The 142934-nt window shown below is 44.7% G+C and overlaps 3 protein-coding genes across 7 annotated transcripts in view; 2 read left to right on the forward strand and 1 right to left on the reverse strand.

Annotated features, from left to right (window-relative positions):
* The first annotated feature begins 647 nt into the window (after positions 1-647).
* Positions 648-79178, forward strand: KDM7A (lysine demethylase 7A). Of its 3 annotated transcripts, none has more exons than XM_064289649.1 (20): positions 648-841; positions 40170-40255; positions 44273-44390; positions 46191-46351; positions 48186-48327; positions 48639-48825; positions 50531-50693; positions 53923-54010; positions 55213-55319; positions 62176-62267; positions 64965-65054; positions 68839-69048; positions 70269-70393; positions 70584-70738; positions 71953-72050; positions 72636-72784; positions 72918-73129; positions 74426-74511; positions 75022-75295; positions 75848-79178. In XM_064289649.1, the coding sequence occupies exons 1-20, from the start codon at positions 648-650 to the stop codon at positions 75940-75942; spliced, it is 2832 nt and encodes a 943-aa protein (XP_064145719.1). In that variant the 3' UTR covers positions 75943-79178. The 3 variants fall into 3 exon arrangements, with proteins under 3 accessions (XP_064145719.1, XP_064145720.1, XP_064145721.1); XM_064289650.1 differs by having other exon boundaries at positions 711-841; positions 70269-70402; XM_064289651.1 differs by lacking the exons at positions 648-841; positions 40170-40255 and adding an exon at positions 45745-45906 and having other exon boundaries at positions 44292-44390; positions 70269-70402.
* Positions 79179-99703: 20525 nt separating this feature from the next.
* Positions 99704-141562, forward strand: PARP12 (poly(ADP-ribose) polymerase family member 12). Of its 2 annotated transcripts, XM_064289654.1 has the most exons (13): positions 99926-100032; positions 104183-104318; positions 104803-105094; positions 109080-109181; positions 118561-118704; positions 120536-120659; positions 128884-129079; positions 132929-133070; positions 134383-134479; positions 136484-136559; positions 137608-137738; positions 138971-139122; positions 140460-141562. In XM_064289654.1, the coding sequence occupies exons 2-13, from the start codon at positions 104211-104213 to the stop codon at positions 140804-140806; spliced, it is 1911 nt and encodes a 636-aa protein (XP_064145724.1). In that variant the 5' UTR covers positions 99926-100032; positions 104183-104210; the 3' UTR covers positions 140807-141562. The 2 variants fall into 2 exon arrangements, with proteins under 2 accessions (XP_064145722.1, XP_064145724.1); XM_064289652.1 differs by lacking the exon at positions 118561-118704 and having other exon boundaries at positions 99704-100032.
* The window catches only part of TBXAS1 (thromboxane A synthase 1), a 175265-nt gene continuing 173146 nt past the window's right edge, over positions 140816-142934 (reverse strand). For both annotated transcript variants that reach the window (XM_064289658.1, XM_023539168.2), the window contains one exon: positions 140816-142934. This exon is cut by the window's right edge and continues 122 nt beyond it. The gene's annotated coding sequence lies outside the window, so the exon portion shown is untranslated.

Below are 142934 nucleotides of genomic sequence, written 5' to 3' on the forward strand. Positions count from 1 at the left end.
CCTCTCTTCTCTAAATACTAACCCCATTTCCAGGTTGATCTCTCTCGGCCAAGAGACATTAACGAATTCCTCTTGGGAATAAACCCCTTCCACCGAAGGGTGGCTGCGTCACCCTGTAATTTCCCAGCTGGTCGGTGGGAACTCGGTGGGACGTTTCCAGAAGTTTGAAAGCCTCCGTAAGAAGCTCTCCCACCGCAGAGGGCTGGGCGCATCGCCGGGCTCAGGTCCCCAGTGGGCGCCTGGAAGCGGCCGAAGGGTCCCCGCGTCTGGAGGCGAGCCTGGCGCGGCTGCGGGCGCCCGGTCGCTCTCCTCAGGACCAGACGCACGGCCGGCCCTCGCCGCTCCGCGGGAACTTGCCCGGCCTCGCGCAGGCCCAGGGCGGACGCCGCCGGCTGCGGAGGCCCACGCGCCCGCCGCCCCGGGAGCCCGGCCGGCGCGCCCCCGTCCGAGCCCGAGCCCGGGGCGCCGTCCGAGGCCGCCGTGCGCGCCCCCGCGCCGCGCGCCGGAAGGAGCGGCCCGCGCCCCCGCGCGCGCGCACTGAGGCGCCGCCGCCGCCGCTGCTCCGGCCGCTGCGGGAGGCGGCGCTGGTGGCGGGCGGGCGGGCGCTCCAGTCGGCGGCGGCGGCGGCGGCGGGCGTGCGTCTAAAGATGGCCGGAGCGGCGGCGGCGGCGGCGGCGGCGGGAGCAGCAGCGGGGGCCGCGGCGGCCGGCGCGCCGGTGGCCCCGGGCCGGGCCTCTGCGCCCCCGCCGCCCCCGCCGGTGTACTGCGTGTGCCGGCAGCCGTACGACGTGAGCCGCTTCATGATCGAGTGCGACGTCTGCAAGGACTGGTTCCACGGCAGGTAACGCCCGGCGGCCGAGGGCGGCGCGGCCCAGCGCGGCCGGGCCGGGGTGCGAGCGCGGCGCGCCGACGAGCGGGCCGGCCGGAGTCGCGGCGACACGGGAACAAAGGGGCTGGGCCAAGTTGGCCGGGCCGGCGGGGGCGGCGGGGCGGCGGGGCGGCGGGGCCCCGGCCGCCCGGTAAAAGTTGTCGCCGGGGCTCGGGACGGGGGTCGCGGTGCCCCCGCCCGCGCCGCCGCGAAAGTAAACAGAGCAACAGATGAGGCGCCGAGCACTTGGACGTGTGGACGGGAGTTGGGGACCCGGCGTCCCGGGGCGGGGGCGGGCGCGGGGGCCCGGCGCGCGCTGCGACCCCCGCGCCCCTTCCCGGGGGACCCCGAGGGCCGGCGGCGGCTGGCGACCCGGGCGGGGGCGCTGCCCGGCCCGCGTTGACGTTTGCAGTCGGGCCGCCTCCGCGCCGGCCGCCGACGCGTGTGTTTTGTAATCAAAGTGTGAGGCTCCTAAAGGGCGGCGCCACGGCCCCCGAGTCCGGCGTGGGAGGGCTTCCCAGGCATTTAAACAAAGAAACTAGTTGGGGCCGGGCGCCCAAAGTCCTTATTTGGGTGTTGTGGCCAAGCCCGTGGTCACCTTTGGGTGAAGCAGGTTTCCTGAGCGCCGTCCGGGGGTGTAGCTCGGCGCGAGTACGCTCGGGGCAACGGCAGACGTGGGGACCGTGATTGTAGGAAGTGTCCTTTGATTGACAGCAGGCCATTTAAATGCAGCCCCCCCACCCCTAATTTTACAGAAACACCGCAGGACCAGGCCAGATGTCCTCGTCTCCCTCTGCTGGTCTGGGGAGGGAAAACCCTTACGTTACAGGGCGCTTGCAGTGTTCACCGTTGGCAGACCTCGGTTCCCAGGTGCAGTTAGTTTTCACTTCGTCAGTTTCCAGGTGGGACGATTCACAAAACAGAAAAGAACAAACGGTCACTTTCAAAAAGGACAGCGTCCTCGCTTTGTGGATCTTGATGACTTCAAACTGGCGTTTTTCTGTATTTCGATTATATGTAAAAATTAGCCTTGAAGATACCAAATCTTACCAGTTCTATTTGTATATTCTCTGTTCTCATAGCACGCTCTAGGCAACCAGAATAGAGGTTACCAAAAACGTGAATTATATCTTGAATAAAGTCAGAATTGCTGGTGATTGCGTAGATACTTATTTTTTTGAAGAAAACTTTTTTTTAAAATGAAATCGAGGCATGTAAAGCCACGTTTAAGTTTGCCCTGTTGTGCAGTGTAGAGATTCGATAGGTTAATAGATTTTAGATTAGAATTTTGTTTGTCTTAGTTTATGTAACTAGCACCATAACTCAAAAACTTCAGATGTTTTATGGCGACTTTTGTAATACCTTTACATACAAGTTTGTAAGCGGAAGTTGAAGAGGGAATAAAGAGGGTGTTTTTTTATGCAGAGGAGGTGAGGGGCCCTGGTGGAGCAGTGGTTAAGTGCTGTGGGCACCTCTTTCCTTGGAATAAACCAGATGAGTTAATACACGTAAAACACTTAGGAGAAGATGATACGTGTAAGTACTCAATAGAAAATGCCCTTGAACTAGATTTACTGGTCAGAGGGTACAAATGTTCTTGGCCGCTTGCCAGACTGCCCTCCAGAAAGGTTATTCCAACTTATGCTTTCACCAGCAGTGCCCATTTTCTAGCTCCCTGCATCCTTACCAACTTAAATTATTATTGTTGTTGTGTGCAGTCAAGGCACTTCTGACTCATAGCGACCCTTAGGACGGAGTAGGACTGCACCATAGGGTTTCCTAGGCTGTAATTTTTATGGCAGGAGACTGCTAGGTCTCTTCTCCTGTGGAGTGGTGGGTGGGTTTGAACTGCTGACCTTTTGGTTAGCAGCCGAGTACTTAACCACTGCACCACCAGGGCTCATTAAGGTATTATTAACCCCCTAAAAACAAACAAAAGAAACTCAAATCTGTCTTGGAGAAGTACAGCCAGAATGCTCCTTAGAAGCAAGGATGGCAGGACTTTGTCCCGTATACTTCGGACACGTTTTCAGGAGGGGCCGGTCCCTGGAGAAGGACATCATGCTTGGTAAAGGAGAGGGTCAGTGAAAAAAGAGGAAGACCCACAAGGTGATAGATTGACTCAGTGGCTGCAACAATGGGTTTAAACATCGCAACGATTGTGAGGGTGGCAGTGTTTTGTTCCATTGTACATAGTGTCTTTGTGAGCCGGAACCAACTCGACAGCACCTAACAACAACAACAGAAACTTTGCCAATCTGCAGATAAGTGAATAGTCCCACCAGAAGACATACCCAGAAGGTTCATGGCAATAGTATTTGTATTATCCCCAAACTGGAACAACCTAAATGCCATCAACAGTACTTTGGCTACATTGTGGTGAATTCCTAAAACGGAATACTACTCAGCGGTAAAAAGAATGTACCAACAAATGGGTGAATCTTACAGATAGAAAGTTGAACAAAAGATGCCAGACACAAGAGTGTATACTTACATGAAGTTGAAGTGCAGGCAACACTGAGCGATAGAAGTCAGAAAGTGGTTACCTTTGGGGGGTACTGACTGAGAGGAGGACCGAGGGAGCCTTCTGAGATGCAGAAATCCCATGATCTTGAGTGGTGGCTACATGGGTGTGTTCAGATGTAAACATTTAATGAACTGAATGTACACTAAAGACTTTAAAGAACTTTTTAATGTTTGAAGTTAAAAAAATAAAAAGTTGCCAATTATGTGGTTGAGGTATAGCGTTTCGAACTTTATTTTGTTTCTTGTTCCGGATTTGAATGGCATTGCCTCTTGTGTTTTGTTTTGTCACTGTGGGGCTGGCTCTTTGGGTTAAGAAGAGTGTTTTTTGACATGTTAAAACTTTCCTCCTAGTTGTAGGTTTCAAGACTTTAAGAACTGGTGGGGAATTTTGTTGGCGTCTAAGATGGTGTAGCTTTCTCCGTGGAGAAATTGCTGTGGTATGTCCTTCAGTTGCTCCCGACGTACTCTGGAGCTTGCAGCATGCCTGGCGCTGTTCTTGGTGCTAGGAATGTAGCCACGAGCGAGACAGAGTCCTTGCTCACTTGTAACTTATGTTTTAGTGGGAAAGATAGATGAGCAAATACCTCTCACAAGAGAGTGCTAAAAGCTGTGAAGGAAAATTGATAGGGGACTGGAGAGGGCTGGGAGGGTGGCAATGCTCCTTTTATATGGTGTGGTTAGGGGAGGCCTCGAGAAGGAAATGCTTGGGCACAAGCGTGCAGGCGAGCCTTGTGGGTGTCTAGGAAGAGTGTGCCAGGCCAAAGGAAACTGAAGTAGCAGATCCTGAGCCTGGACCATGTAACAGCACCCTGGGAATGAAGGGCGGGCGGGTCATTGTAGGGTTTTATCTGCCAAGGTCAGTGTTTTGGATTTTGCTCTGAGCCGATGGTGTATTTTGAACAGAGGAGTAAATGACTGGACTTCACCTTAAAAGATCACTCTGCCTGCTGTATGGAGGATAGACTGTAGTGGGGCAAAGGTGAAACCTGGGGGACCAGTACGAAGGTTACTGTCCTAATCCCGGTGAGAGCTGCTGCTGAATTTCTGAATTGTCGTTGGTAATTTACAAATGTGTTATATTAATTTTTATTCCTGAAACCTGAATACATGAACAGCTTAGTGTATTTGGATAGAAGAATTTTGTCTAGAATAAAACTGTTGGGGAGGAGTTTCTCAGGTCTCACTCTGTGTGGCCCCCAGGACCTCAGCGGAGCGTTCGCTGACTTTACCGAGTGCAGCGGGGTGTGCGTGTTGCCGGAGGGCTGAACAGGCTTCAGGGGAGCTTCCGGACTAAGACTGAGAAGAAGGGACTGGTGATCTGCTTCCAAAAGCCAGCCAGTGAAAGCCTCACGGATCACAGTGGTGCAGTCCTGTTGTGAGCGGGGTCACCATGAGTCAGGGCCCCTGACTAACAACAACAGGCACTGTTCTGATTGCTTTGTACGTACTAACTTATTCAGCTCGCACAGTTACCTTGTGGGATAAGTAGTAGTATCCCTGGTTTACAGATGAGGAATCTGAGGGTTATAGCGTTCAGTAACTTTCCCAGGGTTACAAAGCTGTCCAGCAGGCTGACTCCCAAGCTCTGGCTCCCAACCAGCAGGTGGTACTAGGGCTCCCCTTCCTCCTCAGCTGCAGCCGGCATCAGGAAGAGCGTGAGGTTTGAGTTGTCTGTTGCCGGTGGAAGCAGCAGTCAGGAAATCAAAAGATGCATTGCATTGGCCAAATCTGCTGCAAAAGACCTCTTTGAAGTGTTAAAAAGCACAGATGTCACTTTGGGGACTAAGGTGTGCCAGGCTCAAGCCATGGTATTTTAAATCACTTCATATACTTGAGAAAACTGGATAGTGAACACGGAAGACTGAAGAAGAATTGATGCCTTTGAATTATGGTGTTGGTGAGGAATATTGAATATACCTTGGTCTGCCAGAGGAAAGAACAAATCTGTCTTGGAAGAAGAACAGCCAGAGTGCTCCTTAGAAGCGAGGATGGTGAGACTTCATCTCATGTACTTCAAACGTGTCCCTGGAGAAGGACATCATCCTTGGTAAAACAGAGGGTCAGCAAAAAGAGGAAGACCCTCAATGAAATGGATTGACACAGTGACTACAACGAAGGGCTCAAACACAGCAACGATTGTGAGGATGGCGCAGGACCAAGCAACGTTTTGTTCTGTTGTGCGTAGGGTCACTGTGAGTTGCATCTGACAGAACAGCACGTAACAACAACAGCAACAGTCCTGGGGGTGGGTAGGTGAAATAGACGTGATAGGATTCCAGAGAGACGCCTGTAAGCATCTTACTTTTCTGTTCTTGCTATTTATTTTTTAGCATAAATGTGTTAAAAGTACAACTGCATTGGGAACAGGGTATAAAATAATTATTTGAAAAGCTTTATAATTTAGCTCCCATCCTTACTGTAATGAATTTCCTATTGGACTTTATTTTACTTTTTGGGTTAATTTGGGAATGTGATTATGTTTAAAATTTGTTTTAAATATGTTTCCCTTTAATGCTGAAGTCTTGTAGTAACATAAACTTGCTAGGTGAACACGTATCTTCCCATAAGAACAAAAAGCCTGTTTATTAACGTTCTCCCTTTCGTTCTTTGATATGGCAGTTTAATCGTAGGAAAATGTATGTGTATTCTCTTGGCTCGTTTCACTAGTAAGAGTTTTGCACACATTTACTCAGTTTTGATATGTAAACAAAACACGGTGTGATATGGTGTCTTCCCTCAGGCTGCTTAGAGGCATGAGACGAATAGTCCCCTCGTGAAGCTTTGCCCTTCTCTTGTCAGCTTGGTACAGATTTCTCCTTGGTATACACTCATATCCTGCGTTGTTACGTGTGGGATTGGGGTTTCGGATCATCCAAGAGGATGAATGTCTTTATTTGAAGTTCTGAAGTGGAAGGCTCAAGAATAAGAGTATAACGGGTGTGGAGGAATGTTACTTATAAAGCAAACTTTAGTTGGTTTGAGCAACTTAAATTCCAGGATTCGTTTGGACAGCTTTTGAACAACTGGCCAGAGCTGACCTTGCAGCTGTTACTGAGTTTCTGATTGTTTCTGGAAGTTACATTTCGTTACTGTAGTGGTGGTTCACTTTTTTCTTAGTAACAGAAGTCTCTTGCCTTCTCCCTGCAGTCCCCTTTCCCCAGCTGTAAACACTATTAAAAGCTCTCTGTTTCCATCCAGGAGGAAGGAGGGCATACTGTGTACAGGGTTCTGTACCTTGCCTTTTTTCATTTATTAAAATATCCTGGCAATCTAGGAGGGCTTTTCATATCAGCGTGTACAGACATCTCCTTCTTTTTAATGGCGGCACAGAAGTCGATTCTGTGGATTTACCATAATTTAACTGGTCCTCAGTGCAAATGGTTAATGTGCTCGGTTGCTAACTAAAAGGTTGGAGGTGCCTTGGAAGAAGGACCTGGCCATCTTCTTACAAAAAATCACCCACTGAAGACCCCATGGAGCACAGTTCTACTCTGACCCACGTGGGGTTGCCATGCACAAGAATCCACTTGATAGCAATTGGTTTGGTTTGCTTTTTCTTGGCTCTGTTACAGATTCTTTGGCTGTTTTTTCTCTTTCTTTTCTTACTCCTTAATGCTGCACTGAACATCTATTTTTGTGTGCTTATCTTTATTCTTGGCAAGCATTTGGGAGTACTGTATATCCTTAGGGTAAGTTCCTATCATTATGCATTTTGAAATTGTTTTTAGTCATGGTCATATTTTAAATTTTATATTCTAAATGGAGTGTTGCTGATCAAAGACAAGAAGCATAAGGAGCACTGATTCTGAAATCTATGTTTGATGGGCTTAAGCATTCTAGCTGTGCAAATTGACTTTAAAATGCTCCTTTACCAGGGGCGGAAGTTGTAATCATCTGATAACTCTAGTACATCAGAATCAGTGTTAGAGGAAATACCGGGGTGTTAGAGGAGATACAGTGGGGTTCTATCCAATTTGTATTTAATTATGGGAACACTTGCGGAGTGTTTTATGGAGAAGTGCTCAACTTTTCTTCCTTTGTCATTTAGAAGTAATTTTTTTCCCCTTGAACACAAAATGCAGGAATTTCAAATATTGACTCCCATTTATCAGCTAGTAATCATCAGTTTGACGTCATGTACAGTAAATTACGAAATTGTGAAAGCCGGGGGAATCTGTGTGATTGTCCGTAGCTCGGTGTGTTTTATGTGCAGAAAGCTTTTGTCAGGTGAGTGACCATCAGCATTTGACAAAGAGATTGGAATGTGGTCCACTGGGGTCCTTTAGACTTAGTACCCCATGGATGCTTTAATATTAATAATAAAAAAGAAAATAAAGTGGTCCTGGAGATCTTTTTTTTTTATCTGCCTGGATGTCTTGAAGATATTCCCACTGCCCAGTAACCCCATAAAAAAAAAAAACAGACTCATTGCTGTTGAGTCGATTCCAACTCAGTGATCTTATAGGACAGAGTAGAACTGCCCTTTTGAGTTCCCAAGGAGAGACTGGTGGATTCTAACTGCCGACCTTTTGGTTAGCAGCCGGGCTCTTAACCACTGCACCACGAGGGGACCGGTAAAGACTATTAAAAAAAAAAATCATGAGGAAGGTTAGAAAAACAAAAGCATTGGGAAAGCATTCTAAGGGATCCAGTGAGTGACAAAGCATGGGACACAAGGCAGGCTTGAAGCAGAGGCTTCCTGGCCAGTAACTTTCTGTGGGGACCACCGTGGTGGTTCTCCTCCAAAGGCTGGGTTTCGGGATTCATGGTTCTTCTCTGTGGCCTCCCGTGGTGCCTCTCCTGTCCGGTAAGCTACAGTGCAGAAACGTGGTCAGTGCTTTACCGCTTTAGGAGGGAATCTTGGGGTTTATGCAGATCAAAGGGATTTCAGTCTTTTTACTTAATTTAGCTTGTCACAAGTCTGACTCATGTTCCTCTGACATTCTTCTATTTCTGTGCTTTTTGAGCTAACTTTTCTGTGTGCCTGAGTCTTTGAGTCACTTTCCTTTTTTGCCAGCCTGTCCTTATTTTTGTCTATCCAAGGATCTACATTTCCCTTGGATCCCCTGGTTACTGGCAGAGCAAGGTCCCTTCTGGGTAGTTTAGGGTCATCTATCCTCAATTTTGCTTTTTCAAATGTAATTTTTCTGTTCTGTGGGCATCCAGCCTGTCATGGATGTTGTTAGGTGCTGTTGAGTGGGCCCCCAACTCATGGTGACCCCATGCATGACAGAACAAAACTTTGCTTGGTCCCACACAATCCCCATGACTGGTTGTGGACTGGACTATTGTGAGCCATAGGATTGGCTGATTTTTGGATGTAGCTTCCCAGGCCTTTCTTCCTGGTCTGTCTTAGTCTGGAAGCTCTGCTGAAACCTGTTCAGCATCACAGCAACGCATCAGCCTCCGCTGACAGACAGGTGGTGGCTTTGCATGAGATGCAGTGACCAGGTATCCAACCCAGGTCCCCACGTGGAAGGTGAGAATTCTACCCCTGGCCTGTGGCAGGAGAGACCCTGATGCCCTGATCTGAACTTGTTTCTCGGTTTTCTTGTACTTTGACCTGCTTGTTGGAATTGATTATCCCCTGAAAGCTGCAGAGCCTTTCACCCCTCTTTCCCTCGAGGTCACCTTTTGGAATGGCCCATCTCTTTCCTGGTGTCACCACAGGGGCCCCAGGAATCTAGCATACACTAGCCTCCTGTCAGTCCTCAGGGTTTTGTTTTGCTGTGCCTCCTCATTTCAGGTCTCAGGGTTGTGGATGATTAACTTACCCTACTCTGAGGCTCTCAGAGGTTCTTTCCTTTCTTTGGAAAGGACAGGGGAAGACTGTGGGACAAGCTTCTTATGACTTTATGATCAAGTGATGTAGGAGGTGGGTGGCTTTCCTTTCCTTTCCACCAGGCCAGTGATTTTTGAACTTACAGGTTTTCATTTACCACCATCACAATTTCTGCTGTATTGTGTACTTCTTGTAATAGTTATTTACTGTTTTTCTTTAAAACAACTTTTTTTTTTTTTAGGTTTGTCCTAAACAGAGGGACCTGTAAACCATGTGCTTGTGATGTTGGTTGCATATTTTATTATGTTTAAGAAAAAGTGTAACTATTGAAATAAATAATCTTTATCATCTAAAATGTGTACCTGCAAGGTTGTCAGAAAGGTGATTGATGGAAGGCTAATAACAGATGCAGGGAGATACAGGTTCCTTTAATGGAAGCAAAAGATTGAAGAACTGAATCAGGTGGGCATGATTTTGCAAAGCAGTGGGCCCAGCAGAGTTGGTCCCGTTGGCAGGCCAGCTGCCTTGGCCTTCAAGGTCCTGCAGAGGTGCCCTGCTGCGATTGAGAATGTAGATCTAGGGGGATGGTGCTGGGTCCTCTTGAATCCTCTCAATTTTACTGGGGGCCTTACCTGCTCAACAGGTGTGATTAACTGCCGACAACCTAGCACGTTCCTCAGTACTTGCGGCAAAATTGGGTGAATCAGAGATCACCTTCTAGGTATACATCTGTTCCTCCAGGCGTGCATAACCCTACATTTTGTAGACCTTGAGCTAGATCAATAAAAAGTACCTGGAAGGCTTGTACACGCCAATTAGAAAGTTAAAAATAGCATGCCTGCTTTGTCAAAATAGGACATATTCTTGAATCAAACGACACTTCCCCCTAGAACCCTTTACACTGGTGATTGGTTTTGAAGTGTCAGTGCCACACACCTTGCATTCAGCCATTTACATGTGAGCCACAGTTGCCAAAGCTCACCCTAGCATGGAGAGCTCTATTTTCAGATTGAGGACATTTCTAGAGATGTGATTTCAAAAGAAAAGGAAACTGCTAAGTCTCACAGTTTGTGATCTTTGGTGGTAGTTGGAAATGATGTCTAGGTATATTAGAGCCAAGCCCCTCTCATCTATTCAAGGGCATTGTTTCCACGCCTGCCCCCTCTCTGGCATTGGTTTTTCTCATTAGATGCAAATAATCTGTATCCTCCATTGACAAAACAAAACCAGCTCCCTTGAGCGCACATCCCTCTCCAGCTGCAGCCCCGTCTCTTCTCCCTTTACAAGAAAATGTACCAGGAGAGTTGTCTTTATTTGCTGTCACCAGTCCCTTTTGCCTCTCTCTTTGTAACTGAGGTCCCGTTCTCCCTTGAGCCCAGTCCAGTCAGACTTCCATCTCTACCTCTCCACTGAAACAGCTCTTGTCAAAGCCACCAGCGAGCTTCACTTTGTCAACCCAGTGGTCAGTTCTCAGCCTTTGTCTTATTCAGCCCTCAAGCGCATCATTCAGCGTGGTTGGTCGGTCTTTTTTGGGAAATACTTCCTTCATGTGGTTTCTAGGCATTCCCTAGGCTGGTTTTCCTTCTGCTTTGCTACCTCTCCTTCTCAACCTCATTGCAAACTCCTGCTTATCTCCCTGATCTTTTTACAATGGAATCGTACCCCAGGCTTCAGTTCTCAACAGTGTTCCTTTTCCAGCACTTGTCTGATCTCATGACTTCAGACTTCATCTCTACATGGCTGACTCCCAAGACCTCTTACCCCAAACTCTAGTTTTGAATATGTAGTTGCCTGCTTAATTTATCATAATTTCTGCATTTGGTTGGAGCACCTTTCCTGGAAACAGGCATAAATATGGATCTCTTTCAGCCAGTTGGTCAGGTAGCTGTCTTCCAGATTTCTTGGCGGAGACGAGTGAGCATTTCCAGTGCTGCAGCCATTTGTGGAAACATCGCAACTGGTATTCGGTCAATCCCCAGAGCCTTGTTTTTCGCCAGTGCCTTCAGTGAAGCTTGGACTTCTTCCTTCAGTACCGTCAGTTCCTGATCATATGTTACCTCTTGAAATGATTGAACATCGACCAGTTCTTCTTGGTATAGTGGCTCTGTATATTCCTTCCATCTTCTTTTGATGCTTCCTGCGTCGTTTAATATTTTCCCCGTGGTATCCTTCAGTATTGCAACTCGAAGCTTGAATTTTTTTTCAGTTCTTTCACCTTGAAAAATGCTGAGCGTGTTTTTCCTTTTGGTTTTCTAGCTCCAGGTCTTTGCACGGTCATCATAATACTTTGTCTTCCCGAGCCGCCCTTTGCAATCTTCCATTCACCTCTTTTACTTCATCATTTTTTCCTTTTGCTTTAGCTATTCAGTGTTCAAGAGCAAATTTCAGAGTCTCTTCTGACATCCATGTAGGTTTTTTTTTTCTCTCCTGTCTTTTTAGTAACCTTTTGATTTCCTCAAATACGATGTCCTTCCACAACTTGTCTTTGATCATTAGTGTTCAATGCATCAAATCTATTTTTGAGATGGTTTCTGGATTCAGGTGGGATGTACTCAAGGTCATACTTCGGCTCTCGTCGACTTATTCTAATTTTCTTCAGTTTCAACTTGAACTTGCATGTGAATAATTGATGGTCTGATCTGCAGTCAGCTCCTGGCCTTGTTCTGACTGATGATATTGAGCTTTTCCACTGTCTCTTTCCACAGATATAGTTGATTTGATTTCTGTGTATTCCATCTGGCAAGGTCCATTTGTATAGTCACTGTTTATGTTGATGAAAAAAGGTATTTGCAATGAAGTCGTTGGTCTTGCAGAATTCAATCATGCGGTCTCTGGCAGTGTATCGACAGGGAACTGCCAGAAATTCAAGCCAGATTTAGAAGAGGATGTGGAACCAGGGATATCATTGCCGATGTCAAATGGATCCTGGCTGAAAGCGGAGAATACCAGAAACATGTTTACCGGTGTTTTATTTACTCTGCAAAGGCATTGACTGTGGGGATCATAATAAATTATGGCTAATGTTGTGGAGAATGGGAATTCTGGAGCGCTTAATTGTGCTCATGAGGAATCTGTACATGGATCAAGAGGCAGTTGTTCGAACAAAACAAGGGGACACTGCATGGTTTAAAGTCAGGAAAGGTGTGCATCAGGGTTGTGTCCTTTCACCATACCTATTCAGCCTATATGTTGAGCAAATAATCTGAGAAGCTGGACTATATGAAGAAGAACGGGGCATCAGGATTGGAGGAAGACTCATTAACAACCCGTGTTATGCAGATGACACAACCTTGCTTGCTGAAAGTGAAGAGGACTTGAAGCAATGTGGTCTTTGATCTACCGATGAAGATCAAAGACCACAACCTTCCCTGTGGATTACGCCTCAACATAAAACAAAAATCCTCATGACTGGACCAATAAGGAACATCATGATAAATGGAGAAAAGGTTGAGGTTGGCAAGGATTTCATTTTACCTGGATCCACAATCAAGAGCCGTGGAAACAGCAGTCAAGAAATCAAAAGATGCATTGCATTGGGCAAATCAGACCTCTTTAAGGTGTTGAAAAGCCAAGATGTCGCCTTGAGGACTAAGGTGCACCTGACCCAAGCCATGGTGTTTTCATTTGCCTCCTATTCATGCGAAAGCTGGGCAGTGAATAAGGAAGATCGAAGAGTTGACACCTTTGAATTGTGGTGTTGGCAAAAAATATTGATTAAATGATAAACTGCCAAAAGAACAAACAAATCTGTCCTGGAAGAAGTACAACCAGAATGCTCCTTGGAAGCAAGGATGGCGAGACTGTGTCTTTACATATTTTGGTCACGTTGTCAGGAGGGATCAGTCCCTGGAGAAGGACATCATGCTTGGTAAAGTACAGGGTCCGCGGAAAAGAGGAAGGCCCTCAACGAGGTACGTTGACACAGTGGCTGCAACAATGGGCTCAAGCATAGCAACAATTGTGAGGATGGTGCAGGACTGGGTAGTGTTTCCTTCTGTTGTGCATAGGAGTCGCTATGAGTTGGAATCGACTCAACAGCACCTAACAACAGCAACACTTAATTTATACTTATTTACTTAAAATAAATTTACTCATTATACGTATTTTATATATATATACGTACGTACATATATATATCTGCTCGTTCAGTGTTTATCCCAGATGAGATGGTGGGATAATGGGAAGAAGGGTGGAGAACACAGTGAGTGTTAAGATGAGCAAATATATGCAAAAAATGAGCAAGTTAAACGTGTGTGTGTTGGTTTGTCTAAACTGGAGTTTTACATATGTCGTTAGCTCTGTAGGTGCCCCACCCATATCCCCTGGTTCTGTGTGTGTGTGTGTGTGTATATATAAGTAAATACAATACTTCTTTCTGAAAGCATCTGGGACTTGGCCTACAGAATTTCTCTGGCTTTGGGAGCTTACCATAGGGTTTCCAAGGAGCAGCTGGTGAATTGGAACTGCTGACCTTTTGGTTAGCAGCTATAGCTCTTAACCACTGTGCCACCAGGGCTCCTTAGGGAGTTTACCCATTAAAAAAACCCATTGCTGTCAAGTCAATTCCGACTCATAGTGACCCTATAGGACAGAGGATAACTGCCCCATAGGGTTTCCAAGGAGCGGCTGGTGGATTTGAACTGCTGACCTTTTGGAAGCTCGCTGTAGCTCTTAACCACTGTGGCAGGCCTCTTTCAAACACCTTGCCATCAAGTTGATTCCAACTCATAGCAACCCTATAGGACAGAGTAGAACTGCCCCATAGAGTTTCCAAGGTGCGGTTGGTGGACTTGAACTGCTGACGTTTTGGTTGGCAGCCGTAGCACTTAACCAGTAGGACACCAGGGTTTCCTTCAGGAACTTAGCAGCTGGAAATGCTGGGAGTTAATGCCCCTGAGATAGGCCCTCAACCTTTGATGGTGGGAGCCTGTGGATAGATACATAGCTTCCTCATCTCTTGGGTGGGACCACTTTGGAAGCCTGTTCTACAGTAGTCTTCCGGATGTCTCCAGGTGGCTTCCTTCCCTTCTTTGTCTCGCCTTTCCACTCTCCTCCCTGTGCTTCCAGGGATCGCCTCCATGTGAACGCTTACACTCAGATGCTTGTCTCAGGACTTGTTTCTGGGGGACCCCAGTGTAATCCAACAGATAAGTTACTAACGAGAAGAACATTGGTCACAGTGAGAGGAGAGTTTGGATTTCACATACTAAATAGCAGGTCGCAGGTTCCTGACACGATGGTCCTTTTGTGTACCAGGGAATGTATAGCATGGACGAACGCACGTACTTGCAGGTCTGTGTAGGTGCCTGTGAGCCTGGCTGTCCAGGTAGGGGGTGAAGCCGCTTCCACGGCTCCCTGAATAGGCTGGCACCTCCAGGCCTTCCAAGCTGGAGAAGGGTGTGTTTGCTGGGATTTCAATTTGAAGCTGCTGCTGTTCTCGCTTACTTCTCTCTTCCTTTTGAATCCCTTTTCCAAATACTAGAAACGTCCTACAGTAGTGTTCTCATCCCATTTTAGGGTAGGAACAGTTGCGATAAAAGTGTTAACCTTTCATAGCTCAGTAATTAGTGTCTAATAAGAGAACCAGCAACCACTTGGCCTTTGTGGGGAACTATACGGTCTGTTTAAACAAGATTTTCCTATTACACCCGTGAAATGTAGCCGAGTGCGCTCAGAAAAGTTACTCAAGAGATAAAATTCTTCATGTGTCAACTGTTACTAGGATTTTGACAGAGAATGCTCTTCTTAATGAATAGAATGCTGTGCTCTTCACTTTGCTGACTGAGCATCACGGGCCCTAGCTGTCCCTGTGCTGTGTGGGCTGTCGGCACGTGTTGGGCTGGTTGTGCCCCAGACCCGTGGGCGTTACTGGTAATGTTTCATCTCCTTCCTTGCTATCCCTTTTTCCTGTGGCCTTTTGTTCTGCTTTGGCCAGCCCCCATGCTGCTTCTAACCTGTGTTTTCTTAACTTGGGCAAAATTTAAGATTTCTGTGGGGAACCAGACAACACGTTTTCCTAAATTTTCGACTCCGTCATTTAGATACATTGGTGACAACGGGGTGGCCATAGCCCAGAATGGAGTCAAGCTATGCAAAGGGGTTTGGCAAGTATTAAATGGTGGCATGGTGGTTAAGTGCTACTGAGCTAACCAAAGGGTCGGCAGTTCAGATTCACCAGGTGCCCCTTGGAAACTCTATGGGGCAGTTCTACTCTGTCATGTAGGGTCACTGTGAGTCGGAATCGACTCAATGGCAACGGGTTTTTTGGTTTTATTTAAATAAATCTAGAATGGCAAGGTTAGGATTTCAGAGAGCAGAGGGTGCTTATGGTGCTAGATAGTAGCTTTGAATTCTTACTGTAGGGCAGACGTCCTGCCTGGTGAGTAAGGGTAGTCCGGGCTCATGCGTAGTTTTACCCAGAAGAAAATCAGGTAGCTAACGAGATCAGCATAGGCTGCAGAATGTCTTGCTTCTTGTTTCAGTCTTGCCTTCAGACAACATTGTCGCTCCTTCAGGTAAGGCTACTCAGCCCTTAGCCTCGAGCCTAGGAAATGCCCAATAAATCCTTGTTGGTTATATTGTGATACAGGAGACCTGAGACAGACGTCCTAGGTGCGTTTCTTTTGAGTTACTGATTTCTTTTGCTCATGGCGTTCTGTGACCGGGTGTCGAGTAAGCGCTTGGCGATGCTGTCACTACTGTAGCCTCCTGTGTTGTTAGGGGCTGGTTTTATAATGCACTTGATTTATTGGTACTTTAATTGTGAAAACATTAAATGTGTAATAAACTTCACAGCTGGCTGTCTGAAAATTAATTTCTAAAGCACTTTCCCAAGGTGGAAAATAATAGCCCCACAATGTGTTCCGTGAAGGAAAAAAGAGAACTGAGGTCAATTGCGGTATTTATCACTTATGCTAGATCCCCATTTTGAAAATTCCGAGTGCGTATTAACTTGTTGAATTCTCTGCGAAGTCTTCGTGGTAAATAAAAGTGATTTTATCTCAGCCCACTGCCTCCCAGTCTTAACTGACTTTTGAAATCATCCAGTGAGTAACCTGACCCCCATGGGGCACAGTTTAAGAAAAGCTTTTTTAGAGAATGCTACAAGGCAGTCCTCACTTTGCCCGGGCCTGACTGTACTGATATCAGTTACTACAGGTTAGATAAATAACACCAGTCCGCCAACACCACAATTCAAATTTCAGCCCCTGGGGTGTATAACTGCATAAAGTACAGACGCCTCTGCTAGGTCATCAGTCCACCAGTCACTGCACTTAACAGATGTGCACCTGTTAGTTCATGCCTCCTTGTTTCCTAGCGATAAACCCACCTGACCTGTTACAAAAATGGATCATTGAAAGAGGGAATTGGCCAAAAAAGATGAAAATATCACAAAGAGACCAAACAGTGATACTGCTGAAATTGAAATCGAGCCTAAACGGAGTCGTAAAAGAAAGAAATAACTGGGAGTGTTGAGAGCCTCTAGATAATTGGGAGCCCTGGTGGCACGGTGGTTAAGTGGTTAAGTGTCTTGGCTGCTAACCAAAAGTCTGCAGTTCTAACCCACCAGCTGCTTTGCAGGAGAAAGACCTGGCAGTCTTCTCCCATAAAGATTCCAAGAAAAAATAAATAAACCAAACCCAGTGCCTTCGAGTCAATTCCGACTCATAGTGACCCTATAGGACAGAGTAGAACTGCCCCATAGAGTTTCCAAGGAGCACCTGGCGGATTTGAACTGCCGACCCTTTGGTTAGCAGCAGTAGCACTTAACCACTATGCCATCAGGGTTTCCCCCCATAAAGATTACATCCTTGGAAACCCCATGGGGCAGTTCTACTTTGTCCTGTAGGGTCACTATGAGTCTAAATCGACTCCATGGCCGTGGGTTTGGATAGGCATCCGGAGGCACTTAGTGAAGGTGAACTTATCGACGTGATGCTTTCAACTACAGTGCAGTAAATAAAGATGTTTCACTGTGTTTTTTCATTTTTCTGTGCATTATAGCTCATAGGAAGAGAGTTCTTAATGCTGTGACAAACATTTTTAAAGGTCGCGGAACAATTGTAATTTTGCCGTTAGTCATTAAGATCACCTGTTATGGTTTCAGGGTGCAAGGTCGTTTTTATGGTCCCTCACTGCCATGCAGGGCCCAGACTGCTTGTACTTCTCTTACACTCGCCAGTCATCCACCGTCTGACCTCTAGTGGAGATGGAGAAGAATCACAAAATGGACTTTAAGGGAAACCCTGGTGGTGTAGTGGTTAAGAGCCACGGCTGCTAACCAAAAGATCGGCAGTTTGAATCTACCAGCTGCTCCTTGGAAACTCTAGGAGGCAGTTCTCTCTTAAAGGGTCGCCGTGAGTCGGAATCGACTTGACAGCAACGGATTTGGTTGTTCTGTTTAATTTTTTGGGGGGTTTTGGAATGGAACTAGCATGTAAATAGGTAGAAGTCCTTCTTACATATTACACACTTTACATGTTGCTCTTATTTGTATATTTTGGTGTAGGACGGTCCAGTGTTCAGGATGACCTTTTCTGGACAACTCAGAACTGCCCATTTTGCTCCTGATGGTTACTTCTGATTTGTAATGGTCTTGAAATTCTTTTAAGGTCTTTTGGGTCGTATATGAAACTCCATAGGGAGATGTTTGTTATGGGTCATATCAAGATTTCTGTGAACCAAATCCCTATTCTAATAATGAAGCAGCACGCTAAGGGTAGTAAGTTCCCCTTAGAACGCTACTTTAGTTGCCGTCCCAACCGATTCTGAGGAACAGAAGGTTCTCCTTTGAGCATGTAGTCTTCCTCCTCAGATGTGGGCACTAAAGACTCTGCATTAGGAAAGGTTATTAGGAAAGCTAGGTCTGCTTGATCTGTTCGGTTGACTCCTGTCCTTCGTGAGAGATTCAGACTACCCCCTGTGGGAGTAGCCGACTCATGGCTGAGTGTCCTAGATATAAAAGTTACTGACGGGCTGTTATCTTTTATCCCAGGGTGACCCGCTGGCCCTGTAGGTACTGGAGGAGTCGTTAGGTTCCAGGAAAGACACCTTTCCTTTCTGTCTCACGGAGGGAAATGAACCTGTCAGCTAGGTTGGAATGTCTCTGATTGGCTCGTTCTTTTTAAATCAGTTCATGATCTGTTTAATCTATTCTTTTAATAGCTATCCTGTTTGGAAAACCAAATGAAGACACTTGGGGAGGGTGCAGGGAAGCCGAGTCAAGGCGATGGGTATGATATATAAGTTATGTCAGGAATGGGGGCCCTTCTGTACAGCGTTTGCAGCTGAGTCTACTTTTTTCTACACAGTCAAGAATACTGCCTTCTTCTCCCTGGGCAAAAAGAGTGTGGTTATTTCAGAATAAGATCTTGAAGGAAAAATTAATCCTTTCTCTGTATTTTTCCTCACATCTATTTTCTATTCCTTTGTACTTGCAAGATTCATATTTAAACAGGAGCTCTGGTAGCGCAGTGGTTAAAGCACTCAGCTGGTAACCAAAAGGTCAGTGGTTCAAACCCACCAGCCGCTCTGTGGGAGAAGGGTGTGGCAGCCCGTTTCTGTAAAGATGACAGCCTTGGAGACCCTATGGGGCAGTTCTGCTCAGTCCTCTAGGGTCACTCTGAGTCGGAATCATGGTCACCCAGGCAGATGCCTCCTTGATGTGCTTGGAATTCCTGCTTTGTGTCAATCAGTAAAAATTTTGTAAGGCTCCACTATGTAGTCAGCTTTGGGTGGATCTGTGGGGAATAGCAAATTCAGAATTACTAAATCTTAACAGTTTCTCTAAGGAGCTTGGAGTCTAACTGGAGAAACACAGTATTCATGAGACGCAGGAGTAAGGTATGGTGCCGGCCCTGCTCAGGCTTAGAGCAGTAGCACCCCGATGCCCTTCCCCTGCTGAGCTGGCTTCAGAAGAATCACCTGGGAACTTGTTAGAGAGGAAGGTTACTGGGCCCCACCCATTAACTTTTCCCGGCAGGTCTAGGGTGGGCCTCAGGAATGTTTTTTTTTTTTTTTTTTTTTTTTGAAAATTGGCAATGCGCACTACACACCTCAGAAGGTCTAAAGGCTGTGGTGAAAAGCACTGCTCCCTGGCCTCCATCCTGCATCCGTTCACTTTTCTTTCCCAGAGTCAGCTCCTTGGACCAGTTGCTTGCACATCCTCGCAGACGTACGCTCCGCATTGACAGACATGTCCGTGTGTGTACGTGCGGCTCTAGCCGGCGTAGTCCACTCTGTTCTGCACCTGGCTCTTGGACAGCTGCCTCATCCTCTCGAAAGGTTGCGTGGTGGCTGCTTGTGAGAGTTCCCCAGGGAGTGCTGGGCCAGCCGGATTCCGGAGCCACAGATAGATTGAATGGAAAGGGGTTTAGAAAAAGTCTTGGATTTCACAACGAGGAGCCGGGGTCAGCAAACATTTCACGTATAATCCATCCTTGTTATTCGCAAATTCCATATTTGCAAATTCGCCCACTCACTACAATTGATTTGTAACCCCCAAATCAATATGTGTGGCGCCTTATGGCCATTCGTGGACACGCACGTGTGCAGAGGGGTGAAGTTGAAGCCACCTGCCCTACAAGGCAGCTTTGGTGTTCATGAGGGCCTGTAGAACAGAACGACTGCCAGTAACGAGCGCCAACTGTACTTCTGGCTCAGGTTACTTGAGAGCACGTTTTTGCATAGCGTTTCTTCTTTGCTACAGTTATTAGGTAGAATTTATCAGCCCAAACCCCATGAAGGTAGGAGTGTAGGTATATTATGCAAGGTCGTTATATTCTCTAAAGTCGCTGCAGCCACTGAATCAGCAAACACCGAACCAGCGCTCCTGGGACAGAGACAAAGGCTGGTTCCTGGACCGAACCGGCGCTCCTGGGACAGAGACAAAGGCTGGTTCCTGGACCGAACCGGCGCTCCTGGGACAGAGACAAAGGCTGGTTCCTGGACCGAACCGGCGCTCCTGGGACAGAGACAAAGGCTGGTTCCTGGACCGAACCGGCGCTCCTGGGACAGAGACAAAGGCTGGTTCCTGGACCGAACCGGCGCTCCTGGGACAGAGACAAAGGCTGGTTCCTGGACTGAACCGGCGCTCCTGGGGCAGAGACAAAGGCTGATTCCTGGGAGCCTCCCACTTCCAGCAATTGATCAGCACATACCATTGTTTTATGTGTGCTTCTGCTTAAAAACTATTTAATATAGTTGATTCATTAACGTTGAACTCTGGGCCAACACTAATGCATGCCTGAAGGAAGCTTATCTAACACCTGCGTGTTTTCTCCGTAAGGCACATGGCAGCTTAGGATCACCAGCTTAGCACTACACTTGGGGATGAGTTTAAACAGCAAAACAAAGAGCCCCCAAATTTGAAAAATATGGCACTAAATACACAGCGAAAAGGACACTTGTCTACAGTCTGAGAGCATAAACAAGAAGGCCGAATGTCACTTTGTTCCACCTCAGCTGGAAGCGTTCACGTCAGGTTGGCTCAATTTTTCACCTTCTGTGTGTGTCCTCCAATGACCTCGAAAGCACCAGCAGTATTGATTTTGGGGTTACAAGTAAATTTTAGTGAGTAGGCGAATTCACAAATATGAAATGTGTGAACCATGAGGATAGACTGTATTTATTTATGTTTTGGAGGGGACACTGTGTGTTGGTAATCAAGTTAACCAGAAACGGAGAGAGTCTGTTTTCAGCCTTTGGGCTAGAGGTGCTCACTGCTCCCTTTCCTTGATGTCAGGGGAGGAGGAGCTGGGCAGAGAAGAGGGCAGAAGGCAGGTAGGAAATGACACCAGGAAACCTTCCCTACAGAAGGAGTCATTTCTTCTATGGTCTTTACTCTCTTACCTGTATGTAAGAAAACCTACAGAGATGCATATAAATATTCACGTTTATTATAGACTTTCATATAAACATACTGATACACCTGCTTCAGTTATACAGACTGATAACATAACATTGCTTTGTTACAGACATCCTCAAACAAACCTTTATGAAATTGATACTGTTCATGGCAAGCTATTTCTCCCCAAGGTGACTTACAGAATTCTTATTACATTCTCAGAAAGCATTCATTTTGGGATGGCATTTATTTGCTGGATCACTGGTTATATATAGAAGGATAGTCTATATGATATACTATAAATGCTTACCTATATTTAACAAGGGGTTTGAATTATGTATCCCCAAAAAAGAGCAGGTCTGCTGGGTATTGTTTACACTGTAGCTTCCGCTCCAGAGAGGTGCCCCGTACACGGCTGGGGAGGCGGGAAGTGGGTGGGTGGGTGAAGGGGGACAGGAGACTATTAGCTTGAGAGGTCAAATGGCTGGTGGAATGACCACAGGAATTATATTTAGCTTTTTCAGAGACCTCTTTATATTTTCTATATTCTGGCTATTTCAGAAATTTAAAAGACGTTTTCTTTCTCTAGAACATTTTAGTAGAAATTACCACCTTCATGGGTTATTTGTGCTTATTTGTAAGGGTCCCTTTAGGAGCGTTAGAGTGCCTAGGTGCCTACTCGGTGGACGAGGTGTGGGAAGGCAGTGACAGCAGAGCAAACACGATCTCTGTGCTCAAGGAGCACATAGTTTGATGTATCAGCATGTAATGTGTGTTGTATAGATTTCACATACTCATTTTGGAACTAATTTTATTAGAAGCGGCTCAATAGAATTTTCAGCTTTTTGAGGGTTATACAGGTTGTCCCTGACTTTTGATGTACTCGAATTACTAGGAACCACACTTAACGACATCTTTTTTTTGGTACATCTTATCATTAGTAATACGTACTACGTACAGTGTTGCAATACATAGTTTACTGATGTTATCATTCTCAGATGTTCACTCACAGATGTTTGTATGTAGTGTTTCCAGCCCCCAAAGACAAATAAAGATCGGGTTATAAAGATACTGATAGTCTGTATAACTGAATTTCAATAATAATGAAAACTAAAAAAAAAAAAAACAAGAACAGTATTTGACTTATGGAGTCGTCAGAACGGAACCCTGTCGTAAGTGGGACATTCTCTGTATTCTGTACCACTGAGTGCACCAGTTGGCTCTTCAGCCCCCTTATTTTCGTTTCTTGTCCTTCGTTCAATCCCTTATTATGTTGTCTTACTCCCTGCATGCTTGTTAACCTAGATGCTCTTAGTCAGCAGGTTGGAAATAACGTGGGAAGCCCTGGGACAACTGGAAGTCTGAGCCAGCTCCTGGAGGTAGAAAAGCATCTAATTTTCTGAGATTGCTATGAGGCAAGGGAATTTGGTTCAGAGTGTTCACATAATTCAAACCCTTGTTAAATATCGGTGAGCACTTACAGTGTATCAACACAGAGGTTTAATGTGTCAGAAACATAGTCTTTACGAAAGTGGAAATATACCCCACTCAACTGATAAAGAAAAGCGTTTAATTTTGTGATAATAGTTTTATATGTTAGCAAGAAAATAACTGAAATTGCTTTTTTCTGAACCACGGAAAAAATTACCAGTTTGATTTTCACTGAAAATATTTCATGTGTGTAAATGATAATTTTTTTTTTTAAATCTTTGTTGATTAAAAAAAAAAAAAAAAGAAAGAAACCCATTGCTGTCCAGTTGATTCAACTCATAGCAGCCCTATAGGACAGAGTAGAACTGCCCCATAGGGTTTCCAAGGCTCTAAATCTTCATGGAAGGTGACTGCTACATCTTTCTCCTGCGGTGCAGCTGGTGGGTTTGAACCCTGACCTGTAGGTTAGCAGCCAAGTGCTTAACCACTGCACCACCAGGGCTCCTTATCTTTGCTGATATCTGGTAATAAAGTGATATATCTCAGGGTTAAAACACTGCAAAAAACCATTAACAGTTTAAAAGCGAAGATACCATTGGCATCCTACTATTTGTAGGAATGTCAGTCAACCTCTGAAGCCAATACTAGTTAGCAAAGTAATGTTTATGGGGCCAGCAAAACCAGTGTTGTACAGTTTCCTTCTAAATATTTTATGTATAGTAACTTCCTTAGCCCTCTGACTGAGGTATTATTAGTATCCGCGCTTTACAGATGAGGAGACCAAAACTCAGACAGATAACAGTCGGCTGCCCAAAGCCACACAGCTTCTGAGTGGGTTGGCTAGGAATCTAACAGCGCAGACAGACACCAGAGCCTATGTATTTTTTTAATCAAGCCAACCATCAAAACGATTAAAAATTAAAAACAACATCATTTTTTCTTAAAGAAGGGCCATCTGAGTACCTACTGTGTGTTCTGAAGAAACATCATTGAAGAAAAAATATTAAGCCTAATCATAAAGGCTCATTTCCTGCTGAGGTTAAGGCCTCATAGCTGATAATTATGGACCAGAACTATATGGGCTGACTGGCACCTAACAGAGCCACTGTAGTGCTATCAATGACTACCGTTTATTGCTTACTATATTTACTATCCCATTGCTTACTCTATGCCAAGTCTTATGCTTTGTATACCTTATTATATTTGATCTGGCTCAGAGAGGCTAAGAAAGCTGCTCAAGTCAAAACTGGTAGAGCTAGAAATCAAACTAGTCTGTCTAATTCCAAAATCTATGCATCCCATTGAAGCTAGCTGACACTTGCTGGTCTAGGGGCGTGGGACTAGACTGGGTAGTCCCTGCCTGGCCTAGAGCTATCATAAGACATAAACTGACCCCAGAATTAAGACATGAAGAGAAATATGAAGAAAACTTATAAACTATCCTTTGTATTCCTAGATGAAGTAAAAGAACTAAATAGAAGATTTCAAAGGGCAGCTCGAGAAAACAAAGTATCATAATGACAGGTGCAGGGACCTGGGGTTAGAAAACCAAAAGGGAAGAACATGCCCAGCACTTCACCAGCTGAAAGAACTCAAGAAAAAATTTAAGCCTCAGGTTACAGTATTGAAGGATTCTATGGGCAAACTGTTGAATGACTTAAGAAGCATCAAAAGAAGGTGGAAGAAATACACAGTCACTGTACCAGAGAGAATTTTGGTCAGTGTTTAGCCATTTCAGGAGATAGCAAATGATTGAAAACAGCTGGTACTGAAGGAAGACATCCAAGCTGCATTGAAGGCATTGACGAAAAACAAGGCTCCAGGAATTGACGGAATACCAATTAAGACATTTCAGCAAATGGATGCAACACAGGAAATGCTCACTAGCCTATGCCAAGAAATTTGGAAGACAGCTACCTGGCCACCCAACTGGAAGAGATCCATATTTGCCCATTCCTAAGAAAGGTGATGCAACAGAATGTGGAAATTATCAAACAATGTCATTAATATTACACATAAGTAAAATTTTGCTGAAGATAATTCAAAAATGGTTTTAGCAGTACGTCAGCAGGGAACTGCCAGAAATTCAAGCTGGACTCAGAAGAGGACATGGAACAAGAGATATCGCTGCGGATGTCAGATTGATCTTGGCTGAAGGCTGAGAGTACCAGAAGGATGTTTACCTGTGTTTTACTGACTATGCAAAGGCATTCGACTGTGTGGATCATAACAAATTATGGGATAACATTGTGAAGAATGGGAGTTCAAAACACTTAATTGTGCTCATGCGAATCCTGTACATACACCAGGAGGTAGTCGTTTGACTAGAAAAAGTGGATACTGACTGGTTCAAAAATCAGGAAAGGTATCCTTTCACCATACTTATTCAATCTGTATTTTAGAATTTAGAGACCATCTCAAGAAAGATTTGATGCGTTGAATACTTACAACCGAAGACCAGACAAGTTGTGGAATGACATCAAGGACATTCATACATCAAGAAGGCAAGAGGTCATTAAAAAGCAGGAGAAAAAGAAAAGACCTAAATGGATGTCAGAAGAGACTCCAGAACTTGTTCTTGAATGTCGAGTAGCTAAAGCAAAAGGAAAAAATGTTGAAGTAAAAAAGCTGAACAGAAGATTTCAAAGGGTGGCTCAAGAAGACAAAGTGTTATGATGACATGTGCAAAGACCTGGAAATAGAAAACCAAAAGGGAAGAACATGCTCAGCATTTTTCAAGCTGAAGAAACTGAAGAAAAAATTCAAGCCTTGAGTTGCAATATGAAAGGATTTTACGGGGAAAATAGTAAATGACACAGGAAGCATCAAAAGAAGACGGAAGGAATACACAGATTCACCGTACCCAAAATAATGGGTTGTTGTTCAGCCATTTCAGGAGGTAGCATATGATCAGGAACCGATGGTACTGAAGGAAGAAGCCCAAGCTGCATTGAAGGCATTGGTGAAAAACAAGGCTTTGGGAACTGATGGAGTACCAACTGAGATGTTTGAACAAATGGATACAGCACTGGAAGTGCTCACTTGTCAATGCCAAGAAAGTTGGATCAAGAGGCAGTTGTTTGAACAGAGCAAGGGGTACTGCATGATTTAAAGTCAGGAAAGGTGTGCATCAGGGTTGTATCCTTTCACCATACCTATTCAATCTGTATGCTGAGCAAATAATCTGAGAATCTGGACTATATGAAGAAGAATAGCACATTAGGGTTGGGGGAAGACTCATTAATAACCTCCGTTATGCAGATGACACAGCCTTGCTTGCTGAAAGTGAAGACGTGAAGCACTTGCTGATGGAGATCAAAGACCACTGCCTTCAGTATGGATTACATCTCAACATAAAGAAAACAAAAATCCTCACAACTGGACCAAAAAGCAACATCACGACAAATGGAGAAAAGATTGAGGTTGTCAAGGATTTCACTTTACTTGGATCCACAATCAACAGCTGTGGAAGCAGCAGTGAAGAAATTAAAAGACACATTGCATTCAGCAAATTGGCTGCAAGAGAACCTTAATTAAAGTGTTGAAAAGCAAAAATGTCACCTTAAAGACTAAGGTGTGCCTGACCCAAGCCATGGTGTTTTCAGTTGCCTCACATGCGTGCAAAAGCCAGACAATGGATAAGGAAGATCGAAGAAGAATTGATACCTTCGAATTATGTTGGTGAAGAATATTGAATATACCATAGACTGCCAAAAGAACAAGCAAATCTGTCTTGGAAGAAGTACAACCAGAATGCTCCTTGGAAGCAAGGATGGCATGACTGCCTCTCACATACTTTGGACATGTTGTCAGCAGGGATCAGTCCCTGGAGAAAGGACATCATGCCTGGTAAAGTAGAGGGTCAGCAAAAAAGAGGAAAACCCTCAAAGAGGTGGATTGACACAGTGGCTGCAATGATTGGCTCAAGCATAGCAACAATTATGAGGACTGGGCAGTCTTTTGTTCTGTTGTGCATGGGGTCACCCTGAGTTGGAACTGACTAGACGGCACCCAACAACAACATCATTCAGTCTGTACGGTGAGCATATAATCTTAGAAGCTGGACTGTATGAAGAACATGCATTCAGGATTAGTGGAACACTCCTTAAGAACCTGTGATATGCAGATGACACAGCCTTGCTTGATAAAGTGAAGAGGACTTGAAGCACTTACAGATGAACATCAAAGAGTACAGCCTTCAGTATAGATTACACCTCAACATAAAGAAAACAGAATTCCTTGCAACTGGACCCAGTAAGCAACATCATGGTAAATGGAAAAATTATCGAAGTTGTCAAGGATTTAATTTTACTTGAATCCCAGTCAGCACCCATAAAAACAGCGATTCAAGAAATGAAACAACGCATTGGGCAGATGTGCTGCAAAAGACCTCTTTAAAGTATCGAAAAGCAAAGATGTCACTTTGAGGACTAAGGTTCACCTGACCCAAGCCATGATACTTTCAGTTGCCTCATGTGCATGAGAAAGCTGGACAATGAATAAGGAAGACTGAAGAAGAATTTATGCCTTTGAATTATGGTGTTATGGTGTTGGCGGTGAATATTGAATATCCCATGAATTGCTGGAAGAACAAGTAAGTCAGTCTTGGAAGAAGTACAGCCAGAGTACTCCTTGGAAGCAAGGATGGCATGTTATCAGGAGGGACCAGTCCCTAGAGAAGGACATCCTGCTTGGTAAGGTAGAGGGGTCAGCGAAAAAGAGGAAGACACTCAAAGAAATGGATTGATACGGTAACTGCAACAGTGGGCTGGAACACAGCAATGATCGTGAGGATGGCGCAGGACCAGGCAGTGTTTCCTTCTATTGTGCTGTCGCTGTGAGACAGAACCAGCTTGACTGCACCTTGCAACAACATATTCCCAGAGTTCATTTACCTCAAAGACCACTTCTCTTTGTTGATACTGGTGTGGGGCTTCAGGGATTGTATACTCAGTTCTCTGGTCACATCAAATGCCCCCAGTGAGAAAATCTAGCGGTTAGGTGCTTTGAATGAGGAGGTGAACTTTTGGTACAAAGCTAAAAGCTTGTACTGAAGAAATCTTAAAATGAATAGGCCTTTTTGGCTGCAACCTTTTACCATCTAAGAAAAGATGAAAACTCTACTAATTTATATGTTGAAAGATCTTTCCCTTTTTACCATCTGTTAGTTCCTGTACCAGATTCTGCCTCTAGGATAAAAGAATCAAGCTAAACAGATTTTTTTTTTTTTTTAAAGGTGCTTTTAACTTTACCACAAAGTATCTGTTTTCAGCACAGTTAATAATGAACAGAAATTTTGGGGTCCATCACATTTAGGGGACACCGTGCATGGTACTGTGTATACTTAAGGAGTGTGTAAAATAATGTAATCGTAGGCCATAAGTCAGGGGAAATGTGTATCAGTAAAGTGTTGAAGCGCCTTCTGTAGGGTGATCACGTAGTTTCATCAAGGAGGGACATTTGAGCTGGGCTTTGAAGCCTGGGTGATGAAGGATAGCTTGGTGCAGAATGGGGAGCGCATTCAAAGCAAGGGGAATATCTAAAGAAGTCCACTGACAGATCCTAAAGAATTTGGCCACCCACTCTTCTAACACCAAGTCTAGAGAATATAAATGGCAACATTATTTAGAGAGGAAAAAAGGGAATGTTTGGCAGATCCCAGGGAATTCTGGTTAGTCATTAATTCAGTTCTATTCTCGTCAGGTGTCAAAAAAATGCCAGCTAAGCACTAATTTCAGAAGATTAAGACCATAGAAAGTGCTAAAGTTGTCACTGTTCCACTCACCAAATGGCAGTGAGGCTGTTCTCCTGTAGATGGAGCAAAGGTCTCCTGTTTGGCAAAGGTCAGGTTGTCACCCCTATCGAAAGATACCCCCCATTGTTTCCCCTGTAGGAACCCCCCACCCCCATAATCGTCTAACAAACATCAAACATTTTGCTGTTAGGGAAAAGCGTGGCAACTTGTAAATTGAGGGGGAGAAACTGAAGGAGATCACGTGCCAGGTTTGAAAGTGACTTACAAGTTTGCGTTCAGAGTTTGGCATTTTGTTCTGCACTGCTTGTGTCTGTAATACATCCCTTAGAGCTGTATCGATTCTAGAATATTCTTAATGGTGGGGGGCGTGGTGTGGGTGAGGGCGGAATGGATGGGCTAGATAGAGAGTAACATGAAGCTCCTTCTAAGACAGAAACTGCAATGTGTGTAGTCGTGCCTTCTAGTGCCCCTCAAAGATCCGAAATAACCTTCTTAGTTCAGGAACGTGGCATTTTTATGTTTAAGTTATGATTAGTTGAAAAGATATAGTAATTTACCAAATTTGCAATTGTTTCGAATTTTTTAATAACTAGCCAGTTGATGAATTTGAACTGCCGATCTTTTGGTTAGCAGCCATAGCACTGAACCACTACGCCACCAGGGTTTCCTGAATTTCTAGAACAAGTGTCAAATAGGCTTCCGTGGCCTTGGTTTCTGTTGTGGTGGGAGTATAGCACCAATGAAGTGGCTTTCAGAATCAAGGAGTAGTGGTTTTGCACTCTCTCCTGAGTATCAAGGTGCCTCTCACATTCTCGCTCATTATCCTTTCTCCGCTGACCTTTTCTTTGCTCTCCTTTAGCCGCCTGCTGTTGTCACACTTGGACCTCATCATGGTTACAGACTGTTTCAAATTCTAAACAGTGACTCTTTGAGCCTGAGGTCCTCTCCTCACAGCTGACTTTGTCCAGTCGTCCTGCTGTGGCAGCACTGATTCGCAGGGAGACCCATCCATCTCAGTGTTTTCTCATTGCTGCCCCAGCCTGTGTATCCCTTCTCATCCAGCTTAGAGTTCGTGGTCCGTCATTGTATCAGCTCCCTTGCAGATATCCTCAACTCCCTTCCTTTTGCTTGCCTACAAAATCTCCAACTCTGGGTGGACCTACCCTGCCACTGTGGGTCTGCACTCATTGCTGGGAAAAAGTCACTTAACTGTGCAGGATGGGTTCACTTGGAGTTCCTTGTCACAAACCTCAGGAGGACTCGCCACCCTGCCTAGCAATCTTACCGTGTTTCTGCAATAAACTTGGTCTTTCATTCTCCAGAAATGAAAGAAATGGATTGTCCACTTTCTGTCCTCACACCTCTACCCTTTGTGCTCTCAGCTGACTGCCCTACACCAACTAAGCTGAGAAAGTGGAAGCCTCAGACCGGAACTCTCTCCTGTTTTCCATCAAGTCTCAGAGCCTGCCTGTATTTGCATGCACACTTACCTGCCTTTCAATTGCAGTGAAAGAAAGGTTGTTGTCTCACAGAATCTGGTTTGTTTCCTCTAAATTTCAGTTGTTTTTATCGCTAGACCTGACCTCTGGCAGATCTGTTGGCTCCATGAAGGCAAGAACCATGTCTGTTTGTCTCAGTCTCATACCCCCAGCATCAGGTCATGTGTCCTGACAAACATTAGTGCTCAGGAAATTTTGGGGAGCAAAGCTAATAAAACCGTAGAATTCTGTATATTAAGATGGGTTGTAAAATTGGATATTATGACTTTGGAGAAGACTTTTGACCAGCTATTGTCATATCTCTTTTGCTTGTATTATAAAATTCAACGCCATTTTAGTTGGCAAAATGCTGTCAATCAGTTAAAAACTGGGAACCTTCCTTTTTTATTTTAATAACTTCATTGAGATATAATTCATAGCCTATAAAATTCACCCTTTCCAAGCATGCATTTCAGTGGTTTTTAGTTTATTCATAGAGTTATGCAACCATCACCACTATGCAATTTTAGAACATTTTTTCATCACCTCAAAAAGAAATTTCCATACTCACTAGCAGTCACTCCTCACTCTCCCTTCTCCTCACCTCCTGACAGCTGCTAATCTACTTTCTGTCTCTACGGATTTGCCTGTTCTAGGGATTTCATATAAATGGAATCAGACGATACGTGGCCTTCTGGGTTTGGCTTCCTTCACTTAGTATAATGATACAATGTTTTCAGTGTCATCCATGTTGTGGCATGTACTGGTGCTTCGTTCCTTTTTAAGGCCAGAAGTGGCTGCACCATCTTACATTTCCACTGGCAGTGTAGGGCTCCAGTTTCTCCACATCCATGCTAACACTTGTTCATTGTCTTTTTTTACTGTAGCCCGCCTAGTGGGTGGGAAGTGATAACTCATTGTGGTTTTAACTTGCATTTACGTCATGATTAATGACATTGAGCATCGTTTCATGTGCTGTTGACCATTTGTATATGCTCTTCAGAGAAATGTCTGTTCAGAGCTGTTTTTAAAAAATATTTTATTGAGCTTTTGGTGAAAGTTTACAGAGCAAATTAGGTTCCCATTTAACAGTTTCTGTAGTTGGTGACATTTTCCACGTTGTGTCAACTTTCTCCATATTTCCATTCTGGTTGCCCCATCTCCATTAATCTAGCTTCCCTGACCCTCCCCCAACCTTCTCACCTATGCTATAGGGTATATGTTGATTATAGGTCTCATATAGATTTTTTTTTTAAAGGAGCACAGTACTCATGGGTGATATTTGTTTATTTTATGAGTCAATCTGCTATCTAAAAGGTGACGTCTGGGAATAGTTTCAGTTCATAGTTTAAAGGGTTTATCTCAGGGTGGTAGTCTCGGGCATTCCTCTAGTCTCTACGGGTCCGGTAAGTCTGGCCTTTTTTTTAAAATAGGAACTACAGTTTTGTTCTACAATTTTCTCCCATCTCTCCGGGGCCATCTGTTGTGGCCCAGGTCAGAATCATCAGTAGCCAGTCACCGTCTAGTTCTTCTGGTGTCTGGATAGATGAGGTTGTGGCTCGTGTAGGTAGTAAGTCCTATAGACTAGATTCCTCTTTGGTTTCCTTCTTTCTCTTTTGCTCCAGATGAATAGAGACCAACAGTTATATTTTAAATGGCTGCTCACAAACCTTTAAGACCCCAGATGCTACTTACCATACTTAGATTTAGAACATAAACTTTATAGACTGTGTTGTGCCAATTGACCAAGTTGTCCTACAAAGCTATGGTCTTAAGCCTTCACACCCAGTAAAGCAGTCCTGCGAGGTGTTTTGTTATGTCTGGGCGGTAACGGTGACTGTGTCCCCTGTGTGCTTTAGTATGTATATGAATATATGTATGCCACACGCAGACATGTTTGTATCTCTGCCTACAGATACACCTATGTACGCATACATGTATACACACGTAAACACCCTTGTGGCGTAGTGGTTAAGAGTTCAGCTGCTAACCAAAAGATCGACAGTTCGAATCCACCAGGCACTCCTTGGAAGCCCTATGCAACAGTCCTACTCTGTCCTATACGGTCACTATGAGTCAGGTTGACTTGACAGCAGCGGAGGTTTTTTTTTTTTTATATGTAACCACTCATGTATTTTTTATTATTTCTGCTGTCATTGCCAAATTATATCTGTTTGCATCTTTTGCCCGTTCTTTAATTGGGTTATTTGTCTTTTTATTGTTGAGTAATAAGAGTTCTTTGTGTATCCTAGGTGTAAGTCCCTTATCAGATAGAGGATTTGCAAAAATTTTCTCCCATTCTGTGGGTTGTCTTCTCACTTTCCTGATGAAATCCTTTGAAGCACTAAAGTTTTACATTTTGATAAAGTCTCATTTATCTGTTTTTTTCTTCTGTTCCTTGTGCTTTTGGTGTCATTTAAGAAACCACTGCCTGATAGAAGGTCGTGGAGATTTAGTCCTGTGTACTCCATTTTAGGAGTTTTATGCTTTTAGCTCTTACATTTAGTTCTATGATCCATTTGAGTTAATTTGCATATATGGTATGAGGTAAGGGCACAGATTCATTCTTTGGCATTTGTACTGTCTGAGCGTTTTTTGTTGAAAAGACTGTTCTTTCCCCATTGAAGGGTCTTCGTAGCCTTGTCAAATATCAATTAGCTGTAAATGTGAAGGCTTATTTCTGAAATAGGGAAATGTGAGCCCTCCATCAGATAATTCCTAACCTCTTCTGGACTATAGAAACCTTTTTGAGAACCTTATAAAAACCTACGTACCCAGGAAATTGTACATAAATAGAAAATTCTGCAGAAGATTTTGTTGCATTGAAGATATGTATTCTTTCAATTAAAAAGAAACGAAGTAAATCTAGATTAGACAAAGTGAATTTCAGTTCTGCTCAAAAGTGAATTTCAGTTGATACAGTTTACATAAATTGAATATTCAAACGGTAGTGCCATGTTGTTTTCGACATCTAGTTGGTCTTTATTCTTTTGTTTTGATTGTAACAGTCTCCGCTCAGATTCTCAAAGACCTGATAGTAGCAGATGGAATCGGGGTTCTCAGGTGAGAGTGGGATCTCTAAGCCTAAGTTATGTTTACAGTTTTATTATAGCAAAAAAGATACCAACGAAGAGACACATAGGGCAAGGGCTGGGAGGGTTCCCAGGGCAGAGCTTCCATGTCCGAAAAAGGGATCCACTACCCTCCCTTCTACATTGACGTCTGTCACCAACCAGGAAATCCCTGGAGCTTCAGTACCCAGAACTTTTATATTGGGGTTCTAATACGTAGTCATGGATTGAGTCATATGGCTGGACTCAACCTCCAGCCCCGAGATAAATTCTTCAGGTAAAGTTAATTGTAAACCTCATAGGTAGGTTTCCCATCACACAGGTGCACAGACTTCTCTAAGATACATTTACTTGAAAGGAATTACTTGGCCATGGGATATGTGATTCTGCAGCTTTGATGCAAAACTGTTTTCCAAAGTGGCTGTCCCCAATTTTACTGCAGCTAGCAGCATGTGACGGTCGCCTTGCTCCACGCCAGCTTCAGCACTTGGCATTGTTGAAGGCTTTTTCATTTTAGCCAAGCTGATGGGTATATTGTGGTATCTTACTGTGGATTTAATGTATCGTTCCCTCATTATTTATGAGGTTGTACACCTTTTCATGTGTTTATTAGCCATTTGGATTTCCTTTTGCAATGTACCTCTTCAAGTCTTTTGTCCATTTTTCTATTGAGTTTATTTTTCTTATTGATTTGTAGGAATTTATTATATTCTGGATAAGATTCCTTTGGTGCCCTTCTCCCAATCGGGCTTAGCATCTCGCTTTTTTTTTTTTTTTATTAACTTTTATTAATAAAAGTGAACGTTTACAAATCAAGTCAAACTGTCACGTATAAGTTTATATACACCTTACTCCGTACTCCCACTTGCTCTCCCCCTAATGAGTCAGCCCTTCCAGTCTCTCCTTTGGTGACAATTTTGCCAGCTTCCAACTCTCTCTATCCTCCCATCCCCCCTCCAGACAGGAGATGCCAACACAGTCTCAAGTGTCCACCTGATACAAATAGCTCACTCCTCATCAGCATCTCTCTCCTCCCCACTGTCCAGTCCCTTTTATGTCTGATGAGTTGTCTTCGGGAATGGTTCCTGTCCTAGGCCAACAGAAGGTTTGGGGACCATGACCGCCAGGATTCCTCTAGTCTCAGTCAGACCATTAAGTATGGTCTTTTTGTGAGAATTTGGGGTCCGCATCCCACTGATCTCCTGCTCCCTCAGGGGTTCTCTGTTGTGCTCCCTGTCAGGGCGGTCATCGGTTGTGGCCAGATACCAACTAGTTCTTCTGGTCTCAGGATGATGTAGGTCTCTGGTTCATGTGGCCCTTTCTGTCTCTTGGGCTCTTAGTTATCGTGTGACCTTGGTGTTCTTGATTCTCCTTTGATCCAGGTGGGTTGAGACCAATTGATGCATCTTAGATGGCCGCTTGTTAGCATTTAAGACCCCAGACGCCACATTTCAAAGTGGGATGCAGAATGTTTTCATAATAAAATTATTTTGCCAATTGACTTAGAAGTCCCCTTAAAGCATGGTCCCCAAGCCCCGGCTCTTGCTCCGCTGACCTTTGAAGCATTCAGTTTATCCCGGAAACTTCTTTGCTTTTGGTCCAGTCCAATTGAGCTGACCTTCCATGTATTGAGTATTGTCCTTCCCTTCACCTAAAGCAGTTCTTATCTACTAACTAATCAGTAAAAAACCCTCTCCCACCCTGCCTCCCTCCCTCCCTCATAACCACAAAAGTATGTGTTCTTCTCAGTTTATACTGTTTCTCAAGATCTTATAATAGTGGTCTTATACAATATTTGTCCTTTTGCCTCTGACTCATTTAGCTCAGCATAATGCCTTCCAGGTTCCTCCACGTTATGAAATGTTTCACAGATTCGTCACTGTTCTTTATCGATGCATAGTATTCCATTGTGTGAATATACCACAATTTATTTAACCATTCATCCGTTGATGGACACCTTGGTTGCTTCCAGTTTTTTGCTGTTGTAAACAGAGCTGCAATAAACATGGGTGTGCATATACCTGTTTGTGTGAAGGCTCTTATTTCTCTAGGGTATATTCCGAGGAATGGGATTTCTGGGTTGTATGGTAGTTCTATTTCTAACTGTTTAAGATAACGCCAGATAGATTTCCAAAGTGGTTGTACCATTTTACATTCCCACCAGCAGTGTATAAGAGTTCCAATCTCTCCGCAGCCTCTCCAACATTTATTATTTTGTGTTTTTTGGATTAATGCCAGCCTTGTTGGAGTGAGATGGAATCTCATTGTAGTTTTAATTTGCATTTCTCTAATGGCTAATGATTGAGAGCATTTTCTCATGTATCTGTTAGCTGCCTGATATCTTCTTTAGTGAAGTGCGTGTTCATATCCTTTGCCCACTTCTTGATTGGGTTGTTTGTCTTTTTGTGGTTGAGTTTTGACAGAATCGTATAGATTTTAGAGATCAGGCGCTGGTTGGAGATGTCATAGCTGAAAATTATCATCTCGCTTTTTATAGTTTAATGAATAGAAGTTATTTTATTACGATTGAAGAATCAGTGTTTTCCCTCATGGATAGTACTTTTTTGTGTTTTGATTAAGAAAATCCTTCCTACCACAGAATAACCAACCCCGTTGCCATGGAATCGATTCTGACTCATAGTGACCACGTATGACAGAGTACAACTGCCCCACAGAGTTCCCAGGGAGTGGCTGGTGGATTTGAACTGCCAACCTTTTGTGTTGTGAGGGAGTTGCCCAGTTTCACTTTTTTCCATACACATCTGTAACAGGTGTCTCCGCACCTTTCATTGAAAAGCCCATCCCTGCCGAGTGCTGCTCAGGGCCTCCTGTGTTACGTGTATTGCTGCATGCTGGGGTCTGTGTCAGGCTCTTGCTCCTGCTCCTACTACCTGCATTCCGATAGTGTTCCAGTAAGTCTTGCTGCCTGGTAGAGCTTTTGTTCTTTTCAAGAATGATTTGCATATTCTTGGCCCTTTGTCCACAATTTTAGAATCAGCTCATCAGGTCCATAGGTTTTGATTGAGATTAAATTGAATCTATAGATCACTTTGAGGAGAATTGATGGACAGTAAAATCTGTGGAAGCTGGAACCTGTGTAAGGCGGAAACCTGTCAGCGAAAGAAAACTCAAATATTTTCCACTAATAGTGATGTCAAAGGCGGAAAACTTGCAAGACCCAGAAAAACAAGGCAGTCCTGTTGCAATCTGGCTCTCACAGTTAGCACTGTAATTCATTTTTTAGCTTTATATTGCTGGTATATGGAAATATTTTTATGTACTGATTTTGCATCTACCAGCGTATCTTTTTATCAATTCTTATAATAGCTTTGCTTTTTTCTTTTCTAATACCTCTACCTTTTCATTCTTTTTCTTATTTTAGTACACTAGCTCTATCCTCCACACAGTGTTGACTGCAAGTGGCAGCATCAGGGATTCCTGTCTTGTTCTTAATCGCAAAACGACGGCTTTCACGTTATTTGCATGGAAATGCCTAGAAATGCCTTTTACAAACTTATGGAAGTTTCCTCATGTTTCTGATTTGCTTGGAAGTTCTTGTTTGTTACTCTTTCTGGTTGCCATCAAGTCAGCTCTGACTGATACCCTATAATCATAAGTAGATGTTGACTTTTATCAAATACTCGTTCTGTATTTTTTAAAACAGTCATATGATTTTTTTCTTTTACTCTATTAATGTGGCAAATTTTATGGATTAATTTTTGTATGTGTGTTAAAACAACCTTGCACACCTTGGGTAGACCCGACTTGATATTTGCATCTTTGCTTCTACATGAGATTCGGCCTATCATTTTCCTTTCTTGCACCCTTTCTGTGTTACAGTATCAAGGTCATGCTGTACTCAGACAAACTGGGGAGTAAGCCCTTTTCTCCCATTCTCTGGAGAAAATTTATGTAAAATTGGAATTATTTATTCTTTGAATATTTTATAGAACTTGCTTGTCAGGCTGTTTGAGCCTGCAGGTTTTTTTTTTTTGGAAAGGTCTCACTTGGTAGTAGTTGTGGGACTTATTCAGGTATTCTATTTCTTCATAATTCAAGTTTGTCCATTTTATCTACATTTTCTAATCTCTTAACACAGAACCGTTGGTAATATATTTGTTGTCCATGTGATCTATAGTTAAATCTATTTTTCAATTCCTAATATTGGTACTTTCTGCCTTGTCTCTTGATCTTACTGGATATTTACCAATTTTATAAGCCTTCTCAAAGGATCGGTTTTGGCTTTGATGCTCTATCATGTCTTTGTTTTTTACACCATCGATTTTCTGCTCTTGTATTTTTCCTTCTATCTTCCTTTTTAAGATTTTGCAGATGGTTAGCTCAGTAATTTCCAGTTTCTTTTTTTTTTTAAATAATATATACATTTAAAGCTATGCATTTCCATTTACAAATTCCGTATCCCACAAGTTTTTATTACAGAATAGTTTCATAATTTTCAGATTTTCGTTATCACTTATTCTTTGACCCATGAGTTATTTAGAAGTTTATATTTCTTAATCTCCAAAAATATGAGGATTTTCACTTTGTTTTTGGTTATTGATTTCCAGCTTAGTGGAACTAGATCAGAGAATGTGCTCTTTATGATTTTAGGCATTCAAAACATGGCTGTGGCCCAGTCACTTGGTATGAACGGTCTGCATATAACGGAAAGGGATGTGTGTTCTACAGATGTGGGGGCATAGTATTCCATAAATGTCCATTGGGCCATGTTTTTTAATCCTGTCACTCCAGTCTTATACATTTCATGGATTTTGCCTGCACGTTTTATCAGTTACTGTCAGAATCTCCCATTACAATCACTCCTTTGATATCCTCCTGGTGAACTGAAACTTTTATCGTTATGAAGTGACTATATTTATCTCGTTAAACTTTTTGCTTTAAAAATTCTATGTTGCTTAGTATTGATACAGATATGTTTTCTTTTGACTGCCATTTGCATGCTACTTATTTTCCCGTCCTTTTACTTTCAATCGTGCTGTATCCTTACGTTTCATGGGTGTCTCCTGTAAACAGCATGCTGTTGGTTTGCAAGGTTTAAATCTAGCTGGATAACCCATGTCTTTAACAGGAGCACTTAGCCATTGGCATATAATTACTAATGCATTTGAATTCATATCTCCCATCGTTTGTTCTGTTTCTTTTTTTCTTCACCTTTTTTGGAATTGATTTTTTTTATGTAAACATTTTTTTTCTTTACTAGTTTGGAAGTCATACTCTCCGTTTCTCTTCTTTTAGTTATCTCCCAAGAAATTACAATATGCACCTTCAATTTACCAAAGTCTAATGGAAACCCTGGTAGCATAGTGGTTAAGTGCTACGGCTGCTGACCAAAGGGTTGGCAGTTCGAATCCACCAGGTGCTTCTTGGAAACTCTATGGGGCAGCTCTACTCTGTCCTATAGGGTCGCTATGAGTTGGAATCGACTCGAGGGCACTGGGTTTGGTTTTGGTTTTTTTGCAATCTTAATCATTACCTTGCCTCTCCAGTAACTTCTTTGTCCTCTTCTGATGTGAGTACTGCTGTTGCTGTGTATGTTAGTTCTTTACATATTTTAAATCCCACGTGACATTTTGTGTTGTGTAGTCAGTGTTCGTGCACATTTGCCCACGTTCATAGCTTCCTTAGCTTTTTATTTTTTCTTGCATCCAGACCTCTCTATGATCACTGTCCTTCAGAGGCACACCCTCTCTTCACTTATCAACATGGTTAGGTTCCAAAGACCAGGTCGTTATGGGAAATCAGCATTAGGCAAAAATGGAGGATGACCACATCAGATTAAAAAAATGGAGGATGACTGCATCATTACATAATTGCAAAATTGCATCATTAGATAACTGCCAAACCACTGAGAATCATGGCCCAGCCAAGTTGACACATAACCTTAGTCCTCACAGCCAGCGTTACTCTCATCTTGCATCTCAACAGCATTCATTACTGCCGGACTTTGTTAATGTGCAAATCAGATAGTAGATTTTTTACTATCGTTGTAAATGTGAAATGTTGGATAAAGAAATAGCCGATAGGGGATGGGAAGTGTACATCCTTTGATGTTTCTTTTGCTGTGGCTTAGCTGGAGGCTAGCTCCTCAGTGTTCAGTTGTTTACAAATACCCACACCCATTGCCTTCGAGTCAATTCTGAGTCATAGCGACCCTATAGGACAGAATAGAGTTTCCTAGGCTGCAATCTGTATAGGAGCAGGTTGCCAGGTCTTTTCTCCCATGGAGTGGCTGGTGGATTTGATCTGCTGACCTTTCGGCTAGCATCCGAAAGCTTAACCACTGTGTCACAAGTCTCCTTTGTCTATAAATACTTTTAAAATTTTATTTATTTGCCCTACTTGAAACATTTTACCTGACTATTGACTCTAGGTTAGCAGATATTTTCTTGAAGCACATTGAAAGTATTCTAATGTGTTCCAGCTTCCGTTGTTTTGAGAAGTCTCTCATCTTCGCAAGAAATCTGTGTGTTTTCATCTTCCTGCTTTAAGAATTTTCTGTCTTTTGTTTTCTGCAGTTTCACTGTGAGGCGATTAGGTGTAGATTTCTTTTTATTTATCCTCCTTGGGATTTGTTGAGTTTCTTGAATCTGGATCAGTGTCTTTCATTATTTCTGGAATGTCTTTTTATGCCCTCATTATATTGCTTCTGCCTATTTCTCTCCTTACTTCCTGGGACTGATTAAATGCATGTTATAGTTTCTCATTTTATGATTTATGGCTCTTGCCTTCTTATCTGTATTTTCCATCCCTTTGTTTTTCCCTGCTGCATCCTGGATAATTTGACCCATATTCCACTTGATGGGTACACCTCTCAACTGAGTTATGTTTCTCTCTTAGAAATTGTGCCGTAGTTCTGTCTGGTTCTTTGCCCAGTGCTCTCTGGGCGGAAGGGGTGGCCTGTCTCAGTTCTCAGAGAGGGTCAGAGACCTTCCTCTTTGTATTGGACTTCATGAGTGGAATATTCCAGGCATGGCACTTCAAACGAATTTAACTGGTTAACTGGGGCTGTGAGACCCAAAGCAGAACTGTTAGGACTCAGTGTTCTCACCACGTCAGTGCCTTTACCCAGATTTACTGACCGCCTCCCGGTGGCATTTTAAAGCCAGGTGGCATTTACACAGCGGTTGCGGGTCCCATGGCTCATAACCGCTTTACTTCTGATGTCTCTACTGCTCTGTCAGTGAGTCACTTCCCATGTATTTGGGCATGTTCTCCCCCGTAGAATATGGTTACCAGGTGTGCAGGGAAGAGGATAAATTTTGTCCTTGCGTATGTTTCTATACTCTGCAGAATTGTTGGTGAGGTTGTTGTACATGTCTCAGCTAAATCCCAGCCAGCCTGGTAAGATTTTCAACTTATTGACATACTGACATTTTTTTCCCTTCATCTTAGCTGTGTTGGAGTAGAAGAACATTACGCTTTTGACATTGACCTGTATCACTGTCCCAACTGCGCAGTTCTCCATGGCCCCTCCTTGAGTAAGTACTAGAAGCATAAATAAAATTGAAGTTTAGAATTTAACGAATGCATGATGACGTTTTAACGGTACACTAATTATATTTACACCCACCAAGAACTATAGGGAAGATATTACTGAGGATATTTAGAAAGCATTTTTTTATCTAAAATTTTTAAAAGGTCGAAAGATTAAAATACCATCATTCTTAATAACCAGAGCAAAGTCCCCAAACAAGTACATATTTTCAAAGCTTGCAATGTGAGAAATGGGGTAACGAACTTTTCTGGTTGTGAAAACTTAACTTCAGCTGTTTGTATCTCTTCATAAATTAAACAGACAAACAAAAAAGATCTTTCAGTACTATTTTTGGGCAGTGTATAGAATAAGACTTTAATGCACACATATGCATTATATTTTTAGGAGAAAATTAGCACGTTGATCAGCTAAAATACTGTTTTCTGGATTTTGTTGTCATATTGAATATGGCCAGGAAATCGCACCCAGTCACCTGCTGCACCTGAAGCCCCTCTTGGTGCCGTCCCTAGGAAGGTGGAGGCCAAGAGGACAAGGCCAGACTAAGCCCCTTACCGCACTCTTTTTCCTGAGAGGGTGGGAGCCAGCAGTGGCCTCAGCATCCTCCCAGGTGTGCCAGTAACCTTCACCAGGAATAGATCTGTGTCAGTCAGGGGCTGAAACAGCACAGAGAAGATGGCATTTATTTCTAGGCTTTTACGTATGCTTCAGAGTAATAATGATAACCCTGAATGGCACAAGTGGTTTGCATTGGACTACTAACCTAAAGGTTGGTGGTTCAGATCCACCCAGCAGTACCACGGAAGAAAGGCCTGGTGATCTGCCATGAAGATTACAGCCAAGTGGGGTCTCCGTGAGTCAGGATCAACTCAATGGAGACGTTTTTTTTTTTCTCCAGAAGAGTAAATTGAAGTATTAATTGTCAGTTTTTCAACCCTGAGAGCAGAGAAAATATTTAAAAGGCTTTGGATTGTGTTACAATTATTTCTTTTCTTAAAGTTTTAGACTGCCAACTAACACTTTTGTGTTCACAAAACTCAAAACTGTAGACTTAGCCATGTTAGAGCTGGATGGAGCCTTTGCTGGGTGTAACTCGACGCCCCCTTGGGTCAGATGTAGGGAACTGCATACCTTCTTTACTTTGAGTTGCAGCTCTTATTTCTAGTGCTTTTTTTTAAAATAGAAATTTTGTTCTGAGGTTATTGGCAAATACTTTTTTAAAAGAGACTTACTAGCAATTGACTGCTCACCTGTTTTGCTAGTAACATTAATAACTTAATTTCCTTTTAAGAGATTTAGAATTTAAGCTATAAGAATATTAAAATATTTCCTTATAAAGGACAGCTGATCTATTTTGTTAGTTCCACAGTATAAAATCTGAGGTTAGGAAGTTGTTAAAATTGTTGCATGTCTAATTGGCTAATTTATTGTTGTAAACATTTGTAAAGAATCTTACACAGAGTAGCACTGAAGTATGTATTATATAATTTGAGATGGTTGTTGACTAAGTGAAATTCTTAGCGGAAGTAAATAGTATTGGATTGTTATCTCAAAGGAAACAGCAGTAAAATTTGTACCAGTTTTAGTTTAGACTTTAAGCATATAATCCACAAATGAAATAATTTGAATTAAATTTCTGTGAAATATGAAGTAGATTATTATGGGGCAGGATAATGTAGTATTTCAAACTCTACCACATGTGATGCAGTCTATTTTCTATTTTTTCCATGTGATTTAATTTTTTAAAAAGCTTGTCCTGCTCACTAAATTGATTTCGCAATCAATAATGGATCACAGTCTACGCTTTGAAACAGGCTGCTTCAGAGAGAAGCTTGCCTGTTATCTGGTCCTTCCTGTCCTGATCCTTGTAACTAAGATCAGGTGTTGCCTATCTCTGGGCAGAAGCCCAGCTCTGAGTACCCATAGAGAAATACCTGAGATTCAGTCATCTGTTTTATCTGGATCTGAGGTGCCCCTTGGGCACCTCTCATGCTCCAGCCCTAATTTGGGTTGTCCCTTTAGATGCCTTTTCTTCTGCTATTAAGCCTCTCTGGCTTGCTACCCAGGGTTTCCTGTTCCCAGAAATCCTTATTATAAACCACTTACCACGCCACGCCACGCCATGTTGCCGTTGAGTTGATTCCGACTCATAGCAACTCTATAGGACAGAGTGTAACTGCCCCATAGGGTTTCCGAGGAGTGGGCTGGTAGATTCGAACTGCCAACCATTTGGTTAGCAGCCAAGCTTTTAATCAGTGCTCTACCAGGGCTCCCTACCCAGCATAATCCCATTTTATATGGTGAATTTAGACTTCATCCTCCTAATGGGAATTCAGAACTCTCTTTGTGTGCAGGTATCAAAAAACAACCGAACACTTAAACACATTTTCTTTGCTTCTCAGGCACATGCGATCCAAACACAAAGTGTCCTCTCCTTTTCCTATGACCGTGACTGAAATATCCCTTCCAAAGGGGCTGGGCTCCTTCCTGTAGAAATCCAGTCAGCTGTTGCTTAGATTGTCCCTCGACAGGGTTATTGTACCTTTCGGTTAACCTTCTGTAAGTCAGGATGGTTAAAAGGCAATAATAGTCATTGATAGCTAATTACACGCCAGGCACTACACTAAGTCAGTCCTTGACCTGTGTTACCTCACAGCTCAGCCTGGGAATCAGAAAAAGCATGTAGCTCAGTCCCGAGCGATTTGGTGGAGCTGGAGTCTGAACCCGAAGTCCGTTCCCTGGGCTAGTTCAGCTGTTCCGCACATACACAGATTAAAACGGTGTAATTCCGTGGTTCACCTGTCAGATGAGTCGGTTTTTATTTTTAATGCCAATGCTTGTTATTGACGACGGCCTTGAAATAGGCTGCTTATACGGTAACGGCGAGAACCAGAGGTACTACCACTTTGCTGCAGGCGGTTTTGCAATCCGTAGTAAGAACCTTAAAAATGTTGATAGCCTGACTTTCAGCATTTCTGGGGAACTCATCCTGAGGAATTAGAGAAGCGGATTTATGTATGTGAATATTAATCTCCACATTGAAGAAAGATTCAGGATGAACTAAGTGCTTTAAGACTCAAAAAATGATTATAATACGGTGTACCCACATCTGAAATTCTAGGCTGCCTTTAAATTGCTTTTGAGGATTTAACCAGGGGAAAGCCTCGTGATATAATAAGAAATGCAAGGAGGAGAAACATTGTGATCCCAGGTGAAAATAATCTATAGATGCAGAAAAAAAGCCTAGCATGAAATAAGCTTGAATTTTAGAAGTAGTTTCAAATGAGAGAAGTCATGTAAAATGCCTTAGTGGGTGCTCCAAAATCATCATTTAGTTTACAATTTTCTCTGGTTCTTTTTTTTTTTTTTTTAAAGACCTGAAAAGCTCTAGCAAGATTGCTTGGTGATTCTGTTTTTCTAGTGACATTCTTTAAAAATGGGACTTACGCACTTTCATGCTGAGACACTTTGAAAACTTTGTCTTAGACCCTTACGTATGAACAAGCCTGTTTCCCACCCATGTTGATTATTTCCAGTGACTTATCCTTAGGAGGATCCAGTAGGATTTTATTCTTATGATCTTTGTAAGTTGAAGGATTGAAATAACTTAGTATCAGAGTTGTTCCCCCCCATGCTGTTTTGTCATGGAAATGTGCAAACGTGCAGGAGAACTTGGAAGGATTTTACAGCTTTTTTTTTTACCTACCTATAAGCCCACCACCAGATTCTGCCACTAACATTTTCGTGACTCGCTTTATCACCCATCCAGCTGTCTGGTTTTCAGATGCATTTCTAAGCTGCAGACATCAGTATGTTTCCCAAGTTCATTACTGATAATTGTGGCATTATAATACAGTCTGTAGAATCGACTCTTTTGTCCTGGAAATGCACTAAAAAATGCATTAGAAACTTGTTCGTGTCATATGTATGGTTGTTATTTCTGGTGATGTCACAAGCTCACGGTGCCATCAGTCACTTCTCTTTTCCGTCTTCTCAAACGCAGTGAAGGAGAGGAGGAACTGGCACCGGCACGACTGCACAGAGCCCGACGACGGCTCCAAACCGGTGCAGGCTGGGACCAGAACCTTCGTGACCCAGCTACGCTCACGAGTCTTCCCAAGGTACGCAGACGCCTTCTGAGCACAGAAAACTTAAGTGTTGGCTAGAAAGTGCCATCATCTAAAGCAGTGCTTTTCAAACTTCAGGTTTCAGCCTTATTACTGTTGTCCACCAGCTTTTCACTTTTTTTTTCAAATGAAATAGAAGAGAGTAGAAAAAAATCAGTACATTGCAAGTAATAGGGTTAAACAAAGCATAGTTTCCTGGAACTTTTATTCTGTATGTGTAGATACACAGGGTCACCATGTACAGTCCATTTCTTATGTGGGCCACAGCCCCCAAGTTTGAAATGCAGGGACCTCAGGTGCTGTTCCCAGGACTTGGCTCTATGAGCAGCAACTGTCCCTTCTCTTGCCTTTCACCTCATGTTCTCTCTTCCGACTGTTTTCCTCTTGGTTGTTTCTGTATCTGCCTCTGTACCAGGCCCACAGGCAGTACCCACAACTGTCACCCAGCCTCTGGCGACATCGGGGCTGGGCTTTTTGATTAAGGATCATGAAATGTGCCTGAATTGTGTGTGGCTGAGAGAGAGTCAAAAGCATTAGAAGGCACTGAATCACACTAATTTAGCACACTTCCTGCTCATTGCCTGGCTTGTGTTTAAGTGATAATATTTAATAGGTTTTATACAGGATCCTAGCCAGGCTGGTTGCAGGGGAGAAGCACAATTTAAGTTTGAATCACAGGTGGCCTGTGATTTACCTCGCTGTTTCTCTAGCCTGTAGGATTCTTATCTGCTTCTCTCCTTAATCCTTACACAGAAAAATATGAACGATAAACTTCTACTGTTGGTTCCTGAGGTCTACTGAGAGAAAGCAAGCATGTAGGAAACATACTAAAGGCCCTATACCCAAATATTCTCCTTTAAGTTTCAAAATCACAGGAAAAAAATTTTTTTTTTTTCCGTTTTATTGGAAAACACTTGATTACTTTGGAGCCTAGGGCCAGAGTTTTCAGCCTGGGCCTATGGGCGGCCTTCAGAGAGGCTGCGAGCTCCCGAAAGTGTCTGCACAATTTAGTGTCAGTGCAAGTGTGCCTTTCTCAGGGAGGAGATGCCGAGCTTTTGTTAGAATTTTTTTCAAGTAGGCTTGTGACTCCAAGTGTTAAGAACACCTGGCTTTTCTACCACAATGAACGTGAATGAGGGTAGGTTATTGAGATGTTCACAGACATCCAAACTGTAATTACCATTAGCTAAAGTTCTTTTGGTTTTATTTTGTTTAACTCCATAAACCTCCACATCACTTAAAAACATAGTAGAGTAACAAAAATTACTAAATCACTCACACTTGATATGATTAACACAAAGTGTATAAAATAAAGTGGGTTACTGTCCCCATCTTCCATTTTGTTTAGTGTAAATCTTTACGCAGAAAAAGGTCTAACAGGATTCACAGGGCACACAGTGGCGGACCAGGGATGCTCGTCAGCCGCCCGTGTGCCGGTCTGTTCTGCTCGGCACTGAATTGTCCTGTGTCCCGTTCAGCTCTGAGATGTCTCACCCATGTTCCTGTAGAGGTGTGTAATGTTATGTCCAGTTGTGTACATTGGAGTAAGTAGTGTGTGTTATTTATGGATTTTCCTTTAGAGAGTAGAAAGGAGCTTTCAAAACAGTTGTTAAAAAAAGTGGAATTAGGATGATAGGTTGAGAACGCGTCATACTACAGTATAATGATATTCACAGTATAAATTATAATATATACATACCAATAATATAGTATATGAGTTAATCTATTTGCACAGTATTTTTTTAACTGAACATACCAACGAAGATGACATTTCTGCCCCCCGTTTTTCCTCAGTGCCGATGAAGTCATTGTAAAGATGCATGGCTGTCAGCTGACACAGAGATACCTGGAGAAGCATGGATTCCACGTCCCCATTATGGTCCCGAAATTAGACGACCTAGGACTCAGGCTCCCCCCACCTACTTTTTCTGTTACAGATGTGGAACGTTATGTAGGTACGAGCTCGATTCCTTTAAGTGCTTGGGAAAACACAGCAAAAGAAAAAATGGTTAGCGTCCCAATAATATGAAAAGTTGAATGAAGAGGTGTTAATTTCGTTCAGTTTCTTGTTTCGGGGAAAGTGAAACCCACTATCAGCCCTTGTTGAAAACTGTTTTTCCTCAGCAGACCTACAGTGCTTAGAGAAATAGAATGAAACCTTTCAGCCCCGTCGTCTGCCTTTATGGAGTCAGTACATTTTCTGGTATTCACTCAGGAAAAACCACAACTGAGGTGAGGCTACAGAAACCAGGAAAAAGCAGACATTTGGAAATTGGGCTGCTCTGAGCAGCTCTAGATACCAGTGCAGATCCTCCTCTGAGTACACCAGCCACCTCTGCACTGTAATTAGCCCTCTGGATCCTGTGTTAGTGGCCTCCCACTGCTTAGAGGAAGGACCACAGAAAAAGAGAAGAGCGTCTTAAACCCGTCTTTGTGTGGACTTGATGAATGTTACCATTTAATGACTTCTGGACTTAATATGTGATTTTGAAACCCAGGAAGGCTTAAAAAACAAGCCAGGAGGCCCTTCCTCTGTTGCTCCATTGTTGACTTTAAATACAGCTGATTGTGAGGATCTTAGTCACTGTCAGCAATGGGTACAGATTGAAGATTAGCTCTCAAATCTCCTGCTACTCCCAGTTGTAAATCTGCTACATTAGCTCTCCAGCATGAAACATCTGAGATATTACCCCTTTATCGAACCACTGGTTGCCGAGACTCACTGATGACTGTTGCCCTGAGGAAATCGAGTTAAATGTCATGACTTCACATTCCACTAACTGGGAATATTTGATAAATCGGGATGAGACAGAGGTTTAACGTAAAGCTCATAGCACTGTAAAATCAACATCGATAGCCCTGTGCAATCCATGGCTAAAAAAAAAAGAAAGCTAGTGTCACATAAAATAAGTCCAGGAAAAAAGGTTTGAATTGCTCGGTAGCTAACTTTTTAGTACTCCAAGGCATGTGTGTGTTTCCCTCAGTTAAATACCAGCCACAGGATTGTCTTGTCTCCTGATGGTAAAATAAAGAAGTAGGTTAGGCAACAATTTTTAATCTCTGTCAAGTTACACTGAAGTAAGAACAGGCATTTATTTGCTTTCTACTTCAGAGCAGGTGAGTGTTGCCGTATGTTGAAGGCCACCTTCTCCTGTTGTACACTGCAGAGCTGGCGATGCTTCCCAGGGTGGGGAGGCAGTGGGGTGACTGGGAAATAGAGAGTGATCAGAGCTCAGAACTCAGTCACATGCGCTCACGTGACCAGTTTCTGCTTCCTGATCACTTGCTTCCTCTTGAAGCCAAGAAGGCACAACCAGGCCAGACGGACTTGCTTGTCCTGGCCAGCTTGCTTCTGATTCGCCATTGGACTGATACGGTTTGGAAAAGGAGAGCTCTTGAGTCTTAGGTGTTAGAGAAGGGATGGGGGAAACCAGTCCTTTCACATTTTGAATGAGGAAGCGTCACACACTCTCCACGCGCCAAGACAGTGCATTCCTGTCAGCGTGGCTGCACGTCGGAAATCAATGGTAGAAAGCTTCATAAGCCATACAAGCTTTTCTCTCGGTTAATCGTGAAGGACTGTTTTATTCCTTCTCTCAGAGAAGAACATCTTTTCAAAAGTACTTGTTGGACTTAAGAATATAGGAAGAATCTTTGTTTAGATTATGTAGTTTTATGGATGGCTTAACTCTCATACCAAGTAAATATGGTCTTTAAAATATTTGTTCGTAGGGCATCTATTGATATAACCCTTAAGCCCAATCAAAAGACTGTTACTTCTCTCTGCAGGTGGTGACAAAGTGATAGACGTCATTGACGTGGCGAGGCAGGCAGACAGCAAAATGACACTTCACAGTTACGTTAAATACTTCACGAACCCTAACAGACCAAAAGTGTTAAATGTGATCAGCCTGGAATTTTCAGACACAAAGTGAGTAGCTCTGGGATTCTGGTTCAGCGTCCTGGGTGTTAGTTACATGTAGTTGAAAGATCAGTTTATTTTAGTAAGAAACTTTTATGACTTCTGAAGCAATCCTGGGTGGCTAAAAAGCTTGCTTTGGAGCACCCTGAGAATATTCAGAAATAAGATGTGTTTGAAACTTAAGTACCGCTGTTAACCTTGCATTCCAGTTAATTACTTACTTGGTTTGGGTTGAGATGGGAGATGCTGTTTTAAGAAGTTTTAATTTGCATGATGTGGGGGTGTGTGTGTGTGTATGTGTGTGTTTGCTTTTTTTAAAGGATGTCTGAATTGGTGGAAGTCCCTGATATAGCCAGAAAACTTTCCTGGGTGGAAAATTACTGGCCAGATGATTCAGTCTTTCCTAAGCCGTTTGTTCAGAAATACTGTTTAATGGGCGTTCGAGACAGCTACACGGATTTCCACATTGACTTTGGTGGCACTTCGGTCTGGTACCATGTCCTCTGGGTAAGATGTGTTTCTTTGTTCTATTGTTGACCAAAAAAATCACCATGTTTTTCCAGTGGCACGTTCTCTGCTGTAAATGACATTTGTAAAGGGGGGCATTTTTAAGTGGGAATCATCAGGTTACCTTTAAACATAGTTTTTGGTGTTTTTTTTTTTTTTTTTGGTCACTAGGGTTTGAATAAATCATTGATTGGTTGAGATGAAACAAGAAGTTGGGAATGAGCTGTTGGAATGAAGAGTTCTCTAATCTTTTTTTTCTGCTGAAACTCTTTTATATCTTTGTACGTTACATTTTTCCATCCCAAGTAATGGGGGAGCTAGGGCTTCTTAGTTTACATTTGGATTCCTTTTTTGCCTTCCATCTTTTAAGTTGGCTTCTCTTAGCCTCTTGTCTCTTTTTGTTTCCTCTTTCCCCTTGCCGGTGACCAGTTATTCCCTGAATCAGATACCTGCAAAGGAGCAGAATTGTAGTAATAATTGTTTCTGGCCTTAAGGTTGGGCCAGGACAGCTGGTTGAGTAAGATGGGAACGCCCATACCAATCCAACTTCCCCATAGCAACTTACTTTCGCCTTGCTTTATCTAGAAGTGTGCCATTTGGTACAGTAGCCGCTAGTCACATATGGCTATTTAAGTTATAAAAATTTAAAAACCAAAACCCAAACAAGTTGCTGTCAAGTCAATTCTAGCTCATGGCAGCCTCGTGTGTCAGAGTAGAACTGAGCTCCACAGGGTTTTCAGTGGCGGACTTTTCAGAAGTAGACCCCCAAGCCTTTCTTCTGAGGAGCCTCTGGGTGGACTTGAACCTCCAACCTTTCTGTTAGTAGCCACCCAAGGACTCTAATTAAAATTAAATATAATGAACACTTCAGTTCCTCATTTGCACTAGGCACATGTGCAGCGCTCAGTAGCCCTGTGTGGCTACTGTACTGGATAGCACAGATCGAACATTTCCACCATCACAGGAAGCTTTATTGGGCAGCACTGATGTAGAATCAAATCTCAATCTATATCAAATACCCATCGCTCAGCAAGCTATGGACTATATTTGACCCTGTATCCTTGAGCCCCTGTTGTTTTTCTCCATGAGGAAGCAAAGGGTTAGTTCATTAAAGGAAGTTTGTTTATAAAAACAAACCAAATCCATTGCCACTCTAGTTAATTCTGTCTCGTTAGCGACCCTATAGGGTCCTATAAGGACAGAGTAGAACTGCTCTATGGAGTTTTCAAGGCTGTAAATCTTACAGAAGCCGACTGCCGTATCTTTTTCCCAAAGTTAGTTTATAGATAGTTTAAAATAATAGGTATTTAAAACTAATCACCATGTTAAAGACCTTAAGAGAAAGGGCAATGTTTGCAGCGTTGACTCTCTCTGTAACCTGACTTCCATACCTTGAAAATGAGAGGAGACCAGTGGGACCTTTGTGGTCTTTACCTTCCTCTCTGTTAATGGTTTCCCCAACACATCTGGATTGACTCATTGTCACATCTGGGAGGGGGTGCTGTGGTGCCTACAAAGTTGCTTATTAACGGCGGTAGCTTGGGTTTTTTTTAGCTATTGACTAGGTTTGTGAAATATGTCTTTCTGAGCCTAAAAAAACCCTGACAATTATCCAGTTTAATTTAGGTCATTATATTGGGAAATGTAGGCCATCTTAAAGCATGCCTTTTCTTTTTCAAAAACTAGTATGGTTACTTTCTTCTAGGGTGAGAAGATTTTTTATTTAATAAAGCCGACAGATGAAAACCTGGCCCTCTATGAGTCTTGGAGCTCCTCAGTGACCCAGAGTGAGGTGTTCTTTGGAGAGCAGGTGGATCACTGCTACAGGTGTGTGGTCAAGCAGGGACACACCTTGTTTGTTCCCACAGGTAAGGCTCTAAGCCCACCCGCACGCCATGTCGGGTTCCGCTGGTTCGTCACATCCTCGAGAGCACTTGTTGATTGTCTGTCTTATTTTAGCCTTCGTACTGGGTGTGAGGTAGTAACTCATCGGGGTTTGGATTTGCATTCTTCTGATGACTAATGATGCGAACCTTCGTGTGCTTACCGGCCCTCAGTAGAGCTTCTTTGGAGAAACGTCTATTCAGGCTCTTTGCCCACTCTTTAACTGGATTATTTGTCTTCATTGTTGAGTAGGAAGAGTTCCTTATATATTCTAGACACAAGTCCCTTATCAGATATATCATTTGCATAAATGTTCTCCTGCTCTGTGGGTTGTCTTCTCACCTCCTCAGTAGTGTCCTTTGATGCACCAAAGTTCTAAATGTTTGTGAAGCCCCTTCAGCTTTAACCCCGGTCAGCCCCGCTGCAGTCGAAGGCCAACCCTGCTTCAAGAACAGGGTGCCGGCCTGCACAGGAAGAGGCACTTTAGGTCAGGGCCGAGGCTCCACCACGGCTGTGTCCTCAAGTGTCCCTACCGGGTGTGTCCTTTTGAGATGTGACAGATACAGAGAGCAGGCTCTCTGGCCAATGGTTTTGAGAGTTGTGTTTCGGGTCTGAGCGGCCTTACTGACTGCAGCGTTCACAGGGACCCACCAGCACAGGCCCTGCCTCTTGGCTGCTGATGAATCGAGGGAGCGAGTGCCCGGAACTCCCAGAATGCATGCCTGTAGTTTAGGACAGTGTTTTAACTGTGAGTGGCCCAGCTCTCCTGAGTCCTTCCCTGCACTCGCTGTTACAGCTGGGCTCTCTTGTACCCTCTCCAAGTTCTTGAATTGAAATTCACAGATAATATAACCTCCTATACAAATAACTTCAAAAAATCAATTCGTGACCTAAATAGAACATGAAAAAGACATAAAGAGGAGGGGCTAGATGGGAGCTCTCTGTTCTGTTTGCACAATTTTTCTGTATACTTGAAACTGCTCTAAAAAATAGTCTATTAAAAAAATAAGAAATCAAAGTAATTTATAAAAAAAAATAATATTTCAGCCCGTGCCTGCTCAGGGATGGCAGCATGGAGGCAGTGAAACCCTGAGGTGCCTAAGCCAGCAGGCCAGTACAGGTGTGGTTATTGGCCACACAGCTTCTGCCAGAGGCACCGCTGTGGGTCAGTGGTTCAGAAACACTAGCGACCATCAGAATCACAGGGGGCTTGTTAAAACACAGATGGCTGGGCCCTATCCCGAGAGATTCTGATTCTGGGAATCTGCATTTCTAACTAGTTCCCAACTGCTGCTGCTGTCTGAGACCACGCCTTGAGGACCACTGCTGTAGGCAGCGTTTTTCCAAGGTGGCAGACACCTCTGCTAAACTTGCAAATGCTGGGAAGTATAACTCCCCCGCAGTTTACAACGCACAGGCATCCCCCCAAGTTATGAACGTCTGACTTACGTACAACCCACAGTTGCGAACGAATCCCCATAAAACCCATTATATTAAAAATGGAAGGCATATACAACTCCTCATAATAATAAATGGGTGCTAATTTGCAACTTGTATCAAAAAATTCTTGTTATTACTGTATTATTATGTTAAAGGTAGTTTAGTGTATCTGGAAGTATTTCTTTAATGTTTTTTTGCACAGAAAGGTACACTACATATGATTTGCTAAGACAGACATTTGACTGACTGACTGACGTTAGATACAAAGGTACCTAACTTCTTGCTTACATACAAATTCAACTTAAAGACACACTTAGGAACAGAACCCCTTTGTCATTGGGGACTGCATCTAGTTGTATTTCTGGAAAGTTGTGTCAAAACCATGTATAAAATACTTTTAGACACATGCTATAGTTTCTAGGCTCAGACAGTTACAAACAAGTTTTGCACATGTATGAAGGCCCAGAGATACTGAAGGTTCTGAGTGATACAGGACAATTCCTTACTGGGTGGCTCTCTCCTGCAGGCTGCCCCCCCCAACCCTTGCTCATGAAATGCCACAGTGACAATCAGAAAGGCCCCCACACTTTCCAAGACGCCCTCCACCAGCAGGTCTGTCTCTGTGAGAACCACTTGTCTATAGGATTTGTAGCAGACTCAGGCACACTGCTGATTTTTTACTTCAGAGCCAAGTTCAAGGCTTTGTCCCTTTAAGCATACAAATGGCCACCACTTAAAAGTCAGACAGGTTTTTTATATTGTGTTATGGTACAATGAGGGGTCAAGAAGTGAAAAACGAAAGGGAATTTGTGTATTTTAAACACAGATTTTTACTTGCAGGTATGTGTGTATGTGTATTTACTTTATATGAAGCCTTTATTTGAAGTCCATGGACAGTTTCTTTAAGAAGTTAGGCATCTCTTAGAAATGATTCCCACATTGAAGCATTTTTTATGGGCAAACAAGGTATCACGGCTTACGGTCATAGGACCATAATCCAAAAAACCCATTGCCGTCAAGTCTATTCCCACTCACAGCGACTCTATAGTACAGAAGTAGAGCTGCCCCATAGGGTTTCCAAGGCTATAATCTTGACAGAAGCAGACTGCCACATCTTCATCCCGAGGAGTGGCTGGTGAGTTCAAACTACTGACCTTTCGGTTACCAGCCAAGTACTTAACCACTGCGCCACCAGGGCCCTTTCATGGGACCGTAAAAAAAAACAGAAATGAACCAATTGCCGTCAAGTTGATTCCGACTGCCAGGACCATCACCCTCCATGATTCAGTGTGAGAGAGCTGCCTTTCCCTCCTGGAGTCAGGTCGCCATGGGGGTAGGGTCTTCGGATGCCTCCGGCCCCTTCAGGATGACACCTCCAGGTGACGCACTGTCCAGTCCCCTGTCCACTTGTGGGGCGTGTGCTCTCCTAACCCAACCAGTGTAACTTGTCTCAGATCCTTAAAGGCAGTTGTGCTTTTAAACTAACAGAAGCAACTGCAGTCACAAAACCCTTCGCTTCGTTGTCTAATTGGATCAGTGTCTTCGTTTCCTCAGCAGTCAGCGCAAAGCCTGGCATGTAACAGGCGTTTAATAAATATTGGAATGAACGAATCTCTGGACTGTAATGGCCACTAACGCCCCTAGCACTGGTGTGTGAAGTGGATGGATAGATGTTGACGTGTCGAGCTACTTAATTGCTTCACAGGTAGACAGCACATTCTTTTGGCTTAAATATTGAAAAACCGCTGATTTATGTACTTTTCCCCGTTGCAGGGTGGATTCATGCTGTGCTCACTTCTCAGGACTGTATGGCTTTTGGGGGGAACTTCCTGCACAACCTCAACATTGGCATGCAGCTCAGGTTTGTGTCAGCGGTATTTAAAGGGTGTTTGTCCTTTCTTAAATGGGACAGCCTTTAAAAGTGTCAAAAAAAATAAATATGCAACACATTTTAATTGAGAGTCCAAGGAGATAGGCCCAGAGAAACAACTAGCAACAGGAGCTTTTTGCAGCAGTATTATGTTGTAAGATTTTGTCAGGGAGAGACCTTAATGCATTTCAAGTCTAGAATGAAAAAAATAATTTATTCAGCTTGAGACTAAATATCTGCCTAAACTTCAAGAATTGTGCGAAAACGCCTGTGCTGTCCTGTGGCCATGGTCACGGTGCGGGGAGTAAGGCCACACGTGCTAGAGCACAGCTGCCCCTGTCGGAGTGGTCGTCAGAACTCCTGCCTCACTTTGCTGTGGGTGAGGGACGCACAGCACTGCCTGCCCCCTCTGTGTGAGAATGTGGCCTCTGGGTAACTCTGTTCCCTGGTGGCCTGATTAGGGTAGAGAGCTACTCATGGTTAAGAGTGGTTCCTGATTGAGAAACTGTGTCAGACTGGGAGAGAGAGAAGCACCCAGCAGGAAACCAGCTCTTTGGACTTCCCTGAACGAAGCACCTCTGTAACTGGCCGTGCCTCTTGTGGGAACCCTGGAAGCTGTGCGTCTGTGAAGAGATGGTGGCTCCTGTGGGCCTGTAGCTTTAAGCTGGGTGCGTGGATCTCATCTTTGTGAACCTGAGCTGTCACTGGACCACTGCAGGGATCCCACAGAAGAGTAACACAGCAGCCAGCCGTGGGTCCTGCCTTCTCACCTTCTGAGTCGATCAGCACCGCACGGGTCTTGTGAGCCGAAATGCTGAGAAGAGCCTAATGTGCCCCAACCCCTGGGTAGTGTGGCCAGTTGTCCTACACAGAGAGCTGTTTTCTTCACACACAGTTTTATTTATTATGGTAGAGCCCTCATAAAATTCCTTCTGGTTAAACTGGTGTACACCTAAGGTGTGGTCTTCTGTGAAGCCCAGTGTAATTCTGAAGTCCCCTGTCAGATTTCATAACACCAGAACCTGGACGAGATCACAGTTCAGTGTTGTCCAAGTGTGGTGGTGTAAGTACTAGACAGTACTTGGTTGGCCTTATATATCATGGTCTACTTCTTTTATTTTCCTTAAGTTGGTTACCTACATTTAATTTTGAAATGTGAATATTAAATACCTCTTCAAATCATATTCCTTTAGGTGTTACGAGATGGAAAAAAGGCTAAAAACACCAGATCTTTTCAAATTCCCTTTCTTTGAAGCCATATGTTGGTTCGTAGCCAAAAACTTACTGGAAACCCTGAAAGGTAATTAATAGTTTGTACATTTTGTTGTACGTGTGTTGCATGGCGTTTGTAAATTCACTAACCATCATCTAACAGAAAGAGAAGGTGTGGCCGTCACCCCATTTTGTTTTTTAAATACACCGTTCCGCTTCCAAGAATCTGTTTAGCAGATTAGAGTCTCTAGTTTACAGCCTCACAAACCTCTGTTCTTCAAGTCAGCTCTCTGAAGAGCTGCATCCAGACAACAGAGGGGATGTTTGAAAACGTTCTTCTCACTCAGTGAAATGCTCCCAGGCATTTGCCTTGAAGACTTGAGATAATACTTTTCTGTTCTGAGAGATTGAGAACAGGAAATTCTGTTCAGGACCGTTATGCTGGCTAGTGTGAGTCACTTGTTAGTGAACAATCTGAAGGCATGTCAGTTTATGATTCTGTAATGGAAGAAAAATGTTTTCTGAACATCCCTCTATTTCAACTCAAAGCTATTTTTTGGAATGTGGGACTTCAGATTTGGGTGTTCTTACATTTCAATGTAACAATCTCTGAGCTGTCAAGCTGGAGACTGTCATTTCTGTCTCTGCTTTTCACATACTTCTGCCAGTGAGAATACAGAGTTCAGTATGTCTGGTTTCGTATTGTCTAGCACAGTTAGTTAGTAATGCTACTATTGTAACAGATATACGTAGACTAAACAGTAAAGTCTGTCCTGAACATATGTTTCTTTTTCCATTTATAAGTTACACTAGAAAAAAAAATGCAAAATGAAGAAACAACAGATAATTTACCTCTCAGAGTAACGTGCACAGAACTAAAATAATAACACCCATTTATAGTTTCTTTCCTTAAAAAAAAAGAAAAAAAAGACTCTCTCTTTGAGTGGAAGGAAGGAACAATAGACCCCAACCTCACGCCATGCAGTGCAGCATAGAGGTAGGTGTTTTGGTGGTAGCAGCGCGGGTGTGCCTGAGGAAGGTAGGATCTCATGGATGAGGAGGAACAGGTTCCTTCTTCACAAGACCAGTCTCTGTTCCAGAACTGGATCCTCCAGTGACTGACTCGTGCAGTGTTCGTGGGTATTTTCCGTGGCTGCAGGAATGTAACAGTGTACCATTGCCGTATGTAGTTTATAAGAAAATACTGGACAGTAAGGGTCGTTTTCTTCCTATCTGACCAAGTACAAGCCTGGGAAAGCAGGAACACGTATAAGTACTTCTAAAATGACTATAAATGTCTTCGTTTTCTGGAAATAAAACCCAGCTACTGAATGCACCAGTTAAGAGGTTGGCGATTCTATACTCAGTTCAGAGCACATTCTACCATCTCCCTCTCCTTTTGTCCCAGAATGTCCACATCCCTGTCTTACAGTAGCTAGGAGAAACTGCCCACTCATACACATGTAAACTCGTGCACGCACACACACGCATACACACACACACACACACCCTGGGGTGAGGCACGGTCTTTTCTCCTGATGTCTAAGAGGGGCTCATCAATCTACTTTTTAGAGCCAATTAAGAGTTCATCTGAAAGATAAAATCTTGCTGTCAAAAGCCACAAATTGCTTAGTCTTAGAATAACCACTTAGTCTTTGTTTTTGGCCATCAAGGTTTCAGAAATACTGAGGTCTCATTGTAAGCATGATCCTATACATTAAAGACTCTTTTAAAACATTACTATAAAAGGATATTTGTAGGTCAAATCTAAGATATTGTCAATTTATCAGCCAGGATACCTGACTGTACTAGTGATTCAGTCCAATCCCACAAAGACTTGAGTATTTTAAAGCCAAATGGTTAGTATGCCTGTTGTCATCAGCCTGGACATTCATCTGGGAGACAGGAATGATCTTGTCACCTCACGTGCTGTTGCCGTTCATCCCTAAATTTTTACTTTCCATTTCGCCCTAGTATTTGCCACCACCTGAACTGTTACAAGCCTTGTGTGATGTGCTAAGTGAGAGTGGACTATTGAAAACTCTTAACTGTGTTTCATGTCAGTAATAGTAAAACAACCTATTTTGGATTTGTGTGAGTAGATCAGCCTCTGAGCAGAAGTGAAGTATTTTCCTTTTGTTTCAACATACCTGAATTTTGGACCACATCTAATATATTTCGTTTGGGTTTTAGATAATCATGATTTGGTTAAAACACCTGAACGGACATTTTTAGAGAGTGTGTGTGTTACAGCCATGAAGTACGTGACGTGTGCCGATAATGGAATGGATCACACTACAGATCTCACGTATACGTTCTTGTGCAACCACTCATGTAACCTCTACTCAAGTTAGGCAAAAAGAGCCTTTTCATGACCTTAGAAACCCCTGTTTACCTCTCTGGTACACCCTCCGGTCTTCCTCCTAGAGATAACTACATCCTGACTTCGGAGATAATCCTTTTTTTTTTTTTCTTTCAGCTTTATCACCTATGGCATGAGCTAACGTAGTTTAATTTTGTCCAGTTTTGAACTTCTTATGAATAGATTCACGCAGACATTCTTTTGTGACCTGTCTTTTACAAGCATCATGTTTGTGAGATTCATCCATATTCTGTGTGTAGTTGTAGTTCTTTCTTCATTTTTCATTTCTGAGTATTCTGTTGTATGAATATGCCACCATTTATATACCTATTCCACAAATGAGGACATTTTGGGGTTGTTTTCAGTTTGGGGCAGTCATGGAAAATGTTGCTAAGAAGTTCTTACCTGTTGTCACCTAGTGCCAGGAGTTATTCCAGAGAACAGACCCATGAGTGAATTGCGTGGTCATAGAGCTTACTAGATGATGCCACTTGGTTTCCCAAAGTTGTGGTACCACTCTACAGTCCCCTGGCGGGGTGTGAGATGCCCACGGCCCCACCCCAGGCTGGTGCTTGTAATCATCAGATTTTAATGTTTGCAGATATGATGAATGTGTAGTAGTATTTCTTCTGCTTTTAATGTGCATTTCCCTGATTGTTAATGCAATTGAGCATTTTTTCATATGCTCACTGACCTTTTGGATGTCCTCTTCATTGAAGTGCCTATTCAAGTCTTTTGCCCTTATTTGAATTTGGTTGTTTCTTTCTATACTGATTTATAGAAAATTTCTATATATTCTGGATTCTGGTTCTTTTAGTGCTTTTTGTACCGTTTGAGACGTTATCCCAAAGTCATGCAGATAATCTTCTAGAAGCTTCTACAGTTTTGCAGTTTTCCATTTTGGTCTTTAACTCATTTGGAATTGATTTTTTGGTGGGTGCTGTTAAAATGAAAAAGTTGCCATTGATTGGACTTTGACACATGGTGACACCATGTGTGTCAGAGTACAGCTGTGTTCCATAGGGTTTTCGGTGGCTGGTTTTTATAAGTAGATCTCCAGGCCTTTCTTCCAAGGTGACTCTGGGTAGCTTGAACCTCCAGTTTTTCAGTTAGCAACTAAGCGTCTTAACTGTTTGCACTACCAAGGAACTCCAGTTGGTGTAAGGAGGGGTATATTGCTATTTGTTTTCTTATAAATACCCGGTTATCCCTGCACCATATTTTGAATAGTCCATTCTTTCTCTGTTCCTGGCAGCACCACTTTTGTCCTATACCGTGTGTTGACATAGGTGCAGGTCCTGGGATAGATGGCCCTTTCTGTTCCCTTAGTCTGTTAGCCTGTCTTCACACCAACCACACTGTCCATTAGCATTCTGGTAAGACTTGATACCTGGCAGGCCCTTCTACCTTATTCTTCAAGTGTGCCTTGGTCTTTTTTGCCCTTTCACTCCTATAAAAATTTTTGAGTTAGTTTATCACAAGTTGATCCTCCTACCCACCAACCCACCCCCCAAAATGCAAGCAATCAAATAATCAAAAACTTGCTGGAATTTTCATTTGGATCACATTGAATCTGTCCTGGTAAAATTCTACATCATTAGATCTTTAATGTCCTTCACAGTTTTATTTTTTTTATATATATGTACATATATCTTTTTTTTTCTAAACCTGACACATACGTCTCTTACTAGATTTATTTCCAGGTACTTCATACTTTCTGGTGGTCTTATAAATGACATATGTATCATTACTAGGTATGAAATTATAAAATAAAACAATATATATCACTATTTTATATAAAATTATATACGTATGATTGAACCATTTGAAATAGCTGTTTTCCGTAGGTCAAAAATGGTCAAATATTGGCAGTTCCGTGTGGTTCCAGCTAATAACCATGTGATGCTGGAATATAGAAACAGTTAATTTTTATACTGATTTTGTATCTACAAACTTGTTGAAAATTCTTGTTGATTCTAATAATTTATCTGAGGATTATTTTAGGTTCTTTAATACACAGTTACATCCTACTTGAGTAATGGCAGCTTTATTCCTTTCCAGCCCTTATATCTTTTATTTATCCTTCTTGCTTTGCTGGGTTGGCTAGGGCCTCCAGGGCAATGTTGAAAAGAAGTGGTGAAGGTGTTCGTTTACATATTGTATAGTATGTCTTGTTTCCAGACTCAGAGGGGAAGCTTTCAACCTTCCACTATTAAATATTATGTTTGCTGTAGGCATTTTGTTGACAACTTTTATCAAGTTTCGTCTATTCTAAAAGGTTAAAAGGTTGGAATTTTTCTTGTTTAAAATCATCATTGGTAGTTGAATTTTACCAAAAGCTTTTCCATCGTATATTAGATAGTCCTGTGTGGTTTTTTCTTTTAACCTGTTGTTTTATTGGTTACAGTAATTGATTTTCTACTATTTAACCAACCTTGGTCTTGATATATTACCATTTTTATATACTAATACATTAGAATATTATTTATATTATATATTTTTACATATTTATACTATACAATATGTACAGGTAGAAATATATTTACATAAATATAATCTTTGTGTGTTTTATCTCTTTTATCACTGTGTTATGAGTATAACTGGCCTATAATTTTGCCTTCTCATGCTGTCCTCCTTAGATTTTGGTATGAAGGTTATGCTAGCGTCAGAAAAAAAAAAGTTGGGAGTTTTTCTTCTTTCTCTGTTCTCTGGAAAAGTTTGTGTATGATTGGAACGATTTCCTTCTTGAATCTTGGTAGAACTCACTAATGTGGCCTTTTGATCTATAGTTTTCTTTGTGGGAATGTTTTTTGACTACTGAGTCAGCTTCTTTCATGATGATAAGACTATTCAGGTTCTCTAGTTTGTATTGAGTCCATTTTGATCTTTCTAGAAATATGTCCATTTCATCTGGTTTTTTACATTTGTGGGCATAATGTTGTTTATGTTATTCTTTTAACTGTTTAATGTCTATACCATTTGTAGTGATGACTCTTCTCATTCTTGATATTGGGCACTTGTGCTATTTTCTCTTTTTACCAGTTTTATCTTTTTAAAGAACTTGTTTGAGATTTGTTAATCCTCTCTATTTTCTGTTTCGTTAATTTTCACCCTACCGTTATGGTTTTTGCCCTAATTTTTCTCCTTTTTGTCGTTTTGTTTTTTAACTTCTTAGTGAGTTCTTGACTCATTAATCTTTAGCCTTCTTTTCTAACATAAGCATTTAAGGCTATGTGTTTTTATGGCAGTAGGTCACACATTTTGATACAGTGTTTTCGTTATTGTCTGACCAAAATATTTTCTTATTTCCAGCATGCTTTTCCTTTAACCTAAACATTACTTAATAGTCTATTTCTTAATTTCCGAACATATGTGTTTTGTCTAGGTATCCTTTTTTTTTTTTTTACTGATTTCTGTGTTGATTTGTAGCTTAATTGTTTTGTGGTTAATGAATATACTATGTATGATTTAGATCCTTGGACATATGTTGAGACATGTTCATGGCCCAGGGTTATGGATAGTTTTTGTGTATGTTTGAAAAGGATGTGTATTCTGCAGTTGCTAGTTGCAGTATTTATGGCCATTGAATCAAGTTTGTAAACTGCATTGTTCTTACTGGACACATGCCTCCTGATTCTTTTGTTGAACCCTCTTAGTCTGTCATCTGTTAAGAGAAATGTGTTTAAAATCTTCTGCCGTGATTGTGGAGCTGCTTTATTTCTCCTTGTAGTTCTGTCTAGTTATTGCTTTCAGTGTTTTCCAGGCTATGTTACTAAGTTCCTACAAATTTTAAATGGTTATAATGTTTTTCTGGCAAATCGAATTATTTTATCGTTATGAAATGAATGACCCTTTATTAATGACGGTCTGTTAATATAACTACACCACTTTTCTTTTGAAAGCCTTGTATCTTTTCTCCATCTTTTTGTTTTAAACTGTTCTATATTTTTTATATGTTATGTATGTATTTTGAGTTTACCAGTGGTCCCCAGATTACGAATGAGTTCCATTCCCAAGTCTGCCTTTAAGTTGAATTTGTACATAAGTTGGAACAGTTAGGCAGGGTTCGTATCTAACATCAGTTAGTCAAATGTTTGTCTTAGTATATCATATGTAGTGTACCTTTCCATGCATAAAAAACATTAAAGAAACATTTCCAGATACACTAAAACATCTTAACATAATAATACATTGATAATAATAATGTTTTAATGTGTGTCGCAAAGTAGCGCCCATTTGTTATTACAAACCATTATATGTATCTCAAATTCTTAATATAATAGGCTTTTTGGGGGTTAGTTCGTAACTACGGGTTGTGCCTGTATTTTTAAATCCAGTGGGACGGTCTTTTCACAGGAACATTTAGTATAATTACATTTAAAGTGATTTTGTTTCCTTTTCTTTATTGTCTTTTGAATCTCTCGCTTTTTATCCATTTTTTTTCTTTCTTTTAATTACATAGGTTGATCTTTTTTTTTCAGTGGTTCATCAGAATCTAAAATCAATCCCTTTATCTTCTTCCCAGACACTCTCAGGCCCTCAGATCTCTAACTCCTTTCCCCACCCCACTTCATTCCTGCAGAGCTGAGAGAAGATGGTTTCCAGCCTCCGACTTACCTGGTGCGGGGAGTGAAAGCCCTGCACACTGCTTTAAAATTGTGGATGAAAAAAGAAGTAAGTCGTTTCCCTGGGTAAAATCATAGTTATTTTTTAAGGTGGCAAGATGAGGAGAACAGTCCTTGTTCTGGCAGCAGTTGTGAGTGGCAGTAGTCGAGGAAATGGAATTACGCTTTAAATGCAGCCTGCATTTTATTATGCAGTATAGTATACAAGGGGGCTGGGTTATCTTTATATTTAGGAGAATAAAGTACACATTTCTCTGATCCGTAATCTGGAAAAGAAGGTAATTCAAGTATATCTAGGGTATTGACTAAGACATTCTTGTATTTTTAAGCAAATAACGTGCACCCTCTACATTTGTTTGTCAACTTCACCCTCATGGCGCTGCTATGCCAATTTTTTTTTTACATGTTGCTGTAAAACATAGGCAAACAAACATAGAAGGTGTGCGTTATTTCCCTAAAAACAGTGTAACGTGCTAAGCACTGTGCTAAGTCTTTATATGCATCATCTGATTTAATTCCCAAAGCAACTGTATGAGATCTGGGTGCTGTTTTTTCCCCATTGTACAGATGGGAAAGCTGAGGTTCTAGGAGTATGAGTAACTTGCCCAAGATAACTGGCTGAGCTGGGACTTGAACCTAGCTCTCTGCAGTTGCAAAGCCTGTGGTCTTAGCCATTCTGCAAGACTTACATGAAAGGAAAGGAAAGGAGAGTTGAAGCTTCAGACATGAACTTTTGATTTTCACTAAAATCTTGTCCAATTGTTTGCATTTGAATCTCACCACCTTCAAGAGGTCATCCCAGGTCTCCACCTGGAATGAATATTTACTTCCCTTTACTTACACTTCCAGAGCATATTTCTTGTGCCAGTGTAATAAGACTTAAAAGCCATATGTGTAAAGTGGTGTGTCCATGTCTCCCTGAAGATCTGGGAGCTCTCGAAGAGTAGGGACTGATGCCCTCATCTGCATTGCCCCATGGAACTGCACACAACGCTTTGATGAGTGATAAGTCTGTGAGCCAATGAAAATACATTTTCTTACTAACTTCTTGAATGTCCACTTGAAGTAAAAATCTTCCTCCTTAGAGGTATTGGGAGACAGTAACTAATCAGTTATCTTCCCAGTAATTTTCCACTCTTTTCACTTTGTTATCCTTACATTACATACCCAGTGATCCAAAGAACTGTGGATGGATTCAGAAAATAAAAACCACGTCTTCCACTGTCAAAGACTTCACCGTCTGAATGAGAACCAGAGACAAACACATGAAAAATTATATAGCAAAATAAAAACAAAAGATACATTGTGAAAACTGTAATTCATTGCCTGCTGAAGGCTTTCCACTAGTGTTCTCAAACGTGTGTTTACATCTGCATTGCCTTTAGAACTTTTTAAAAATAAAACCTCTGGGTCCTCCCCTAGAGGTTCTGATATAGTAGCTATAGAATCTGGACCTCTGTTCATAACAACCTTTATGGATGATTTTGGTGCATATACCAAAATTTGCTATAAATAATAAATACTGTTAACATGTTACAGTACAGTAATTTATTGAAATGCATTTTTTTTTTTTTTAAAGCATGATGCTTATATTTAACTGTTAAATTTGCTCTAAATTGAGAAGCAGCTTAGCATCATGGCTAAGAGCGTGGCATCTGGAGTCAGATGTTTGCAATAAAATCTCAGCTTTGCCCCTAATAAACTAGCCTTGTGACCTTGGACCTAACGCCTGCTACGGTTTCCTCAATTGTGAGATGGGGTAAAAGTGGTATCTTTTTCATAGTGTTGTTGGAAGGGTTAAATGAGTTGTACTTGTAAAGGTCTTGGAACAGTAGCTTGCCTGGCACATAGTTAGCACTTGATGCTGCTTGTTGTTATTAGTTTATTTTAACCAACTATGCAAAAACCAAAGAAAAGGTGTAAAGTGAAAGTAGAAACCAGAATGCTGAGTGTGTCTGAAGAACCAAATGTTCTCAGATGTAGAGATGTTGGAAATGGGCATAATAAATAATGACAGTAGTTAGCAGTAGTTCAATAGATATGTAGCTCGTCAACTAATTCCTCTTCCTGTTGATGGGATCTTATTCCTGTTTTGCCTTTGACTCTGAAAAGAAAAAACGAGTTTGCAAAAATTTGTTCAAATTAGACTTCTCATGAGTCTTGGTAGACATCATGGTAATTAATGGATTAAAGCTAACTGCCCCACTAGTGGGACAAGTTGAAATCATATGCCATTGGATAGGACTCTGTCTTAGGCTGGGTTCTCTAGAGCAGCAAAACTGGTAAAGCATATAAATATATATAGAGAGAGATTTATATCAAGGAAATGGTTCACATGATTGTAGAGGCTGAAATGTCCCAAGTCTGTGGATCAGGATAGAGGCATCCATTGATTCACATAGTTGCAGGGGTTGGTGAACCCAAGATGGACAGGTCGGAGAGCAGGGCTCTTGCTCACAGGCTGTGAAGATTGTTGAACCCCAAGATTGGCAGATAAGCTGCTAGCTCAAGTACTCAATACAAAGCAAAATTCAGCGTCAGAGAAGTCAACCTGCAGCCCAGTCTAAGGGTTTTATAAGTTAAGGAGAATCTCCTCAGGTGCCATTATACCAACTACATGAGCTCTAAGACCTGGCTGAGCAAGAGACACCACGTATGTAGCTATGCTTATAAAATCTAGAGAACCCAAAGGTCACTTCTATTAAGGTATAAGTAACTTTGGCTTTCTTTGTTAATTCAAATACAGCTTGTGTCTGAACATGCCTTTGAAATTCCAGACAATGTTAGACCTGGACATCTTATTAAAGAGCTTTCTAAAGTAATTCGAGCAATAGAGGTAAGTGTAGAAACTGTCATGTAAATGCTTGATTGCGTCTTTTTGGAGAAACAAATGGTCCAATTAGTTTCACCTTTCCAGAGATGAATACTAAGTAGAGAAGGAGAAAAATGTGAGGTGAGTGAGGAGCGCTTGGTGAAGCTGTGTGGCAAGGGGATGGTATTGGTGGGGTGGGGCAAGGAGAGCCACTTGACTGAAAATATTAAAGCCACTTGGTTAGAAAACCACTTTTTTGTCAAAAGCTTATAAAATCTGTGATTAGGTGTTACTACTTCATAATTAGGACCTATCCTAGTATTTGGAAACCCTGGTGGTGTAGTGGTTAAGTGCTACAGCCGCTAACCAAAAGGTCGGCAGTTCAGATTCACCAGGCGCTCCTTGGAAACTCTATGGGGCAGTTCTTCTCTGTCCTGTAGGGTCACTATGAGTTGGAATCGACTCGACGGCAGTGGATAGATCCTAGTATTGAAGAAAGGGCATTATAATTAAAGTCATTCTTGAAAAAGGTGGTTCTGTTAGTGTGTAGCTTGAATTGACAGGAAATTAAGTGGAAGGATGGAGCCCAGCTGGAAATTTAAGAACTTAAATTAGGGCCGTGTTTGAAATATAGACAGAGGTACCATATTTTTATGCAAATAACACGCGCCTTCTACTTTTGTCTGTCAACCATGCTGTCTCCTCGCAAGGTATCTTTGTAAGCATGCTATGCAAATTTTGTTTTGCAGCAGCATGTAAAAAACATTGGTATAGCAGCACTTATGAAAATATCTTGTGGTGGGGAGGGCACGGTTGGCAAACGTAAAAGGTGCACGTTGTTTGCGTAAAAATGCAGTATACATCTAAGATCTTAAAGTGCTGTATTTAATATCCATGTAATTCTCAGTTGTGTTCAGATGTTTTCTGTTTTTAAAGAGTGATGATAATTACATATAAATGGATTTAGTATGAAAAGCCATATAATATATATGATCTTAAATATGTATGTAAATAAATACATACATAAATTTCATGCACCAAAACTAAGAATCAATCCAGTAACGAAGGTGTGGGTCTATATGAGAAAACTATAAATCCTCACTGAGGGAAGTATAGCAATAGCTACATAAGTGGAGTCTCATTTCTGAAAATATGCCAACCCTAAATTAATATTACAAATTTAAAGTGGTAAAATACACCTGGAAGAATAATTGGACAAAAATAGCCAAGGATATATATTTTTTTTTTTTAATTTGAGGGTAGGGAGTGTAGAAGGTAGCTAGATGGCCAGTAGAAAAATGTGTAAAGGAAATGAACAGGCATTTCACTAGAGAAGAAATGGAAATGGCCAACCCAATAAAAATATGAAAAATGTTCTCAAATTGTGAAAAAATGTTCAACCACACTTTGCCATCTGTGATTTCATATAATCAGTTACCACGGTTTTATGAGATTCAAGTAAAAGATGATGTCAGGTATCTGGGAAATGTGTTGGGGAATAGCCGCACTCGTGCCCTCCTGGGGGAAGTGTAGATTAGTTTCTGCTTCTAATGGCCTCTCCCTTGACCTCGCTGTTCCACTCTACCTAGTAAATAAGGGGATTCCAGTTACACTTGGTAGATGGAACACACCTTCTTACCACCACCACCTCTTGGAACTAAAATGGCAGTAAAAGAATAGAAAAGACATTCCCAAGGACAGAGAATGATAGAGACGAAACCTCCAGCACAATTTTGGAAACTGGAAAGCAGCTGAACAAGTGGTAGTTGACTCAGCAGACCAGCAAGAGTGGAAACCAGGGTGGACAGTGGGGGAAGGCTGGGTGCTGGTTGATTTGTACAGCAGAACCTTCAGTGAGCTCAGAAGTGGGGACACTAGGTCCCTCTCAATATGAGAATGGAGGTGGGATTGAAAACAGGGATGACAAATCAATTTACGAAGCAAATAGATCTCCAGATCCCCTCCTTAACACCTGCAGAGAACTAGAGGTTTACTTGTTCTGAGAGGTTGAACCTGAGACTGTGAGCTTTGGGACATGGGGCTTAGCTGAGGGCACATGGGTAGTACCATCCTGAAAACCAGAGGACAAGTGACGTCTACATAGTGAATGACTCTTCTTCCACTTGGCTACCAGCACACTGGCAGCCTGGTGGGTGGGAGCAGATCAGTAAGGCCTTTGATGGCTTCTCCAGGCTCCAAGAGCAGCCAGTCCAGGGTGGGTCTGGAAAAGGCAAGGCTGCAGGGGTAGGGTGGCCAGAGTCAGCAGATAAAAATTCCGTTAGATTTTAATTTTACATAAACAATGATGATTTTTAGTATAACTGTGGAGCCCTGATTAAGGGCTAAGTTGCTAACCAAAAGGTCTGCAGTTCAAATCTACCAACTGCTCCTTGAAAACTATATGGGGCAGATCTGCTCTATCCTAAAGGGTCACTATGAGTTGAAATCAACTCAACAGCAGTGAGTTCAATGGGTGTCTTAAATGCTGCATAGGGCATACTCTTTGTTGTTTATCTGAAACCCAAATGTAGCTCAGCATCCTGTGCTTTATCTGGCAATCCTATTCAGGAGGGGTATCTCCAAAAAAAAAAAAATAATAATAAAATTGCTAAGATCACCTAAAGCATTTGAATGCTTGCATTCTTCTGCAGATAATTTTGGAATCAATTAGTGGAAAGTACATAAAAAACAAAGCAGATGGAAAATGAGGCTGCTTTTTTTTATAAACTCAAGGGGAAATCAAAGGATGTAAGAAAGGAAATGTAATGATAGTATATGTCACATGGTGCTGGGCTGTAAACAGTTTTTACGGAGTGCAATTTAAACTCTGAATATTGAAGGACGGCAGCGTGTGCATGTTTGGGAGAGGCCTCATCCTGTAGGAAGTGTGTAATGGCTGAAACTGAAAAACCAAGAAATACTATAAACATCTTTTTTAGAAATTTGGAGGTACCTTTGAACCAAAACTATCCTATGACACCATCATTAAATTGAACAACTGTTTAGACCAATTAATAATGTTTTCTTCGAGCATTATGCCCTTATTAAAAAAAAATGAGCATAAACTGACAACCATTCATCTAAAGCGGCAATGAGGACTTAAGGGGCAGAGAGCTTAAGTTAGCGGTAAAGAAGCCCTCTGGGTGGAGATAGTGGGAATGTGACACCGTGTGAAGTAGGTAACCAGTGTCACTGAGCTGTTCGTATAGAAATTGGGAATAGATGTATGTTTGGTTGTGTATATCGCCACCAAAAATAAAGAAATTCTATATATATACGCGCACACATGTATACAAAGAAGTTTGAAAGCAAATAACTGCAAACAACACACTGGCACTCAGAGCTGCAGTGGCTGCCTCAGGAGATGGGGAGAACGGACTGCTGATTTCCCTGATGGACCTTCTAAAGGGTTTCGTTTCTAAAACAACACGTATGTGTGACTGTGACTTAAAAAATAATTGCTGATTATTGATCACAAACATGTATGTGAAACAATTTTTGTCATAGGAAAAACTGGAAGCAGCCTAAATAGTTACTGGCAAATATTATTAGGTCAATACATTGTGCTAGATCCACCAAAAGCTTTTCAAAATGATACTGAAAACCGAGGAAATAGGTTCACAGTATATTACGTGAAGGAGAGGAGGGAAGAAAGGTCTCAGCAAAACAATTTGAGTCTTATGGTTTGTTATTTTCTGTTTGTATGATGAAATGGAATGGCCTTTGTTTTCTAGAATATTTTTATGGCTGATTATTCAGACAGGTATGTAGCCTTGCCATAAAAATACCCTGAATTTAATTCTTAAAGGAGGAAAACGGCAAACCAGTTAAATCTCAGGGAATTCCTACCGTGTGTCCAGTCTCACGATCCTCAAATGAAGCAACTTCCCCACACCATTCCCGACGGAAGATGCGGAAACTTCGAGACCATACTGTCCGAACTCCTTCTAACCTCGACATCTTGGAGCTCCACACGAGGGAGGTCCTGAAAAGACTAGAGATGTGTCCGTGGGAAGAGGTGAGTATTGTGCTCCATGAGGGCAAAAAGATATGTTGTTCTTCAGAGGTCTTCAAGGGCATAGTGAAAGGAGGAAGAGCCTGCTTGTCCTGTGGTCGACCTTTGCCCTCACATTGTAGGAGTCCACTGTAGTTACACCTGTGGCAGGTGATGCTTGCTCTTCCCAGGTGCCAGTGTAGAGGCAGGAGGAGACTGTTTCCATGTGCTGCCTGTTGACTGCGTATTTGCCAAGGGCTGTGGGTGTGCTCGTCTGGGCTCTGGAGAAGATACCAGAGTGAGCGCCACTAACGCGCCTGCCCTGGTGACGTGTCGTTCAGGCTGAGGTTGGCAGGGTGGGGAGACAGAGACCTGTGAGAATGTAATTTCAGATACTAGCCAGTGCTGTAAAGGAAGCCAGAAGAGTAGGGCACCAGTACAAGAGGGCGCGGGGTGGCCAGTACTTTAGCTGGAGTGGTCAGCGCCTCCCAGGAGTTGACATCTGAGCCGACAGTTAAATCAGGGAAGGAGTCAGGTCACCACAGAGATTCGAGAAACAGCATTGCGGGCAGAGGGGAGAACACGTGCAGAAATCCTGTTCTTGAACCAGCAGCATCGGCAGCTCCTGGGGGATTGTGGAAATGTGGAAAGGAGACTCCTTAGGAAGAGGACAGGCAGGAATGTACAGGAGAAAGCTAGGGGTGTCTCTGAATTTAAAATATTTAAGCAAGTTATATAAAAATTAATTTCATATAAGTCTGTGTATATTGTTTGAAGATTTTGTTGTTGTTCTAAACCTGTTTAACCCACAGATGTCTGGGGAAAGGTTTGGCTTATTTTGAAAGGTTCTAGTCATAATTAAGAGAAAATATTGCTACAAAAAGGCAGTGGTTTTTCTGTATGAAGAACCCTCTGCTGTTGACCCACGCTGCCCCGGAGTGGCCTGTGTCCCTGTGGCAGTAGGTTGTCCCTGTGTACTGCTGGCGGTACTATGAGAGGACTGGAGTGGGTTAGGGTGGGCGTGAAGTGGGCAGCAACCACACCCCAAAAGGAAGAGACAAGGGGGAGAGGGTGGGCGATGGCCAAGAGGTGGAACCCTGTCACCCCCTGGGCCTGGGCCCCTGGAGGACCTGGCTGCTGCACGTCCTAGCCGAGAAGGAGGGCGGGGCATCTGCTGCTGTCCTTGGGTCTGGCAGGTGTGTTTGAGGGCAGAGGCTGAGTAAGTTCTGCGTTTATACTTTCAGGACATCTTGAGCTCTAAACTGAATGGAAAATTCAACAAACATCTCCAACCGTCTTCCACGGTTCCTGACTGGAGAGCGAAAGATAACGACCTGCGTTTACTGCTGACTAACGGAAGGATAATTAAGTATGTAAAGTAGGTCTCAGTGGCAAACTGGTTAGTTTTCAGTGGACTCCTTTTGTTGGTTTAATCCCTCTCCAGACTATTCCACAGCCAGCTGGAGTGTGGGCACAGTGTCTCTGTAATGGGGGGAGGGGAAACCGGCACGGAGTCCGCACTGTTTCCTGACTTGATGATTCTTCTCCCTCTGATGTAGAGATGAGAGACAGCCCTTCACAGATACAAGTCTTTATACAGCAGATAGTGAAAGTGAAGAGGATAAAAGGAGGACAAAAAAGACAAAAATGAAGATAGAAGAGAGTTCAGGACTAGAAGGGGTGGAGAGCGAAGAACCCCAAACACCACTTAACAGTACGTCTAACGGCCATTGGGGAGGTCTCTACATTACTGTGTAATAATCTGTAAAGTAACTTGCTCATGTTAAGCTTCTGAAATTAGTCAGGGGATGGAAACTGTTGGTGTCTCTGATGCTCTTGAAGAATCTGAAGTGTTTCTGAGTGGTTCCTCCCTTCGGGTCATGTCTACCCTGCAACCACATGCAGTAGTGCCCAGGGAAGCTTCGGCAAAGGGCGCCTGGCCGGGTTATGACACCACGTCACAGCGTCACAGGGCTGTGGAAGGGTCACACAGCTGGCCTCTCCTCCAGATTCAGCTGCCAGTTTAATGGACTCTACTGATTTCACGTGTCATTTTCGCTAAAGCTTGTATGGTTTTCAGACTTGGGAAACAACTGGTTGATTTGAAGCTCTGAGTAATCCACAGGTGGTGGTTTATTTGATTGCCTGTTGACAAGACTGCCTCTCCTTGGATTCTAGTTGGTCATCATCAGTGTGGCAAATAACACCTCCTCCTCCTTGAGATCTGACTTCATTGAATGAAGTCTTAATTTCTCAAAGTGTCACAGGGTCTCCGTATCCCCTTCTGTTTCAAAAAGTAGTCAAAATGGAAACGATGGTACCTGACAGTTAAATGGTCCAGATAAGTAACATTTATTTAAGCATGTTGAATACATCATTGACGGCCAATTCCAGGTAGACCTTCCATTGCTGTGGTTGGCTGCTCTGCCTTTGTGCACACGCCAGGGAACACCAATTTACAGTTGCTGGGGGCTGTGCTCGTGGGGGAGAAAGGCAGAGCTAAGCCCTGCTTAGAAGCTTGTTGAGCTCATGTCCTACTTGAACACTTTTTAGCTTAGGAGAGCTCTCTCGTTTTCTGTTGAGATCACTAATGCAGAAGGGGACATGAAAAACATAGCTAACTGTACTTTAGGAGGTTTATGCTGGAAAGAAATGTAAAAGAGTCAACCCAACTCAAATAAGGAATGTAATCACATTCAGTAGATACCACACATGTTTCAAGAACATACTTCAGCCTGTATTTTAATCAATTAGGAGAGAGACTTTGGGAAGGAAAAAAAGAGATGAAGTCAATGAAGAAAGCAGTGGGGCAGGTGTAGAGCAGGCGAGATGGAAAGAGCTAGGGAAGCTGGATGGACTTCAGAGACCCCCTGGTCCGTGAATTCTGACGACTTTCTCTTTCTCATTTGTGCCCTCCCTCTTTCTCAGGGTTTTTTACAAGTGTGAAGTCAGAACTCAGGAATAGATCATCAGAATATTCTGATATTTCTGATTCAGAAGACTCTGGACCCGATTGCACTGCACTGGTATGCCCGGAACCCCATGGTCTTTGCGCTGGTGGGCGGAGAGATGGGACCCATTTATCCTGACCTCGAGTGAAAGCAAATGACAGCTTCCCCAAAGTCTCTAACTTCTGTAGCACAGGCTCTTCCCCCATCCCGTGACTGGTTGCATTTTTTTTTTCTAATAATTTTTATTGTGTTTTTGGTGGTTTATACAGCAGTTTAAGTTCCTATTCAACAATTTCTGTACAGATCGTTCAGTGACTGGTTACATTCTCATTATTTCATTCTGGTTTGACTGTTTGCATTTGATGAATGTAACTCTTATCTGTTTTGGGATGGGGTGGTGGGAGAGACTCCTACGTACCCTGTTCTCATAGGTTATATTTCATTTGACCTTAAAGAAAACCTATATACTGTGTGTTTATTAGTGGTTTATGCTACTGCAGTTACTGGAGATGAGATGATCTTTTTTTTATGAAGTACAGAAATGATTCCATAGTAATTTAGATTCTAAGTTTTCCTGATGGATAAAATCTTTTTTATTGTTGTTGTTAGTTTGTACAGACATATGTAACTTTGCTTCTATTTAATTATTTATTATCTCAGAAAAATAATTTTACCACTGAAGAGTCTGAAAGTTCAGGCGATGAGAAGAAACAGGAAATCACGTCCAACTTTAAGGAGGAGTCTAATGTGATGAGGAACTTCCTTCAAAAGACCCAGGAGCCATCTAGAAGTGAAATTCCAATTAAAAGGTGGGCCTGTCGATGGTGGTGGTCTTATTGCACTGTGATGCCACGTTATGAGAACATTTTTTTAGTTTTAGATTTTACCAGACATTTCACCAGAGGAAACTAGGCGCTTGTCTTCCGGTTCTCTGCTCTTCAGGGACTGTCCTACCTCGACCAGCACAGAGGAAGAAGCCATCCAGGGCATGCTGTCTATGGCAGGGCTGTACTATTCCGCCTGCTCCCAGAGGCCGGTGTGGAGTGCAGACAATGCTGCCACAGAGAGAGACGCAGTCCAGGATGCCAGCAGCTGCCACAGCAGTGACCGCGAGGCCAGGCCACTGTGTCGTTTTGACAAACCCGTGGGGTGTGGTAAGAAACACAAACCCTCAGTCCCTGTAAAGCAGCTGAAAAGCTCCATAATCCTGGTTTAGGTCAGAGGGCATAAGTAAGGACTGTTTATTGAGCATGTTTCATTGGAAACGCTGTTAAGAATACTGGCCAGAAATCACATAGTGCCGCAAGTTGCAAGTTGTGTAAGGATTCAAGTGTAAGGACCCAAACCGGGAGTTGTCTGGGGCTGAGGAGCCGCTGTTGCACAAAGGTAGGAGTTAGCCCTCTCACCAGCAGTGAAGCTGATCCTGGGGGAGGAGTGTTTCCGTGTCTGGAATGATCTGCTAAGCCTGAGCAAGCCACTCTTCCTCCTGTTATGGGGGACAGTTTCTTTCTGATTGCGTGGGTCTCTCTCCTACTTGAAAAGGAAGTATTAGGAAAGAGAGCGACTCCACAGCAGCGTCCGTCCGTGGTCCCCACAGCGTTGGCGTCTCTGTGCCTTCAGAGTTGGAGTGTCTGGAGGACTGGGGAGAAGACGGTGCTACATTAAAACCAACTGCCTGTAGTGACCATTGTGTTCCTTCCCGTGTGGTTGGGAGCTCCACATCCATTTCACTTAATTCTTGAACCCCACCCTCGTTTTACAACTGAAAAGAAAAAGACCTAGTGAAGCTCATTTAACTTGCCTACACTCACACAGCTGTTACTCAGTGGTGTTGGAATTTGAACCCAGCCCAAGACCGTCTGACCCCAAATCTTTGCTTACTGTATAAGAGGAAACTGAGATTCAGAGAGGTTAAGTAACTTGCCTCAAGTTGCGTTGGTAATAAAATAGAGGAGCGCAAATTCAGACCTGGGTTTGTCTGTCTTGCCATTGCTCCTTTCTGTCTCCCCATAATCTCTTCGGTTTCTTGAAAAGAAAGCTTTTATGGAAATGCTGCAAATTTCAGGCAAATATTTGCCTTTATTCTATATGGAAAAATAGACCATTTCTAGAGAGCACGTATTGTGTTTGCTTTGATACCTATGACAGATGGCCGTAGAATTTGACTCTAGGTCCTCCAGCCTCTAGCTCAAAACCTGTCATAGGAAGGCAGTCTTTGAGAGAACTGAAAGAGTTAGCACGATAGGGAGTGAGCTGCTGCTGCCGTTTTCCTTTTGAGGTGGGGGAGGAGTGTGGTGAAGGTATATGAGTAAATGTTTAAAGGGTAGTTAACATACTTAACTTTAAATAGAAAGTCAAAGTAAAATTGCCGTGAATTTTAAGCATAAGGCTAACTTGGTTCTTTAAGGTCAAATTTGCGTGAAGCTGATTGAATGAAAACTTCTCTTTAGGACACCAGGTTAAGACTGAAGATCAAGGTGTGAGGACCTCTTCTTGGATTAAACAGTTTGACACAACTTCCAGATTTAACCCTCAGGTATATTTAAGGTTTGAAATGTTAAAAGGAGATTCAGAATTGTCATCAACTTTGTTATTGTTTTTGTTTTTTTAAACGGCAACCAGTTATCAACCACTAGATCCAGGAAGCCACAAAACCACAACTAAATGCCCGTTTTTAGGAATTCTGAGATAATGAATTGTGCAAGGCCCACAAATAGAATGTGATCTAGAGAACAGAGCCTGCCGGGGTCTGGTTAGAGTAGGCATCAGAGAGGGAGGGCACCATGGCGGGCCAGGTCACCCCTGATGTCTACATTGCTTTCTCTCTCTGGTTTTTATTTTTGTCCTAAGTTATGATGCAGCTTCAGGAGTTGACTCCTTCACAACCCTTAGATTTCCAGAATGAGGTAGCCATCAGGAGGACGAGCTAATACATGTCAAGAAAAGCAGACTTCAGTCATCTGTGTCCTCTGTCTCTGGGCAGGTAATAACCTCCCTCATCTTCCAGAACATAAGAATGCAGCCTGTTCCCTTCCCTCTTCCTCAGGACCTAAGTAGAGGCCAGAAAGGCATCAAGAAGGAAGGCTCCTCGGAACTCCTCCAGAGGGCACAGAGCAGGAACCACGTGGACAGTAGCGGGTCGGGCCTTCCAAGCGGGAAGTGTGCGCAGAACTCAAGCTTGGTTCCGGGGCCCTGCCAGGTCAGCAGCGGCAGCCTCAGCCCGGAAAGGCCAGGTGGTGAAACTTCCTTGTCAGTGCCCCTCCACCCCACCAAGAGACCTGCGTCGAACCCACCACCTATCAGCAACCAGGCAACTAAAGGTAACGTCCACCTTTCATGGGGCGATGAAGTGTGCCCTGACTGTGCGTGATGGCTGGAGCGGCTGTTGGACATAGCCCTGTACTCGCCCGGGTTGCTTACCACCAAAGGTGTTGCAGATGGCACTGTGACGGCAGTGCCCAGGCCACTGAGGGACTGGAAGAAGGACGCCTAGCAGGGCGCTGAGGATGGGGCAGCGTTCTGGAGGAGGAAACGGGAGGGTACTTAGGGGTTACCTGGCTGAGTTGGGGGAAATGACAGGATAGTCGGCACTAGGGGCTGGGGAGGCAGCTGACACGTGACAAGGTGTGCAGCAGTATCGGAGGACTTGCGTTTCTGCAGCGCAGTGCGGCCAGTACGCAGGCAAGTGGACATGAAGGGAGGCCTGTGAGTCCCGTGGTACGGTGAGATGGGTCCAAGAGTGCAGGTTCCAAGTGCAAATCGGTCCATTCATGACTCCTGAGAGATGGCACAGCGCTCCCTTAAAAATGGAGTCTTCCTGAGGCTGTCCCCAAAGCTGCTTTTGACTTCATATTGCTGTCGCTGTCTTGTAGGTAAACGTCCAAAAAAAGGAATGGCCACAGCCAAACAGCGTCTCGGGAAGATCCTCAAGCTGAACCGAAATGGCCACGCCCGCTTCTTTGTGTGACGTGGCTACTGGTGTGGCCACTCTTCCCCGGAGCCCGTGGGGACAGGAGCCTGGCGCTGGCCGCCCGCCTGAGATGCGCATGTCCAGTAGAGAACACTGCCCGGGAACAAGTGACCCGATGCTGCATTTTCACTGTGCCACACCCACTCAGCAATAACCGCTCGGACCTGCTGGGGAGAAGGAGGACGAGGGAGAACCTTAAACGAGACCTTGAACTGGAAAGGGCCTCGTGTCAGGGCTTGAATTTCATTTTGTTGTTGGTAGTGTCTTGATTTATTTTCAGTGGTAAGGTAAAGAATTATCGATAATTTATTTAACAGATTTTTTTTTTAAGTTAACAGCCTTTAAATTCTTTCTTTTTTAAAGCTATTTATTTGGAAGATTTTTGGAGAAATATCTCACTAATTTAGATTTAAGAATGTGAAGGTTTTTAAATTATTTTTGATAGCGTGTGTGTTACATGTGGGGAAGAGCCACGGTAACAGTAACTAGTCTGGACTCTTAAATTTGCTATTCAGGTTAAAGTCTTAAACAGGGATTTGATGCATTAATTATTTTAAATTAAGATGTATATGAAAATCATTTTATTTTATATATTTCATGTGTTTTTTATAAGCTATTAGCTTCGCTTTTGCTAACTTCCAAGGTGCATACTGTTATCCAGGTCTATTCCCTTACACCCCTTCCCTCTGCACCCGCCACCGTCCTGCCGGACCCAGCAGGACTCCTTTTTGCAGGAAAAACACTTTCATAGCCAGCATGTGAGAACCACGTAAAAGATTCCACGCATCTCATTTCGTTTGACCTTGCCGTTTTCTCCTAAATACGAAAAATAGGCCTCTGGCATTTTCATTTCTGCTGATGATACATGGGTCCCAAAGAGAACAGCTTTAACACCTTTTTCCTCCTTGTGGGAAAAGTATTATAAGTTTGGTTAAATTGTCATGTTTATAGTTTTTCAAACTACATTTGTAACGACTACAGTAGACCTTCTTTATAGTGCTGGTATGGGGGGATAGGACTGACACCTGCCGCCTAGGCTATACTTTGTGACACTTCGATGCGGTGTACCTGACTTGGTGGAAGATATGAGTTGACTTGGTAGAATCAAACCTGCATAATAATATGCCGTAATATAATAGGATTATACTCTATTAAGTTGTATAGAAGCAAACACGTTGGAGTAGATCTTGTGTGCGTGCGTGTGTGCAGTTTTTTGTTTCTTACCCTCTCAAGAATGATTTAAGATGTGGATTTGGAGTGAAATGGGTGCTTCTTGCAGTGTCTTCCAGCAGCCCTGACTTAACCGTGTGCATTGCGGTTACAGTCTGGTTGAGCTTTAGGGTATCATCGATCTCCTTGATACATAGTTTTTACTAAATGCCAGTTTTCAGTTGCTTGTAATAGCTTCCATTTTCCTCCCGCACCCCTGTGGCTTAAAAATAAGTGCTTTCTGAGTATAGAGTCTAGAGATGACACCTGATTCTGACTCTACAGCATTTTATAAGTTCCTACAAAGAACATACAGGCAAATAAGATTAAATTTATTTTTATGGAGAAGAAATAGGGCCATACTATGGATTTGTCTTTTTGTACTCAGCAAGGTGGCTGGGTTTTCCCTTCTGTATTAAACATCCCCTGAAGAGGTAGGAAAGAAAATCGAGGCCATCACCTTCCATGGTTGTATCCAGATACGTGTTTTCAGAGAGAAATAGTTCCTACTCTGTCTCCATTTCAGTATTTCATGGAATAAATCTCAAATAGCTTGTGAGTTAATTAGCTTTTTGGCCCGGAGTGACCTGGCTGGCTCTGGACCTTATCTGGTGTCAGGAAGAAGATTCTCCATAGAAACGCCAAGTGTGTAAAAGGCCTGCTGGACCACTGTCTGCACGAGGCCAGAACGCGGGGAGGGGACCGTCAGCCTTTTGATTGGCCGTCTTCTCTCGCAGTGTCCAGAATTTGGGTCTGACTGATCTCACCCACCTTCCCCGTATACTGCCTCACTGTGGTGTTTTGGTTTTACGTAGACACTGTTTTAGCATTATGGCACACGTTTGTTGTTCAGTTGTTTTGTTTTAAGAAATAACCATTTCTTTTCCTAGTACATCATGATCTGGGTTCTTTACATTATTCACAGCTCTCAGTATTTCTAGTTATCTGACTTTTCTTCCTTTAGCCGTAAAAATGGAAATAAAAATTTATTTTTATGGATTAAAATTGTAGCCAGTATCCACCCTGTGTACTCAGGTCGGTAAATGCTAATTTTGAGTAGCCAGTACATGGAATTTTCAAGTGAAGGTGCTGTGGATTCATCTTTGGCAGTTTTAGCCCATTAACTGGCTGAGTGAGAAGACTTGGCGTAAGGTAACGTAACCACTATCACAGATTATACCTCTTTTCTGAGTTGGTGGAAATGCAGCCCTGGACCTGGTGACTCTCCTAGTCAGACTTTCCGGAGTCTGGCTGTGATGTGTCCTTTCTTCTCTCATGGAGAGGACTGGGCGTGGAGGTGACGGCAGTGTCTGGCTGGACTGTGATAGATGGCCTTCCGTCTGTCCCTCAGTCGCATTTGTAAACAGTACTACCACACAGCACAAAAGGAAGACAGCAGGGACAGCGTTTCACCAGTTATAAGCAAGCACATATCTGAGCTAAGAATCCTGACTTAGCGTATGCAGTTCCAACAGTAGCAGTAGGTAACACTTGTCCTGTATTCTAGTGAGCGACTTCTGTTTCCATGGGTCACTGTACTGTAACTCACAACGTCACAGAATCTTACGCTGCCCGGTACCGAGTAATAAATTCAACAGTACAGAAGCGGCAGTTTTATAATAGCATAGCATCCTATAATACAGTGAACTTTTTAAGCATTAGTTAATTTTTAAAGCATATAAAATTGGAAATTAGCACCAAAATCATCTTATGAACTCAGAGAGGAAACACACCCATTTTTATCACTAATTAAATACTGAGCTTAAATGCTGTTCTATTTTTTAATCCTGATTAATTGCTTTTGCAATGAACTCTTTTGTATTGATTCATTTGAGATCTGCAGGTGCTTGTCAGATACCCACCGCGTGCTCAGAACAGGTGCCCAGCACTACCCGGTCTGCGGAGGGTGTGGAGGTGAAGCCGTAGCCTCTCCCTGGGAGGCATCTTCTCCAGGAGATAAGCAGTATTTGTTTCACGTTCATTCATTAAAAAAAAAAAAAAAACAATTTTATTAGTACCAACTAGATATTCAGTGGTAGAAGTGGAAGTAAAAAGGACCTGAGTGGTTTTTTTTTTTTTTAAGAAACATTTCAAACGTTAATTTCATGTTGGTCATTGAGGGGCCTGTGTGTCATGGAAGGGAGCAGAAGACCAGGCGTCTGTCCAAATTCTGCCGCTTACGTTATCAGCTACGTGCCCTTGAATTAGTCACTCTTCTCCAGCCCTGGCGTTCCCATTTGTAAGCTTGGCTAAAAATGCTTACAATGGTAAACAGTTAAGAAAAATACATAGAAAGGCATTCCTTGATCTGCTAGCACTTCACACTCGCAGAGAATCTATCATTCTTGAAATTCATGGTATAATTGGTAAAAGTAATTCATTAAGACACCTTTATATGCATTTTTAAATGAAAACTGGTATTATTCAGAAAATTTGTTTCATATGAAACCTGCGCCCAGAGCATTTTTTTTTTTTTTTCTAGTGCCATCGAGGTACCTAGAAAATCTGAAGCCTCTCTAACCAGGTGCCGAAGTAAAATCAGGCTCCACACTTGAAGTCAAAGTAAAAAAATCAGGTGGTTTATGAACAAGAAAGTGAGAATGTTTATCCTTGAGTATATTAAGATGATTTAAAGTAATGAAAAGATGGTTTTAGTTTTATCTCAAAGGGTAATTAGGCTGCTTTTAGCCCTGCAGGTTCTGCATACTCTTCAGGCCCTAGACACAGGGGAGTAAGTCAGGGAGCTAAAGTGCCTGAGGAACTAGAAAGCAAATACAAACAGGTGGTTAGGAAGGCACCCCACGAAGACAGCAGTGGGCTGGGCAACAGCGGCTCACGGGGTAGAGGGAGAAACCACAGCACCGGTGCAGGAAGGGGGACGGGGCCGCGTCCAGAAAAGACTCTGCTTGTCTCATGGTGCTCTCTGAGTGCTAAGACTGCTCCCCAAGGAGGGGGCCGCAGTGCCCGTATGGCCCAGTGGATTGCTGCTAAAAGTAACTCTTGAAGCGGAGCAGCATCTTAATGTTTCACTTGGAGAGATAAGGGCCCTAATATACATTGGAAAATTTGTCAGAAATTCATTTTTCTTCTTAAATATTAAACCAACTGCTCCCTACACAAAGAGCAGCTGAAGATCCCCACTTACTTCCTGAGGCCCGAGTCCTTCACCTAAGCCGTGGCGAGGAGGCTCTTTAGCCTAGGAGTGTCCCCAGTAAAGAAAGGAGACAGCAAGACCCAGGTGGGAAGTGTGTCCCTGGTGTCCGGCGCGGATGCTGGGCCCTGCTCTCTGACGCTGCGCAGCCCGTCTGGGGGACAGTGGTGACGAGCTTGCTTGAAGCCACGTGGAAAGAAAGGGGAAGAGTTAGGGCACTCGCTGTATTGCTGATGAAAGGAATGTGATTTTAATGCCATAGCCTTACCAAAAACCCTTCCCTTAATTTGCTTTTCCGTGAACATCATGCCATGTTTGGTATCTCTTACGTAAATTAAAAAATAAGGCCATTGAGAAACAAATGCGTATATCCAAAGCAGTTAGCTTATTGTGATTGAGTGTGGTTTTATGATTGTTTGTTTGCTTGTTTTTGAATCCTTAATGGACAGGGGATGATAATACCCATTTGAAATTCCTGCGCTTCCCTCCTGGATTCCCCTCTCACCCTTGGTGTGCCGTCTAGTGCCCTAAGGCTTTGTCTTGACAAGGGCAACATTCCATATTTTTGGTTGAAACCCTCTGGAGCCCGTATCCTTCCGCCATGTTCCTCTGCTCTGCACTCGGTCACTAACAGACCTCCAAGTCGTTTACTATGCAACTGTGAGTTCTCAGTCCTCAAGGGACCTTAACCAGAAAGGCAAACTTGCCTCCACCCAGTTTAATTTTGCCGTTTCCTTTTCAAAACGTCAGCTTTCTTTTTTTCACCCCCAAGATTTTTCACCAAAACAATGATCATAAATGCTGGAATATATAGTATTTTGCAGGGATAAAATAACTCAGACATACTCCTATCACTTCGGTGGGTTTTCGTTGGTAGAAATTACCAGCATTAAATGTAAGATACACTGAGGAGCGTTGACTCCTTGGCCTGAAAGCATTTCTTCACTCTCAAATTCACGAGTAGCTTTTTATTTTTACAGGGCATACATACACCTTCCACATTGTAGCCAGGGACCCGAGGTTTAACTTGCTAAGTGAACCCCAAGGTTATTTTATGTTGCAAAAGAAACCCAAACCAAACTAAGGGCCTTACAGTTTTTGGTTAGACTGAATCAAAAGCGATAACCTCAGTTTTCCTAGAACCAGCTCCTGACTTGGAGAGCAAGTCAGCGGCTGTTCACTATGAAGCAGCACTGACCGGGAGCGCTGCCTGCGTTTCCTCCGGAAAAGACTTTTCTACTTCTAATAGAAATTAAGCCATAACAGTTCCATGCTGTGGAAAGAGGGTAAAAAGGTTCATTTTAAGAGATTATAGACTATGAGCTTTCACATTTACTGTGAGATGTCTAACGCTGCCAGTGCTTCCGCAGGTTTTTGGGGGGGCGGGGGTGGCGATGGGGCGGGGTAGTTTTGGTCTTAGAGTTTACATCTGTGAACTTTGAAAGGGGACAGTTGTTGGCTAAGGTATTTACTAGTTTTGTAGTAATGTTTTGCTAGCCTGACTGACTTCCTTACTGATTTTTATGCCCGTGGTCCGGGGTGACCGTTACCTTTTCTTGTTCTGGAGTCTGCGGAGTCGTCTCATCTGTCTGTCTGTCTGGGCTGATGGTGTGTGTCCTAGCAGGTGCCCACTGGGTGGCCCCAGAGCGTGGCGTGGCTGGGAAGTGGGATGCTGGCGCGTGAAGAGCATCTTTGCCGATTCTGAGCAGTATTTCCCGTCTTTTGCCTGCAGGCAGGGAGAGTGTACAGTATTTATTTTGTCTGTTTTTCTTTAAATGTGTAAGTCTTTATGTAGCTTACATTGGCTATGTAGGGGGAGACAGGTGACCTTTTTAAAGTTGTATTTGCTATTCTTTCCAATTTCTGTATTTTAAAATGTTGAAATTAAAATTGTATTTCTTTTATTTTGACTTTTTTTAGCACTCAGTGTATTTTTTGCCCATTTTGTTTGAAAGTATAAATGTTGAAAGTTGTACAAAATGTGTCTTCGAAAGAAAAAAAAACCTGAATTCTATATCCACCTCTGCCTTTCTGTGCCCTTCTCTGCTTATTGGATCGTGGTGGGTTATTTGAAGACGGGAAGCCATGCAGAGCATTTGCTCCTCACTATCTGAGGACGGAAATGTAGAAAGTCCCATGACTCACTGTCCTACTATATGTGTTGCCAGGGAAAGCAGTGGCCACAAGAGAGAGAACAGGAAGGGTGGCCAGCCAGGTGAGGCTGGGATGTGGCCGTGGCACTTGACGGGGAGCACTGAGCACTCCTGGGGCCACGCAGCCTCTGTGTGCCGTGTCAATGTTCGCCTGGTGCCCGGACACAGAGAAGAGCCAGAGGTCATCCCTGTCCTCCAGGCGCTTACCCTAACACGAAACCAGACCCAGAAGTAGCAGGTGACGGTACCATGTGTTCTGGGTACCATGGTGAAAGACAGGCAGGGGGGTCATTCATGCTCAGCAAACTTCTGGATGGGCTGCTGGGTGCCCGGCAGTGGGGAGAAAAGCCTGAAACTCACATAGGACCTTCACCCTGGGTGAGGGAGGAACCAGTGGGGCCTGATAGGAGGAGAGACAGAGGAGCAGGAGCCTTCAGTGTGTGAAGTGAGAGAGGACCAGGGAGCCCTGGGTGTGTGAGGGGAGAGAGGACCAAGGAGCCCTGGGTGTGTGAGGGGAGAGAGGACCAGGGAGCCCTGGGTGTGTGAGGGGTGAGAGGACCAGGGAGCCCTGAGGTCCGTGAGGGGAGAGAGGACCGGGGAGCCCTGAGGTGTGTGAGGGGAGAGAGGACCAGGGAGCCCTGGGTGTGTGAGGGGAGAGAGGACCAGGGAGCCCTGAGGTGTGTGAGGGGAGAGAGGACAAGGGAGCCTGAGGTGTGTGAGGGGTGAGAGGACCAGGGAGCCCTGAGGTCCGTGAGGGGAGAGAGGACCGGGGAGCCCTGAGGTGTGTGAGGGGAGAGAGGACCAGGGAGCCCTGGGTGTGTGAGAGGAGAGAGGACCAGGGAGCCATGGGTGTGTGAGGGGTGAGAGGACCAGGGAGCCCTGAGGTGTGTGAGGGGTAAGAGGACCAGGGAGCCCTGAGGTGTGTGAGTGGAGAGAGAACCAGGGAGCCCTGAGGTGTGTGAGGGGAGAGAGGACCGGGGAGCCCTGGGTATGTGAGGGGAGAGGGGACGGGGGAGCTCTGAGGGGTGAGAGGACCGGGGAGCCCTGAGGTCCGTGAGGGGAGAGAGGACCAGGGAGCCCTAAGGTGTGTGAAGGGTGAGAGGACGGGGGAGCCTGAGGTGTGGGAGGGGAGAGGACCGGGGAGCCCTGGGTGTGTGGAGGGGAAGAGGACCAGGGAGGCCTGGGTCTGTGAAGGGGATGAATGGCTTTCTGGGTAAGAAGGGTGCTGCCATGAGGGAAGGCAGAGGGAAGGGGTTCCTGGGCAGGTGAGTCGTGGTGAGCAGGTGAGTCGAGAGCCTGTGGTACTTGCACAGCATTTGCGTTGGCTTCACGGAGCTGCCGCGTGGAAGCCATGTTGGAGGCAAGAGCCAGATGGGAGAGGCCTGGGTGTCACGTTAAGGACTTGGGGACGGGTTAGTCAGGTCACCAGCTTTTAACTGGTCACTAGTCAGATTTCTGTTTTACTGGATTACCCTAGGGGCCTTGGTAGTCCAGTGGTAAATGTTGGGCTGCTAACCAAAATGTCAGTAGTTCATATCCATCAGCAGCTCCTTGGAAACCCTATGGAGCCGTTTTACTCTGTACTATAGGGTTGCTATGAGTCATTGGTTGTGGATTATCCTAATAACAATGAGAAAAAGTAATCTGAAAGGAATACAACTAGAGGCAGGGAGAAGAGATAAGAGGATATTTCAAAACCTAGTTATTAAAAAACAAAAATGGCTTGGGATAGAAGGTTAAATTAGAGAACCACGTAGGAAGTCTGTCCACCAGGCCTTCCTGATGAGAGTGCTGTATCCATTCCACAAATACCAACTGACCAACTGCAGTCTCCCAGGTACTGTGCTAGTGCCGGTCTGAAGAGCCAACAGATGAGGCCTCCAGGGGCCGTGTCAGGTGGAAAAGCAGGGACAGCCAGGGGTCTTGGCTAACGCGTTGGCTGGTGATGGCAGTGCCAGCACCAGAGACAGAGAACATCAGCATTGAGGTGGGCGTGTCATGAGAAAGTTCAGTCTTGCAGCCTTGAGGGCTGTGGCTGGGCCAGGTCTGTGAGGTGGGATAAGGTCCTGCCTAGGAGGGCTGAGGGAGGAGCAGTGGGTCAAGGAGGAGGTACATTGGGGCAGCAGCAGGTAAAGGGCAGAAGACAGCCAGCCGAGGAAGGCGACGGGAAGTGGGCCAAGCCCACTCTGGAGAAAGAAAAAGGGCCATTCATGGAAACCAGGGGCACAGGAGGGCCGAAGACCTATCGGCTCTCCTGTGCCTTTCCACCTGTTGTCAAGGTGGGTCCCTGGGTGGTGCAAATGGTTACACACTCAGCTGCTAACCGAAAGGTTGGCAGTTTGAACTAACCTGGAGGCACCTCGGAATAAAGCCTTGGCAATCCACTTTTGAAAAGTCACAGCTATGAAAACCCTATAGAGCACAGTTCTACTCTGCACACATGGGGGCGCCATCCTCTCCTTAAGGCCTGCAAAACAAAAACACACCTTGGAAGTAAGTTAAATCTTTATCTTCTTACTGGCCTGCTTGACCGAAACCTAAATCTGAACAGATTTGCTCTTGTTTTGTAGAAGTCTACATAAACCCATTGCAGTTGAATTGATTCCAACTAATAGTGACCCAAAAGGACCCAAGGAGCAGCTGGTAGATTTAAACTGCCAACCTTTTGGTTAGCAGCTGAGCCCTTAACCACTGTGTCACCAAGTAGACTTTTAATTATTAAAGAGGGATAGGTAGAGTCTTTAATTCAGGAATGGTGTATGTTCTCAAAATTTCTTTGTGAACACCTGTTTTGGACTGAAAGTGTATCTTCTTACAGGGAGTTTTCTGTCCCTCAGTTTGACTAACTTGAGCAGCTGACCTTCCCAGGGCTGGCACCCAGGAAAGAATGAGGGTCCCTTCCAGATCCACCTATTCGGGGAGAAGTGCTGTAATGAGTGGCCGTTAATGGACACTGTTAAAATGTGTGACCCTAATATGAATTTCCCTAGTGTCTGAGTGGGAGTGTGAGAGGAGACAGCCCCACACATGCCCTCCCCCAGACCTGGAAATGGCCCTGCGGATGGTATGGCCAGCATGGCACTGCCCCCTGCCCTCACGGCCCCCAGCTCTGGGATGGGGCAGCCCAACAGGAGGGAGGAGAAACAGCCTCTCTCCTGCCGTCTTTCACGTGGAGGCCTCCCTCCAGGGCCCACCGCCCACCCTCCATCTGCAGGACTACTCTTTATACTAGTGTGCTGATTCTCAACTGTAGACTCACCTGCTTCTAGGCCAGAGATAGCAAAAGGAACAAAGAGAAACCAGGGCCCTAGAATAGAAAAGGATGTGTGGAAACCCACTACGGGGCAAACATTCTCAGTAACGGGAAGAAATCCCATTTGGCCCGCTCCCGAGCTCCTATTCTAGAACTGCCCTCCCTGCGTTTCTGAGCACCCAGGGGGCGTCTCGCCTGGGTATACCATGACCCCATCCTCCTGGCCATCACTGGGGGTGCAGCACGTGTTTCCACTGACCAGCCCCGCCCCCAAGCCTCCAACTTCAGTTTTTCTATCCAACCCCTAATCTTGGGAATTCTGTTATCCTTTAGACGGATCCAGGCTCAGCCTTGTCTCTCTACCCCTCAGTCCTCATGGGGCGGGGGGGACTAGACTGTTCACCTGTCGCCTGCAGGGAGGGAGGCGGTGGTGACTGGCTAGTTCAACCACGCCCCCAGTGGGGTCCGAGCAGGAGCAGGTTACCCAATAAGCAAAGTAAGCACAGACTTACTTGTGCTTATTTACTAATCTGTAGTGAACAACTTCACATGGTTTTGATCACGTTTGATCAAATCCGTGTCAGGGACTGTAAATTTGAAAAGAGGCTTTGATTCTATAGGAAGGTGCTCTGGGTTTGGTTGGGAGAGAGACAGATGTCAGCCACACCTAGGAGCAGAATCTTTGATGGGATGCAAAAATGTGAAATTGTTCACTACAGATCAGTAAGTAAACACAAATAAGCCTATGCTTACCTTGCTTATTGAGTAATCCACCCATGGCTGTCCAAGGCTGGGACGGCACATCCACACCACAATTCTTTATCCCAGACTTCTGGGCTCTTTTTGCACGCCGGCCACTGCCGAAATTCCCCTTTCCTCAGATGCTGCTCTTGATTTGGGGAAGGGGTGTGGACCTGTGCCTGCGACCGTCCTCTTTGCTCTTGGTCCCACCCATTAGACTCCGAAGTACGAAGGCCAAGCACTGACTCCGGAGCCGGAGTTAAATGGGTGAGATCCTGGCTCTGCTGCTAACCAGCTGATGGTGAGCAAGGGACACAGCCTTTTGGTGCCTCAGTTTCCTCTTGTGTGACATACCTACCTCATTAGGTTGCTCAGGGGATTAAATGAATGAAAACACAGAGCACTGAGGACAGTGCCTGGTACAGGGTGAACATTATGTCCTGTAATTCCACATCTGTCCTGCTCTGTGCAGCCCCTTGAGGCCTGTGTCATCCGACACTGACCAGTGCCAAAGAAGGGACTCGTCCAAGTGACCACCACGAGGAGCAAGGTTGGACTAAAGATGGGACATACACAAGACGAGAAGGGGACAGTCAACCAAAACCATTAGGCTGGGGGCCATGGGGGTGGGCCTCTCCCAAACTGCTGGGAGGAGGGGCTCTGACACTCAGACTGGCCCCTAGAGGCGTGTCTGCCCTCATCTTTGACAAGTGACTGCTGGATCCAATACATACGCAGACAGTGTAACCTGTGAGAGCTGGAACTCCGCGGGACTGCCTTGTTTTTCATTCCAGGTGTTGCAAGTTTTGTGCCTTTGACAGGGTGGACTCTTACCATTTTCAATCGCTCAATTTATTGGAAAATATTTGAGTTTTCCTTCTCTGACAGGTTTCTCCCTGAGACAAATGATAATTCTCAGAGAATAAAGTTAATAAATCCACATTAAAAAAACAAAACAAAAAAAGACATTTTTCTTACCACAAGCTCATCTGCACAGATGCCTCTGAGCATGTGTGGTGGCCAGGGCATGAGAGTGGGAATCCCTACGGAACCATCCACCTGGCACTACCCTCAGAACGGTCACTTTACCTGGCCCAGATGGAACTCCGGAACAGGGCTTCTAGCCCCACACACCCAGAGCAAATTCCCTAGGCATTAACATGGTTCCAGCTGGGTGGTGGGGTTATGGGTAATGGTGGTGGTCTTTATTCCTTCATCAAATACTAATTGAATATCAGGGTGCTGGGCTGGGCCCTGGGGTGATGAATGGAATGAGGCAGCCCCAGCCCTTTGGTCAGAGTGGGGTTCCTGGACGACAGACAAGTGAGGACTCACTGAGAGGCCAGAGCCTGATCCTGCATGGCACACCGTCCGGGGCCTGGCATTAAGCCCAGATCAGCAGGGCCACTTCCCCTTCCCTCTTGGGGAGCGTTGGCTGTGTCCATCCATCAAGGACGTCCCATGACTTGAACCTCAGAGTGTTCGTGGAGACTGTTGGGGTTCTTCCTAGTGGCCTTTGATCGTTTTGACCCTGACCATATGCCCATCTGTTAGCTCTGCTGCTTTGGTGGCTGCCCAAGGGCATTGCAGCCACCCTGCCCAGATGAAGTGCAGAGGGCAGACAGGCATGGGATGTTTCTTGTTCCTTGCAGGCTACCCGGTGGCCAGCACAGAGCAGGGACAAGCTTGGAGGGTGCTACGCTCCAGAGCACCCTGCACAGTCAGACTGAGGCTGGGACCTGGCTGCTCCGCCTTACCTGTCTGGCTCCTCCCACCCTCATAGCAGTTGCTCCTGGGAACGTTTCCTTAATGAATCACCTGCAGGAGAATCAAGTCTCAGGGACCATTTCTGGGGAACCAGACCTGAAACAAGGGAGCAACCTCCCCTTTTGCTCCCAGAAGTCCCTTAAAAACCAAAAAAAAAAAAAAAAATTTTTTTTTGCTGTCGAGTGAATTTTGACTCATAGCAACCCTATAGGACAGAGTAGAACTGCCCCACAGAGTTTCCAAGGAGTGCCTGGTGGATTCGAACTGCTAACCTTTTGGTGCAGCTACAGCACTTAACCACTACGCTACCAGGTTTCCAGAAATCACTTAGTGCCTGTGAAAACTGGCTGTCATCCTCTGCAGAAACCAGCTCTTGTGCAATGCAAGTTTCTCAAGGGCAGACTGGTCAGGGCACCAAATCACCTGGCCCTGCTCTATGACCGAGCCCTGTTGGTGCAGTGGTTAAGGGTTTGGCTGCTAACTGAAACACTGTTAGTTCAAACCCACCAGCTGTTCCATGGGAGAAAAATGTGGCAGTCAGCTGTCTTAAAGACTTCAGGCCTGGAAACCCTGTGGGGCAGCTCTCCTCTGTCCTACAGGCTTGCTGTGAGTTGGAGTTGGCCCAATGGCAGTGGGTTTGGTTCTTTTGGTTTTTGCTCCATGGTTGTGCAGACAATGGACTCCCCATTCCTTATCATTACACACTGACGACAGGCCACACAGTGATTCTTCCCAGAACAATGGAGGTCTGCTCCAAGCAAAGGCCATCTTCACATAAAGAGCACAGGGACATTTGAAAAAGAACAGATGTGCTCCTTAAATAAAGGTTCAATGTCCTTATAGCAGGGCCCTACTACATTTCAAGTAACTGCTTTCTGATGACTGCCTTCTATCTATCCTTCCACCTTTTTTACCTTGCATGTCTTCGTTGTTACTGTCATGGATTGAACTATGTCCCCCAAAAATATGTGTATCAACTTGGTTAGGCCATGATTTTCAGTATTCTATGGTTGTCCTCCATTTTGTGATTGTGATTTTATGTTAGGATTAGAGTGGGATTGTAACACTCTTACCAGGTCACATTCCTGAGCCAATATAAAGGGAGTTTCACTGGGGTGTGGCCTGCACCTCCTTTTATCTCTCAAGAGATAAAAGAAAAGGGAAGTAAGCAGAGAGTTGGGGACCTCATACCACCAAGAAAGCAGCACCGGGAGCAGAGCACGTCCTTTGGACCTGGGTTCCCTGCGCCTTAGAAGCTCCTTGACCGGGACAGAGTGATGACCAGGAATCTTCCTCCAGAGCCGACAGAGAGAGAGGAAGCCTGGAGCTGACACCCTGAATTTGGACTTGTAACCTACTAGACTGTGAGAGAATAAATTTCTCTTTGTTAAAGCCATCCACTTGTGGTATATCTGTTATAGCAGCATTGGATGACTAAGACAGTTACTTATACAATTTGTCTCTATTGTGTATTTATTAATGATATATCATGTTTTCTCATCACTGCAATCACTTTTGGATCCAATGCACATTTTCAATCCCTACTTTTTTTACTGTCTACACTATCATTTCCACCCTTCAGTGTGATTAGTTACTTTTGTGTGTGGCCTTCCGGAAACCCTGGTGGCGTAGTGGTTAAGTGCTACGGCTATTAACCAAAGGGCTGGCAGTTTGAATCCGCCAGGCGCTCCTTGGAAACTCTATAGGGCAGTTCTACTCTATCCTATAGGGTCGCTGTGAGTCGGAATCGACTCAAGGGCACTGGGTTTGGTTTTTTTTTGGTTTCGTGTGGCCTTTCTAGCCATGGTCTTGTAACTCTCACCCAGGTGATTGGGCGGGACTGTCTGATAATGTAATTGTGGCCCACCAAGGGGATTGGTCAGTCTTGCTTTAAAAAAGAGCCAATTCCAGAGCAGAGAGGAGGAGCCCACCACCACCAAGAAAGGAGAGACCAGCAGAAGAGACCCGGCAGCAGGCAGCAGGAGATGGCACAGTGGGCTTCCCAGCCCATGGAAAGAGAAAGCTGAATGCCTTTGGGCAGAGACTGAGGGCCAGGGAGAGGTGTGCCTTTGAGCACAGCTGGGAAGAGGCTATCCTGATGGAAGAACTGTATCTTGAGTGTTCCTGATCCTGAACTGTAACTGTTACTTCCCTAATAAACTCCATAATTGTGAGTAATGTCTGCGAGTTCTCTGTGGCCATTGCAACGAATTATCGAATGCAGTAGAGAGTCCTATGGTAGGAATGGTTGGCGTCAGAACTGGTAAAGGTGGCAGAGAGAGGAGGCATGTCTGACCTCTAACTCATAGGATTCAGCCTTGGCCTGTTGATCTTGATTCCGCTTCCCCTTGTGAATTTGGAGGCGGTCAGACTCTACCTGCATGCCATTTTTACACACCCCGTTCACCTTTGCTTTTCTTCCATCTCACTGCCTCAAGTCGATTCCAACTTATGGTGACCCCATGTATTACAGAGTAGAACTGCTGCAAAGAGTTTTCTTGGCTATGATCTTTACAGAAGCAGGTCACCAGGCATTTCTTCAGCAGTGCCATTGAATGGGTTCAAACTGGCAACCTTTAGGTTAGTAGTCTAGCGCAAACCATTTCCTTCCATACCTAGGTTGATTTCATGATCTATTCAAACAATGTGTCCTTTGCAAAGGTCCCCAAAAACTTGACCTGATCGCCCTACATCTTACTCAAAAGGTAAAACCCCAACCCAAGTTAAACCCAACTTCTCTGCAATTCAGAAGCAACTGACCTCTGTTGGAAAAAACCAATCCCATAACTAGGTTGACTGGCTCAATTTTATGCCCTTTCAGCTTAAATGGGACTTAACATTGCCTGGCAATCCCATGTTTCCCGGCAAACTTGACGTTTCAGTCTCTGGACCCAACCAAACCCATTGCCGTTGAGTCAATTCTGATTCATAGCCATCCTATAAGACAGAGTAGAACTGCCTCATAGGGTTTCCAAGGCTGCAAATCTTTATGGAAGCAGACTGCCACGTCTTTCTCCTGTGGAGAGGCTTAGTGGGTTAGAACTGCCGACCTTGAAGTTAGCAGTCAAGCACTTAACCACTGTGCCACCTGGGCTCCTAATCTCTGGACACCTGACTCAAATCTTCTCCTCCCTTCCAGCTACCAGTCTAATCCTCTCCTGGCTGGTGATCTTCCTTCACACTTCCCTGAGAAAACAGAAGGCCCTCCCCCAAGGCTAGGGATGAGTCCACTTGGGCTACACCCTTCCTTTCTCACTTCCCTCCTGTCTTTGTGTCCCAGTGCTGCTGTAACAAAAAACCACAAAGAGGGTGGCTTTAAACAACAGAAATTTATGGTCTCATAGTTCTGGAGGGAGGACGGGAGTCTGAGATCAGAGCGTAGGCCATTGTCACAGAGTGAGTTGTGCCCCCGAAAATATCTGTCAACTTGGCCAGTATTGTGTGATTCCCAGTATTGTGTGATTGCACACCATTTTGTCATCTGATATGATATTCCTATGTGTTATAAATCCTACCTCTATGACGTTACTGAAGTGGGATTAGCGGCAGTTATGTTAATGAGGCAGGACTCAATATACAAGATTAGGTTGTGTTTTAAGTCAATGTCTTTTGAGATATTAAAGAGAGAACCTAGTAGACACGGGAGACCTAATACCATCAAGAAAGTAGCGCTGGGAGCAGAGTGCATCCTTTGGACTCGGGGTCCCTGTGCTGAGAAGCTCCTAGTCTGAGGGAAGATAGATGACAAGGACTTCCCCCATAGCTGACAGAAGGAGAAATCCTTCCTCTGGAGCTGATGCCCTGAATTTGGACTTCTAGCCTACCAGACTGTGAGAGAATAAACTTCTGTTTGTTGAAGCCATCCCTTGTGGTATTTCTGTTATGGCAGCACTAGATAACTAAGACAGCCATGTTGATTCCTTCTGAAACTCTGAAGAAGAATCTCTTCTGTGTCCCTCTCCTAGCTTCTGGTGGCTCCAAGCATACATTGTCTTTGCAGCTGCAGCGCCACATGGCATCCTTCCTCTGTCTCCCTGTCTCTGTGTCTCTCTTCCCTTTTTATAAAGACAGCACTCAGATTGGATTAGGACCCACCCAACTCGAGTATGACCTCATTATAACTTAAGAAGATTTTCGAAGACTCTATTTCCAAACAGGGTCATGTTCACAGGCACAGAAGCTAGGACTTCAACATATCTTTTTGGGAGACACAATTCAACCCATAACACCTCCTGTTATGACAGAAGTTCCTTCCTCCATTAAGTTCCTCATTAAGGGGGACTTCTAAGTCAATTGGCAAAATAAATTCTATTATGAAAACATTCTGCATCCCACTTTGAAGTGTGGCGTCTGGGGTCTTAAATGCTAACAAGCGGCCATCTAAGATGCATCAATTGGTCTCAACCCACCTGGGTCAAAGAAGAATGAAGAACACCAAGGTCACGCGATAACTATGAGCCCAAGAGACAGAAAGGGCCACATGAACCAGAGACTTACATCATCCTGAGACCAGAAGAACTAGATGGTGCCCAGCCACAACCGATGACTGCCCTGACAGGGAGCACAATAGAGAAGCCCTGAGAGAGCAGGAGAACAGTGGGATACAGACCCCAAATTCTCATAAAAAGACCAGACTTAATGGTCTGACTGAGACTAGAAGAATCCCGGTGGTCATGGTCCCCAAACCTTCTATTGGCCCAGGACAGGAACCATTCCCGAAGACAACTCATCAGACATGGAAGGGACTGGTCAATGGGCTGGAGAGAGATGCTGATGAAGAGTGAGCTACTTGTATCAGGTAGACACTTGAGACTGTGTTGGCATCTCCTGTCTGGAGGAGAGATGGGAGGGTAGAGAGGATTAGAAACTGGCAAAATGGTCACGAAAGGAGAGACTGGAAGGAGGGAGTGGGCTGACTCATTAAAAAAAAAAAAAAAAAAAAAAAGACTCATTAGGGGGAGAGTAAATGGGAGTATGGAGTAAGGTGTATATAAGCTTATATGTTACAGACTGACTTGATTTGTAAACTTTCACTTGAAGCACAATAAAAATTATTTTTTAAAAAAAGGTTCCCCATTAAGGAGCAGCACACTCCTCTTTATCCTCTAGTTAACCCCTCTAGTTGATTTACTGTGTTGTTCAAGTCTTCTATTTCCTTGATATTTTATGTACTTGTTCTATCCATTATTGAAAGTAGAATATTAAGGTCTTCAACTATTATTGTTGAATTGTCTATTTTTCCCTTCAATTCTGTCAGTTTTTGCATCAAGTATTTTGGGGCTCTTTTGTTAGGTGCATATATGTTTATAATTGTTATATATTTTTGATAGATTGAGTCATTTATCATTATAAAATGTCCTTTGTTTCTAGTAACGATGTTTGTCTTAAAGTCTATTTTGTCTTATATTAGTATAGTCACTCCAGCGCTCTTTCCTCTTTTCTTTTTTCATGATTTTATTTTTGCTGTTGTTTTTGAGAACATACACAGCAGAACATATACCAGTTCAACAATTTCTACATGTATAATTCAGTCACTCATAAACTCGACGGCAGTGGGGTGGGTTAATTCAGTCACATTGATTACATTCTTCAAGTTGCATAACCATTCTCACCCTACTTTTTTGAATTCACTCCAGCTCTCTTTTGATTACCATTTCCATGGTATATCTTTTCTATCCTCTTCTTTCAACCTATTTGTGTCTTTGGATCTAAAGTGTATGTGTTGTAGACAGCATTATAGTTGGATACATATATATTTTAAATCTATTCCAAAAATCTTTGCCTTTTGATTGGAGAGTTTAGTCCATTCATGTTTAATGTAATTACAAATAAGGTAGGATTTTTGTCTCTTTTTGCTATTTTCTATATGTCTTATTTCTTTTTAGTTCCTCAATTCATCTATTACTGCTTTCTTTTGTGTAAGACATTTTCTAGCGTACTGTATTAATTCTCTTGATTCTTTATATATGTATTTTTCAGTTGTTTCTTTAATGGTTGCCCTGAGGATTACCATTAAAATCTTAATTTATGTAACAGTGTAGTTTGTATTAATACCAAATTAATTTCAATAGTATACAAAAGTGTTTCTTCTATATAGTTTTGTTTCCATTTGTTATTGTCGCAAATTACATCTTTATACATTTTGTGCCCATCAGCTTAGATTTATAATTATCGTGATATGCAGTTGTCTTTTAAACCAGAGACGGAAAAAAAGAGTTACAAACAAAAAAAATTTTATATTGTCTTTTATATTTGCCTATGTAGTTACCTTTATCGATGCTTTTTAATTCTTCATGTGGATTCAAGTTACTGTCTAGGGTCTGTTCATTACAGTCTGAGGAACTCCCTTTAGTGTTTCTTATAGGGCAGGTTCGCTAGTGACTAATTTTCTCAGTTTTTTGTTTATCTGGGGGTGACTTAGTTTCTCCTTCATTTTTAAAGGATAGTTTTGCCAGATACAAAATTTTTGCTGGAGAGTTCTTTTTCTTTCAGCACTTTGAATATGTCATCCCACTACCTTCTGGCCTCCATAGTTTCTGATGAGAGATCAGCTATTAATCTTATTTAGGATCCTTTGTATGAGATGAGTCATTTCTCTCTTCCTGCTTTCAAGATTCTCTCAGTCTCTGAGGCTGTGTTAATTTTTATTCATTCTCTTTTCTTTCTGTTCTGCAAAGTAGATAATCTAAATTGACCAATCTTCAAGTTGCTGATTCTTTTAAATCTGTTGTTGAACATCTTTAGTGAATTTTTTCATTTCAGTTATTATACTTTTCAGCTCCAGGATGTCTACTTGGTTCCTTTTTTTAATTGATATTCTCTATTTAGTGAGACATTATTCCCATACTTGCATTTAGTTTTTTGGAGTTTTAGTCAGGCATTTACAACTCTGCCTTGGATTCTACTTGCTGCTTGCACAGACCCTCAAAATCAGCCAGAGGTGATTGTTTAGAGCCTTTCTTGAACATGCTCACAGCCCTATGCATGCACTTGGCCTTCTTGATTCCCAGGAATATATCAGGGCTTTTCAGAGTCCCTAGAGACAACTCAAGGAGCCCTGGTGGCCTAATGGTTAAGTGCTTGGCTGCTAACTGAAAGGTTAGCAAGTCAAACCCATCCAGCATCTCACAGGAGGGAAGACCTGACAATATGCTACCATAAAGATTACAGCCTAGGAAACCCTATGGGGCAGTTCTACCCTGTCTTATAGGGTTGTTGTAAGTCAGAATCAACAACAACAACAACAGGGACATCACGTTCCTCAGTGTTTCCATTTGAGCTTTTTGGGAAGAACACACTTGGCATTCCTCAAGCTGGGAGAATGGAAGAATAATTCAAGCCTCAAGTTGCAATTTTGAAGGCTTCTTCAGGGAAAATATTAAACAACCCAGGAAGCATCAAAAGAAGATGGAAGAAATATACACAGAGTCACTGGACCAAAAAAATGGTTGATGTTCAATTATTTCAGGAGTAGCATATGATTAAGAATCGATGGTATTGAAGGAAGAATTGCAAGCTTCCCTGGAGGCACTGGTGAAAAACAAGGCTCCAGGAATTGGTGGAATACCAATTGGGATGTTTCAACAAACAGATGTAGCACTGGAAGTGCTCACTCATCTATGCCAAGAAATTTGGAAGACAGCTACCTGGCCCACCAACTGAAAGAGATCCATATTTGTACCCATTCCAAAGAAAGGTGATCCAACAGAATGTGAAAATTATCAAACAATATTGTTAATATCCCACACAAGTAAAATTTTGCTGAATATCATTCAAAAGTGGTTGTAGCTGCACATAGACAGGGAACTGCCAGAAATTTAAGCTGGGTTCAGAACAGGATGTGAAATGAGGGATATCACAGCTGATTTAAGATGGATGTGGCTGAAAGCAGAGAATACCAGAAAGATGTTTGCCTGTGCTTTATTGACTAAGCAAAGGTATTTGACTGTGTGGATCATAACACATTATGGATACCATTGCGAATAATAGAAATTCCAGAACACTTACTTGTGCTCATGAGGAACATGTACATAGATCAAGAGGCAGTCGTTCAAACACAACAAAGGGATACTGTGTGGTTTAAAGCCAGGAAGTAGGTGTGTCAGGGTTGTATCATTTCATCATACTTATTTAATCTGTATGCTGAGCCAATAATTTGAGAAGCTCGCCTATGTGAAGAAGAACGCAGCATCAGGATTGGAGGAAGATTCATTAACAACTTGTGATATGCAGGTGACACAACCTTGCTTGCTAAAAGTGAAGAGGACTCTAAGCACTTACTGATGAAGACCAAAGATCACAGCCTTCAGTATGGATTACACCTCAACGTAAAGAAAATAGAAATCCCCACAGCTGGACCAATAAGCAACATCATGATAAACAGAGAAAATATTGACGTTGTTAAGGATTTCATTTTACTTGGATTCACAATCGCCCATGGAAGCAGCAGTCAGGAAACCGAAAGACACATTGCGTTGGACAAATCTGCTGCAAAAGACCTCTTCAACGTGTTAAAAAGCAAAAATGTCACTTCAGGACTAAGGTGCACCCAAGCCATGGTGTTTCCAATCACCTCATATGCGTGTGAAAGCTGGACAGTGAATAAGAAGGACTGAAGAAGAATTGATGCCACTGAATTATGGTGTTGGTGAAGAATACTGAATATACCATGGACTGCCAAAAGAACAAACAAATCTGTTTTGGAAGAAGTACAGCCAGAATGCTCCTTAGGAGCAAGGATGGTGGGACTTCATCTCATACTTTGGACATGTTATCGGGAGGGACCAGTCCCTGGAGAAGGACATCATGCTTGGTAAGGTGAAGAAAAAAAAAAAATTTTTTTTTCTTTTTTTAAGGTGAAGAGTCAACAAAAAAGAGGAAGACCCTCAATGAGATAGATTGACACAGTGGATTGCAACAACAGGGGGCTCAAGCGTAACAATGATTGTGAGGATGGTGCAGGATAGGGCCTGTTATGTTTTCCTGTACATAGTGTCACTGTGAGTCGGAACCGACTGGATGGCACTAACAACAATAATAACATTGTTTGCAGCAACTGTTATCCACCACTTCAAGCATTTGTGAAAACATTTGACAAACTCCTCCCAGAGAGAAGACTTTAGCACTGAGCTAGTTCAAATAAGGTCAAATAAAAACAAGCCTTTCCACTGGGGTCTTCCAGGGAACCTCAAATAGGTCAGAAAAGTACTGTCCTTTGGGAATGAAGCTTTGAGATAGTTCCAGTTCCATTCTGCTCCCTCCAGTACCAGTTATTTTTCAAGGCTGCCATGAGTTGGGGAGCAGGAGATAGGACGAGGGTAAATTAAAATGCCACAAAGCTCACTGTTTTACTGAGGGTCAGTCACTGTTCTTGACTAAATGCTCACTGAGTTGCTGCAAGCCTTTGGTTAATTTCCTGAGTTCTGAAGTTGATTCTACCCATTTTTGCCACTTCTTTTTGTTGTTGTTGCTTTTATGGAAGGGCAAATTTTCAGAGGTCCTACTCTGCCATGTTGCTGATACCACTCCTCATTTCTTTTAAAGTGGTTATTTTATTGCAAAACAACATCGTCGTTGTTATTCGCCATTGAGTTGATTCTGACTAACGGTGACCCCACGTGTACAGAGTAGAACTGCTTCATAGGGTTTTCATGGCTGTGACCTTTCAGAAGCAGATCACCAGGCCTGTCTTCGCTGGTGCTTCTGGGTGGGTTTGAGCCACCAACCTTTCAGTTAGCAGTCGAGTGCTTAACTGTTTGTGCCCCAAAATAACAGGGACTCCCAAAATAACATTAAAACCATTTAAATCCAAGAGAAAAATTGTCCATCAGCCCATTCCTTAATTAAATCAATTCATTTTCATTTGTTTGTTACTCTAGTTTTCATCCATATACTTAGTATGTTCACATTTTTGTAGTAATAATATAGGATTTTAGATTCATTTTAACACTATACCATATATATACATATACATACATACATATGTATATATATACTAGAAACCCTGGTGGCGTAATGGTTAAGAGCTAAGGCTGGTAACCAGAAGGTCGGCAGTTTGAATCCACCAGGCGCTCCTTGGAAACTCTATTGGGCAGGTCTCCTCTGTCCTGTAGGGTCACTGTGAGTTGCAATCAACTCGATGGCAACGAGTTTTTTGTTTTTTTAAACATGTACATATATATCTTTTTTTTACCACAATCTTCCTACTTCTCATCTTCTCGTTTCCGCTTTCCTGGTCCCCCCCACCACACACTCCCTACAAACCTGTTAATGAAAACAGCTTGATGTGTGCCCTTCCCTAGCTTTCCCCAGGCTCATTCAGCCACATCTGGCCACATACACACAATCAGGATTTTCTTACTGTTATTGATCTAGACATTTCTGTACAGCTTTCTTTTTTCACTTAACACAACACGGATGTCCTAGTTCAGTCAGTAGATTTGGATTTAATGTATGTGTGTTTTAGCGGTATAACAGTGTGGATAAGGATCAGACATATTCCCAAAACCACCTCCTCCCTAGAAACACTTTTGTACATAACCTACCAGGTGTTCCTTTTAATTCTAGAAGATTCCCAGAAGAAAGATGACTGGGTCACAGGTCGTATACATTTTAAATTTTAATAGCTATTTCCAAATTACCTTCCCAAGGGACTCTAAAAATTTACATTCCATCAGTGATGCATGAATGGCCCTTGCCTCTGAACAACGGTCTTTGAATATTTGTTCAATATTTACTTAACAGAGGTGGAGAGAAATGGGTTTCTGTTTTCAAAGAACATAGCCTTAAAAAAAAATAAGGCATCTACTGCCCGCATTGAGGCTGCAGTAACATTTAAAACCATTTTGCGATGGGGTAGGAGTGACTGATGCCATGGGTTCTGAGGCGCGGGGCCCACGTTCGCTGTCCCCGTCGTGGGGGCCGTCCAGGAAGCCCAGGTCTGCCTTCAGCACCTCTTACAGGCGGGCGTCCCACCCGGCTCGCCAACGTTGGCACTGGCGGACAGACAGCGCAGTTCTGAAACGCCAGCGCCGTTTGGCGACGGCGTGGGCTTCGGCCCGACGACGCGCTGGCACGTCCGAGCACTCTCGGCCTCTGCACCCCTTGTCGCGGTGGAGCGCGGCCGGGGAAGCGACTGCCACTCCTAACACGCCCGGGGGCCGCGTGTAGGCCCCGCCGAGGCGTCCGGAGGCCGACAGCTCCCCGGGCGCGGACACAGCTGGGGACCCTGCGCGCGGCCGACCAGGCGCAGCTGCGACCCGGGGCGGGGCGGGGCGGGGCCCGGCCCGCCGAATCCGCTGTCCCCGCCGCGCCGGCTTTTAGTTTCGATTCCCGCTGGCGTCTCCACCCGGTGGGAGCGGCCGGCAGCCGTCAGCCGTCGAACGCCGAACGCGCCGGCCTCCCGCACTCTCAGCCTCCACAGTCGTCCGCGGCCTCCGGCGTCCCCGCGGCCTCCGGCGTCCCCGCGGCCTCTGGGGTCCCCGCACCCCGTGTCCCGCCATGGCGCTGGCCGCGGCGCTCGGCGAGGCCACCCAGGCGCTGTGCGCGGCGGGCGGCGGCCTGGAGCTGGACGAGCTGCGGAAGCGGCTGCGCGCGGACGAGAGGACGCTGGCGGCGCTGCTGCGGGATGGCGGGCGGCTGGCGGTGGCGACGCGGGGGCCCGGGGGCCGGGCGCGGCGCGTGGTGCTGGCCGTGACCAAGCTGCGTCTCTGCCGCGGGCCCCAGGGCCGCCGGACGGCCTGCGCCGGGCTCTGCGCGCAGCTGCACCTCTGCAAGTTCCTGCTCTACGGGGCGTGCAAGTTCCAGGAGTCCGGGTGAGCCCCGACGGACGGCGGGGCGGGCGTGCTGGGGCCGGGAGCCTGGAGCCGGGGCGCTGGGGCCGGCATCTCCTCTCCCGCCGCGCTTGGGACTTTATTAAAGTCTGGGGAGACCTTGAGGAGGCCGTTCTCTGGCCTCCTCGTACATTCACGCTAAACCAAACCCAACCCAACCCAGTGCCATCAAGTCGATTCCAACTCACAGCGACCCTATAGGACAGAGTAGAGCTGCCGCATAGAGTTTCCAAGGAGCGCCTGGCAGATTTGAACTGCCGACCCTTTGGTTAGCAGCTGTAGCACTTAACCACTACACCACCGTTCACGCTAAGGAACATTTATGGAGCACCTACTGAATACTTGGCACTATGGAAGGGACGCACGGTCAGCGGTGCCCTCTAGGCTCTTGCGGTCCCGGAGACTACTGACCTGGGCGTGGTGATGTTGGGTGGGATGGGCGGGGCTGGGGATGCGGCAGCTGTGCCCAAGGTGGGGGGCGTGCAGAGGAAAAGGGCCTGCATCTGGCCTTTTCTCGGTGCTCCGCAACTCCGTGGGCCTCTGGAGCTGGGAGCTGGATTCGAGGGCTTTCTCTGCCCAGCACCTGTTGCTCACCTGCATTTTGAATAAAGTGCAAACTTCTTACCTTCACCGCCAAGGTCCTTTAGGAACTGGCTTCCGTCCGCCCTGGCTTCCGTCCGTCCTGGATGCCTTTCTGTTCTGGAATGTTCCAGCCTTTTTTGGTAGACTTCCACTGGTTCGTCCCTGGATGGGTTAAGCTTTTGTATGCCTTTTCTTGGGAGCCCTTTTCCACATCTGTTGCTTTCTGCCGTATCATGTGGCTCCTCCTGGTAGAATGTAAGCTCTGTGAGGGCAGAGGCCTCAGCTGTCTCCTCCCTGTGTGGCTGTCTCCCAGCACTTAGCACCTGCTCTGATGTGGTAGCTGGGTGGTCCTTGAGATTGGTGGAATGTGTGAAATTTATGCTGAAGAACTTGGCCCTCACCCTGAAGGTGATGGGCGCATCGAATGACAGGGGAGGGCAGCCATCAGATGTGTGTTTTAAGTAGAAGTGTTAGGCAGCTGTGTGGATGCTGTTTTAGCAGGGTGTGCTGGGGACCCAGTAGAAAGCTAGGCCGGATACCGGAGAATTTGGTTTGTTTGCTTCTTTCTCTTTGTTTCACTCCTTCCCTTCTTTCACACAATAGAAATTATTTCATGCTCATGTCAGGCCCACTTGTCAGCATGGACTGGGGATTTGCTCCACGCAGTCTCAGAGACCAATGGACTGACTGAGACCCTGCTGTCCTCAACACATAGCTCTCAAGGCCATTGTGGGTATGAGGTTCTAGTGAGTAGATGGAAGTAGAGGGTTGTATGGCGGGCTTATGGGCCAGGTCTGGAAGTGGTGGACATCCTGCCACCCACATTCCATGGACCAGAAGCTGTCTCATGACCCCACCTTGATGCAGGGAAATGTCATCCCTGGGAAGCAGCTGCCCAAAAATGTCTAGATAAGAATTTTCCAAATCCTGAGGAATGGCCTTGGAGTTTGAGGAAGGGGTGTATTTGAGAGAGTTTGGAGTTTGGGACAGGGTGGTGACAGGCAGTGAGGGAGATGATGACATCTAGGTTCCTGTTCCCACCCTTGGGGGGTGGTGTTGGTAACTGAGAGAGTGGGACGGATTTCAGTTTGAAGCTGCCTTGGAGATGACTCTCCAGGTGGAAGCTTGGGAAGAAGACTAGGCCAGTGTGCTGTGTGGGAGGTGTTGGCGGGGCGAGCGAGATCCCTTTTGGAACCTGAGACCTGAAAAGAGGGCTGAGTGGAGGGTGCTGCCCTGGGGAAGTCAGCTGGTGGGAGACTGGTGGAGAGGAAGCTCCTCAGAGAAGGAGGAGCTGTGCTGAGAGGAAATAGTTGTGCAGAGAACTGTTGCGTGGGCAGGTGGGTGTGGGCGTAATGACTATACCACCGATGGCTCTTTACAGTGTCCTCATGTGGTAAAAGAACGGTGGAGCCTAGTTATCTGGTGAGCCCCTAACTTTTGTTAAATGATGGAAACCGATTCTCAGGAGGGCCCCCTACATTTGGAAAAATAACAATGGAAACATGATTCTCAGGTGAACTCGTATTTGGTAAAATAGTGATGGAAACCCAATATTCAGGTGAGCCCCCCACATTTGGTAAAATAACGATGGAAACCCGATTCTCAGGCGAGTCCCCCTCACATTTGGTAAAATAATGATGGAAACCTGATTCCCAGGCGAGTCCCCCTCAGTGGGCTAAAATAATGATGAAAGTCCAATTCTCAGGCGAGCCCTCTCATTGGTCAAATAACGATGGAAGCCCGATTCTCTGGCTAGCCTCCCCCATTTGGGCCCAGATTTTACTTGTCCTAGACATCTAGATGTCGGAATTTACTGACCTAGATGATTCTGAGTTCTTCATTCTGACATGGGGAATGTCTACAATCTTCCTTCTCTGTTTCTGGCCATATTAGGGTGAACGAGTGCAGTTTGCTGCACTTCTGTGCCTGCCCTGTGATTCTGCTTGTCTCCCTGAGTCGCAGGGTCAGTTATGACAGAAGTAGACCATCAGCCCTGCTCTTCTTCATTGGTGGCAAGGCTGGTAAGGGTCCCAGGCCTCCTAGGAGGCAGCGGGGCACTTGGTCTGGAGCTCAGTCCAGGATCCAGTCTGCCTCCTTTGAATCCCTGCTTTGTTCCTGGCTAGCTGGGTGATCTTGGGCAAGTCACTTTACATCCAAGCCACAGTTTCCTTAAGCCACAGTTTCCTTGTCTGTGAATTGGGCATAATAATATTGCCCATCTCATAGCTAATTCTGAGGACTGAATGGGCTAACTCATTAAGCGTTTAGGCAAGTCCCTGGTACGTGGTAATGCTCAGTAAGTATTAGCAGTAATCATCATCGTCATCACTGTAATCATTAAGTATATTTGGCTCTGCAGCACCACAAGTTTTCGCCCCTCTGCCTAAAATGTTCTTCCTGCTTCTCCTTGCCTGACTTGTCCTCAGCCTTTAAGGATTCAGCTAGGGCTTCCAGGAGCCTTCCCCTGGCTTCCTCTCCAGTGCTGGCCCCAGCCCAGGTGCCCCTTCTCTTGGGCTGACGTGTTCCCAGCACAGCTGACTGCACTTTGACCCCACATTGGAATCACCTCTGTCTGCTGCTTCCACTAGATGAGAGATGGGAGGCCAAGGATGACTCCAGGGTTTCTGCCTGTACCACTGGGAGGGGGAGACTCCTTTCACTGAGGTGGGGGTGACCGGGGGTTCTTCTGATAAGTTATTCACAAGAGCTGATGGGTCAGCTGCTGGGTCTCAGGTCAAAGGCTTGTCCCCATGCTGGGCCAGGTGTGTTTTGAGTGAAAACGTATTTCAGCAATGCTGAACCAAAAGCCAAGCTCTTTCTCCTGCACTGCTTTTGTAAAAAAAAAAATATGTGAGTATTTAACTCGTAAGCCTCAGAGAACCATGTTCTCTTATGGAATTAAATTTTCCTTTGTCAGAGGAAATTAGTGAGGGCGCTTCAACAAAGGATTGTAAGAAGCCTGTAGTTTTTGGTGAAGAAAGATTTAAAGTGGTCGGGAATCCTCGGAGTTCCAGAAGTGGGGGGAGATGTAAAGGTAGTTGGTTGTGAGAATAACCTGGGTGGGTCTGGCTCCGTGGGGACCGTTTTCCCTGCAGGGCATAGAGGCCCCCTACACCTGTCAGGCAGGGCTGCTTGCCCCACCCGGCGGTGCTGAGGTGTCCTCAGACACAGCTGAGTCATGCAGGTGCTATCTGCCTGGTACTTCCGGGTTTGTGACTCAGGTGATCATTAGAAGGTTTATCTTTGATTCTAAGGGCATGGGGCCAGAGGCTGGGCACAGTGAGTGCCTGACCAAGGCCCTTTCCCCGCATTGTTCTATGATGGGCGATGGGTGATCTGGGACCCTTCCTTGGCCTGTACTTCTCATCTAGTGCCTGTGAGGGGCTCTGTCCTGGACCCTGGAACTTGCTAGGTAGCATGTCCTCCCTTGCAGGTAAGAATTACGAGTCCTTATTGCATGGACATACTGGTTTTTCTGGTGCTTATGAACGTCAGGAAGTGTAGAAAAATCCTCTTGAAGAGTGACTTTGCCAGCTCTGCTTCTTTGCAGGAAGAGCTGCAGGAATGGCCACAGCCTGATGACTCTGCACAACCAGGGCGTGCTGAGGGCCCACGGCGTAGACCACCTCAGCTTCAGTGAGCTCTGCCAGCTGTTGTTCCAGAATGACCCCTGGCTCCTGCCCGACGTGAGTGCCAGCTGGGGCAGCTCCGTGGGAGGGAGGAGGGGGAGTCCGTCCCACAACTTAGGCTCAGATGGCTTGGTGAACGGTTGACGATGCTGGCTGAACAACGCGGTGAACGTAATTAATGTCACTGAACTGTGCATGTGGAGATGGTAGAAGTGGCAAATGTCACCTGTATATGTACCACACACTCACAAAGACTCGGTCAAGGAAGCTGCTCTGGCCTGTTTGAAGCCCTTTGGACTTTCCCAGTGGAGGGGCTGGCTCTTGACCGTCTGCTCTCCTTCCAGTTCCCCCTTTAACCATGAGCACGCTGTAGGCGTCCACCCAGAGTTAGTGATGTCCTCGTAGCCATGAGCTGCGTGGCCCATGGGGTTGGCAGAATCACAGCTCTGGCCTTGGGGCCTTCCGTAACCAGTGGCTGGTCGGTGGGGAGGGTGTGCCGTGTGGAGCCTCCCTCAGCCGGTGTCTCTGTTTCTCTCCCCAGATCTGCCTTCATTACAATAAAGGCGACGGGCCCCACGGCTCCTGCACCTTCCAGACAGAGTGCATCAAGCTCCACATCTGCCAGTACTTCTTACAGTGCGAGTGCAAGTTTGGCGCGAGCTGTAAGCGATCCCACGACTTCTCTAGCCCTGAGACGGTGGTGAAACTGAAGAAGCTGGGCATGAGCCCCGACCTGGTGCGCAGGCTGCCTGCCATTTACAGGAACGCACATGACATCAAGAATCAGGGGTCCGTCCTGGATACCCCACTCCCGGGCCCTCAGGCGACCTCTGGTGAGACTCAGGGATTCTGCAGGCTTGTGGTATGGGGTCCTGGGGCCCAGTTGCCTTGAAATGGGCTGTTCGATTTTCAGCAAGTCTGTGCTTCTTCTAAAGGAGCCCAGGTGGCACAGTGGTTAAAGTGCTCGGCTGCCAACCAAAAAGGTCAGTGGTTTGAACCCATGAGGCGCTCTGAGGGAGAAAGATGTGGCTCTCTGTTTCTGTAAAGATTTATAGCCTTGGAAACCCCCTGAGGCAGTTCTGCTGTGTCCTGTAGGGTCACTGTGAGTTGGAATCAACTCAACGGCAGTGGGGCTCTTTTTTTTTTTTGTGCTGCTTTTTTTTTTCTAGTAAAATGGTGGTAGGGACCCCTTCTAGCTAGTGGGGGTTGTAAAGATAATCGAAATCTCAGATGGAAATTTGTCAAGGTGTTCTAGACAGATGGGAGTTGGTGTTGAGGAAGCATGAATTCCGGGTGGGTCTGGTCTGTTCTGGAATGGACGACCCTGCTCTCCCCCAGTGCAGTTGCCCCCACCCCTTCAGTGAAGGTCCCCAGAGTCAAAAGCCCAAGGCTGCACACCTCTGGGTCAGTCCTCACGTTGGGTTCTGTTTTGATTTAAAAAGATGACTGAAAGAAGCAGGCTTTGCTTTTGGCAGTGGCTGTCTTGATGTGCACAAGTGGAATTTTCTGAACCATTGTCAGTGTGTCTGCTTTGTATACCGCTGGACAGCGCCTGCATAGCACCTGCCCCTGGGAGGCACTTGGACCTGTGTTGAGTAAATGAGTGCTAGGGTACCTATTTATTTTTAAAGAAATGTCAGCAAAAGGGGGTGGGGGGCTTGAGCAGTGTTTATTTAATAAGCATTTTCTGAGCACCTGTAACGTGGAGGTGAATAACGTGGTCCCTCGGGCTTATGACACATGGTGTCCCAGATTTCATAGTCAAGGCGGTTGGCTGACCAGCCCAGTCGTCCAGGCTTTCATTCTGAAATTGGAGTGCTTGCCGCATGCCAGACACCACACCGGGCCTGGTGATGCCTCCGTGAGCCGTGGCTCCCACCCGAAGCTCACAGGTAAACCACCTGTGGTGACACCTGGGGTTTTGTAGACTGTTGCCTGAGCTGTCAGGTGAGCGGCAGCACTGCCAGCCAGCAAACTCATCACCCGATTTTATCATCTTTTATATTTAAACGTTTCCCTGGTTGTGTGAGTTTTTTTTCTTTACACTTTCTTCAGTTACATTTTGTTATAAATTTCTTTTGACTGTAGGAAGCCCAGACGCAGAGAGGGTTTGCTTTCAATGGGTCTTTAATAGCGTCAGTTGGATTCGACCTTGTCAGAGGGAGGGAAGGTCCTGCTGCTGAGTGAAGTCAGGTCTAAAGAGCAGTTATCAGCTCTTAGTGAGGGAGGGCTTGACCTTGAGGGCCTCCTAGGCAGGGGTGTTAAGGCCCAGCCTGTGGAGTATCTGAGGGGCCATAAGAGGAAAAGGGACGGTGAATAAGAGACTGACCAAATCTGTTGCCATCGAGTTGATTCTGACTATATAGGACAGAGTAGAACTGCCCCATAGAGTTTCCAAGGAGCGCCTGGTGGATTTGAACTGCTAACCTTTTTGGATAGGTGCCGTAGCAATTAACCACTGCGCCACCAGGGTTTCCAAGAGAATGGCAGGTAGTGCTAAATGGGAGGGCTGTGAGGAGTTTTCTCTGCTTCTTTGGGGCAGGCAGATAGGAGCAGATGTGAGTACTGGATACAGGCTTGCTGGAGGGGTACAACCAAAGCGAAATGCCGGAAGTACTCACATGCCCTTTTACATTAAGATTCTTAGAAACAAACAAAAAAACCTCAAACCCACTGCCATCGAGTCGATTCCGACTCATAGCAACCGTAAGGGACAGGGTAGAACTGCCCCATAGTGCTTCCTAGAATGTAATCTTTATGGATAAGGAGACCTGGTCGCACAGTGGTTAAGCACTTGACTGCTAACCGAAAGGTTGGCGGTTCAAACCTACCAGCAGCCCCATGGGAGAAAGATGTGACAATCTGCTTCTGTAAAGATTTTCTACCTGGGAAACCCTATGGGGCAGTTCTCCTCTGTCCTGCAGGGTTGCTATGAGATGGAATTAACTGGACAGCAAGGCGTTTAGTTTTTTTTTTTTTTTAATCTATACAGAAGCAGACTGCCACATCTTTCTCCCATGGAGTGGCTAGTGGGTTCGAACCAACCACTTAACCACTGCTCCATAAGGGGTCCTTCCAAGTTTCTTATAACAACCTAAAACTAACTAAGGAGGTTTTGTTCTAATATGTAGGCTTTCTTTTTAGTGCCGTTTTCTTGATATTGGCACCCGATTCTAAATAGTTCATTTAAAAAAACCTGTGTGCTGTACAAGGCAAGGTCATGGTAGCTCCATAGACACATCCAGACTTCCTGAGGGGCTGAATTGCTGGGCTGAGGTCTGTGGGGACCATGGTCTCGGGGAACATCTAGCTCAATTGGTATAACAGTTTATAAAGAAAATGTTCTGCATTCTACTTTGGTGAGTAGCGCCTGCGATCTTAAAAGCCTGTGAGTGGCCATTTATGATACTCCACTGATCTCACCCCTTTGGGAGCGAGGAAGAATGAAGAAAGCTAAAGATACAAGGGAAAGATTAGTCCAAAGGACTAATGGAGCACATCTACCACGGCCTCCACCAGATTGAGTCCAGTACAACTAGATGGTGCCCGGCTACCACCACTGACTATTCTGACAGGGATCACAATAGAGGGTCCCAGACAGAGCTGGAGAAGAATGTAGAACAAAATTCTAACTCAAAAAGAAAGACCAGACTTTCTGGCCTGACAGAGACTGGAGAAACCCTGAGAGTATGGCCCCTGGACACCCTTTCAGCTCAGTACTGAGGTCACTTCTGAGGTTCACCCTTCAGCCAGAGATTGAATAGGCCCATGGAAGAAAAAAAGACTAAAGGGGCACACCAGCCCTGGGGCAGGGACTGGAATGCAGGAGGGAACAGGAAAGCTGGTAACGGGGAACCCAGGGTCGAGAAGGGAGAGCGTTGACATGTTGTGGGGTTGTTAACCAATGTCATAGAACAACGTGTGTACTGTTTTTTTTTTTTAAATTGAACTTTAGATGAAGGTTTACAGAACAGACTAGTTTCTCATCAGTTAGTTGTGTGTACTGTTTGACGAGAAACTAGTCAGTTCTGTAAACCTTCATCTAAAGTTCAATTTAAAAAAATGTTTAATGAGAATTAGAAATACGTTTTCTGCACACCCCACCTCCAAAAAAAAGAAAAAAAAAAAACCAGGTGCCATGGAGTCAGCTCTGACTCATGACAACTCCGTGTGTGTCAGAGTAGAGCTGTGCTCCACAGGGTTTTTAATGGCTGGTTTTTCAGAAGTAGATCTCCAGGCCTTTCTTCCGAGGACCTCTGGGTGGACTTGAATCTCCAACCTTTTGGTTATCAGCTGAGTGCGTTAACAAGCACTTACTTAAAAAAAAAAAAAATCTAGTTTATGAAAAGTAGCCCCCTGGGGTCGTGACAACCATAGATATGATGGCATCTTAAGCTGCCCACCATGTGGGATAGTGGTTCTCTTCCTCTGAAAAAGTGTCTCAGGCTCACCTCTGGAGGTTCTGATTCAGTCAGTCTGGGTGGGGGACCTGGACACTTGTATTTTTACAAGGTTTCCTTGTGATTCTGGCAGAGGTCAGGCTGAGAAAAGATCCCCTCTGAATGGTGTAGCATCCTGGGGTTTGCAAGCAACCCTGTGGCCATGGGCTCCTGGGCTCTTCCCTAAAAGATGGAGGCTCCGGTGTGTGAGGGTGTGTCATCCCTACCGTTATAGGGTTTTGTGAGGTTGCCTCGCCCAGTTTGGTCTCCTGCAGGAAGATGAATGAATCGTCTTCTCTCTTTTGCACCTGGAACTACTCTAGCCCCTTATCAGGGGCGTTCGTGGAATTGGATACATCTCTGTGGTGTTTCTTTGTAGAAAGAAGAAACAGTTCAGGTTCTGGGCCCCCAAACACTCCCAACCAAGAGGAGAAGGCTCAGATCTGCTTGTACCACATCTGGAAAACTTGTAGCTTCCAAGGTAAGTCAGAGGGAGCCCCTCATTTCCCCCGGGAGGGAGCCCTTCCTGTCGGCCCCAGCCCTGCACCCTGAGACTGCCCCCCAAGTTCTTACTCCCCAAGGATTGGGGCATGCTTAGTGGGGGAGCTGGTATGGCACTTTGGCTGTTTTGTGGGGGGAGCTGGGGATGGTGGGAATTCTTCGAGTTTCTATAAATCAAATTCTAGATCGATTTTTGGGAACAGAAGAAACATTTGGGTCATTCAGCAAGTGAGGGCCAAGTGTTGACCCAACTTGGTCAGCTTAGTATGGGGCCACAGACGTGCACAAGACTAGGGAGAAAGGGAACAGAGTCACGTATCAAGGGTGACTGGACTTGGTGGTGCCCCTGGAGCTGGAAAAGGCCTCATGCAGGAAGAGGCCCTCGTATGAGTAATCGGTTAAGTTGAGGGTTTTCTGAATTGGTCCACAGAGTCCCCCACACTCCATCTTTTGTCAGGAGTTGGCAGCTCTTTTGTGTGTGTGGGTGTGGGTGGGTCTGTGGTTTTACTAAACCATTGTTTTCTTCTTACTGCTACTCTGGGCTTTGACTGAAGAAAGATTCCTTCTCGAATTCAGTAACTGCTCTTAAAAAACAGCCAAAACCTCTTGTGTTTTTTTTCATTCTTTTTTAAAAAATTTAATTCGTGAGTATAGTCGTATTGCAAGAGTCATACAATAGAGGATGAAGTATAGAAGTCCTGCTCTGCCCTTCCCCAGAGGTACACATGTGCTGTGTGGTCATGATGTTTATCTTCTGTACTTTTAAACAGATGGGGACGTGTGACACATTATTGATCCTGCTGCTTTAACTGGATGTTGTGTTTTGGAAATTTTTTTCCACGTCAGTACCTGTTAATCCACCTCATTAAAAATAAAAAAAAATAGCCATGTAGTTGTTTTTAGGTTGTTGTGGGGTGCCATTGAGTCAGTTCTGACTCACAGTGGCCCTGTGCACAACAGAACAAAATGCTGCTGGGTCCTGCGCCATCCTCGCAGTCGTTGGTATGCTTGTGCCCATTTGTTGCAGCCACTGTGTCAGTCCATCTCCTTGAGGGTCTTCCTGTTTTTCACTGACCCTCTCCTTTACCAAGCAGGATGTCCTTCTCCAGGGACTGGTCCCTTCTGATAACATGTCCAAAGTATGTGAGACGTAGTCTCGCCATCCTTGCGTCTAAGAGGCATTCTGGCTGTACTTCTTCCAAGACAGACGTGTTCATTCTTTTGGCAGTCCGTGGTATATTCAGTCTTCGCCAGCACCACAGCCGGTTTTATTGATGTTCTATTGAGTATCCACGTACATATGTATTTCCATAAGAGCCACTCCGCACGACCTCCGGACCTAGCTGTGGCCTTATCTGTCGCTGCTGTGGACACACCTTGTGGAGAGAGAGTCCAGCAGGCTTCTGGCCTGGCGGGGAGACCCCGCTGGAGGCTCTGTCCGTTCTGGCACCATGGGCTGCCCTGTTGCTGAATCGGCCTCGAGGAACTCAGGGGAGGCAGCCTTCCCGGAGGCCTCCCCTACTTGTTCCCAGAGCCTTGTCTGCCTGGCCCAGGCCTGGTCTCCAGGAAGCCTTCTCACCTTCCTCCGTGGTAACCCCCTACCATTTTCCAGAGGTTCTGGGAAGAAGTGGCATTGAGATACGCCTGAAAGAGTGCAGTAGGGTTTAGAAAATTCTAATTCTTTTCAAGTAGCAAATTAGCCAAGCTTCCCTATTACTGTTCTGAAAGATAAAAACATACAAACGTTCGTTGATAGGAAATAAGTCTTCCTCACATATCTTCCCTCCTCCCAGAAGCAGCCATTACTACCAGCCCCATGAATACCCTTCCCTAAAGATTTTTTTTTATTAACCTTTATTGAGCTTCAAGTGAACGTTTACAAATCAAGTCAGACTGTCACATATAAGTTTATATACATCTTACTCCGTACTCCCACTTGCTCTCCCTCTAATGAGTCAGCCCTTCCAGTCTCTGCTTTTGTGACAATTTTGCCAGCTTCCAACTCTCTCTATCCTCCCATCCCCCCTCCAGACAGGAGATGCCAACACAGTCTCAAGTGTCCACCTGATATAATTAGCTCACTCTTCATCGGCATCTCTCTCCCACCCACTGTCCAGTCCCTTTCATGTCTGATGAGTTGTCTTCGGGGATGGTTCCTGTCCTGTGCCAATAGAAGGTTTGGGGACCATGACCGCCGGGATTCCTCTAGTCTCAGTCAGACCATTATGTATGGTCTTTTTATGAGAATTTGGGGTCTGCATCCCACTGATCTCCTGCTCCCTCAGGGGTTCTCTGTTGTGCTCCCTGTCAGGGAGGTCACTGATTGTGGCCGGACACCAACTAGTTCTTCCGGTCTCAGGATGATGTAGGTCTCTGGTTCACGTGGCCCTTTCTGTCTCTTGGGCTCTTAGTTATCGTGTGACCTTGGTGTTCTTCATTCTCCTTTGATCCAGGTGGGTTGAGACCAATTGATGCATCCTAGATGGCTGCTTGCCAGCATTTAAGACCCCAGACACCACATTTCAAAGTGGGATGCAGAGTGTTTTCATAATAGAATTATTTTGTCAATTGAGTTAGAAGTCCCCTTAAACCATGGTCCCCAAACCCCCGCCCTTGCTCCGCTGACCTTTGAAGCATTCATTTTATCCCGGAAACTTCTTTGCTTTTGTTCCAGTCCAATTGAGCTGACCTTCCATGTATTGAGTGTTGTCCTTCCCTTCACCTAAAGCAGTTTTTATCTACTAATTAACCAGTAAAAAACCCTCTCCCACCCTCCCTCCCTCCCGTCCTCGTAACCACAAAAGTATGTGTTCTTCTCAGTTTATACTGTTTCTCAAGATCTTATAATAGTGGTCTTATACAATATTTGTCCTTTTGCCTCTGACTGATTTCGCTCAGCACAATGCCTTCCAGGTTCCTCCATGTTATGAAATGTTTCACAGATTCGTCACTGTTCTTTATCGATGCGTAGTATTCCATTGTGTGAATATACCACAATTTATTTACCCATTCATCCGTTGATGGACACCTTGGTTGCTTCCAGCTCTTTGCTTTTGTAAACAGGGCTGCAATAAACATGGGTGTGCATATATCTGTTTGTGTGAAGGCTCTTGTTTCTCTGGGGTATATTCCGAGGAGTGGGATTTCTGGTTGTATGGTAGTTCTATTTCTAACTTTTTAAGAAAACGCCAGATAGATTTCCAAAGTGGTTGTACCATTTTACATTCCCACCAGCAGTGTATAAGAGTTCCAATCTCTCCGCAGCCTCTCCAACATTTATTATTTTGTGTTTTTTGGATTAATGCCAGCCTTGTTGGAGTGAGATGGAATCTCATCGTGGTTTTAATTTGCATTTCTCTAATGGCTAATGATCGAGAGCATTTTCTCATGTATCTGTTAGCTGCCTGAATATCTTCTTTAGTGAAGGGCGTGTTCATATCCTTTGCCCACTTCTTGATTGGGTTGTTTGTCTTTTTGTGGTTGAGTTTTGACAGAATCATAGATTTTAGAGATCAGGTGCTGGTCGGAGATGTCATAGCTGAAAATTCTTTCCCAGTCTGTAGGTGGTCTTTTTACTCTTTTGGTGAAGTCTTTAGATGAGCATAGGTGTTTCATTTTTAGAAGCTCCCAGTTATCTGGTTTCTCTTCGTCATTTTTGGTAATGTTTTGTATTCTCTTTATGCTTTGTATTAGTGCTCCTAAGGTTGTCCCTATTTTTTCTTCCATGATCTTTATCGTTTTAGTCTTTATGGTTAGGTCTTTGATCCACTTGGAGTTAGTTTTTGTGCTTGGTGTGAGGTATGGGTCCTGTTTCATTTTTTGCAAATGGATATCCAGTTATGCCAGCACCATTTGTTAAAAAGACTATCTTTTCCCCCATTAACTGACACTGCTCATATGTGGATGGATTTATATCTGGGTTCTCAATTCTGTTCCACTGGCCTATGTGCCTGTTGTTATACCAATACCAGGCTGTTTTGACTACTGTGGCTGTATAATAGGTTCTGAAATCAGGTAGAGTGAGGCCTCCCACTTTCTTCTTTTCCAGTAATGCTTTGCTTATCTGAGGCTTCTTTCCCTTCCATATGAAGTTGGTGATTTGTTTATCACCTTAAAAAATAACATTGGAATTTGAATCGGAAGTGCATTGTATGTATAGATGGCTTTTGGTAGAATAGACATTTTTACTATGTTAAGTCTTCCTATCCATGAGCAAGGTATGTTTTTCCACTTAAGTATGTCCTTTTGAATTTCTTGTAGTAGAGCTTTGTAGTTTTCTTTGTATAGGTCTTTTACATCCTTGGTAAGATTTATTCCTAAGTATTTTATCTTCTTGGGGGCTACTGTGAATGGTATTGATTTGGTTATTTCCTCTTCGATGTTCTTGTTGTTGATGTAGAGGAATCCAAGTGATTTTTGTATGTTTATCTTATAACCTGAGACTCTGCCAAACTCTTCTATTAGTTTCAGTAGTTTTCTGGAGGATTCCTTAGGGTTTTCTGTGTATAAGATCATGTCATCTGCAAATAGAGATAATTTTACTTCCTCCTTGCCAGTCCGGCTGCCCTTTATTTCTTTGTCTAGCCTAATTGCTCTGGCTAGGACTTCTAGCACAATGTTGAATAAGAGCGGTAAGAAAGGGCATCCTTGTCTGGTTCCCGTTCTTAAGGGAAATGCTTTCAGGTTCTCTCCATTTAGAGTGATGTTGGCTGTTGGCTTTGCATACATGCCCTTTATTATGTTGAGGAATTTTCCTTCAATTCCTATTTTGGTGAGAGTTTTTATCATAAATGGGTGTTGGACTTTGTCAAATGCCTTTTCTGCATCAATTGATAAGATCATGTGGTTTTTGTCTTTTGTTTTATTTATGTGGTGGATTACATTAATGGTTTTTCTAATATTAAACCAGCCTTGCATACCTGGTATAAATCCCACTTGATCGTGGTGAATTATTTTTTTGATATGTTGTTGAATTCTATTGGCTAGAATTTTGTTGAGGATTTTTGCATCTATGTTCATGAGGGATATAGGTCTGTAATTTTCTTTTTTTGTAATGTCTTTACCTGGTTTTGGTATCAGGGAGATGGTGGCTTCATAGAATGAGTTAGGTAGTATTCCGTCATTTTCTATGCTTTGAAATACCTTCAGTAGTAGTGGTGTTAACTCTTCTCTGAAAGTTTGGTAGAACTCTGCAGTGAAGCCGTCCGGGCCAGGGCTTTTTTTTGTTGGGAGTTTTTTGATTACCGTTTCAATCTCTTTTTTTGTTATGGGTCTATTTAGTTGTTCTACTTCTGAATGTGTTAGTTTAGGTAGGTAGTGTTTTTCCAGGAATTCATCCATTTCTTCTAGGTTTGCAAATTTGTTAGAGTACAGTTTTTCGTAATAATCTGATATGATTCTTTTAATTTCAGTTGGGTCTGTTGTGATGTGGCCCTTCTCGTTTCTTATTCGGGTTATTTGTTTCCTTTCCTGTATTTCTTTAGTCAGTCTAGCCAATGGTTTATCAATTTTGTTAATTTTTTCAAAGAACCAGCTTTTGGCTTTGTTAATTCTTTCAATTGTTTTTCTGTTCTCTAATTCATTTAGTTCACCTCTAGTTTTTATTATTTGTTTTCTTCTGGTGCCTGATGGGTTCTTTTGTTGCTCACTTTCTATTTGTTCAAGTTGTAGGGACAGTTCTCTGATTTTGGCTCTTTCTTCTTTTTGTATGTGTGCATTTATCGATATAAATTGGCCTCTGAGCACTGCTTTTGCTGTGTCCCAGAGGTTTTGATAGGAAGTATTTTCATTCTCGTTGCATTCTATGAATTTCCTTATTTCCTCCTTGATGTCTTCTATAACCTAGTCTTTTTTTCAGGAGGGTATTGTTCAGTTTCCAAGTATTTGATTTCTTTTCCCTAGTTTTTCTGTTATTGATTTCTAGTTTTATTGCCTTGTGGTCTGAGAAGATGCTTTGTAATATTTCGATGTTTTGGATTCTGCAAAGGTTTGTTTTATGACCTAATATGTGGTCTATTCTAGAGAATGTTCCATGTGCGCTAGAAAAAAAAGTATATTTTGCAGCAGTTGGGTGGAGAGTTCTGTATAAGTCAATGAGGTCAGGTTGGTTGATTGTTGTAATTAGGTCTTCCGTGTCTCTATTGAGCTTCTTACTGGATGTCCTGTCCTTCTCCGAAAGTGGTGTGTTGAAGTGTCCTAGTATAATTGTGGAGATGTCTATCTCACTTTTCAGATCTGTTAAAATTTGATTTATGTATCTTGCAGCCCTGTCATTGGGTGCATAAATATTTAATATGGTTATGTCTTCCTGATCAATTGTCCCTTTTATCATTATGTAGTGTCCTTCTTTATCCTTTGTGGTGGGTTTAAGTCTAAAGTCTATTTTGTTAGAAATTAATATTGCTACTCCTCTTCTTTTTTGCTTATTGTTTGCTTGATATGTTTTTTTCCATCCTTTGAGTTTTAATTTGTTTGTGTCTCTAAGTCTAAGGTGTGTCTCTTGTAGGCAGCATATAGACGGATTGTGTTTCTTTATCCAGTCCGAGACTGTCTCTCTCTTTATTGGTGCATTTAGTCCATTTACATTCAGCGTAATTATAGATAAATAAGTCATTTTGATGCCTTTTTATGTGTGTTGTTGACAATTTCATTTTTCCACTTACTTTTTTGTGCTGAGATGTTTTTCTTAGTAAATTGTGAGATCCTCATTTTCGTAGTGTTTGACTTTATGTTTGTTGAGTCGTTACGTTTTTCTTGGCTTTTATCTTGAATTATGGAGTTGTTATACCTCTTTGTGGTTACCTTAATATTAACCCCTATTTTTCTAAGTAAAAACCTAACTTGTATTGTTCTGTATCGCCTTGTATCACTCTCCATATGGCAGTTCTATGCCTCCTGTATTTAGTCCCTCTTTTTGATTATTGTGATCTTTTACATATTGACTTCAATGATTTCCTGTTATGAGCATTTTTTTTTTAATTAATCTTAATTTGTTTTTGTGATTTCCCTATTTGAGTTGATATCAGGATGTTCTGTTTTGTGACCTTGTGTTGTGCAGGTATCTGATATTATTGGTTTTCTGACCAAACAATATCCTTTAGTATTTCTTGTAGCTTTGGTTTGTTTTTTGCGAATTCTCTAAGCTTGTGTTTATCTGTAAATATCTTAATTTCGCCTTCATATTTCAGAGAGAGTTTTGCTGGATATATGATCCTTGGCTGGCAGTTTTTCTCCTTCAGTGCTCTGTATATGTCGTCCCATTCCCTTCTTGCCTGCATGGTTTCTGCTGAGTAGTCTGTACTTACTCTTATTGATTCTCCCTTGAAGGAGACCTTTCTTTTCTCCCTGGCTGCTTTTAAAATTTTCTCTTTATCTTTGGTCTTGGCAAGTTTGATGATAATATGTCTCGGTGTTTTTCTTTTTGGATCAATCTTAAATGGGGTTCGATGAGCATCTTGGATAGATATCCTTTCGTCTTTCATGATGTCAGGGAAGTTTTCTGTCAGCAGATCTTCAACTATTCTCTCTGTGTTTTCTGTCCTCCCTCCCTGTTCTGGGACTCCAATCACACGCAAGTTATCCTTCTTGATAGAGTCCCACATGATTCTTAGGGTTTCTTCATTTTTTTAAATTCTTTTATCTGATTTTTTTTCAGCTATGTTGGTGTTAATTCCCTGGTCCTCCAGATTTCCCACTCTCCATTCTAATTGCTCGAGTCTGCTCCTCTGACTTCCTGTTGCGTTGTCTAATTCTGTAATTTTATTGTTAGTCTTTTGGATTTCTGAATGCTGTCTCTCTGTGGATTCTTGCAACTTATTAATTTTTCCACTGTGTTCTTGAATAATCTTTTTGACTTCTTCAACTGTTTTATCAGTGTGTTCCTTGGCTTTTTTCTGCAGTTTGCCTTATTTCGTTTGTGATGTCTTGAAGCATTCTGTAAATTAGTTTTTTATATTCTGTATCTGATAATTCCAGGATTGTATCTTCATTTGGGAAAGATTTTGATTCTTTTGTTTGGGGGGTTGTAGAAGCTGTCATGGTCTGCTTCTTTATGTGGCTTGATGTCAACTGCTGTCTCCAAGCCATCACTAAGTGGTTTATTCTATAATTGCTCACTGAGTCTTCTCTTGTTTTGTTTTCTTTCAATATACGTGGATGGGCTACTAGATTGTGCTGTCTTGTTTGTTGTAGCCCTTGACTTACTTATGACCTATTACCAGCTTGTTTGGGCTGTTACCAGATATATATGCCTGAGTCTATTCACTATTCTTGAGTAGAATCTGATTTTGGGTCATCAAGTGTGTGTTGCACCCTAACACGTATCCACCTCGAGAAGTAGTGGTGATAGTTGTGTGCCACAGATTCTATTAGCAGCTGGGGTTCACCCTCCAAGGGGGGCAGGATGCTGACAGGCTTCCCCCAAGTGTCAGTGAGGTAGGTGTGTCTCTATTCTTATAGCACCTTGGTGGGTGGGCTCCACAGCTGTACCTTAGGCTCCCAATGCAAGTACCTCTACTGATTGGTAGATGTCACCCTCCTTAGACCCCTAAGGCAAGAGGCTAGGTGGTCTGGGGGGAGCTTCAGCCCTCAGTTCCCTGTTGTGGGTCAGTTAGGGCTCTGTTGAATATGCAGAGATACCAGACCTGGGAAACTTGTTTTTCCAGAAAATCTGCTAAAAAAAAAAAAAATGCAGTCAGATCCCTATCAGAACTGCCTTTGGAATATAACTGCCACCTTGTTCCCTGTAAGGATGAAAGTCCGAGTTTTGGATCATATATGGTTGGCTGTAGCTGGTTCTGTGTTTTTAGTCCAATTAGGGATGGATTTTTGGTCCCTGGGTTTTTTGTGGTTGCTTCTCTCAGGCCGGAAGAATGGGTTAGGAAAAGACCAAAAAAAAAAAAAGGGGGAAAGCAAAGCCGCAACGGAGCCGGAGCCGTTCTCCCTCTGGCTCAGGAAATGCCAATGTTAATGAAGCCGCCTGGGAAGGGTGGGGGAGGGTTCAGAGAAATAGGAGAGTAGCACCTCGGAATATAGCCAAAGTTGCTTATCTTGCTTGGAATGACTATTTTATCTGAGATTCCCGAGGGGTGTGTCGCCTATGTGCGCTGGCTGTGTGGAGATTGCCCCCGAGGGTCTGGCCCGCTGAAGCCGCGGTCAGATCCTCCGCAGCCAGACCAAAGCCCAGCGTCAAGGTTCCCCTGCTGGGACGCTGCACTCCCGGCTCCAAAATTAGTCGCTGCCTCCTGGGGACTTCTTGTCCCGCCAGCCGTGTGGCCGCGCCGCCCCTGCGGACTGGCTGGGCCCCCTCCCGGGGTTAGTTCAGGGGAGTAGGGCTGTGCCCTGTGCTTGTGCCGTGACAGCGCCCAGTCAAATGCCCGGCGGCAAGATTCCCCAGCTGGGATGCTGCTCTCCCAGCTCCAAGACCAGTCACTGCCTCCCGGGGACTTCTCCCACTGGCTGCGTCGCCACGACGCCTGCGCGGACCGGCTGGGCCCTCTCCCGGGGTGAGTTCAGGGGGGTAGGGCTGGGCCCCTTGTTTGCGGCGTCAGCTCCCCTGGGCCCTGACCTAAACCGGGCGCCAAGGTTACCTGACTGGGACGCTGGCTCCCGGCTCCAAAAACAGTCACTGCTTCCCCATATTTGTTCGTTTTCCGTCTCTAAATCTGTGTTTGTTGTTCAGGGTTCGTAGATTGTTATGTATGTGATCGATTCACTTGTTTTTCCGAGTCTTTGTTGCAAGAGGGATCCGAGGTAGCGTCTACCTAGTCCGCCATCTTGGCCCCGCCTCCCCCTAAAGATTTTAAAAGGAGCCCTGGAGACACAACGGTTAAGTGCTCTGCTACTGACCAAAAGGCCTGCGGTTCAAACCCACCAGCACCTCTGTGGGAGGAAAAGACTTGGCGATCCTCTTCTATAAAGATTACAGCCCAGGAAACCCTACAGAGCAGTTCTGCTCTGTCACGTGGGGTTGCTGTGAGTTGGAATTGATTTGATGTCACCTAACAACAACAACAACAAAGATTTTATGTGTGTACAAGGATATATGTCCATCTGTCTCATTCTCGCACAGGCAGTAGCTCACACACTGTTTCATAGCTTGCTTGTTCCCTTAACTGAATGTATATTTGTGGTTCAAAACCTCAAAACAGGCAAAAACAATAGAAGTCTTCCCTTCTCCCGTGGCCCCCAGCTGCCCCGTCCTCTACAGGAGATACTGCCTGCCTGCAGATGCGTATAGCCTGAGAAGCTGGAGCCTCTCTCTGTTTTCCTCCCAGAGAGAGGCCATCTGCTTCTCACTCTGCATCTTCTGCTGAGCGGCTGGATCTCAGGGGAGCTCTGTATCAGAGTGCAAAGAGCTCCCGCTTCCTTTCCTTTCTCCCTCGCCTCTCCCAACACCCCAGTGTACCACCGTGATCTCACATAGGATGTTGTCGGTAGAGAGGGCGTGTTGGTGACTTGCCAGGTGGGGGGCTAACAAGGGCTGGGCCAGAAGGAAGTGCTGGGGTGAGGGAGGGAGGTGAGGCCTGGGTGCACTGGAGGATTATGGGGAGGTGTGGGGAGCTGTTGTTAGCTGCCATTGAGTCGGCTCCTCTCCGACTACTGGTGACCCCATATACACCAGAATGAAACATTGCAGATCCCGCGCCATCTTCATGATTGTCGTTGGTCTACTCGAGTCCAGGGTTGTAGCCATTGTGTATTTTGAGTGCCTTCCAACCTGGGAGGTTCATCTTCCAGCACTTTATTGGGCAAATGGGCTGGGAATTGAGACCGGGCCATCGTGTGGATGTGGAGCGGGGTACACAGACCTCAGGGTACGGAAGATGTGCGGGGGACAGTGTGTGCTACTGCTGGAGGCCTCTGCAGTGGGCTGGGCCTGCTGCTGACTGCAGCCAGACGTGTGGGGCTGGGGCTGGGCCTGCTGCCGACTGCCGACTACCACAGACGTGTGGGGCTGGGCTGGGTATCCTGCAGGGTCTTCAGCGTGGCCTCCTCGCAGCCACACTGCATAAGTAGGTGATACCAAGTCACGTGCCTTGCAGGGATGAGCTGCAGACCTTCTCATGATCGGCTTCTTTATGTCACAAAAGGAGATTCATAGATGACCTACCAGCAGACAAACATCTTAAACGTCAGCGTAATGTCCTGTTAAAAAAGAGAAATCAAAGGAAACATACGGTGCTGCAGCATGTCAGTGCTTAGTCCTGATCACAGGAAAGACCGCCTCCCCACAAATTCCCCACTGTTGCCAGGCCAGCAGGCAGCACCCCTGAGTACCTCGGGCTGGCTGTCTGTATCATCCAGACGTCTCACCGCTTTATGTTGCTCTTTTAGACAAGTGTCATCGAGTCCATTTCCATTTGCCCTATCGCTGGCAGTTCTTGTATGGAGGCAAGTGGAAGGATTTGTACGAAATGGAGCTTATTGAAGAGGCGTACAGCAACCCCGGAAGAGACAGGTACGGAGTCAGAGTATGGTGCCTGTTCCTTCTTCGAATGTGGGCTGAGCCGGAGTGTAGACCCGCGGTGGTTAGTGCAAATGGGCGTGAGTGTGTGGGCCCTGGGGCAGGGCGTGTGCATGTGCACACACCACACACACGCGCACAACATCGACTCAGCACGTATATATATCCACACACCACTCACACACACACATACACGCACACAACAGACTCAGCACGTAGATACATCCACACACCACACACTCACACACACGTGCACAACATAGACTCACCACATGCATACATCCACACACCACATGCTCACACACACCATACACACACACAGCATAGACTCACCATGCATATACATCCACACACCCCTTACACACACATACATGCACAACATACTCACCACACATGTACATCTACACACCCCACACACACATGCACAACATATACTCACCACATATATACATCCACGCACCACACACTCACACACATGCATACAACAGACTCACCCCATATATACATCCACACACTCACACACACACAAGCACAACATAGGCTGACCCCATATATACATCCACACGCCACACACTCTCACAAATACACACTTACACACATGCGTGCATGCACATTCACACACAGCACACCACACACATGCATACTTTGTCTCTTGTATTCTCTGTCTCTCACACACACAACCCTCCCCGTGCGGCCAGCAAGCAGTGTGTCTGGAGGTGGAAACTCCGAACTGAAAATCAGAAGTTCGCATTCCTACTGGTGACTTGGTGGCCCTGCTCTCCCACCCTCCTCTCCTTTCGGGGAGCAGCTATGGGGAAGGAGAAGGTGGTGCCAAGACTAGGCAGGTTCTAGGCTGGTCGCTGCTGGGATTGATCACATACACGCGCTCATTCATCAGTCAGAAAATCAAGAGGCGAGAACTTGCAACGCCCCGCTTTTGCTGGTGAAGTCCCAGTGGCGTTGCCATCATTTGTTGTCTAACCTTTCATGTTTTTTTTTCCTGAGCGTGTTTTTGCTCAGATCAATTTAGCATACACCGGGGAGTCTTGGGTAGCAGTATTTTCACATGCTTGTCAAATCTTCTTGTTGCTAAGAAGAGCACTTGAGCCTGCTTTTTGAGTAGATAAAATATATTTGTGCTTCTTCTTGTTAGGTGGCGTCGAGTTGGTTCTGACTCATAGCGACCCTACATACCACAGAACAAAACACTGCCGGGTCCTGCCCCATCCTCACAATCGTTGCTGTGTTTGAGCCCATTTTTGCAGCCGCTGTGTCAATCCATCTCATTGAGGGTCTTCCTCTTTTTCGCTGACCCTCTACTTTACCAAGCATGATGTCCTTCTCCAGGGACTGGTCCCTCCTGATATTTGTGCTTAGAATGCAATTATGTGCAAATTGCTGTTAGTAAAGTATGTGTAACAAATCATTCCTCTTAGGAGGATGATGAAATAACTCTCATACCACGCCAGCCTGGCCACGCTTTTTTTTTTTTTTCCCCCCCTCTGAGGCAAAATTTACACACAGTGAAATGCACAGATATTTAGTGCACAATCCAGTGAGTTTGGACAAATATATACACTTGTGTAGCCAATGCACCAGTCAAGATATAGAACATTTTCATGGCCAGAAAGCCCCCCATGTCCCATTCTGGTTAGTCCCCACACCCCAGGCCACCGCTGCTCTGATTTCTGTCCCCATAGACAGTTTGGTCTGTTCCTGGACCTCACATAAATGGAATCACGCATATGTGCTCTTGTGTCTGCTCCTCCACTGTGTCTCTGAGCTGCGCCAAATTGTCTGCCTCCTGGCACACGTGTGTACATGTTTCTCTAGGGTGCATGTCCAGGATGGGACTGCCGTGTACACCTTCCTGTCTGCTAAAAAAAAAAAATTGCTGTGAAATGAACTCTGAGTCATGGCGACCTTATGTGTGTCAGAGTAGAACTGTGCTCTATAGAGTTTTCAGTGGCTGATTTTTCGTAGATGGCCAGGCCTTTCTTCCGAGGTGTCTCTGGGTAGACTCGAACCTCCAGCCTTTCTCTTAGCAGCTGAGCATGTTAACTGTTTGCACCACCCGGGTTTTTCTACTCTGCTAGATCACACCTCGTTGTTTTCCAAAGGTTGCACCAATTTCCACCCCCATTAGCAGCCTATGCCTCTGACATTTGTATTGTCTGACATTGCAGTTTTTCCCAGTCTGTATCAACAGCACACTGTGTTATTTAGTGTAGCTTCATCTTAAGTTTTGGTATCTGGGCAAATCCTCCTACCTTGTCTTTCTCCAAATTATTTTGGCTAGTCTTGGTGTCTTGCTCTTTAGAAATCTGAAAATCTATTGTGATATAAAAAAAATTTTTTACTTGCATTGACTGTAGTCATTTTGGGAGAACTGACATTGTTATGCTAGTTTTTTTTTAAATCGTATGTGGAAATTGAAATTTGTATATTCCAACCAAGTTTGGCTTAAGTCTAGGAATGCAGATGGACTTAACATTAGAAAATTAATGTGATTCACTTTATTAACAAATAAAGGAGATTAGAATGTGTGTCTTTAATATATGCAGGAACAGCATACACAGAAAATAAAATATATGTGTTTGTGGGACCTGGTGGTGTAGTGGTTAAGCATATGGCTGCTAACAAAAAGGTCAGCCGTTCAAATCTACTGGTGGATTCAACTGCTAACCATATATCAGGACTCTTTAGTAACATACATGCATACACACATAAAGGTAGATATATTGGAGACCTGGTGATGCAGTGGTTAAGCACTCGGCTGCCAGCCAAAAGGTGGGTGGTTCAAATCCACCAGCTGCTCCATGGGAGAAAAAACCTGGCAATTTGGTTCTGTAAATATTACAACCTAAGAAACCTGTGGGGCAGTTCTGCTCTGTCGCATGTGCTTGCTGTGAGTTGAAAATTGGCTCGAGAACACCTAACAACAACAGCGTATACCTTACTAGCTTCAAAAAATGAATTTTTGGTGGTTCCTTCTTTTTTCTGAAAAAATTTAGTTTTTCCTGTCTGAATGGTCACTTGTCTGTAAAAGTGTCTAGACCTAATGTTTAATTCGTGGGAAGAGTTTAAACAACTGGTGCAATTTCTTTAATTGCCATAGGGCCATTCGAGTTTTCTGTTTTTCCTTGAGTCAGTTTTGGTAAATTTATATTTCTTCAGGAGTTACTCATTTTATTTTCAAACCTATTGTAGTAAAGTTGCTCGTAATATCCCTTTTAGTATCTACAGCCTCTTTGCTTTTATCCTTTTTTTTACATTTTTAATATTTCTTGTCCACTTCCTTTTTTATCTTAATCATTCTTGAAGAGATTAATTTTACTGATTTTTTTTTTGTCTTTTTTAAAAGAATCTACCTTTGTCTTTTTTCGATTCTTTGCATTAGATGATCCGTGGGTTATTTCTAAACATATTTTTAAATTATTTATTTAATTTCAAATGAATTGTGGTAAGAAAAGGCAGACTGTATGATAACAGGTTCTGTGAATTTTGTTGTGATACATGGTCAGTTTTGTAAATATTCTTTGTACACCAAAATTTTTGGATGCAGTGTTAGATCAGGCTTGTTCGTTGTGTGGTTCAAATCTTCTGTATCCTTATTGATTCTTTTGTCTGCTTTTTTTTTAATCTGTTGAGAGAGATATGTTAATCTCTCATTATGAATTTGTTAGTTTCTACTTACAATTCTCTTAATTTTTGTTCTATTTTAAAATTGTTATTGAGGAAGACTCATTAACAACCTGTGATAGCAGAAGACACGACCTGGCTTGCTGAGAGCCAAGAAGACTTGAAGCCCTGACTGAGGAAGATCAAAGACCACAGCCTTCAGCATGGACTGCCCCTCAACATAAAGAAAAAAAGCCTCACATCTGGACCAATAAGCACCATCATGATAAACAGAGAAAATACTGAAGTTGTCAAGGATTTCATTTTACTCATTTTACGTGGATCCACAATCCACCCCCATGAAAACAGCAATGAAGAAATCAAACCGTGTATTGCATTGAGCAAATCTGCTGCAGAAGACCTCTTTAAAGTGTTGACAAGCAAAGATGTCACCCGAGGACTAAGGTGCACCTGACCCAAGGCATGGTGTTTTCAGTCGCCTCATATGCATGTGAAAGCTGGACAGTGAATAAGGAAAACAGAAGAATGAGGCCTTTCAGTTGTGGTGTTGGTGAAAAATAATGAATACGCTATGGGCTGCCAGAAGAATAAACAATCTGTCTTGGAAGAAGTACATCCAGAATGCTTCTCAGAAGATGGTGAGACCTTGTCTGATATACTTTGGCCATGTTATCAGAAGGGACACCATGCTTGCTAAGGTAGAGGGTCAGTGGAAAAGAGGAAGATCCTCGATGAGGTGGATTGACACAGTGGCTGCATCAGTGAGCTCAAATATAGCAAAGACTGTGAGGATGGCACAAAACTGCCGGGTGGCATTTCATTTTCTTGTACATAGGGGTCGCTCTGAGTTGGAGCCGACTTGACAGCACCTAGCAACAAGCATATGCAAGTTTAAAATTTTTATTCTTCTGGCAAATTGAGCCTGTTAGCAATATAAAGTGATCCTTTTTATTTCTTGCAATGAGTTTTGTCTGACATTACTATAACTACACCAGCTTTCTTTTAGTTAGTGTTCACTATTCATTCGTTTACCTTCAAGCTTTTTGTTCTTATGTTTTAGCTGTATTTCCTGTAACCATCAGAAGAACTGTGGTTTGTTTTTTTCCAGGTTGACCATCTTTGTCTTTTAATCAGAAGTTGGTTTATTTACATTCATTATGTTGCCTATATATCTTATTTCTACCCTTCCATCTTAGTTTTTGCTATTTGCCCCACTTTCTCTATATTTTCTCTTTTTTGGTCATCTCTTAGGTGTTTTCCTCGGATGATTTTTTTTTCTTCATCTGGTAGCTTAGAATCTATATACTGAATTTCTCTTATTTAGCACCTAACAATGCCTAGACGTCAGGCATTGTAACTTAACAAAGCCTAAATTAATCAGTATCTTTTATCATTCTCTTGAACAATAAGAGAACCCTGAACACTTGAATTCTCATTAATTCCATTCAAACTTATTGTATGAATTTGGGCAAATTACTTAACCTCCCTGTGCTTCAGTTTCCCCATTTGTTAAAACTGCATCGTAGGGTTGTGAGAATTAAATGAGTTAATCTGTGTAAGACTCAGAACAGTGTGTGACATGAGATGTACTACGTGAGTATTGCTACTGTTGTTTTTTAATGCAGGAAGTCAGAAATTATCATTGTTTTACAGTTAATAATTGTTTAAATTACACCTACAATTTTGTCTATTGTGCTCCATCTTTTATTTTTTTTTAGGTGCAGGTTTAGGGGTAAGGGTAAGACTTATGTTTCAGTTAAGGCTTTGGATTAGTGTTAGAGTTACCATTAGGTTTACGATTAGGTTTAGGGTTAGTGTGAGGTTTAATGTTAGGCTTAGGAATAGGATTAGGTTTAGCTTTATTTTGGGGGTTAGGTTTAGGATTAGGTGTATTGTTAGGCTTACATTTAGGTTTAGATTAATATTAGGTTTAGGCTAAGGATCAGGGCTAGGGTAGGGTTCTTATTAGGTTTAGGGTTTGGATTAGCGTTAGGGTTAGATTTAGCATTATGGTTAGGTTTAGGGTAAAGATTAGGTTTAGGGTTAGGTTGTTTTTGTTTTTAAATAATACGGTGTTTTGGGGGAAAGTTTACACAGCAAGTTAGGCTCTGATTTGACAGTTCCTATACAGGCTGTTCATTGACATCAGTTATATTTTTCACAGTGTGTCAGCGTCCTCTTCAGTGAGTTCTGGTTGTTTCTCCATTCCTCTGCCATGCCATAGTTCCCTTACACATCACCTTCTCCTCTAAGTTCATCTTGTGGAAGTTGCTTTAGTAAGAGTCAGGTGGTAAGTATGTCTTCATTTGTCCAAAAGTGCCTTTATTTCATCCTTGTTCTTGAAAGATAGTTTGACTGGATATTTTCTCTCAACTCTTTGAAGCTATTATTCCAAGTTTCCGGATTCTGTTTCTTCCATTGGTTTTGTTTAGATGTTAGCAGTCGCTGTAAATGTAGGTATCTGTCTCTCTCTCCTTCTGCTTTTAGTATCTTGTCTTTCTTTGGTCTCCTGCAGTTTCACGAAGATCTGACTGGGTGTGAATTTACTAGGATTTATTCTACTTGCGACTCGTGCTTTCTGAGTCAGAGACGTTACATTTACTCAATTATGGAAGCCTCTCAGCCATGACCATCTTTTTAAGTTCTGCTTCTCTTCCGTCGTCAGTATTTCTCCTGAGTTTTATAGGTAGGCGTCTGTTCAGATCCTCTCTTCCACTTTTCTGTCTCTAATCTTCTCTTTCATCCTCTTCCCCTCTCTGTTACATTCAGCAGATTTCCTTTACCTCAGGCTCCCAGCTCGCTAATGCAGCCTTGTCTTTGACGTAATTTGTCCTATGTTCTGTGGTTTCAATTATTATCTTATTCTAAAAGTTCTGGGGTTTTTTTCTTCAAATTTACCTAGTTAATTTTTATAGTCTCTTGATCTGTACTCATACTTTTAACATTCAGTTTAATTTTTGAATCATTTATGCCCATGATTTCTTTGCACCTGATGACTGTAATACATGTAGACCGATGGTCCGATTCTCGGTGTTTCTCTGACTTCTGCGTGTGGTGCCTTGTTTCTATGTGTTTAGTGATTGATTTGATTGTGAGCTCATGTTTGATGAGATTTTCTCTAGAAGTTCCTTTGAGGCCTGAGAAAGGATTGGTTGCTTCTTTGGGTCTTCTTTAACATTAAATCCCAGCCTGTGGTTTGTTAGTTTCTCATGTTCATGGAAAGTGTGAATTGGCCTAAAACTTCTGTGAGGCTTGTCTTGTGTTGTATGAGTTCTCAGGGGAATTTCCCCCCTCCATCCAGAGCTAACATTGATGCAGGCGGATTTCCTTCCCGACTCGTTTACAAAGCAGGCCCCTTCTCCTTCCCACTTCACTGGGTGTAACCTCTTAGAGTCCTGGCTTTACGCAGAGGTGTCTCTTGAGATTCAACTCCCTACCTTCCTCAGGAGGGACCAATCCCTGGAGAGGGACCTCATGCTTGGTAGAGGATCAGTGGAAAAAGAAGACCCTCAATGAGATGGATTGACACAGGGGCTGCAACAATGGGCTTAAGCATAACAACTGCGAGGATGGCACAGGACCGGGCAGGGTTTTGTTCTGTTCTACGTAGGATCGCTGAGTCGGAACTGGCTCAGCAGCACCTAATCACAGCAACGAGCACATTCCTCAGACCCTACATTTTATTTCCTGTTTCTCCATTGCTGCTACAAGCAAGGGGTCTTTGTTGTTCCTGGCATTACCTTTGGTCAGCCATCAGCTTTATCACCCGCTCGCCTGTGGTTTTATACACTCCCTTTGTTCTGTAGGCAGTATAGCATGTAGAAAGGAAGTGTACCCTGGTGGTTAAGAGAGCAGGCTTGGCTTGCCTTAAACCCCAGCTCTACCATCTATTAGCCAGCCATTCACCCACAGGCAGGTTTCTTAACCTTTCTGTGCTTCTGTTTCCCCATCTGTAAAATGGGGATGATAGTCTTTACCTCATAGGGCTATGAAGACTGACTCTGTTAATACGTAAAAGTACTTAATACAGGGTCCGACTCACAGTGAACACTCAGTATGTTAGCTGTTGTTATTTTTGGTCTGTAAGCTTAGCTCTCCCTTGCTTACTTGGCAACTCAGTTCATTTTAAAAAAATAATATTTAACCAACACTTTCTGCATTTTGTAATAGAAGAAATTTTTGTGATAACTAGTCTTCCATATTACCTGGATTTTGTTACCTTTGCATAGCAAAACTGATCTGCAAAAGTAGTTTCCCCCTATGTGGCCACCTTGGAGCCGTGGTGCAGTGGTTAAGAGCTTGGCTGCTAACCAAAAGGTCAGGAGTTTGAAGTCACCAGCCTCTCCTTGGAAACCCAATGGGGCAGTTCTATTCTATCCTATAGGGTCTCTATGAGTCGGAATTGACTTGATGGCAACAGGTTTTGGTTTGGTGGCCACATTGAAAAAAATATGCTCATTATGCTGACATCTATCAGCCACGTGTTCTAGAAGGCTCTGTGGAAGCTGAAGGGCCTGGGTGTTCATTTGGGTGGGTACGTGTTCATTTTCAGGCTCCCTCTCCTTTTTTCCTGCAGGGTCTCCTGTGCCGAGTCAGCTGATAAACTTATTGTTCATTGGCTGTGCTTTGACTCCATGAAGTTTGGCACCTTCCCGGCTCGCCGCCTCTCCACGGCCTCCTCAGCCACCAAGCCACCGTACTTCATTCTCACCACCGACTGGGTGTGGTACTGGACTGATGAGGCCGGTTCTTGGCAGGAATATGGAAAACAAGTAAGTGGATGGACAGAGAGCGAGTGTCTCCTCCTGAGGCGTCTTGGTAGAGGGACTTTCCAAGCCATCCCATTTAGGGCTCCCTGAATTTGGGGGAATTACAGAAAAATACAGTCATTTGTAGTTTATTTGTATGAGGTTCCATCATTCCATACCAGTCAGCTCCTGAGAACTGAATGCCTAAAAATCAGAGTGAGGCCGCCTTTCCTCACTGGGTTATAGTACATGGGGTGGAAAGATGCTTCTCTTCGTGCTGAACAGGTGGCTCCAGGGGGAGGACCCCTGGGTGCAGATGTGTTTCAGTAGCTGCGGCATAGGATTTGGAGCTTTCCCAATCTGGCTGCATGCCGTCTCCGGAACAGCAACTTTATAGAAGGTGGCCAAATATAAGAAAATTGGTGTATAGCAAGTATTGATTTGGGAGGATCTCTGGGTGGTGCAAACGGTATGCACTTGACTACTCTTCATAAGGTTGGTGGTTCAAATCTACCCAGTGGCGCCACGGAAAAAAGGCATGGCTACCCGCTTCCATAAGATAACAGCCATTGAAAACCCTATGGACCTCGCAGTTCTGCCCTGAAACACATGGGGTCGCCGTGAGTTGGAATTGACTCTGTGACAACGGGTTTGGTTTTTTTGTTTTGGATGGATTTGGTTCTGGAATGAGTAACTGCTGCTGTCAGTTATTTGAGATGTTGATAGTTGGGTTAGATTGAAAGGAGCTCCCTGGTCCTTTGTGTAGGCACAACCATTGGGAGGTCACCACTTATATAGGGACATACTTTCCAAAATGAAAATTGAGACGTGTGGCCTGAGAGATATTCATACTCTTGTGAGTTGTGAGAAGCTGTACTGAAGCTTTAGTGTCTTGCTCTTAACTGCACTTAGGATGCCTTTTTCTCTGGCAATGCTATAACATAAACTCCAGGAGAGCAGGGACTTTTGTCTCTTTTGCCACTGATGTGTCCCCTGTGCCCAGAATGGCACCTGGCACAGTAGGTGTGCGGGAGATGCACAAGGACTGATGGAATGAGAAAGGCAGCCCGCACTCACCGTCCGCTTCCACCTCCCACAACTGTGCTGCCATGTCCTATTCTGGTGTCTACATCCCCTTCTTGGTCCCTGTCTTAGTTATCTAATGCTGCTGTTTAACTGAAATACCACAAGCGGATGGCTTTAACGAAGAGAAATTTATTCTCTCACAATCTAGGAGGCTAGAAGTCCAAATTCAGGGTGCCAGCTCCAAGGGAAGGCTTTCTCTGTTTGTCAGCTCTGGGGAAAGGGTCCTCGTTGTCAATCTTCCCTTAGACTAGGAGCTTCTCAGCGCAGGGACCCCGGGTCCAAAGGATGCACATTCGTGACTCTTCTTGATTGGTGGTAACGAGGTCCCTGTGTCTCTCTGCTCACTTCACTCTCTTATATCACAGAAGAGATTTACTCAAGATACAACCTAATCTTGTAGATTAAGTCCTGCCTCATTAACATAACTGCCTCTAATCCTGCCTCATTAACATCATAGAGGTAGGGTTTATCGCACATAGGAAAATCACCTGTGGTGACAAAACGGTGGACAGCCACACAATACTGGGAATCAGAGCCTAGCCAAGCTGACACATATATTTGGGAGATACAATTCAATCCATAAAGGCCCCTATGGGTTTATTATGCCTTCTCAGGCCCCTCTTTTGTCATTTTACTGCAGTTCAAGGAGAGTCTCCTTTCTGAACCTTCTTCATAGTCCTATAATTAAGGTCATCTTTCTCATGCGTCTTTTCCCCCTTGTAGGACCGTGGAATTTAAAGTTGCAACCCCAGCTTTCCTGCTAAATGCTGTCTTGGAGAGTTTGGTTCTCTCCTTTTCTCTCCCCTGAGGTGCCTTCTGGGTGGACAAAGGAGGTTCCTCCATCTGCTTGGGCAGGACTGTCGGCAGGTAGACACTCATGCCCCTTGTCCCTCTGTCACTGTCTTCCCTGCGGTCTCTTCTCTCCCTTCTCCAGGCTCTTGTCCCCCTCATGGGCTCAGCCCTCCATGCTGCGTGTGCCTGGAAGGCTCCATCGCCCCCTGCTGGAGCTGCTGTGGGACACTCATGGGCTCTCCAGAGCCCAGGGAGCTAAACTCCCACCTTCTGCAGCCTAGAGCCTCATGGACGCCCATTGCTCGAGACCTTCAGTGGGGAGCTGGGCAAAAACTCCTTTGCTTTTTGCTGTCTGCTCAACTTACTGTGTCTTTCTCCCTCCTTCCCTTAGCCCCCTCCATGAGGTTTTTGACTTAAGGCTGTGGGGGACACGGCCCATGTCTGACAAATCGTCTGCCCTCTGTTCTTCTCAGCTCCCTGCTTAGAAGGGAGGAAGGGAAGGGAAGGGTTGTATACTTCCCCTTGTTGTCTGGAAGGGTCTTTGCCACACCCCTCCCCTTCCCACTCCAGCCTGGTGGTTTAGCCTGGAAGGAGGACGGGGTTCCAGAGGAGAAACGCACACGCCATTATAAGACAATGAACTAGAAGGCCATGTCTCAGATGTCACACCCATCACCCCTTTCTGACATCCTCCAGGATGTTGGCTCTGGTGTCTCTGTCTCTTCCTCCTGGAAGCCTTTGCTGGTCCCTACTCCACCTCGGTCTTACTCTTCTCTGCTTTCACAGCGGGCTGTGCCCCTGGGTCGGGCCCCTGAGCCATGTGTGGTTAAATGACTCTTTGCTTTAGTCTCCCCCCTCCCCCATTGCTGCACTGAGCTGCTCTGAGATGGGGAAGGGGCCTTGTTATATTTGTGACCGAGCAGGGCTAGGATGGCAGTTCTAGGGGTAAGAGGGAAAGCTACAGGGACCAAGAGAGTAATAGGTTCAACAACTTTAATTGTAATTATCAATGCAGCAGCAATGATAACAGTGATAACCTGTATTAAGTATTTTGAGTTCTAGGCACAGGGCTAAGTGCTTTGTCTGTCTTATTTTTCCAACCCTTTGAGATGGTACAGTACGATATTATTCCTGTTATACAGATGGGATAACTGAGGCTCAGAGAAGCTAAAATAACTTGCCAAGGTTATAGAGTGAATAGGTTTGGGAGCCAGAATTCAAAGTCAGTCCAACCCAAAATACTAGATGTCTTGTAGATAATTGTAAAGAGGGTGAGGGACCAAAATGGATAACTGAAGAAAAAAAAAAGCTCTCCAAGGGACTGGAAAAGGAAAACGGCAAGGTGGGGGTGCTGAGCTGACCAAAGGAGGGGGGAAGGGGGTGGGGGCTGAGCTGACTAAAGAGGGGGAACAAGGACGGGCCAGGAAGAGACGGAAGGTGAAATGACCGAAGGAGGGGAGACAAGGATGGGCAGGGAGGTGGCAGGGGTTGAGCTGACTGAAGCCAGAGCAAGGACAGGCCAGAAGAGGTGGGGCTGAGCAGATGGAAGGATGGAGGGACAGGGATGTACAGGACCGAAGAGGGTGAACAAGGATGGGAGGAGGGGCTGGGCCTGAGCTGACTGAAGGGGGTGAACAAGGATGGGCGTGGAAGAGGAAGCCTTGCTCAGGCTGCTCAGTCAGGCAATATGGCGCACTCACCGGACGTTCCAGCTTCACTGGGACAGTTGTACCGTCTGTTCTGTCGCTGGATGTGCTGTCTTCCCTGTCTCCCATTCTGCTGTTCTGTTCATCATACATGTTACCTTCCCTTTTCTAGGGCGCCTTTTAGGTGATGGCCATGTGGACATCTCTTCGCACCCCCCTCCCCCATGCCCTGCCCTCATGAAATGGATGCCCCTGTTGGGCACGTCTGGAATGTGGTGTGGCTGCCCCCGCATCTCTCTCTGTTGTGCATGCTCCTGCCTTCACGAACGCTCTGGCTCTTCCTTTACAGGGCACAGGGCACCCCGTGGCCACGGTCAGCAGCAGCGAGTTGGAGAAAGCCTACCTGGTGTACTGCACAGCCAGCTCCGACAGCCAGGTGGCCACTCTGAAGTTCAAGGCTGGGAAGCATGAATATGAGTTAGATTTCAAAGGTACTGTTTGACCCTCTTCTTGCACCCCAGGAGTCCCTGATTGCCACAAATGGTTAAGCACTTGACTGCTAGCACTTAGCTGCTAGCCGAAAGGTTGGAGGTTGGAGTTTCACTCAGAGGACCCTCGGAAGAAAGGCCTGGTGATCTACTTCCAAAAAATCAGCCATTGGAAACCCTGTGGAACACAGTTCTACTCTGACCCACTGGAGTTGTCCTGAGTTGGAGATTCCTGGATGGCAGCTGATACTGGTATTGTCTTAAAAGGCAAATGAAGGCCAAGAGCTCCTAGTACCCTGTCTGAGGAAGAGTAGGGAACGAATCTAACATATTTAGCCAATCTGCATATGTTGGATAACTTTTAATTTCACCAGTGAAAGCCGTTTGAGATTACTCACCATGTTAGTCAACAGGCCAGTGAGAACCCATCTGAGTCTGCTAATTAGCAAAGCATTGATGGGGGAAAGGGAACAGCAGGGAGGTGAAATCGGTTAGGTTGTGGTATCCAGGCCTGGATGACGGGCTTCTGAGTAGAACATAGTGGACCTCCAGGAGGAGCATTCTTGATGAACACCTCGGCCACTGTATAACCTAAGGACCCCCACATGCTTACACTCAAGTATGGGGTAGATCACAGACCTCATAACAGCGTTTAATACTAAAATGTTTTTTAAATGGGAAAAAAAAAAAAAACTGTTGTTGTAATTTAAGGGCAGAAAGTAAAACTTGACAGGATTTTTCTGTGATTTTTCACCTTGAGGGATGCTTGTCACCAATCTCAATCCTCAGAATAAAAATGAGAATCTTGGGCAGGGGGCATTGTTTATTCAGAGGTGGAGGGGGTTCAGAGAAGGTGAGAAGCTCTGCTGTAGAGTCAAATTATAGTTTGAGTCAAACTACAAAAAAATCCTAAGATTAAAATTATATTCACTTTAAATCCCACTAACTCAAGATGTGGTAATTGGGCCCCAGGCTGGGCTAAATTTTATATCCAAGCTGGGAAAAATTGCTTAGTAAAACCATAGTTTAAACAAGATCAGAAGGAACAATTTATAAGCACTCGTGTATGGTGGATATGTCAATTACTATTCATTAAATCATCTACTCATTAAATCCAGTCTCCCAAGGGTGCCTGTTCTCTTTGCGAATATTTGAAATGTGTAAAACTGCCTTATTTTTAACAGACCGATTCTGGGCTTTACACAATTTACATGAACTTTCCAGCCCATTTAATTTGTGTTTATAAAATATTTTGTCTAAGAGTAGGTGTACGTGTATGTATATGTATATTTAATGGGCTCTCTGTTTTTCCCAGCCTTTGTTCAGAAAAACCTGCGCAGTAGTACAATCAGAAAGATTTGCCGGAGACCCAAATACGTGTCCCCACAGGACGTGAAGATGAAGCAAACCTGGTAGGTTGCTTCCGGGGAATTTGCTCCTTATTGTATGTTCAGCCAGGGTGTATTCGGTTGCAAGTAACAGGAAACTGACCTCAGGTTGGCTAAACCATTAAAGGGCTTTATTGGCTTTTAACTCAATGCTTGAGGGACATTGGTGGTTCAGCAGTAGAATTCTCACCTTTCACGTGGGAGACCTGGGTTTGATTCCCAGCCAACGCACCTCTCATACAGCTCCCACCCATCCGTCAGTGGAGGCTCCCTATGTTGCTGTGATTCTGAACACATTTCACTGGGGCTTCCAGACTTAAGATGGACAAGGAAGAAAGGCCTGTTGACCTGCTTCTGAAAATCAGCCAGTGAAAACCCTCTGAATCACAATGGTTCTATCCACAACTGATCATGGGGCTGCTACAGGACTGGACAGCGTTTTTACCCATTGTACATGGGTTTGCCAGGAGTTACGGCTGACTCAGTGGCACCTAACAACAACTCAACGCTTGGTGCTGTGTCTCAGTGTTTTCTCTGCTCAGCCCTTCTCTGTGTGTATATGGGGTTTCCTGCACTCAATCCCAAAGTGCTGTCCTTCCTTAATTATTTTTAACTGTGCCATTTTCCTAAGAAAGTTATTAGTGGGAATTTTTTGAGGCTCAGGATGAAGGTCCATGTCTCACCCCAGCGTAAACAGAAGGTGTTCTGAAACAGAATAGGAACGAATTAGGGTTATAGTTTCACCGTCTTTGTTCCTAAACCCTTTGGACCAGATGTCTTCTAAAGCTTGGTTTTTATTTGTTGGCTTATTTTTATTTTTGGAAAGATAACATGTTTCTTGTATTATGTTATACTCTGTAAGTAAACATCAATATTTCTGTCGTAAAAATATGCATAGTGACATCAAGAAGGATAAATAGCACAAATAGCCTCTTACCAGTTAGGGTCAAATACCTGCAGCCACATGAGTTTCCATGTCAATGTTATGTTTTAAACAAATAAGTTCTGTATCAGTTACATCTCTTTGAGGCTGTTTTTGTTTTAAGTTTTCAGATTGCTGTGAATTTCAGAACTGTAGGTAAGGGTTTATAGAGCTGTGTGCTGCTTTAATCATACATACTTGAGGGTCTGTGGAGCTGTGTGCTGCTTTGATCCTACATACGTGAGGGTCTGTGGAGCAGTGTGCACTGTTTTAATCGTACGTAGGTGAGGATCTGTGGAGCTGTGTGCACTGTTTCAATCATACGTAGGTGAGAGTCTGTGGAGCTGTGCGCACTGTTTGAATCATACGTAGGTGAGAGTCTGTGGAGCTGTGTACGCTGTTTTAATCATACGTAGGTGAGGGTCTGTGAAGCTGTGTGCACTGTTTTAATCGTACGTAGGTGAGGGTCTGTGGAGCTGTGTGCACTGTTTTAATCGAACGTAGGTGAGGGTCTGTGGAGCTGTGTGCACTGTTTTAATCGTACGTAGGTGAGGGTCTGTGAAGCTGTGTGCACTGTTCTAATCATATGTAGGTGAGGGTCTGTGGAGCTGTGTGCACTGTTTAATCGTACGTAGGTGAGGGTCTGTGGAGCTGTGTGCACTGTTTTGATCGTACGTAGGTGAGGGTCTGTGGAGCTGTGTGCACTGTTCTAATCGTACGTAGGTGAGGGTTTGTAGAGCTGTGTGCACTGTTTTAATCGTACATAGGTGAGGGTTTGTAGAGTCTGCGCTGTTTTATGCAGTAAGGTTTATGGAGCTGTGTGCACTGTTTTAATCATAGGCTGTGTCCCTTTGAGGAAAGCTTGGGTTCATGTGAGAATTGGGTCTCTCCTGCCTAATTGCTTTTAGGTTTTGACCACGGAGGCAAGGATGAACGTGCTCTTGTATGGTGAGTATCGTGTTTGGTGCTCTTCTTCGCCTTCTGCCGGCGTTTCACTGGTATGCTGAGACTCGAGACTGGTGATGTTGGCTAGCAGAGACCCCCTGCCATAAGTTTACTTCAATCTAAGAACGATATGTCTGAGTGGTTTTGTTGACATTTTGCAGCAATGTCCAGTTTCAAGGCCCAAAGAACATCCCAGACTATTGGGACCCTTCTGCCCTGCCAGACCTGGGATTTAAGGTAAGGAATGGAGTCCCCGGGTGGTGCACACAGTTAACACACTTGGCTGCTAACTAAAAGGTTGGAAGTTTGAGCCCATCCAGAGGCACCTAGGAAGAAAGGCCTGGTAATCTATTTCTGAAAAATCAGCTATTGAAGACCCTAAAGGGAGGTGTTCTGCTCTGACCCAGATGGGTTTTCCATGAGTCGGGGTTGACTCAGCAGTAACTGGTTGGTTGGTTGGTTAGTGCTGGGAAGGAGAGTTCTGGGTAGAAACAGGTGAGTGTCAGCGGATTGCAGCTGCTTTCTCTACATAAAGAAGCTGGAAGGCTGCGGCTTGTGGCAGAGGGAGGGGTGTGTGGGTTGGTTTGTTTTCAGGTCTTGGGGTGTTAAACAGCTGGTCATGGCCCTGTAGGGAGAGGCTACATTGAGGAGGGAGGAAGGCAGGCTGTGACATTTGCTAAAAAGGGCAGAAATGAGGACATAAGAGCTGGGCTCACCACACAGATACCAGCTGACTCAGAAAGAAAGGGCAGGGAACCACGGGAGGATCCCAGTGTGATGGGACATTTGGGCACAACCGTTAGAAGGAAGTAGGTAGTCGGTGTTGGAAGACCTGTGTACTGACTGCAGGTGACTCAGACGCCTGATGGCACCTGTGTACCAATCATGGGGCACTCAGCTGATGCCCAATGGCTAGCCTCCAGCCCAGTGTGTGCAGCAGGCTTTTACAAGGTGGCCCTCCTTGTCCTTGGGGAATTGATCTCTCAGAGTTTGTACAAAGTGCACAGGGTGCCAGCGATGCCAGGCTGCTGTGCCAGGGGTTTCAGAGAGAAGGTTAGGACAGGGCAGCTTGTCTAGGGCAGCTGGGGTCTACCCCTCAACAATCTAGTTGAGTGTCTGGCAGAGGCGGGGAGGACAGGAGGAGGTGGGAACCATGTGGGGAGGTGGGGGCCAGGCAGTGGGGCCTCTGCTGGCTGCCGTTCACACGCAGCTTGGGCAGCCTGGGAAGGGGCTGTGAAAGTTCTGCACCATGAGGATCCCACACGTTGGGTGTTTGCTCCTTCAGAGGATAGCTCTCAGCCCTTCCTCGGAGGAGTACCAGAAGGTCCACGAGCTCTTCAGCCGCACGCTGCCCTCCTACCTGATCCAGAAGATCGAGCGTGTGCAGAACCTGGCCCTCTGGGAAATCTACCAGTGGTGTGTGGGGTTGGTGCTCCCTGGGCTGGTGGCTAGTCACTACCCTGGGCCTCAGAGCAGTGGGAGAAAGGGCTGCTGTATGCGGGAGCCCTGCCACTGTGCGCCCCCCGCGCTTCCTCCCTCCCAGTCTGTGTTGTGCAGACCCACTGTGTGCAGGAGCTCTGCCACCGCCCCCTACTCTCTCCCTCCCTCCCAGTCTGTGTTGTGCAGACCCACTGTGTGCAGAAGCCCTGCCACCACCACCCCCACTCCCTCCCTCCCAGTCTGTGTTGTGTAGATCCACTGTGTGCAGAAGCCCTTCCACCACCACCCCTGCTCCCTCCCTCCCAGTGTTGTGCAGACCCACTGTGTGCAGAAGTCCTGCTGCCCCCTGCTCCCTCCCTGCCTGTGTTGTGCTGACCCACTGTGTGCAGGAGTCCTGCCGCCGCCCCCCGCTCCCTCCCTGCCTGTGTTGTGCTGACCCACTGTACATGTGGGGGATGAGGCTCACCAGGGCTTGAGCACCTTTCTGGTTCATAGTTCACTGGTGACAAAGCCAGGCCTCCCTAGAGACCAGTGGGTGGGTCAGCACGGCCTGCTGGACCTTCAGCCCCAGGAAACCATGGCTGTTGTCTCTCCCACTGAAAGTGGGTCTCACGTATGTCTGAAGACTGGTGGACAGTCCATTGTCTGTGTGGGGAGGACATCACAGCGGCCACCCTGCAGGCGGGGGCCTGGCTTGTCCCCACAGTGGGGTCAGGCAGTGGTGAAGGGGGAGACTGCTTCCACTGCTTAGCCAGCGGCAAGACTGTCCAGGGTCGGGGCCTGGGGAGGACCCAAGCCTGTTCTTCATGGACTGGTCTGCTTTTGGGGTTCCCAGAGCCCTGGGACCCTGACTGTGGAGGCAGTTTTCCCTCCTGTTTCCTGCCAGTTCCGTCTCTGCCCAGGAGGCATGAGGCCAGCCAGCTCCCTGACCTGCACCCATGTTCCCCATACCCCCATGTTCCCCACACCCCCAACATTCCCGTGCTCTCCCACCCTGATTTTCGCCAGACCCCCCACACCCCCAACACACCTTGTGCTCTCCCACCCCCATGTTCCGCACACCGCCCTGCTCCCCCACCCACACGTTCCCTGCACCCCCCACGCCCCTGTGCTCCCCACACACACTTGCTGTGGCAGCCGTGTCTTTTGGGGCCGTGGTGGAGGGAGACGCCCCTCTCCCTCCAACACCCCCTTCTCTGGGGCTGCAGGCAGAAGGGTCAGATGCAGAAGAGGCGCGGGGGCGAGGTGGTGGATGAGAGGCGGCTCTTCCACGGCACCAGTTCCTGTTTCGTCGACGCCATCTGCCAGCAGAACTTCGACTGGCGCATCTGCGGGCTCCACGGCACCTCCTACGGCAAGGGTGAGGGCTGGCGGGGGATCACGGGACCACCAACACCAGCCAGGTCCTGCACGCGGGGGTGGGGTGGCCGGAGTTGCCGCCAACTTAGAGAAGGTCCCCTGGCTGTGGCTCCCTGGCTGAACCGGCCCTGTGCACGCATTCAGAACCTGACAGCCTCAGACCCTGGTTCTTGCTGTAAGGCGAGTTAGTGGGGAATTTCCTGCCCAGGGGTGATTTTAAAACTTTTATTTTGGAGATAATTTCAGCCTCGCACAAGAGTCGCAAGAATAATAAGAACCCCCTCTGCATAGATTTTACCGAGGTCCCCCAGTTTTAACATGTTGCTACGTTTGCTTTGTCATCCTTTTTCTAATGTTTTTTTCCTGAAACTTTCAATGTGAAAGGAAACGCTGGTAGTGCAGTGGTTAAGAGCTATAGCTGTCAACCAAAAGGCCGGCAGTTCAAATCCATCGGGTGCTCCTTGGAAACTCTATGGGACAGTTCTACTCTGCCCTATAGGGTCGCTGTGAGTCGGAATGGATTCAGTGGCAATAGGTTTGGTTTTTTTTTTTTAAACCTCCTAGTGCTTCCTATATGTTACGTAATCACATTATGGCTACCAAATTTATGAAATGGAATAATGACGTACTTAATCTGCAGTCCACATTCCAACTTTGTTATCCACCAGGTAGGCCTCCCTCCCTCCTCCGCCCCCTCCCCCATGGTGGCTGTGGGTCAGGATGGCCGTGGGCCTCGTAGACCCACCTTCTAGGGCAGCATCCAGCTCACATTCCTGACTGGCAAGGTTCATAAGCAGGACTCCTTGCACTGGGCGCCGGGCTTAGTGACTCTGTATATGGTGTCTTGGTCACTTTCCACGGAGTCCCTGGCTAGTGCAGATGGTTAACACGCTTGACTGCTGACTGAAAGGTCTTAGAGGTTGGAGTCCACTCAGGTGCCTCGGAGGAAAGGCCTGGTGATCTGAAAAGCGAGCCGTTGAAAACTCTGCGGAGTGCAGTTCTACTCCGACACACGAGGGGTCACCCTGAGTTAGAATCAACTCTGCCCTAACTGGTTTTCACTTCTTACCCACCCTGTGAGGCTGGCGGTGAGGGCCCCATGTTACAGCTGAGGAAACCAGTCCAGGCCCTGGCGGTGATGTGCCTGTAGGCCTGTGGTGACAGGTACAGTCCTGTCTCAGGGTTAGGGACCCTCCTGGTGCCCTGCCACGCTTGAGCAGTCCCTGACGTTGACCTGTATCCCCTGCAGGTTTTAAGAGTGACACGTGAAATAGGCGACCAGGGAGGATTGGGAGGGAGGGAACCTCAGTCTTGGCCTGATCCCCAGTCTTCTTCCAGGTAGCTACTTCGCCCTGGACGCCGCGTACTCCCACCACTACAGCAAGGCCAGTGGGCAGTCCCACATGATGTTCTTGGCCCGAGTGCTGGTGGGTGAGTTCGTCCGCGGCTGCGCCACCTACGTGCGCCCACCAGCCAAGGAGGGCCAGAGCGACGTCTTCTACGACAGCTGCGTGAACAGAATGTCTGACCCGACCATCTTTGTGGTCTTCGAGAAGCACCAGGTCTACCCGGAGTACCTCATCCAGTACACGACCAGCGCCTCACCCGCAGCTGCCATCCCGCTTCCCCAGGCCTCCGACGGGGGTGGGCTACGCGCCAGCCTCCTGGGGTTGTTCCACCGCTGAGGCAGCCTCCCCTGACGCGCAGGTGGTTGCGGATGTGCTGTGTGGTTTTTTTTTTAACAAAACAATTTTAATGAACTGTTTGTACGATGTTGTCTTCTCAATGATGGTAGTTTCCACTTTTACGTGTCCCCCATTTGGGCTCTGGAGCAGCCTCCCAGTAGGCCTGTGGTTGCCTTTTAACAATGTGTCTTAAAATTTTATGTTTTACTCTCATTGTTGGCTTGCTGCTCGTTGGTACCGGGCTCAGATTTCTAGAAAGGGTTTTATGGAGTAGCTTTACCTTTTAGGATTTTCTGTCTTTACTGTGATCCTGGGCCTCTGTGGCATCTGCTTTGATTTTTTTAGTCCGGCAGTTGCTACTGGACCCTGCGAACTTAGTGAGGCTGAGGGGACGCAGTCCGGCTGCCCACTGCTCAGGCTAACCTGGCTGCTTCGCTTGGGCTTCTGGCCTTGGAACTGGACTGTGTCTCATTGTCTGAACAAGTGGCTGCTGTGTGGTGTCCCCGAGTCTTGAGGGTGTCCTTTGTCCTGGTGGGCCAGCCATTACTTCCACGAAGTGTGTTCACCTGGCAGGTGACACGAATGAATGGTGGCCCTGAGGACCACCGCTTGGTTTGGGTATGCATCCTGCATCTCCCTGGCACACTGAACAGCCTGAGTGTGGGCTGTACGGCCCAGGGAGATTGGAGTCCCAGTGCTGTAAATGTCACATAAAACTTGGAAATAAAGGGCTTACCTAAGTGGGCAGAGACTGCAGCTCGTTCTTCAGCGCCTGTTTATTGAGCACCTGCTGGGTACGGGTACTGCTGGGTGTGGGGGATCTAGCAGAGGCCATCCTTGCTGTGGGAAGGCTGTGTGGACTTAACCCCAAAGCTACCTACGAAGCTTAAGCTGCAGGCCCTCACATGCCAGGGCTCCTTCCAAGGCCCTCAGAGGGGCCCCAGCCTTACAACATCATTGTGCGTTTGGTAATGTTTGCAAAAGCAGTATGCTTGTCTTTTTCTGTCCCCCAATCGTGTAAGTCTCCAGCCATGCAAAGCCTTGAACCCTCCCAGAGCATGGCATGGAGCGGGAGTGGGGGGTGGAGGTTGTCTAGGGTGCATCCTCCACACCTGGCAGCCTATGGGGCTTCCTCGGGGGAGGCCAGAGAGGAGTGGCCCCACAAGGAGGGCTTGGAGGGGTGCATGGACCAAGCAGCAAAGGCTGCAATTCTCAGCAGTGAACACGCCAAAATGCCATGAAATTTCTAAGTAAAAAGTGGGTGTAGGCTCTGGGCATCACACGGTGGCTCAAAGGTCCCTCCTGTGATGTCACCTATATTACACCCCGCCCCTCCTCAGAGCTGCTCAGACGTGAGACAGAGGAGGGGCCCTTTGACCTCGGTCAGCTTCCTTGTTTTCCGGATGAGAAAACCCAGACACAGGACGGTGAAAAGGCCAGTGACCACCACCTGCTGGCGACAGAGCTGGGGTTCCGTCTGCTGCTGGTTTGCTGAATTTGAGCTTCTCAGCACCACAATCGTTACTTTAACTAAAACTCAGCTCTGTGTTTTGATTCTCTGATCACAATGAAGAAAGACATACGCCCTTTAAGAGAAAAACGCGTTCAGCCTGGATCACCTTTCTGCATATGAAATCTTTGTGAAGCTGGTTTATCCAGCCTAGGAGAAGCAATGCATTATAAAGCTTCAGAATCATTTCTGAAATTGAACTTCGGATGAATATCATTCTCTAAGTCAGGAGAAACTGAGTAGGCCACAGGCTGGTGTCCCCGTGTCCCTGCACTGCAGAGGCCTCTCATCCCTTTAAGGCCTCGTTCTCAGTCATTTTGTGTAAGTCATGTATTGCTTATTTGCCAGAAATCTCTTATTCAAGCAGTTGGATCAATGTCTCAAACATAGTTGACAAAGTCAATGCCAAATGCAACGAGCAAACATTTATTAAGCTGTCAAGTGCAACAAGCAAACATTTATTAAGCAGTTGGGGCAGGCGGCATGAACGCCCTGGATTCCTTTACTCTCCCACGCCAGGCACCGTTGCCCTCACTGGGTGGTGGTTTCCGTAAAGGTGAATTTTCACACGCAGTTTCCTTTCAGTCTGGGGGCACCCTCCAAGGCTGACTTGCAGGT

The sequence above is a fragment of the Loxodonta africana genome, chromosome 8 (assembly GCF_030014295.1).
Source record: "Loxodonta africana isolate mLoxAfr1 chromosome 8, mLoxAfr1.hap2, whole genome shotgun sequence".
Taxonomy (NCBI): domain Eukaryota; kingdom Metazoa; phylum Chordata; class Mammalia; order Proboscidea; family Elephantidae; genus Loxodonta; species Loxodonta africana.

Coding starts and splice junctions, on each gene's coding strand:
- KDM7A (XM_064289649.1), top strand. CDS start 648: ATGGCCGGAGCGGCGGCGGCGGCGGCGGCGGCGGGAGCAGCAGCGGGG. Junction 44,391..46,190: donor CGCTCACGAGTCTTCCCAAG/GTACGCAGACGC, acceptor GTTTTTCCTCAG/TGCCGATGAAGTCATTGTAA. Junction 62,268..64,964: donor AATTGTGGATGAAAAAAGAA/GTAAGTCGTTTC, acceptor ATTCAAATACAG/CTTGTGTCTGAACATGCCTT.
- PARP12 (XM_064289652.1), top strand. CDS start 99,719: ATGGCGCTGGCCGCGGCGCTCGGCGAGGCCACCCAGGCGCTGTGCGCG. Junction 105,095..109,079: donor GGGCCCTCAGGCGACCTCTG/GTGAGACTCAGG, acceptor GTTTCTTTGTAG/AAAGAAGAAACAGTTCAGGT. Junction 137,739..138,970: donor CTCTGGGAAATCTACCAGTG/GTGTGTGGGGTT, acceptor CTGGGGCTGCAG/GCAGAAGGGTCAGATGCAGA.